This window comes from Saccostrea echinata, unplaced genomic scaffold (genome assembly GCF_033153115.1).
Source record: "Saccostrea echinata isolate AGI-Se365-2 ecotype Australia unplaced genomic scaffold, CSIRO_AGI_Sech_v1 ptg000007l, whole genome shotgun sequence".
In the NCBI taxonomy this organism is placed as follows: Eukaryota; Metazoa; Mollusca; class Bivalvia; order Ostreida; family Ostreidae; genus Saccostrea; species Saccostrea echinata.
In genome coordinates, this window is record NW_026889756.1 from 6,959,962 (window position 1) to 7,104,140 (window position 144,179).

The 144,179-nt window shown below is 34.4% G+C and overlaps 2 protein-coding genes and 1 long non-coding RNA gene across 3 annotated transcripts; 2 read left to right on the forward strand and 1 right to left on the reverse strand.

Annotated features, from left to right (window-relative positions):
- The first annotated feature begins 23,395 nt into the window (after window positions 1–23,395).
- LOC133180699 (serine/arginine repetitive matrix protein 1-like) lies at window positions 23,396–56,460 on the forward strand. Its single transcript, XM_061315166.1, has 16 exons — window positions 23,396–23,446; window positions 23,935–24,081; window positions 24,448–24,537; window positions 25,716–25,838; window positions 27,723–27,893; window positions 28,088–28,185; window positions 31,298–31,444; window positions 31,759–31,920; window positions 32,343–32,552; window positions 42,220–42,289; window positions 45,700–45,829; window positions 46,968–47,049; window positions 47,561–47,674; window positions 53,188–54,802; window positions 54,984–55,097; window positions 55,656–56,460. The coding sequence occupies exons 1-16, from the start codon at window positions 23,396–23,398 to the stop codon at window positions 55,827–55,829; spliced, it is 3,498 nt and encodes a 1,165-aa protein (XP_061171150.1). The 3' UTR covers window positions 55,830–56,460.
- Window positions 56,461–61,441: 4,981 nt separating this feature from the next.
- On the reverse strand, window positions 61,442–105,713 carry LOC133180701 (uncharacterized). The gene is made up of 9 exons (XM_061315167.1): window positions 104,806–105,713; window positions 97,271–97,444; window positions 87,430–87,882; window positions 76,503–76,751; window positions 66,362–66,886; window positions 65,328–65,425; window positions 63,126–64,295; window positions 62,516–62,564; window positions 61,442–61,728 (listed from the first exon to the last, which is right to left on the reverse strand). Exons 1-9 carry the CDS (start codon window positions 105,635–105,637, stop codon window positions 61,442–61,444), a joined length of 3,837 nt encoding a protein of 1,278 aa, XP_061171151.1. The 5' UTR covers window positions 105,638–105,713.
- LOC133180789 (uncharacterized) lies at window positions 101,767–104,268 on the forward strand. Its single transcript, XR_009720384.1, has 4 exons — window positions 101,767–101,850; window positions 102,687–102,739; window positions 103,105–103,249; window positions 103,664–104,268. It is a non-coding gene; the product is annotated as an uncharacterized LOC133180789 (long non-coding RNA).
- Window positions 105,714–144,179: the final 38,466 nt, after the last annotated feature.

Below are 144,179 nucleotides of genomic sequence, written 5' to 3' on the forward strand. Positions count from 1 at the left end.
TTGTTATTATTTTTTTCAGTTCATTTTCTTACATGTATAAAACAATTTGTAAACAATGATAATAATCAGAATTCTTTACTTTCGCTAATAACTAAAAGCTGTAATATTAGATATTTCCTATGTCGCTTGTAACACAAGCTTTGATTGGTTACAAAGTCGGGTGTAAATTTCTGTACACCCAACTTGAGCTGGGGGTAAAAAACTTGACGTCACAATGCATAGTTTCTCTATGATAAAAAGCAAACATGACGTCATGATGCATTGTAGGATGTAGTAAATCTTATCGATAGCATGAAACACAGTTGATTGGACTTGTTTACAAAGAATTTATTTGGGTACATAGGAAATAAATTTGTTATCCAGGTCCAATCAAGGGTGTATCATGGTGTATGGGGATTTACCCTGGGTTTTATTCTAGACACCCTGAGGCCGAAGTATCCAGGTCCAATCAGAGGTGTACGGGGATTTACCCTAGGTTGTATTCCATACACCCTTCGGCCTCAGGGTGTCTGGAATAAAATCCGGGGTAAATCCCCATACACCCTTGATTGGAGCTAGATAACTAAATATTATCTAGGTTCAATCAAGGGTGTACGTGGATTTCACCCCGGGTTTTATACCATACACCAGAAGGCCGTACACCCCATACAAACTTGATTGGACCTGAATAACAAATTATTTCCTATGTAACGAATAAATTCTTTGTAAACCCAAGTCTTATCAATGGTGTTTCAAATAATTGGTGAGATTTACTTTGGGCTACGCTGCATCGTCATGATTGTGATGTCATGTTATTTGCTTTTTGTGCTAGAGAAACAATACATTATGACGTCACATTATTTACCCAAGCTGGAGCCATGTGTACAGAAATTTACACCTGGCCTGCTAACCAATCAGAACTTGTGTTACAATCTAGATAGGAATAATGAAAAGAAATTGATTGTTTGCTGTTTTACATCCAATCAAGAATATTTCACTGATGTAGAAACAACACAACATACCATGAAGGGCTTCACATTTAGACCTTACTTGGCACTCAGGCCATTGAACAGTGAGGGTTCTTTATCGTGCCAACATCTACTGTGATATGGGGCCTCAGTTCTTCTCATCTGAAAAAGCTGTAACTTTGACTTCTAATGCTGGATGTTTGGTGAAGGAACAGTCACTATCTATGTTTATGTCTTAGGTTTGATGCTGTGAACGAGAATCAAACCCGGTACTTCCACATCACAAATTAAACACCCTACCACTAATTAAGCTACCATGACAGGTATCGAACTAGATTAAATACCGTGTAAACCATTGCTTAGTAGAAAATTAGTTGTTGTTTTAAACTCATCAATTGAAACAGAAAATATAGGTCAAATTTTTTTTATGACGAGGGTTAATTTGTTAACTTTTGATTAATAATTGGATTATAATGACTAAATGACAGTCATATTTGAAAAATATATATGAAAATCATAACAGGTTACCATCTTTCTAACCAATTCGTCTATTAACCATAATTGCCATCATTAATAAATTTTATACATGTACTGCAAGTTACATTATATGTGCATTTCTTTATGTGAAATCATGAAAAAATATTTTACATTCATCTTTTTATTTTATTTTTATTACACTCTCAAATGACTGCATGTAAAAAAAACAGTACTTTACCAAATAATGCACAGAAAATATGACAGTATCTATGTACTCAAAAGGATGGTTTATTATTTATATGTTGCATAATATCAATTTCTTTTATTTTAACTTAAATGAGAAATTTCAAATTATTTTTAGATAGGTGTGACTGTCATCTGAAAACTGAATGTGAAATTTGATACCAAGCATGCCCATGATTTGCCAGAAGAACATGTTGGGAGATGAAACAGAACATGCAGAATAAGCAGCATAGTAAAATTTAAACAGTCACACAAGGATAAAAGTCCATCTAGGATTATGAACACATTAGGCCTTAAATTAATTCATTAAATTGATAAGAACTTGTAATATGTGTAATTTTACAGTTTAATCTCATTATCTTGAATTCAATGAGAACGAGAAAAAACTTTGAGATATCCGAGGATTTGAGATATCCAGGGTAAAATTCTTAAAGAATAAGGGGTTGGGCCCCCAAAATCACTTTAACATATCTATGGTATTCCAGATATCGGTGTTCAATCACTTGAACTTTTCTGATCGAAGGGTGCCCAGTGTTCGTCTGCCTTATGTCCTTTGTAAACTTTTCAATTTTTAGCTAACGTGAGCCAATAACTGAACAAAATTTACCCATTTTTGTCATCGTCTTAAACTTTTAGAGTCACAATTTCACAATTTCATTTTCTTCTCAGAACCACTGGGCCAGTTTAAATGAAACTTGGCACAGTACCTTGTTGAGTGAAGGGGATTCAAATTTGTTCTAGTGGAGGGCAACTCTTTCAAGGGGAGATAATTAAAAATTATTGAAAACCTAAAGGCATCCTTTAAAAATGTTCTTAAGAACCACTGGCCAGAAAAGATAAAACTTACACATGTAAAAGCTTTATTACATAGTGTAGATTCAAGTTTATTTAAATCATTACCCCCAGCGTTAGGGTTGGGCCATGGCAGCGGATCAATTTTTTTTATGGCAATATATAGGAAAATTTTTTAGATATCTTTTTCTCACAAATAGTAAACCCATGAACAAAAGCATACTCGCGTAGTGTAGATTCATGACCTCATGGGGTAGAACAGGGCCACAACAGAACATAAAAGTTTTACTGTAAGAAAGGGTTGTAGCGAACATGTTTATAATGAATTGATGCTTACAGTGAAGTGATTTTCATTCCCTGTGACTTTGAAATCTATTGTAAACCTAACAGATATAATCAATTATGCTTATATCGAAGCTAAATCATCCATTCCTGACACTTTGTTATAAGCAATACCATGTTTTACTGTACCTGGTATATGGATTTAACAAACAGTATTTAAGCTCAAAATTCAATATGTAGGAATTATCTTAAGAATTCTTCGTCTAAGAAATAAATGAGTCATTATTATATTTATTAGCTCTTCTGAGCCAAAGGCTCAAAGAGCTAATGCTATGGCCATTTGTGTGGTGTGCGTAAACTTTTTAGAATATGGGCCATAACTCAAGAACCCTTTGGCCAATTATTGTCAAATTTGTCACAGGGTATCCTTGGCCCAAGGGCTCCCATTTATAGTAAAACTAGGGTTGTGACCCTTAAACAAGAGGAGATAATTAGGAAAATAGAAACAAAAGTACTGGTTGCTAAAAAATCTTCTTTTCAAGAACCACTGGGCAGATTATCACCAAACTTACACAAAAGGATGAGGATATGTTGAAGATTAAATTTTTTTCAAGGCATTACCCTGGGGCAAAGGGCGTGGTCTCATGGTCACTTCAAAGTTGACCAAAAATTACATTTTATTAAAATGTTGATATTTTGCTTACTATAAGGACTAGGATCATCAAATCATGTCAGTTGATGCATCTAAGCACTTCATATCGTTGTCTCAAAAGTAGGTCACGGTGACCTATTTTTTTAAATTTTGTGGCCATTCTTTTTCAAAATGATTTAGAGGCATATTTTGAACAATTTAAGGCCTACGATCATCAAACTTTGTCAGTTGATGTATCTTGGGTCCTCGGAGTATGTCGACTAAAAAGTAGGTCACCTTAACCTACTTTCTGAATTTCATGACTAATCTTTTTAAAACAATTAAGTTCATTAATTCGAATACTGAGAGGTTTAGAATCATTAAATCTTGTAAGATGATGCATCTTGGAGCCGTAAAACATGTTTATTAAAAAGTAGGTCACCTTGATCTACTTTTTGAACTTTGCAGGCATTCGATTTCAAAACGTTTTAGAGGCATAATTTGGACATTTTAAGGCGTATGTTCATAAAACTTAGTAAGTTGAGGCATCTTGGGTCCTCAAAAAATGTCAACTGAAAAGTAGGTCACCGTGACCTACTTTTCAATTTATAAGACTATAATTAAATATTTCAGGTACGAATTGGCTTAGAATCATCAAACTTTGTCATTTTATGCATCTTGGGTCTTCGGAGTACAACAACTAAAAAGTAGGTCACCCTGACCTACTTTTGAAATTTTATGGCTGTATTTAATTTTTTCAGGGAATGTTTTGCTTAGAATCATCAAAATTTGTCAGTTGATGCGTTTGGGTCCTCGGAGTAGGTCGACTGAAAAGTAGGTCACCGTGACCTACTTTTTCAATTCATAAGACTATAATTAAATATTTCAGGTACGAATTGGCTTAGAATCATCAAACTTTGTTATTTGATGCACCTTGGGTCCTCTGAGTATAACAACTGAAAAGTAGGTCACCCTGATCTACTTTGAAATTTTATGGCTGTATTTAATATTTTCAGGGAATGTTTGGCTTAGAATCATCAAAATCTGTCAGTTGATGCATCTTGGGTCCTCGGAGTAGGTCGACTGAAAAGTAGGTCAACGTGACCTACTTTTCAATTTATATGACCATAATTAAATATTTCGTGTACTAATTGTCTTAGAATCATCAAACTTTGTCGGTTAATGCGTTTTAGGTCTTCAGAGTAAGTCGACTGAAAAGTAGGTCACCATGACCTACTCTTGAAAATTTATGGCTTTAATTAAATATTTCAGGTACTAATTGGCTTAGAATCATCAAACTTTTTCAGTTGATGCATCTTGGGTCCTTGGAATACGATAACTGAAAAGTATTTTTACTTTTTTATTGATATTTTCAGGTACTGTTTGGCATAGAATCATAAATATTTGCCAATTGATATATCTTGGGTCCACAGAGTAGGTCGACTGAAAAATAGGTCACCGTGACCTACTTTTCAATTTATGTTACTATAATTAAATATTTCAGGTAATAGTTGGCTTAGAAACATCAAACTTTGTCAGTTGATGCATCTTGGGTCTGCAGAGTTAGTCGAATGATATGGAGGTCGCTGTGACCTATTTTTGAAATTTTATGGTTTTATTAGCTCACCTGAGCTGAAAGCTCAAGTGAGCTTTTCTGATCACCCGTTGTCCGTCGTCCGTCCGTCCATCTGTCCATCCGTCTGTAAACTTTTCACATTTTCGACTTCTTCTCAAGAACCACTGGGCTAATTTAAACCAAACTTGGTACAAAGCATCCTTGGGTGAAGGGGAGTTTAAATTGTAAAAATGAAGGGCCAAGTCACCATCAAATGGGAGATAATCAAGATAATAAAAAATTGGGTGGGGTCATTAAAAAATCTTCTTCTCAAGAACCACTCGGCCAGAAAGGCTTAAACTTATGTGGAAGCATCCTGGGGTAGTGTAGATTCTAAATTGTTCAAATCATGACCCCCAGGGGTAGGGCAGGGCCACAATAGGGAATCCAAGTTTTACATTGAAATATATAGTAAAAATCTTTAAAAATCTTCTTCTCAAGAACCACTGGGCCAGAGAAGCTGAAGCTTATGTGGAAGCATTCTGGGGTAGTGTAGATTCTAATTGTTCAAATCATGACCTCGGGGGGTAGGGCGGGGCCACAATAGGGAATCCAAGTTTTACATTGAAATATATAGTAAAAATCTTTAAAAATCTTCTTCTCAAGAACCACTGGGCCAGAAAGGCTGAAGCTTATGTGGAAGCATTCTGGGGTAATGTAAATTCTTAATTGTTCAAATCATGACCCCCGGGACTAGGTTGGGGCCACAATAGGGAATCCAAGTTTTACATTGAGATATATAGTAAAAATCTTTAAAAATCTTCTTCTCAAGAACCACTGGGCCAGAAAGGCTGAAACTTATGTGGAAGCATCCTGGGGTAGTGTAGATTCTAATTGTTCAAATCATGACCCCTGGGGGTAGGGCGGGGCCACAATAAGTACTACGGGGGGGGTGTAAGAGAAATCAGTTGAAAAACAGCCAGGCCAAAGTTACTCAGGTGAGCGCTGTGGCCCATGGGCCTCTTGTTTAAATATAGTTTTAACCTACTTATGAAACATTTTAATTTTGGCTATAATTTTTGCTCCAGAAGATAGTTTTCTCACATGTGCATTATTTGTTACTAAGAAGTTTTTTCACATGTGCATTATTTGTTACCTTTTGGATTGTATTATGAAAATTGACTTCATGACCTTGATCTTGAAATTGATGCAGTTTTCAGAAACTTCAGTCTTGGTCAGAACTTTTATTAAAATTTATATTTTTTTGTACAATAGACAGACAAGACAGGACAATGGACAAGACAGGTAAAATATGCCATAGATAATTGTATGTCAACCACTAAGACTCCGAAAGAATGAGACAAGAATTCTTTGAATTTTCTTGCTGTGTCTTAGGTTCACTTGTTCCTTCATGTTATACTGTACTGTATCTACTGCAATAAACTTCAATGGATTCAGATATTTTAAGTGAATTTTTATAGCAAATTTACTTGAATATATTATTGTAATATGCATGTAAAAATTATTTAAACATGTTGCAAAATTTAAATATGTGTGTTTTTCTTTCCTTGTAAAACATTCTAATAAATGAACCCAAGATGTACACTCAAACCTTGTTATCTCAACCTCAATGGAACCAAAATTAAATTTCAAGATATCAGTTGATTCAAGATAAACAGGAAGGGTAAAAAACATGATACAAGTAATTTGGACAACCAACTCATTATGACATATCCTGGAATTGAGATATCAGTATTCGAGATAATGAAGTTCAACTGTATTTAAAAGGTTAAGAAAGAGGTTATGTTAAAATATCCACAAGTAACACTGTCTTACTGATACTTTGGTTTTGCGACTTCGCCTTTTTAATCTATACTGATATTGATTTCCCCCCTCTGGTAAAACTAGAAATCATCCATGTGGATTCCTTATAAGAGTATTCTCCACTTGCTGATTGTCAAACATTGGAAATCATCAATCAGTTACACATTTGGATTACTTACTATCTAGTAAATATTTTTAAAACAAATTTTTTTGACACTGATGTAGCAAAGCACATAGTATGTCATTCATCATTTTACTAACATAATTGCTTCAAAGATGCTAGATTAATTTAGAGAGAAGTCTAGGAATTAAAAATTCAGAACTCATAAAGGTTGAGATATGAGGGATTATTAGTGTCGTGTATAAAATTTACAGGGTACTGTTGCAGACGCATGTGAGTTAAGGCTAGGTATAGGCGATTCTATGCAAATGAGCTAATGAAAAAGCATAATTTTAAGGTATATTTATTTTTCAGAGAAAGTGTTGATTTATTTTCGTATGCATACTTAGTACCCATGATATATTATAGCCAGTACACATTATGACGTCATATTATGACGTCACTGATCTTACCTACTGGAGGTAATAAAACACATCAACAAAACAGCTTTGGCGCAAGGGATTATCCTTTTTTTTTTTACATAAAAATTGTGTAATGCTAAGAAGAATATTCTATAGATTAATAAAACTGCTGCACAAATCCTAGGTATTTTTTCATTTGATCGGAATGTGAGAAAACTTATACCGGAATGTACATTTCTACCCTTATTCAATTTAAAACTTTACAAATAGAAATTATACAAATGAGCTGTTGATATTTGTGCAGCAATACCAGCAAACTTTGGAATATTTTGCTTCTTAATATACCTTGTTTAAGTTAAATCAAAGAGAGCATGCCCTTGCGCCGAAGCATTTTTGGTGATCTCCATTATAATCTTGTGTAGTAAAGTACAATGACATCATAATATGATGTCATAATATGACGTCATAATGTATACTGGCTTTCTCATGTCGTTGATACCAGGTATGTATTAGACAATAAGTTTTTACTTTCTCTGTATAATAGATATAGTCCTTAAGCATATTAATTTGATTATTTGCATAGAAATGCCTATACCTAGCCTTAATTCACCCGCGAGAGACTACTGTTGGACTATGTAGGCTCAAAATCACTTCAGATTCAGAGTTCTAGAAAGGAGGTCAATATTTGGATCAAAGTTTCAAAGGTCAAAGGAGAGAAGAATGTTAGAAGAGTTGATAATGTAACCAGAAACATTTGACCTTTAGAGGGAATTAAACTAAAATTAAATCCATTATTTCATCAATTTACAAGCTAATCGCTAAGAAGGAAGACCCAGACGTTGCTTTGCAACGAGCTTTGCTCTAGTTATTATTAATTTTTTTCTTACCGATTTTGTGCACGCGAGTTCTCGAAAACGGCTCGATGGATTTTCATGAAACTTTCAGGTCTGGTAGAACATCAAAAAATCTAGAACTCTTTTTTTAAATTTTGATGACGTCACTTCCGGTTCGGAGATTTCCGCAATTTAGTGATTTTAGGAGGGTCACTTTGTCCGAGCGTTTTCTCAAAAACCAATGATCATAGAAGTATGAAATTTTCAGTGATGATAGAGCAACCTATGGACTATGTAGGCTCTGGTAGGTCTGGTAGAACATCAAAAAATCTAGAACTCTTTTTTTAAATTTTGATGACGTCACTTCCGGTTCGGAGATTTCCGCAATTTAGTGATTTTAGGAGGGTCACTTTGTCCGAGCGTTTTCTCAAAAACCAATGATCATAGAAGTATGAAATTTTCAGTGATGATAGAGCAACCTATGGACTATGTAGGCTCAAAATCACTTCAGATTCAGAGTTCTAGAAAGGAGGTCAATATTTGGGTCAAAGTTTCAAAGGTCAAAGGAGAGAAGAATGTTAGAAGAGTTGATAATGTAACCAGAAACATTTGACCTTTAGAGGGAATTAAACTAAAATTAAATCCATTATTTCATCAATTTACAAGCTAATCGCTAAGAAGGAAGACCTGCAGATATTAACATAAAATCAAATGATATACTTCACCCAAGACTTCTGACACAATTTTCTGTCGATTGGGATCTCTTCCTGTCAAACCGGAAGTAGTCTAAACTTGCTTTATTTCACCAAAAAATCAGAATAGATATCAATAATAAAAATACTAAATACAGATCGACATAATTTTTGATCTGGAGGCATTCTTTTTAATGAATGGTATATTTATCATTTACCCATTTTACAGGCAGTTCTGAAAATCGGACGGAAGACCTACTCGTTGCTTTGCAACGAGCATTGCTCTAGTTTTATTATTTTTTTTTCTACCGATTTTGTGGAAAAGGCTCTCCCGATTTTCATGAAACGTTCAGGTCTGATAGAGAATTAAAAAGCTAGATATATATTTTTTTTATTTTGATGACGTCACTTCCGGTCCGGAGATTTTCGAGATTTGGTGATTTTCGAGGGTTAGTTTGTCCGGGCATTTTCAAGAAAAGCACTTTACACAGGAACGTGAGATTTTCAGTGATGATAGAGCAACATATGTAGATTTGTACTTGAATGTTCATTTTTACCCGAAATACCAAACATCAACGTCCGCTACAGCCCAAATTTTTATCTTCTTTTTCCTACTTGTTAACTTTGATGCCTCACATCTTTCTTATTTCTAAACAGATTTTAATCAAAATATCAGAGTTTATAGACGTTACAAAACTCGATCAGAATAATATAACATTTTTCCAAAATCCACTTCCGCTTTCGAGTTATTTCCCTTTAAGTGAAAATTTAGGGTCTTTAATTTCCAGACAAATATTCCGAGACTACAAAAGTTGGAACATAAATACTACTGAATATAAGAAACAGAAGCAATGGAGTTGTGAACATTGGTTTTTGTTTTTTGATTTCTGCGTTCAAACTGCCGCTAGAAAGGGGTAAAAAATTAGGACGCATGAAAGAGCAAAAATTGACACATGTTTTCCTTTGTATCTTTTAAATAAGAAATATTTTATTAAGACATGTAGAATAAATGTTGTGTAAAATTTAATTACCTTTTATTTGACACCACTGAAAAGGAGCTGGCCCCTTAAATTAGGGATCTAGGGCCCTTGAAAGTTTTTGCTTTATAACTCAAAAATGAGAAAATATTTCGATATGGCTGTCGATAAAAAGTTGTTCCTTTATACCTTCGTTGTCTCATGAAAATATTATTTTGTTTGAGTCTTGTATATGGTAGGGAAAAAAGCTAGACCCGTAAACAAGGACCCGTTTTGGCTAGTGAAGAAGAACTCTTTATGCGTATAAATGAAATAAACTTGCCATAAATAATATATCTTTCAACACTGTATCCTAATTTTTTTTTTTAAATTAGGTTTTGAACGTGCTCTTTGGTTCCTATTCAGATTATTCGGTGACAACTTTCTCTTTTTATTGTGTTTTAAAATAAAGAACCTTCCAAGAGAGAAAGAGAGAGAAACAGAAAAAAATACAAGTATCTTTTCTTTGTTTAAATATGAAAGCAAACAATATAAACGCGAAAAAAACTTTTAAGAATCAAATAATTCACAATCATTAACTGCGTGATTCTTACATTCACCTGAACCCCAGATTCTATTCTGTTTACCGTTACGTAACCCATCCGTCGATCACGCGCGGCCGAGAAGATCTAAAGCGATCCACTGCGTGTGAATCATTGACCACAGTCGTAAACAAAATAAAAATCGGCGTATTAAGTCTATTTTGTAAACACGACAATTAATGGACAATTATTAATATCGAATATTTGAGATCTTGTTGGTTTATCTTTGTTTTAAATTTGATCATGATACATGTAGCTTTAATCAAAAACGTCTAGCCAGGTTTTGTGTTTGTTTACAATTACGCAACCATTAACCATTCCTTCGATCGCTTGTGGTCAAAGCAGTCCATAGTGTGCATGTAAGCCAGTGCGCAGTCATCAAACATTGTTGCTCTAAATCTAATTTACAAACACAACGACTTACGGGAAAATATTATTTTCTTTAAGTAAATCGAATCTTTCAAATAAATTATCTTAATATCTTAGATTTGATTTAAGTACAAAACGCTAAGCATTTAATCAGTCTTAAATTTTAAATGTTCGTTATCTCCATGTTTCAATTTTTTTAACGTTACCAAAAATTTATTCCCCAACCGTGTGTTATTTTACTTTTAATTTGGTGATTCATTGCGTATGGACTAGCGATCTGCGGTTACTTTAATTAACCATTAAACGCACAATCTTTGCGCTTTCTCTTGAAACAGTAAATTAATCCGTTTTCAACACAAATATTTCCAGTCATATTTTTTCATCACAGGTTTTTATCATGATTATACCAACTTTAAACTTTTAAAGAGAATCATCCGAATCATAAGGGTGACCAGTCTTACTTTAAATTTTTTTTTTTGAAAAGTAAACAATGAAATGGATTAAACATTGATAGGTAACTCCGTCACGTGGCCAAGGTCTGAACTTCATAAGCGACTTCTGTGTTGCACTATGCCTATTTATATTACAGGGTTGATAGTAAAGTTTTAATAAAATACCTCAAGAATTTTGTTTTTATAATTAATTCAAAACCCGTAAATGATCTTTTTTAAGTATAGTATGCTAACATCATAATTTAATTGTGGGATTAAATATCGATAGCGGGTTATACATGTAGATAACAATAAACCTATATCGTATGTCCAGAACTGTAAATTTCAGAATGCATATAACATATTTTTTTTTAAATATCAATTCGGGACGGAAAAGGTACACACCGGGAAAATTTTAGTATCACTTGAATATCTAACTGCAGAACTGTACATGTAGCTTTCCGAAAAAAAAAAATATAATTTATTGACGGACCGGAGTCTCTGGTCATCCATCCCATTTTTTTTTTTTCAGACCAGTGAACTTCAGTGCAGCTACTGAATATCACAAATTTATCATTCTTAATTAATACACTTTGACAACTTTATTTCAATTATTAAAATCATAATCGGCAGCCTTTGTATCATAAACTATTAAACTATTTGTATCGTTTACCGTATAGAACTGAGTATTTTCTTTCAAATAATTGACTTGTAACTTACGTACATTACTTTTCTGGGTTAGTTTTAAAAAATACGATCGATCGATCGATCGATCGATCGAGAGAGAGAGAGAGAGAGAGAGACTCATTTGCTCATGTACATATATACCAGGTAGTTCCTGTATCAAATATTGTTCAATTTTCTTAATTTTATTTACAATATCAATCATAATCTCTCTATTCTGTAAATCTGTTTGTTGATTCTTTTCAACTTCAATCACAATATGTAGTACTAAAAGGAAGTCCATGCACGGGTGCTTTTGTACAACTGTAAATAATTTTTATCTAATCCTTCGTCCATGCCTTCCTCCTTCACGGAAAAAAAGATTAATTAATAAATTAACCGAACAAGGTTAAAAAAAAATGCCGGACTATTTTTATTTCTCAAATTAACTGGATTAAATATACTTTTTTCATTTCACTGTACACGTGTCCTGAATAAAACTGCGTGGTTTGGGTTTGTCAAAGTGTTTTTCGACCAAGATAAGTCAGTATCTCGGGCCTTTCCAACTAACGGAAAAAATCTTCGAATGTATTACGTAGACTCCCCCCCCCCCCTTTCCCAAACTTTGAAATAAATGACTATAAAAGATCTTCCCTCGAAGATATTTTTTCTGTTGAGTATCGAGTTTAAGTTTATTGAATGTGAAGATATTACCTAAAATATACTAATTAGCTAGAAGGGACTTTCAACTCCGTCTATCCTTAATAAATAGGAAGCGACTCCATCTTGTATAAAATTTTAACATCCGGTAATGTTAGCAGGGGGATAAAACATACGCTCAACTAGGACCTCGGGTCACCCGCAAATAGTTCGTCATTTTGCGTAGTAATAAAACATTATATGAACTCTTCAGGCATTAAAGGCACAAAAGTAAATTCATCTGTATCAATATGGTGACCTCAGGTCACCCTATATTTTGATTGAATTTTATTAAAAAAAAAGGTTTTCTCTGTCTTACTCCAATACAATTATATTAATAACTTTATATAGATCTTTCTAATAGATTAACAGAGACGTGAAGGTATGGTTTTAAACATTAAAACATGACAACAAGTTGATGTCATTATTAAGGCTCGGTGTCGGACGCCCCCCCCCCCTTTCACAAATATTTCACTGGTTAACTTTATCAAACAATACATGTATTTTTATCAGCAGTTTGAGAACCAATGTCTTTGTTACTGTGTTAAAAATTACACACAGGGAAATTGAGATTTTTTCTTCATTCGTTCAGTCATAGACCTAAAGTGTTAAATTTAGGTCAATGGTTCAGTATTATCATCAGTCATCTACAATACTTAACTCTGCTTAACTAAAAGACAACGAAAAAAAAAATGAAGGCAAAAAGAATGAGAATATTTCTTTCACTCTATAATTTATCCTATCTTACATCTGTTCCTATAGAAAAAGGAAAAAGGAAAATCCACAGACTTTAAGAACTCTAAATGAGAATAAAATTAAGTCCAAATTTAGTTTTAATATCCTGAATTTGTTTTCAAATTAACTGATTTTCAACTACAAATTCAAATAAAAAGATTGAGATACCAAACAGAGATTGATCTCAAAAATCCTATTAACAAAGGAATTTGAAAACAGAGTATAAAACACAGATTCCTAAATTCCTGAGATAGGATCAGATGCATTTGAGGGATCATCCCTGGTCACAACAAATTTATTGTCACAAGCCTGCTTTGAGCAATATCTTGCATATGGAATGATAAAATAATGTGTCATATCAATGCGGAGACCGGAGATCATCAGGTATTGTATATCAATAAGGAGACAAGAGTGTGCAAAAGTCCCCAGATACCACCAATGTTGAGACTAGTGGTAATCTAATGTTTTATATCAAAACGGAGACTAGAGGTCACCTTATATTGTACATCAATAGGGAGACCAGAGGTCACCTTCTATTGCACATCAAAACGGAGACCAGAGGCCACCTTATATTGTACATCAATAGAGAGACCAGAGGTCACCTTATTTTGTACATAATTAGGGAGACCAGAGATCACCTAATATTGTATATTGTACATGAATATCAGTAGTCTCGTTTAAAGTTATCATTTCGTAAGTTCTATGGTCGATACAATGACCTTGTTGGCAATTAAGTCAAATGCTGACTGACTTTTTTCAAACTGATTGTTAGCCCATTATTCACACACTGAGTTGTACATGGATTTTTCCGTTTTTTCCCGAACATGACACACGGCGGGTGTGACCGGTCGGCATGGGATGCTCACTTCTCCATGGCACCTAATCCCTCCTCTGATATTTAGGAGGTCCGTGTTTGCTCCGCTCCTATTTTGTAATGTTTAATGGACTTTTGAGCTCGAATACTGTTCGTTATCTCCACATATTTCATAATCTTTATTTGTGTTATGATATAAAAGAACTGTTGCAATCTTTGTTTATGTAAGATATGAGAAATTATGGAGTGAAAGAAGCAATTTTTTCTTCACATGATTAAATGTTCAGAAGCTTATTTCCATAATTATTGCCTTTATTTTGTTTCTGAGTTGTCTTTTAGTTAAACAGAGTCTAGTATCGTAGAAGCCTGATCTCTTCATCCATATAAACTTTTTGTGATATCTGGCCTCCCTATAACACTGTAATGTACAATATATGGAGATCTCTGGTCTCCGTATTCATTCACAACTTTACGTGACATCTGCATTGTCTCCCTAATTATGTTTTATATAAGAGGACCTCTGGTCTTGGCATTTGTATAAACTCTATGTGACCTCTGGTCTCTCTAATGATCAACATAAGGTAACCTTTGGTCTCCACAATGAAGTACAACATAAGCCTACTGATATACAACATAAGGTGACCTCTGGTCTCCCTATTGATGTACAATATTAGGTGACCCCTGGTCTCCCTACTGATGTATAATATTAGGTGACCTCTGGTCAATTTAAAGTGACCTTTGGAATCCCATATGATGTACACTATAAGGTGTCCTTTGGTCTCCGTATTTATGTACAATATAAGGTGACCTCTAGTCTCCCTATTGATGTACAAAATAAGTGACCTCTTGTCTCCCTATTGATGTACAATATAAGGTGACCCCTGGTCTCCCTATTGATGTACAATATTAGGTGACCTTTGATTTTCCTATTAATGAAAAATATAAGGTGACTTCTGGTCTCCCAAGGATGTACAATACGCGTATAAGGGGACCTCTGGTCAACCTAATGAAGTACACCATATGGGGACCTCTGGTCTCCATATTCATATTATTCACAGCCTTATGTGATCAGTGGTCTGCAAATGATGAACAATATAAGATGTTCTCTGGTCATCATATTCATACACAACTTTATGTGACCTCTGGTCTCTGAATAATGTACACCATAAGATGACCTCTGGTCTCCGTATTCATTAACACTTTTATGTAAAATATGGTCTCCCCAATGATTAACAAAATAAGGGGACCCCAGGTCTCCGTATTCATGTACAATATAACGTGACTTCTGGTCTCTCTACTAATGTACAATATAAGGTGACCTCTGGTCTCCCTATTGATGTTAAATATAAGGTATCCTTTGGTCTCCCTACTGATGTAGGATATAAGGGGATCTTTGGTCTCCCTATTGATGTACAATATAAGAGATCTCTGGTCTCCCTTTTGGTGTACAATATAAGGTGTCTTCTGGTCTCCCTATGGATGTAGGATATAAGGGGACCTCTGGTCTCCCTGTTGATTTAGGATATAGGGGACCTCTGGTCTCCCTATTGATGTAATATATAAAGTGTCCTCTGGTCTCCCTACTGATGTAGGATATAAGGGGACCTTTGGTCTCCCTGATGATGTACAAATGATCCCTGGTTTCCCTATTGATGTACAATACAAGGTGTCCTCTGGTCTCCCTAAAGATGTAGGATATAAGGTGACCTCTGGTCTCCCTAATTATGTTCAATATAAGGTATCCTCTGGTCTCCCTATAGATGTAGGATATAGGGGACCTCTGGTCTCTCTATAGATGTAGGATATAAGGGGACCTCTTGTCTTTCTTTTGATGTACAATACAATGTGATCTTTAGTCCTCCTATTGATGTACAATATAAGGGGACCTATGGTCTCCCTATTCATATAAACTTTATGTTTCCTCTGCTCCCCACATAAAGAATATGGAAACATGAGTTTGTATTATATTGTACATCAATAAGGATATCAGAGGTTAGACGAAGTGGTATATGAATCAGTAGACCAGAGGTAATCTTATATTGTTCATTATTAGGAAAACATGAGGTCACTTGAAGTTATAAGAAGACAATTTAAAAAATGTGGCATGTGAAGAATTATTTTTCAAATTCACTCCAAAAAAAAATTGAGACCCTGATTTTTTTACAAGCAAACAATTTCACAATTTCTCCAAATTAATTCTCTAAATTTATGTAATTGGATGGGGGATGACATTAGACAACTTTTCCTTCATATACAGTATATGTATCCCACAAGCAATTGACAATGGGTCCATGTTTTTCAAGTTTATTATTTTGGAAAATATACTAGTAATTTTGATTCGTTTATGAATTTGATAAGTGTAAATTCCAGGGAAAGGGGAGGAGAACTTCAGCCTCCATCCTTGCAAGACTGGGCATACATCTACTCTGTAAGATTAATATTAACCAGAGGTTTACTAGAGTGTTAAACTGATAAGGTCGCCTATTGAGGTATGACCTCAAAAGGGAGACGAAAGGACACCTAATATAATTTATTACCAAATAATTATTCCATTATCTTTAAGGATCAGTGTAGACTCCGAGCGGGGTGGGGGGCAGGACCTACAAGGTACCTCCTCCCCCTGCCTGTTAGATCTGCGAATGCAGAGGCAGGAGGTCGCCTACCCTGATATATTAATAAGGAGATCAGAGGTTAGGTACTGTGTTAAATAGATACTGTTGCCTTACATGGAATAATAATATCATTATTAATATCATTAGGGAGACCACAGGTCACCCTACGTAATCCATTGCTGTATAACTTATATTTTATAATATATTGCAGTCGATGTTGCTCCCCCCGTATCTTTCCTCATATCAGATGATTATTCCTTTGACAAAAATAGATTTTCTGTTGTTGTTTTACACTGTAAAGGCTTCACAGTAGTGCGATTTATTCTATTTTCACTTTACGGTTGCAATGCACTACATTTTGTCGCGGAGTAAACAGGTTTGATAGTTGTGAACTGAGCCGGTGACCTAAGGTCCTAGTTGAGCGTACGTTTTATCCTTCTGCTAATGTTAAAACATTCGGGGTTGTTTTTCCGACCTCTGACGGAAACGCCCGAGATAATGCGATTGCGGAATCGGATTTTTAAACATCTTCATTGGCCAGTTTCCCTTATTTTGCACTCCGGGGTTTTTCAAGAAAAATGTGTTGATCGACATCCGAATAAAATGGTAATTAAATAGAGTGCCAAATATATCATGGGCGAAAATTTGTTTTATAAAAAGTGGTTCTTACAAATAGATCTATATATGTAGATAACCCTAAATAGCTAAAAATTTATTTGTTTTGCCTATAGCAGATGTTAATTTAGTTTTTAGCTGACATTAACTTACGTGTATAAATGAATATAAAAGCCATGTAATTGTAACCAAATATTCCGAGGCAATCATTCATATTTATAGGACTGATAGTTGATTAAATTTCCTCTCATCAATAAAGGTATACCCCCTCCCCCCCCGGAAATAGATAAAATGCTTCCCTTCAGAGAAGAAGTTTTCAATCATTATTTGGGGGGGGGGGGGTGCGTCAAAACGTCCATCGTAAAAAAAATTGACTATTTAAAAATAATTTCAATTTTTAATCAGTACTCCATCTCTCATGCCAAAGGCTAAGTAAGATTTTCTGCTCACAATTTGTTTGTTCTCTAACTTCGATGTTGGCTTTCTCGGTGTAAGCATAATCGACGTTGTCGCTGTAAACCTGGTACTTGTAATTTTTTTCTCATTCTTATCTTTTGAAAAATCACTGGGTCAGTATCAACTAAACGTTGTTGATCAAATGAATGACCACATCCTCTTCCAACAGAAGATAATTAAGAAATACAAGTAGTAAAAATTGGAAAGGTCATTTGAAAAAATTATTCTCTAGAAACCTGTGGGCCGGAATGAGAAAACATACTTATAATATCTCCCTGAAATAGTAAAGATTTAATTTTTTTTCAAATCAGAATGGGTGTTCAAAATTTAACATAGGAATTTATATCCCCCGCAAACGAAGTGTCTGGGCCGGGGGGAGGGGGATTAGGAATCATATTGTCCGTCTGTCTGTCCGCTTGTTTAGCTGCCCGTCTGTCCCTCCAAGTTTGCCCAGGCTATGAGTTTTTGGATTAACTGGAAGCTCATACTTGGTACAAAGATTGCCAATGATCCTAGGGTGTGTCATGGTCTTGATCCAAGGTCATTCCAGCAAATTCAAGGTCAGTGGAGAAAGAATAAATGTTTTGTCCGAGCCATTTATTTGTAAATGAGAATCACTGGAAGCTCATACTTGTTACAGAGATTGCTTGTGACAAAAATATTTGCTTCGACTTTGACAAAGAAAATTGTATTATTACCATCTAGGCTTTAATTTTTTATGTTCGCACTTGGTACAAAGATTGCTTATGGTCCGCCGGTTTTAGATGACTTAAAATAAGGTTATTTCAGCAAATTCAGGGTCACTGGCAGAAAAAGTTGTAAAATGCCTGTCTGGGATATGAATTACTAAGGGGGGATCACTAGAACCTCTTTCTTAAAACAGAGATTGTTTGAGATTGAGGGTTTGTCTTGACACCGCAGGGATTTATCAGTACCTTCTCAGGAGCCGAAATTCGGCCCCATTCCCAACTGAAAATGAGTTCAGTTTTTCCCAATTTGGCAGTATTTTTTCCCAATTGGTGAACAATGCTTTTATATATAATTATCTTGGAAAAACACAAAGTAAAATTCTCAGAATGTCTGTAATTTTCATCTAACTCATTTAGCAAAACTACGGTCATACAGTGGCTGCAACCTTATTGTTGACAAACCAATCGTGTAGAATCGTTCGTGTAACGTGCGTGATCGTTCGTGTAACGTGCGAGATCGTGCGTGTATCAGACTCAATCGTTTGCGGTTTTAATCGTGCGTGATCGTGCTTTAAGAAACGTGTAAATTTCGTTTTGTAAGTTTTTATCGGAATGTTATTTGTTATACAAGCATTTCTCTTCTCTCTCTCTCTCTCTTTTTTTTAACCAAATAAGATAAATGAAGCACGATTAACATAATTGAAAGCAGAACAAACTAATTATAGCTTGGAAATAAGCAATATAGCAAGTCGTGCAATATTGTGTTCTCGTCAAATAGCGTGATTTTTGTGATAAACCGTGTTTAGATGTTTAATGATTTTTTCTCTGATGTTAATTATGTTTACTGCTAATTATGGTCAAGATATTTTTAAAATCAATAGATTAAAAAAATAGATATTTTTACAAATGAATAATAAACAATTCTCAATGCTTACATAAATATTTAGTCGGCGAATGTACATGTACACTATATGATTGTCCGGGTTTCGTTTATCAATATTTATCTCTGGAGCTTACTTTTAATTATTTTATGATTTCTGCAAATAAATGATTTGAAAAATAATTGTTGATTTTAGAGATTTACAAATGGAAACATGGATATAACTTATAATATAATTCATTTTCATGCCATTTTTTTCCACAAACATATCCCTTTCTGCATATTATGAAGTCCAATTCAATCAAACCGCACGGTCCACCTACATATACATCTTCTGATAGAACGAAAAAAAAAATCAATTTTCTTAAGTCGGAGAATTATGTAAATAATTATTTGTAATCTAAAATATATAAAGGTCTTAAATGTATTTAGTTCTAGAAATATCCATTTCTATTTTTTTTTTTTTTTTCATTTTTCAAAGTCGATGAAATAATACCAATAATTATTTGAAATCTAAAATAAGTATTAAGCCTTATTTCGTTTTAAAAATATGCATTCCTAAAGAATTTAAACTATTTTGCATGAAGAATCGCGCGTTTGCGTTAGCAATCGTGTAAGATCGTGTAACGTGTAGAATCGTGTGCGTGAAGGATCGTTCGTGTAACAGATTTTATCGTGCGTTAATCGTGCGGAATCGTTCGTGTAACGTGATCGTTCGTGTGACTTGTCAACAATAACGTTGCAGCCACTGTAACACCTTTAAAAACACTGTAAAAACATCGCCAACTTTTCATCCGAATTTCCTCAGTTTTTCTGAAAATGGTGATATTGTGTAATTATATAAATTTATTAAGTTATTTCTACCTACTCAATTGATCTATGAGTGAATGGTAAGGACTGTAGGCATTATTTCAAATAGAAAAGTATATTTTCAATGCGTTAATATTAATGCATAAAAATAATAATAATATAAATTAACATATTAAAATAGGACTTTGAGAAAATGTGTACTTAGTATAATTTTTGCAGAAGGTTTTTAATCTCCAGAAACAGATTCTATAATGACCTAAATTGGAATATCATACACTTATGTACTACCCGAAGTTGTATAAACACTTTATACTCATTGAAGTCAATTTTACTTTTATTAGTCTATTATTCATAATTGATCTTGTATGAAGTTGGATCATATTAAATTGTCAGTTTGGTTGCCCAAATTAGAGTTTATGCTGAAATGTTAAATGATTTACATCTGAATACATGATCTAAGGAACAATTTTAATTTTTCCCAATTTCATCAAAAAGCCGATAATTTTTTCCCAATTCAATGAAACTGGCGTTTCCCAAAATAGGCTGATAAATCCCTGGTCTCGGGACTAGTTAGAATAATCTAACTGTGTCTCGGGACAAGCCCTCACCACAGTTAGAATACATCCAATATACTTGCAATGTAGCAAATCAGAGTGGATCCACTCCGAAATGATTTTGAAGAGTACAAAAGGAGTTGCACTGTAAATAACTACCAAATTAATCGTAACAAACTTTTTTATACCCCCCGCAAACTAAGTTTAGGGGGGGGGGGTATATTGGAATCAGCTTGTCCGTCTGTCTGTCCGTCTGTCTGTAGACGAGATATTGTCTAGACCATTTCTTGGAAACTGTTGCAAGGATTTGTCTGAAAATTTGTACACTTATTCTTCGCCATATGAAGGTGTGCACCTGGTATTTTCATCATGATTGGATAATTTTTTTGCATTTTACAGGTGTTTTTTTTTCATTTTTATTATGTGGTTTTGTCCGGATCTGTTCCCAGAGACTATTGCATAGATTTGTATGAAAATTTGTACACTTATTATTTACCATATGAAGATGTCCGCCTGATATTTTCAACATTATCTGATAATTTTTCTGCATTTTACAGGTGTTTTTTTTTTTTTTTCATTTTTATTGACATAGTCATTTCGGATTCATGTCTAAGGTTTGAGACATAGAGTCTAGAACATCTGTACAAAAATGTGAACTACAGCTTAAAACTACTCATTAGAACTAAAAAAAAAAATCACAAAGTATTAAAAACAGTTTTTACATGACACAGTGCTCAGATAGTGTAAATCCATTTGTCCCTTTGGAGTAATGAGTGGACATGCATCCAGTTAAAGATTAATTAATGAGTTCAGTGTGGGAACCTCTTAGGGTATCTCTGATCAAGCAAGTCTTATCTATATCTCCTGGGAATTGGGCAGAAAGAAATAAAGATCTCTGTTGTCTAAGTCTCTTAATTGTAATTTATGTCTGTCAAAATACATAGTTACTGGAACCAGCCTTTTATTTTTAAAATGAGTTTGATATAAAGGTATTAAGATCAATTTGATTTTGTATAATTAATTATGATATTTTTTTTCAACAATCAATTTGCAGAGTGTCATATCTCACAAAGATGACAGAAACTTGCAACCTATTTTTTCAATGTAATTAAAAAACACTGTAATTACTAGCATTGATGTTTTATTAGGCTGCACCTTAGTTTTATTCATTAAAAAAAATATAATGAGTAATTAAATTTTCACTCTAAATGTTTAAGCAAATTGTGAACACCTCTCACATCTAGAAAACATAAGTGATTTGGTACCTTCTCTGAAAAACCCAGCGGGGGGTATTTGTCCCTTTTGGACAGTTCTAGTTGATTTTGTATATGTCTTTTAACGTAAAAAATAATCCGTTCTAAATACGAAAATTCAACTCATTTTCTCAACGTTTTTTCCTCGCTTCAAATTTAACGCCATGTTGACATTCGGAACTCTCTGGATTGTTCATAGAAAATGCACAGAGTACGAGTTATCACCCGTGTTTATTTTGCAACGTTGCCAATACATGGAACGAATTCTATCGTTAAATCGGGTCCGTAAGACAATATCATTTTAACGATTGAATGTTTTATCTATCTCAGGACAGGCCCTCACTACAGTTAGGATGCTTCCCATATAACCGCAATGTAGCAGAAAATTGCAGAATAGCTCCAAAACAATTTCAAAGAAAACAAGTGAAGTTGCATTGAAATTAACTATCAAATTAATGATAAGACGCCTTTTTGAGACTGTGGATACCTTTCACCCAAAAATTTAATTCATGTAATAGAAGAATTCAACACTTTTTTCTCAACATTCTTTATTCATTTCAAATTTACACACTATATTGACATTAATTCTCTGGATTTTTCATAGTAAATGCACGGAGAATTTTCCCTGTGTTTACTTTGCTACATTGCCAATATACAGAACGAATTCTATCATTTAACCGGGTCTGTAGGACATTTTTCATTTTAACAATAGAATACTGTACGTGTACGTAAATTGGCGTATTCAAAATTTAGCGCAATCAAGGGGTATGGAGTTGTTGGTGTAATCATAAATAAGCGCTACACATGTCCGTGCCATGTATTGTGTTAATAAATGATTTATTAGCGCTATTCATGAATTAGTGCATCGTTGTCCATGCCAAAGCCGCTAAAATATGAAGCCCACTTTTTTAAGTATACATACAGTAATCTATGAGTTCTGTGGATTTTGACAACCCTCGCAGTGTTTTCCCTTTCAGGTAAAGGTTTAGAGATCAATTGTAACAGGCTAGAGGCTGAGGTTTATGGACAAAATCTCTGTGAACTTTACAACAATTATATTAAATATTTTTATTTATAAGTGGCATTTCTGTCAGCTCAAGCGGTCAATTTGGCCGGTAGCCGGTTCTTAGGGAAAACACTGCCTTGTGTAAAATCAGTGTGCGAAATTAACGCCTGTCCGATGGTCCGAATCTATTTCAAGTTTAATCAGGCTACACTGATCCGAATTGAAATAGACCGAATTGTCTATCCCAATTTCGGCCATGGGTAAATTAATATTGAATAAAAAATGTCAACATATAATTAAAAACAAAATGATTCTGAGAAATAGTTTTATACTTTTATATTTTGTGTTAAAAGAATTATTGTAAAATCTCATCATTCAGAACATTGTGTATATTTCGACAAATGAACGGTGTACTATTTTTATCCAATGCTCGCTTCTTGTTGTGCATCTGTCATGCAGGAAATCCTGACCGCTGGTTGCTGGAAGCATGACATTAAACACAAAGTAAATAAAAAAAATAAATTTAAAAAGTCCAAAAAAGGGAAAGCTACAAAGATGATTTTAGATTTCGTGTCTTTCACAAACATAAACTGTTCTGCAGAATGAAGTCCATATACAACGAATCTGAATATATACACGGTACAGATTTTTGTGATAAGCATTAAGCACGGACACTGATTTTATACTTTATTTTCACAATGTAATAATGAAAATGTAACAGATATATGTACTTCAATATTATGAATACGAAAAAAATATAAAATATATATATATGAATAAAAGAAGTGCACATTTCTCGTCTTTACTTTTTCGTGTTTTTGTGGACAGTCCCATTTGTCTACGGTCTATCCCACTTTTAAATGAGAGAGCACAATGGACTATTTCATTCTCCCGTTTAGTTTCGCACACTGTAAAATTCTGTTTTACTTCACTTCTCAAACCTCCCATAGTTATAACATTGATATGATTCAGGGTATATGTAACATTTGTAGGCAGGAAACGGTGAAAGTGTGTTTAATAGTAGAATCAAACTACAGTCAGGTTATGGAAAAGTTAAGATTATTTTCAATTGCTGTGTGGGCTATTGCCTAGAAGATCCTCAAGAGTTTGTGACCCAGAGACAAAATTACCTGCATTTGGTTATTTTTATTTGCAATCCTGCAATAAATTTGAAGATTTCCGTTCTTACTTCCATAATATATGAAATATTATGAGTGGTAAGCAGAAGGTTCTTTGTTGACTGGCTGATTATATAAGCTTAATTATCCCCTCGCGGCGAAGTTGAAGGGGATATAGTAACGGGCTTGTGAATGTGTGGGTGAGTATGTGCTTAACGGAAGTAATAATTTACATCAGGATCCATGTACACTTATGGGAGGGGATACTCCGCTTTGCAGTGCCCTTGTTCTTATAAGATCTTTAGCAATGTATTTTGACAAAATTAAGTTTGATATTATTTTCTGTAACCTTTTGTTATAACAGTAATCAATCTAATGTCTTTGTAGGGCACAACGGCTGACCAAGATAATAGGTTCAGTGACAAAAAGAAAAAATTGATGAAGTCCATGAAGTTCAACGATGGACTGGAAAGAAAGGTTTGTTACTGTGTGACTGGAAATAGGAAATCTTTATCATCAGACCATGTTGTTCCATTTTAATATGATATCAAATAAAATAAATATTTTAAGTAACTTCTTAGTTCAGGAAAACAACTCTGAACCTAGCAAATGATTTTATAGCAGGTATCATCTCTGTTGTTATGGAAAAGAAAGTGATTATATTGTAGCCATATACACTAGGCAAAATTGCTAACGCACCACTTATTATTCTTATTTGTGAACTGATCATTTTCCTAATTGGTACTAGTATATAAAATATGCCATCTTTTCCAAAACAAGTGGATTGACAAATGTCTTGGTGACATGTCAAGACCCTTAAAGGACCTTCTTGTCCGTAAACCAATGTCCCGACGTGCACTGCGCACCGTTTTTGCCAAGATATGAAGTTGGTGATTACTGATGGTGGTCCATGACGTTGTGACGGGAGCAGTCTCCCACTAAAAAATCAAATGATATACCCTGATTGACTACCATATCGCTTAGTAGTCATCCAGTGCCTTGATGTCCCTACCAAATCTACCCAACTTCCGGTTGCCCCAATTTTGTGGAACAATCTTGAAGTTATTGTGTGGTGCTTACTTAATGCCGTCGATATCTATTGTAAACATTTTTATGATCGTTAATTCATTTTCAACAATTTTTCACCAGAGAAATGCATAATCTTTTGAATTGTTTTAATTTTTCACAAATTTCTTCAAAGGAACCTCCTGCAGACACCATCCTGGCTGCCTTAGCACGCTTTCTAGAGTCAAACGCCGCATACGGTGTAACTTTTTTCTGAGTTTTTAATTAGTACAAACATAAAGAACACAACCACAAAGAAAAAAATTGAAATTTATTCCACCAGAAAAGTATGGATATGATTTTAATTTTTTCTATGACGTGGTTACGCTTCAGTAAACATTGCTGTTATTTATCAGTTAAAACATTTAAATGTCTCATTTTTTATTAAAGTAACATAATTATATATCAAAAACATCATAAACAAGTTTTGAAAAGAAAAATGTTAATTTATGTAGGTAGTGCGTTAGCAATTTTGTCTAGTGTATATGTTCTGTTTAATAACTGTGGTCTTACATTTGTGTTGTAGCCTGAATTACAATGTAACTGCTAAGTGAATTACATGCTGACTTTACTAGTACGTCCTTTTACAGGTTGACATGTCTAAGGTTAACGTGGACACGATCAAGCCCTGGATTGCTCAGAGAATCACAGAATTGTTAGGCATTGAGGATGACGTCCTCGTGGAATTTGTTTATAACCAGTTGGAGCCTAGGGTAAAGCATTCCTAAAATTTCAATCATAAAATCACAAGCAGAAAAGATTGAATATTTCTTATGAACAGGTTTTGACTTTGTTTGTGGGGAAGTTTTAAAACCCAAGATGGATTTCACTAAGTATGCTTTTCTGAAGCTCTTAGCTCTTATGATATATATATGAGATAGATTTTATGGTAAAAAATGAATATGTATTTGATTCTTATATTCTTAGGCAACTAGTGTCTGTGAAACTGTCTGACTTCTGTATATAATGTGTTTTGATCCCAAATAATTGCAGTCCTAATTTTTAGAAATACAAATAGCAACATATTTGAAATTTGCCAGGAATGTTTCAAATTCTCTCAGAGCAGACATTTTCTACATTCACAGTGTGTAAAAAAAACTAGATGTAAATTGTATGTAATGATTCAATGAAAATTTTTGCTTGAGTGAAAATATTTAATATTGATTGGATGAAAATATCTAATTTTGATTGGATGAAAATATTTGAATTTGATTGGATGACATGTATGTTGAATTTGATTGGCTGACTTACACTTTTGATTATTCCTTCACTGACACAGCTTTGATTCTCTGTCCCTCCATCATAAAGCCGACATTATAATTCTATACAGGAGGATAAAGTCGACATTAAAATTCTAAACAGGAGGATCGCCGATCAAGTTTGTCTGACACAAGTTAAGTATGCCTCACTTCTCATCATGGGCAGATAACTCTGTGTAGTACAGCTATCCAGATAGTGTTTGTACCCCTTTGGAAATATATCAGATAACTTCAGCAAAATCTGACTTGAAATCTCTTTAAAAACTGAAAAAGGGATGTTTGTGATATTATGTACAATATTACACTTTTTGGGGGTAAAAATAAAACAGGGTCAGGTATATTTGAAGTTTCTTAAAATGTTTTTTATAAACATTTTGATTAAGGGTTGGGGGGGGGGAGTGAAAATGGGTAGGATTTCTGAGGAGGTGACAATGGGTAGGATTTCTGAGGGGGTGGGGTGTAGTTGGGGGGGGGGGGGGGTATTTTACTTGATGCATAACTACTGCAGCGTTTTTGTGTTGGGAGGAAACCCTTGTGTTCAGGACAAGAAGAGGATAAAGGTTAGAATAAAAAAAAGATAAGAGAGAGAGAGAGAGACTAGGAAAAAAACTCTTAAATTATTTAAAATGGTGATAAATCAAAATGTAAGACGTGAAATAAACTGCCGTGGACTCTCCTGAATTTGAAGGCTTATGGGTGACTTTTTATTCCAGCACATCAGTGTTAGATGGACGCTTGCTGAGGGGGCTGTACTGTGTATACATATAAACGTTTCAGAGACTCGGATTATCAAGGAAGACAAATCAGGAATAGGAAGAAGGAAGTGATGGAATTTTCGACCTCAGGGAGTTTCTTACGACGATGTTTTAATTGACCGGAGTGTCCACTACAGGGCGATTGGTCAGCCTGTCCGTGTGGAGCCCCAAATTGTTGCAAATTACACCAAATTAGGGTTTCATGTTTCCCAGTTCTGAGCTATATGTGTATTCTTTGTGTGTATTGTAATTGATGTGCAAATTTTGTTAAAAGAAAATTTATCCAGTTCCCTGCCTGGAGTAAAGTACAGTGGAACTTATAAATCAGAACTTAGAGATGAATGTATTTTTAAGTTCTTTATCTTTTTTTTTTAACATTAGCAAACTATGAGTAGGATGATATATAGATTAAGGAGTTCATAATAAAAAAGGGTTTGTAATACTGTGTGTTATACAAAACATGTGATATAAATATAGGTTCAGTAAGAAGTCTTCTAGGTAAGTATATTCAAGCTTGTACCAGGCAAGCTTCATGTCTATATAGCTATAGCTGTTAATGTGGCTACTTCCCCTATCTTTACAGTTCCCTGACCCAAAGGAGATGCAGATCAACCTTACTGGATTCCTAAACCCGAAGAATGCTCGGATATTCCTGGGGGAGCTCTGGGAACATCTTTGTAGTGCTCAGGAAAACATTGGGGGGATCCCGGCCAAGTTTGTGGAACAGAAAAAAGAGGAGATCAAGCGAAAAAAGGTCAGTGTTGGAAGTATTGCAGTGAAGGAAAAAGATTTATTTATTTGAAAATAGGGTTCCATTGTATTTTTTGAATGGGGGGGGGGGGGTAATTTCATTTTCCTGGTTTTCTTCCAGATTTTATCAGTTTAACTGTACTTATAAACTGAGAATAAAAATTTCATTGTATGTATAAACATATTGACATATTGCAGGCGGAGCAGGAAAGAATTCAGGCAAACTTAAAGAAACATGAGGAACAGATTCGGGAGACTCTGCGTGAACAGGAGGAGCAGGAGAAGAGGCTCAGAAGGTAAACCCTGCAGGGGGGGGGGAGAGGCTCAGAAGGTAAACCCTGCAGAGAGAGGGGGGAGAGGCTCAGATGGTAAACCCTGCAGGGAGAGGGGGGGGAGAGGCTCAGAAGGTAAACACTGCAGAGAGGTGGGGAGAGGGGGAGGCTCAGAAGGTATACCCTGCAGAGGGGGGGGGAGGCTCAGAAGGTAAACACCGCAGAGGGGGGGGATGCTCAGAAGGTAAACACTGTAGGGGGGGGGAGGCTCAGAAGGTAAACACTGCAGAGAGGGGGGGGAGAGGCTCAGAAGGTAAACACTGCAGAGAGGTGGGGGAGAGGCTCAGAAGGTAAACACTGCAGAGAGAGGGGGGAGAGGCTCAGAAGGTAAATACTGCAAGGGGGGGGGGCTCAGAAGGTAAACACTGCAGAGAGGGGGGAGGCTCAGAAGGTAAACACTGCAGAAAAAGAGAGATGGGAGAAGAGAGAGAGAAGGTAAATGCTGCAGAGAGAGAAAGAGCAGAAGATGTTCAGAAGGTAAACACTGCAGAAAGTTAGTGAGAGAGAGAGGCTTAGGAGGTAAAGGTTGGGGAGAGAGAGATAGAGAGAGAGAAAGGGGCTTAGAAGGTAAAAGTTGTAGAAAGAAAGAGATGGGTGGGGGGGGGAGAGAGAAAGGCTTAGAAGGTAGATGCTGCAGAAAGGAAGAGATGAGGGAGGGAATATTTGGAGAGGAGAGAAAGAGAGAGTGAGCAGTGTTCCAGCTAGGATATGAAAATGGAGGGGTGCAAGAGGAGGTCACTTTTTCGCCAAGTACCGTTTGTCGCGAGCTTTTGTTACATAGATGTATCTCATTACTTCACCCTTATAATAATGAACTCCTTCAAATATCAATTTATTTAACCTTATTGATTTGAAAGATATATAAACACACATTAGGCCTAATTAATCTATAGCTACCCTGTCAGGGTTGGCAAAAAAACGGGAAATACTCATATTTCCCAGGACAGTGGGAAATACTGGTAATTCCCGGGAATTACTGGTATTTACCGGGAAATACTGGGAAATAAGAAATAGCTACATATTTCATAAGTTTAATCATATTTGTCAGGGTATAGACATGTAGTACACATTACTGGCTAAAATGTCTACCTGCCAGGTATCACTGTCCTGATTTAAAAATTTCTGGTTTCCAAGTTATTCATTTTATATAATCATAAAACAGTATATTCATATAGGACCTTCACATACCAGTTTTGAGTGCCATTTGTTTCATGCTTGAATCAGATGTAGTCTATGAAGGTTTTTGAAATAAACCCAAAGATCCCAAGTGGGTTTTTTATTTAACTAAATAGGGATCAAAGAAAATTATTAAATGTAGAGCATGGTGTAAATATCAAACCTAATAGAGGCCTTACAGTCCTACTCAAGGTAATTATCTCTCAAAACAGGAACACAAAACTGTCCAGAGCAATTTGTTTAAACATTATGATTGATTGTAATAACTGCAGTGTTTATATAAGAATTAAAACAAGTTTGTTTTGTTCTTGGATTGATAATTAATAAACTAATTTTACAAAACTGAAAAAAAAAATTGAATTGGAAAACTTCAGATTTGTTTTTTAAAATACAGCCAGGGAAATGTGTACTGCTTCAAAATGCTTATGAGTAGCAGACCTAGAGTAGTGATACATTCAGAATATTAAATTGCATTTTGACACATATTCAATATGTCATCTTTTGTTTTTATGTTTATTTTATTTCTGAATTTTGTATAGGATTGAATGAAATCAATGAATGAAAGAAACAAAGAACTTTTACTTTGTATTTCCAAGTATTTCCCAGTTTAGGGAAAATTATAGTATTTCCCAGGACGGGAAATACCGGTATTTACCACTGGTAATTCCCACCACTGGTATTTCCCGGCCAACCCTGTACCCTGTATATAAATTAACATATAAAAAGAATTTTAAAAATCCTCTGAGGTTAAATATTACTTTTCTTCTTCTTTTTTAATCATTTTCTATTCTTATTTCCTATTTTCAAAAACACAACCATATAAATTCTTATAAACTAGCTGGTGTCTCACAATATATTCAGTGGAGTACATGTGATTGGGTCTGTTTTTGGCAAATGTATAAAATATGGATACAGTATTTGTAGGTTATAAGTAACATATTAGTACTAGAATTAAATGTACAATTTAAAGCCAATATCTTTTTTGCTTGTTTTATCATATTGGTCATGTTATTGGCAGATACTTAATTAATAAAATTATGATTTTAAACTTCTGCAATGAAATAGAACACATTAAATATGTATACATATCTGTAACCTCATAGAATACCTTCCAGAGTGTCAAAAATCATAATTAAGGAGAAAATAAATGAATATTTATACTTGTTTCTTTGCTATTAAATATTGAATTACTTCTTTTTTTCAAAAAAAAAAAAACGTCAAGAATTTATAAATAAGAAGTGAAGGTCAATGTTAATTCTACTTTCACTTCGTGATTTATTTTTAGAACGCTATAATACAAGACTCTTGTTTTATATTAATTAAAACAGATAGCTTGGACATTCTCAAAGTATTTCAGCTTTTAACCCCTATTCACACTGTCAAGTGATCAAAGTAATTACCTTATCACCTGTGATTGAAAGTGGGCACCTGTACAGTACATAGGTACCGTAATGCGAGTTTCATTGCGTAATAGACTATGACAGGAGGTGTGAATTGCTGATTGTCCTTGGGTAATCTGCATTGGAACACACTAATTATTCTAATGAGGGAAAAGGACAGTCAGAATAATACAGGACACTGACAGGGGACACAGGGGCGCTTTTGGGGGGCAGAGGGGCGTACTGATTTGAGGGCGGGGCATGGCGCCCCTCTATTTCACCCTAGCTGGAACACTGGTGAGGTAGGTAAGGGTGGGGCCAACATAATTAAACAAACATGACTTAGAAGGTTAATACTTCAAGGGGGGGGGGGGGTCAGACAAGAGCATGAGAAAAGGCTTAGAAGGTGAATACTGCAGAAAGAGAGGGGGTAGGGGCAGCCACATTCATACGTATGTTTCGTTAGAGGTATGGTATATACCTTTTAGATAGTCAGAGGAAAACTGTTGTGTTCTTTTTAGGAGGTCAAGATCTAGAAGTAAGAGTCCAAAAAGAAAGAGGGAGTCCTCCCCCACAAAATCTCCAAAGAAAGAGAAGAGTCCAACTCCAGAGAGGAAGTCAGGATCTCCTCAGAAACCTGACGATTCCTCCACAGAGGTCAAAACCAAGTAAGGTCACCTCAACAACACATAAGTAAGATAACCTCACCATCACAATGTATAGGTCCTGTCCTTTATGGAGGTCACTTCATTGTCACATTGAACTCCTGCATTCTTGCCTATGTTGTTACATTACTGTGTATTTTTCCCTTTTTGTAGTGGTAAAAATGTAACTGTGTTCATTATGATCATTAAGTATGTTTAGTGGTAACAATGTTATTGTGTTTTTAGCCATCGTTTAGTGGTGACTGTTTTTTATTGTCTTTTAGTGGTAATTGTTCATTACTGTCTTGCTATGGTAACTGTTTATTACTGTCTTGTAGTGGTAACGATGTGGTAAATCAGAATGGGACAGAAGAAAAGAAGGAGATAAAGCCAGAAAAGGAAGAACAGAAGAAAAAATCATCGAGCCGATCTAGAAGTAGGTCACACAGTCGTCATAGAAGTCGTTCAGCAGACCGTCGTCGTCGCAGATCTAGATCAAGGTGAGGATATGTAGTGAAATGTGTGTCGACAATAACATGTTTATATCTATATCTCCCATTTAATCATTCATGTTAAGTTGGTGGAAATGTTAAAAATATCAAATAATCAATCTGTACATTATGTCAGTGAATCTGTTTACTTTATTTTACCATTTAATAGTGTAAGATCTTAATTATTAAAATAGCATAGAAAATTTGGCTGTATACATATTATTTTTAGCTCAACTGAGCCAAAGGCTCAAGTGAGCTCTTCTTATCAAAATTTGCCCATTGTCTGTCGTTGTTGTTGTCGTCATCATTGTTAACTTTTCACAATTTCATCTTCTCTGGAACCACTAGGCCAATTTCAACCAAACTTGGCACAAAGTATCCTTAAGAGTAGCCCTGTAATTAACTGAGTCAGTGATGTGTTGTTCTGGCAGATCACGGCGTCGCTCTCCTGCCAGACGAAGGTCAAGGAGTCGTTCCTGGAACAGACGACGCAGTTCTCCACGGCGATATAGGCGACGTACACCTTCACCCCGCAGGAGGTCATCACCAAGGCGACGAAGTGTGTCCCCACGCCGCAGAAGTCCAGCAAAGCCGCGACGATCCACTGAACGAAGTCCAAAAAAACGAGGACAGAAGTCTAGGTTAGTCTGCCAATATTCTTTTTATAGTCCTTTATTTCAGACTGATTGCTCATGTTGTTGTGACAGACTCATGTTTTTATATATTATGCACATGTGCATAGCAATGCATACTGCATGTGCATTTATTCATATGATCTAATTATGTATATATTTTTATTTGCAGCACACTTCTACATCTGAATTAAATAATTATTCATTTAATCTGTAGTAAAGTGTATTGACTTTTAAATTGTTCTTTTCCAGAGAGGTCCAGAGTTAGCCTCAGGGCTGTAATTATATTCTGGCCAAGGTCATTTTGTATCTTTTAATTTCATTGGTATTTTTAGTTTGTCTCATGCTTTTGGATTGGGTTTTGTTTTTCCCTCCAAGTTTTCTTTGTGTTTTTGGTTAATTCTGATTTAGCAGTGGAAAGGTATAGTCATATCTTGGTGATTGAGTTGTTCAAGTTGTGATAAAAGACCTTTTGACATTGAGACTTGTATTTCCACTTGCATGGTAAGTAATTCTTTCATACTAATGCTAATATATATTATTCTAATTTTATTAAATGTGAAATCTATAATTTTGCAATTAATTCCTAAAGTCACTTTTCCTGGAGTAAATGAATAGTGAGAGTGAGACTGTGGATATAAAGTTATGTGTAAATAGTAAATTCATGGATGTCTCACTTATTCATATTTTTAAAGTAAACTTTATTTTATGCTTATTGTAGCTATCTACAAAGTTATTTGTTGTTGATTTGTAGATATTGATCTGTCTGTCTTAGACTAGTTTATGCAGCTTATGCGCTGCAGTATGGCCCATTCCCATTGAATGGTATGAATAATATTGTTTTTTATGAGTACCAATAATTAATAATGTACATATACATTGTCAAGATAATTATTGTAAAGTTTTTATGATAAATATATATTGATTAAAGAAATGGGAGATTTGATTGTGTATATTTCATATAATTGGATTATCTCCCTTTGATTCTGTTAAAGCTATATTGATCAATAAGTCTATAGTTTTTATGCTGAATACTTATAATTTGTTATTTCATTACAGGGTTTCTTTACTTTACTTCATTTTTCCATTGATTCATCGTAATAAAGATACCCGTCTTGTTTTAACACGAACCAACAGCCTTGTTGTTTTTCATCACCATCACACAACACAAGTCTGTTACATTTTGGCGCCCATGTAGGGACAAGACGGCACTATTCCACTCAACGATGGATCAGACAGGACGTCCAAGTATGCACAGATATGACAGAAACTTGCCTGCATGTTTGGTGAGCTTAGACTGTTAAGTTTAATATGAACCTACAGGCTCTGAGCCTTGGAGATATTGTGCAGTAGCGACTGAGTATCTCATAGACTTATCTGTGATTTCTACTGGATTCCAGACCATTCCATCCATGGACCATTTTAGTGAAATTTATTAGTTTTGTATATATGTAGATACACATGTACCTAGGTATGTAATCATAAGATCAGCTGAGTGGAGAGGTAATTTGTGTTAAAAGCCGGCTTAGACATTGTCTGTCTGTCTTGATTTTTTTCCTTATATTTTTTTTTTACTTTTTTTTGGGTACCCTATCTCATAAATATTTTGGTTGAATTTATTTTTTTTATTTGAAAACATTTGAGTACTAAAATTATTTAAAATTTTGATTATTTGAATTATTTTACAGTTTATTTTAAATATGTAATTATTTAAATTTCATTTCATATTTTCATCATTTGGTAAGAAAGCGTAGTGTAAAAGTATCCTTTCTATTTCTATATAGCACACTACCTACCCTCAAAGCCCTTTGTCCCCAGCTATTACTACCTAATAACAGATATAGTTGATTAATTCATCTGTCTTACTTTTGACAAACAAGACTGTAGACTGACAAGACACAGTTATATTACAGGTGTTTGAGTTTAACAGTGGTAGTTGGAGTAGTGGTATTGCATTGGTTTGTTGATTGAGTAAAACAGGTTTCAGTTGATTGAAGTTGGGTTAAAGTGTCTCATTTTACTTGCATAGTTGTGTATATTAGCATATTTTAAGCAGTTCAGATTAATCCTATCCATTTTCAGAGTATTCCATTTGCATACTTGCCACACTATTTTCAGCTTTCAGATACATGCCAGTTTGTTGACATTTTTTTCAGATCGGGTTCGGTTTTCGTTTGACTACTTCCGTTTTAACAGTTAACTGTTCGGGTTCGGTTTCTTTCGTTTACCGATCGAGCTCGATATTTATGTAACACCGTCACCGGAAGCGGCAAATGTAAACACGTGTTTTGACAAAATTTTTCGGGAATTTGTTGTTCTTGTGTTTATTTCTTTAGAATACTTGAATATTACATTTGTAATTTGTGTCTACTGAAACATCATTGAATATCCTTTTGCCCTGATTTATTTTACAGCGGAAAATACAGGTAAATCTTGGTATTATGTTGACTTAGAAATTTTGTTATTGAACAGCTGATTTCACAACTTTAAAATTTTTGTGCATAATTTATCAATCACCGGAAGTGCAAGGTATTACTGGATGTGCATTTCTACTTTCGTTTTCCCTTGTTTATAAGTTCTGTTTAGAGCTTACCCTCCTTCACAATTCTGAATCATTTTTTTTCAGCACTGAATTTATGATTGTATTCATAGCCCACATTTGACATGTTCACATTGAACTACCCTCCTTATTACTTAGTTTACAAGAATTAGATCTATTTGCCCAACATTTTGCCCTGTGTTTAACTTGGTCTTCAGAAAGACTACCCACCTACTACCCTGAATTTTGTACATGAATTATTATCTTTTGTACATTTTTATATCATTGTGGTTCAACATATTAATCATGTCTACTGAGAACAAATCAACTGCAGAAGGAGCAACTGCAGGAAAGTTTATGACAAAAGAGGAGACAGAGCAGTTGGTTAAGACTCTGGAAGCTATGAACCTTAGGCCAAAAGCTGGTACCCCTGCAGATCTGCTTGGTTGGATGTCAGAAGTAGTTACTCTTGGCAAAGAAACAGGAGCCATTCCTAAAACACCAATCAAGACAGAACCTTTTTCACCCTTCTCCAATACAACGATGGACTTTACAACTCCATTTAAGCACCCAGTGCGGATTGCTATGTTCTCTGGAGGAAAGAGTGATTCTTCATATGAACTATGGCGTTATGAGGTCACATGTTTAAGCAAGGAAGGATATTCAAAGGAGACCATCATGAATGCCATTAGACGATCACTCAAGGGTGAACCAGCTAATGTGATGATGAGGTTAGGTCCAGTCAACACCATTGAGGAAATTCTGCAGAAATTTGACAGCATTTATGGGAATGTACTTGGCACTGAAGATATTCTAGCAGAATTTTACAGCGCTAAACAAAAACCAGATGAGGATTGCGCAGCATGGAGTGTTCGTCTGGAGGAACTTCTTAACCAGGCTATCAAGAAAGGAAAGATTTCCCCAGCAAATGCTAATGACATGTTGAGGACTATGTTTTATAAAGGCCTGCGTCAGGAATTGAAAGACATTTCAGGACATATCTTTCAGATAATCCCAGACTTTGATAAACTTAGAGTGGCTATCAGGAAGATTGAGATGGACCATCAACCTGACATTTCAGTGAAACCTAAGCAGACTACAGTTAAATCTGCCCAGTCTACAACCGATGAAAGGTTTAGTGAAATACAGGCACAAATTCATCAGCTATCAACTCAGATACAGCAGATGACACAGCCTCAACATTTCAATCAACGTCCTCATTATGGACCCAGACCATCATTCCAGAGAGGAAGAAGAAACTTTCAGGAATACAAAGAAAGAAAACAGAACACCGAGATGTATACTCCTCCTGAAGTTTCATCCAATCTATCCATACCAACAAGAGATCAACAAAAAGGTAAGATTATTTGTTACAGGTGTCATCAGGAAGGCCATCTAGCAGTTGGATGCAGAGTGAGGATAGACCATCAAAGAAGTCGAGGTCATTTAAACTTCAACAGGCCGAATCCTGGGGTCGAGGATCAGGCCAGGTCAAAGGGAGGCCCATCGACAAGGAGGCAATAGTTGGAGTATCTAACGAGGTGAATATTGAGATTGAGCAGGTCACTTGTTCAGCTCTCATTGACACAGGTGCTACAGTGTCTACCATAAGTGCCAGTTTCTATGACCAATACTTATCTCATATTGAGATTCATCCTATTGATGATATACTGCATATTGAATGTGCAGATGGTCAACATATGCCCTACTCAGGCTATATATCTGCCAGTATTAAGCCTTATGGTACACCACATGATGTCTTAGATGACTGCTTATTTTTAATTGTACCTGACAGTAACTATAATGCTAGAGTACCCATTCTTATTGGTACTAACATTATCAGCCGCCTCATAGATATCACCAGAGATGAATTTGGATCAAGATATCTTCAAGATGCACACTTACAGACATCATGGTATATAGCGTTCAAATGTATGGCATTGAGACAGAGAGACTTGCAGCGACATAGCAACAGACTTTGTCTTATCAAGTCAGCAGCTATAGACAGAGTGATTATTCCACCTAATGGAAGAGTGATAATCGAGGGATACATGGATAAGAAGCTGCCTTATTACAGAGTCCTTGCCATGCTTCAAGCTACAAGGAAGTCCATAATCCACACAGATTTGGATATCACTCCAACACTTCACCTATACAACCATGAATCTAGTGCCACTATTCCTGTGGAGATATGCAACATCACCACAAGGACTGTTGCAGTACCACCAAGAGCCATCTTGTGTGAACTTCAGCCTGTCCAAATACTGAACACTTTGATGCCTGAGACTCATACCATCAGTCCTAAATTGCAGAACATTTTTGATAAGATCAAGATTTCACCATCAGTGACTACAGAAGAACAACATCACTGTAAACAACTGATATCTGAATTTTCAGACATATTTTCCACCAGCTCAACAGATATTGGAACAACAGATAAGGTGAAACATCGGATTGACTTATATGATACAACACCATTCAAGCAGAAGTACAGAAGGATTCCACCAGCCATGATTGAAGAGGTCAGGACACATATCCAGGAATTACTAGCAAGTGGAGTGATTCGACCATCACACTCTCCTTTTTCGTCCAATGTAGTGCTGGTTAGAAAACAAGATGGAACGTTAAGGCTTTGCATCGACTATCGCCAACTTAATTCCAGAACCATCAAAGATAACTACGCACTCCCTCGTATTGACGAGATCTTGGATTCCCTATCAGGCAACAAATATTTTACTGTACTAGACATGAAGTCAGGATACCATCAGATTGAGATAGAAGAGTCGCATAAGGAAAGAACAGCATTCACGGTTGGGCCATTGGGTTTTTACGAATTTAATAAGATGAGTTTTGGACTTGCCAATGCACCAGCAACTTATCAGCGTCTTCAAGAAGAGTGTTTAGGAGATCTACACTTGAAGATATGTTTTATATATCTGGATGACCTGATCATTTTTTCCAGAACTTTTGAGGAACATTTAGATAGACTGAACCAAGTATTTACAAGGATAAGACAGTATGGATTGAAGCTTTCTCCAAAGAAGTGCTCATTCTTAATGGACAAGGTGAAGTACATTGGCCACATAGTCTCATCAAAAGGTGTTCAGGCAGATCCTGACAAGATCGATAAAGTGCGAAACTGGCCAACACCTAAGAACCCAGAGGATGTTAGATCTTTCCTAGGCTTCGTAGGATATTACAGAAAATTCATCCAGAATTTTTCCAAAATTGCCCGCCCCCTTATTGACATAATGGCCACTGGGAAGAAGAGCCGCAACCATAGTACCAAACAACATGCAAAGTGGAAATGGGATCAAGAGCAGGAGACAGCATTTTCTGTCCTGAAGGACAAATTGACATCTCCACCTGTCCTTGGATACCCAGACTTCACTAAGCCATTTGAGCTCCACACGGATGCATGTGGTACTGGATTGGGTGCAGTTCTTTACCAGAACCAGGATGGACATAACCGGGTAATTGCCTACGCAAGCCGAGGCTTGACAAAATCCGAGCGGAACTATCCCACTCATAAGTTAGAGTTCCTCGCTCTCAAATGGGCCATAACCGAAAAGTTTTCGGATTATCTCATGGGTAATACCTTTGCCGTATTTACTGACAACAACCCATTGACTTACGTTCTTACATCAGCAAAGCTAGATGCAACTGGTCATCGCTGGATCGCAGCTCTATCAGCATACAACTTCACCATAACATATAAGCCAGGCAAGAATAATGCTGATGCTGATAGACTGTCAAGGCTTCCAGAGGTTATAGACAGTGAAACAGTGAAAGCCATCTGTAACTTACAACAAGATCACCCTCTGATTGAGTCATTACCAGTGACAATAGCATCCTGTGACCAGATACAGCCTTCAGATGCTGATCCTTTCCAGCATATTGATCTTCATGACATACAGAAAAGAGATGTCACTATATCTACCTGGAAAGAACATGTAAGGAATGGAACTAGGCCCAAGAAAGATACCATGACTACAGATCATGATAAGATCATATACAAGAATTTCAGTAAGCTAAGGATTGTAGATGGGTTGCTAGTCAGAGTCACCAGTGCTGATGATGGAGAACATAAACAAGTTCTGGTTTCTCCAGAGGTCATTCCTGTTCTAATGGAATTCCTACATGATAAAATGGGACATCCAGGCAGAGAAAGAACCACAGCATTAGTGATGGACCGATTCTACTGGCCAAGGATGCGCAAGGACATAGCGACTTATGTTGACCATTGTGATAGATGTTTGAAGTTCAAAACACCCGACAATCAACGTGCTTCTTTGGTCAACATACCTACAACACAACCCCTAGAGCTTGTATGTATGGATTTTTTAACCCTAGAACCATCTAAAGGTGGAATTCAAAATATTTTGGTTATAACTGATCATTTTACTAAATTTGCAGTTGCTGTCCCAACCAGAAACCAGACCGCCAAGACCACAGCAGATGCCCTCCTGAACCATTTCATTATTCCATATGGACTTCCAAGACAAATTCATTCGGACCAAGGTACAAATTTTTCTAGCAAACTAATTCAAGAATTATGTCAAATTGCAGGTATTTCCAAGTCAAGAACCACCCCTTACCACCCAATGGGTAATGGGATCACCGAGAGATTCAATAGGACCTTAATATCCATGCTTGGGACACTTGAACCAGAACTAAAGTCCAACTGGAAGGCTTACATAGGACCCCTCATACATGCATACAATGCCACCAGACATGAAACAACAGGATTTTCTCCATTTTATCTCATGTTTGGAAGAGAACCAAACCTACCTGTTGATTTAGTGTTTGGGTTGGACAATGGGGAAAAGACCAAAAGTATGTCGTCGTATGTTCAAAGTCTGAAACAACGACTGGAAACAGCCTACAAAATAGCCAATACAGCAACAAAGAATAGCCAATTGAGACACAAGGCCCTTTACGACTCAAAGACAAGGGGAGGTATATTGAGTGCTGGTGACAGAGTATTGGTGAAAGTGGTAGCTTATGATGGAAAGCACAAGATTGCTGACAAATGGGAAGATCATCCCTATATCATCATGGATCAACCCAACATCAATATTCCTGTGTTTAGGGTTAAAAGAGAGGATGGGGAAGGCAGATGTAAAACCCTGCATCGAAATTTGCTGTTACCCATAGGAACAAAACTCCCTTCTCCAGCGCCAGTTCCAGCACCAAGGACGAGCAGGAAGCGAACAGATTCACTTCATGAACCATCCATATCACCTACAGTGGAGGATGATAATGACGATGATGATGAATCAAACTATTACTTACTGGGTACCGGTACCAAGACTCAAAGAGACCAGAATATGGAGGACGCTCCATTGTCCATTAGTCATTCTACTAATGATGTCGACCAAGGTCCAGAGTCAGAGTTAGCAGATGATGTGCTTCAAGAACTCGTTCCTGAGGATGATCCACTACAAGATCCTCCTGCTGAAGAAACAGAAGGCATTCCTTCTATTGAAGAACCAGCAGAAGAGGAAGATCATTCTGTTGAGGATACAGAAACAGATGAAGATACCTTTGTTGAAGAGAGAGTAGAACATCCTACTCCCCCACAGCGACGGTCAACTAGAACTAGAGTCAGGCCAAAGTGGACAGAAGACTACATTATGTCACACCAGATTCAGTCACCAGAATGGTTGCAGAGAGCAAAATACTTGCAAACATTAGTTACTAGTGGGGTTTTTGACACCATGGATCAAGATTCTACTAAAGCTCTTATGTCCATAATTACAGGTAAGTGATGTTTTAACCTTATTTTATGCCGCTATTATTTTTTTTTCAGAGTTTTTTGTTACATTCTCGGGTTTGGTCAATGGCGCGGACGCCATTCTTGCACCAGGGGGAGAATGTGACAGACTCATGTTTTTATATATTATGCACATGTGCATAGCAATGCATACTGCATGTGCATTTATTCATATGATCTAATTATGTATATATTTTTATTTGCAGCACACTTCTACATCTGAATTAAATAATTATTCATTTAATCTGTAGTAAAGTGTATTGACTTTTAAATTGTTCTTTTCCAGAGAGGTCCAGAGTTAGCCTCAGGGCTGTAATTATATTCTGGCCAAGGTCATTTTGTATCTTTTAATTTCATTGGTATTTTTAGTTTGTCTCATGCTTTTGGATTGGGTTTTGTTTTTCCCTCCAAGTTTTCTTTGTGTTTTTGGTTAATTCTGATTTAGCAGTGGAAAGGTATAGTCATATCTTGGTGATTGAGTTGTTCAAGTTGTGATAAAAGACCTTTTGACATTGAGACTTGTATTTCCACTTGCATGGTAAGTAATTCTTTCATACTAATGCTAATATATATTATTCTAATTTTATTAAATGTGAAATCTATAATTTTGCAATTAATTCCTAAAGTCACTTTTCCTGGAGTAAATGAATAGTGAGAGTGAGACTGTGGATATAAAGTTATGTGTAAATAGTAAATTCATGGATGTCTCACTTATTCATATTTTTAAAGTAAACTTTATTTTATGCTTATTGTAGCTATCTACAAAGTTATTTGTTGTTGATTTGTAGATATTGATCTGTCTGTCTTAGACTAGTTTATGCAGCTTATGCGCTGCAGTATGGCCCATTCCCATTGAATGGTATGAATAATATTGTTTTTTATGAGTACCAATAATTAATAATGTACATATACATTGTCAAGATAATTATTGTAAAGTTTTTATGATAAATATATATTGATTAAAGAAATGGGAGATTTGATTGTGTATATTTCATATAATTGGATTATCTCCCTTTGATTCTGTTAAAGCTATATTGATCAATAAGTCTATAGTTTTTATGCTGAATACTTATAATTTGTTATTTCATTACAGGGTTTCTTTACTTTACTTCATTTTTCCATTGATTCATCGTAATAAAGATACCCGTCTTGTTTTAACACGAACCAACAGCCTTGTTGTTTTTCATCACCATCACACAACACAAGTCTGTTACATTGTGAACACTAAGTTCAGTCCTTTGATAGTTTTTGATTTAGTCAACTGGACTATATACTAAAGTTCCTTCACAAAAAGGTACAATTAACAGATTTCTTATGTTGTACTGTATGACATTGCTGAGAAATGTCTTATTGACTTACAGTTCCCGATCCTCTAGCAGTTCTGGCAGCTCAAGGTCTCCGTCGCCATCCAATCCCAAAAAAACAACCAAGGTAAGGGAATTTTATCTATATTGTATGGCAAGGAATGATGCATTTATACACAAACCACTCTCATTGTCTGCAGTCTTTCCTTAGTTTTTAGCTCACCTGAGCCGAAGGCTCAAGTGAGCTTTTCTGATCAAAATTTGTCCGTTGTCTGTCGGCGGCGGCGGCTGCGGCGTCTGCGTCGTTGTTGTCGTAAACTTTTCACATTTTCATCTTCTTCTCCAAAACTACTGGGCCAATTTCAATCAAACTTGGCACAAAGTATCCTTGGGTGAAGGGGTTTCAAGTTTGTTCAATTGAAGGGCCATGCCCTCCTCCAAGGGGAGATAATTACGAAATAGCAAAAAATTAATAGCATTATTGAAAAATCTTCTTCTCAAGAACCAGTGGGCCAGGAAAGATGAAACTCATGTGGAATTATTGTCAGTTAGTGTAGATTCAAGCTTGTTCAAATCATGACCCCCGAGGATAGGGTGGGGCCACAATGGACAATCAAAGTTTTGCATAGGAATATATAGGAAAAATCTTCAAAAATCTTCTTCTCAAGAACAGCAAAGCTATGATTGGTCATATTTATGTGGAAGCATCCTCAGGTGGTGTAGATTCAAATTTGTACAAATCATGACCCCCGGGGGTAGGGTGGGGCCACAATGAACGATCAAAGTTTAACATAGGAATATATAGGAAAAATCTTCAAAAATCTTCTTCTCAAGAACAGCAAAGCTATGATTGGTCATATTTATTTGGAAGCATCCTCAGGTGGTGTAGATTCAAGTTTGTTCAAATCATAACCCCCGGGGGTAGGGTGGGGCCAAAATGGACGATCAATGTTTAACATAGGTGTACATAGGAAAAATCTTCAAAAATCTTCTTCTCAGGAACAGCAAAGCTATGATTGGTCATATTTATTTGGAAGCATCCTCAGGTGGTGTAGATTCAAGTTTGTACAAATCATGACCCCTGAGGGTGGGGTGGGGCCACATTGGACAATCAAAGTTTTACATTGGAATATATAGGAAAAATCTTCAAAAATCTTCTTCTCAAGAACAGCAAAGCTATGATTGGTCATATTTATTTGGAAGCATCCTCAGGTGGTTTAGATTCAAATTTGTACAAATCATGACCCCCGGGGGTAGGGTGGGGCCACAATGAACGATCAAAGTTTAACATAGGAATATATAGGAAAAATCTTCAAAAATCTTCTTCTCAAGAACAGCAAAGCTATGATTGGTCATATTTATATGGAAGCATCCTCAGGTGGTGTAGATTCAAGTTTGTTCAAATCATAACCCCGGGGGGTAGGGTGGGGCCAAAATGGACGATCAATGTTTAACATAGGTGTACATAGGAAAAATCTTCAAAAATCTTCTTCTCAAGAACAGCAAAGCTATGATTGGTCATATTTATTTGGAAGCATCCTCAGGTGGTGTAGATTCAAGTTTGTTCAAATCATGACCCCTGAGGGTAGGGTGGGGCCACATTGGACAATGAAAGTTTTACATTGGAATATATAGGAAAAATCTTCAAAAATCTTCTTCTCAAGAACAGCAAAGCTATGATTGGTCATATTTATTTGGAAGCATCCTCAGGTGGTGTAGATTCAAGTTTGTACAAATCATGACCCCCGGGGGTAGGGTGGGGCCACATTGGACAATGAAAGTTTTACATTGGAATATATAGGAAAAATCTTCAAAAATCTTCTTCTCAAGAACAGCAAAGCTATGATTGGTCATATTTATGTGGAAGCATCCTCAGGTGGTGTAGATTCAAGTTTGTTCAAATCATGACCCCCGGGGGTAGGGTGGGGCCAAAATGGACGATCAATGTTTAACATAGGTGTACATAGGAAAAATCTTCAAAAATCTTCTTCTCAAGAACAGCAAAGCTATGATTGGTCATATTTATGTGGAAGCATCCTCAGGTGGTGTAGATTCAAGTTTGTTCAAATCATGACCCCCGGGGGTAGGGTGGGGCCAAAATGGACGATCAATGTTTAACATAGGTGTACATAGGAAAAATCTTTAAAAAATCTTCTTCTCAAGAACAGCAAAGCTATGATTGGTCATATTTATGTGGAAGCATCCTCAGGTGGTGTAGATTCAAGTTTGTTCAAATCATGACCCCCGGGGGTAGGGTGGGGCCAAAATGGACGATCAATGTTTAACATAGGTGTACATAGGAAAAATCTTCTTCTCAAGAACAGCAAAGCTATGATTGGTCATATTTATTTGGAAGCATCCTCAGGTGGTGTAGATTCAAGTTTGTTCAAATTATGACCCCCGGGGGTAGGGTGGGGCCACAATGGACGATCAAAGTTTTACATAGGAATATATAGGAAAAATCTTCAAAAATCTTCTTCTCAAGAACAGCAAAGCTATGATTGGTCATATTTATGTGGAAGCATCCTCAGGTGGTGTAGATTCAAGTTTGTACAAATCATGACCCCCGGGGGTAGGGTGGGGCAACAATGTATGATCAAAGTTTTACATAGGAATACATTTGTATATAGGAAAAATCTTTAAAAATCTCAAGAACAGCAAAGTCACGGTTTGTCATATTTATACGGAAGCATCCTCAGATAGAAGTGTAGATTCAAGTTTGTTCAAATCATGACCCACCCCCCCCCCCCCACTCCCTTTTTAGGGGTAGGTTGTGACCACTCATGCATTTATGCTTTTCAATACTAAACTGATTTTTCCTTTTTTCCTAGCCACAGTGCTCAGGTGAGCGATCTGGCCCTTGGGCCTCTTGTTTTCATTGGTTCCATTACTTTTAACCAATGGTCTGTGATAAAATATTTTCAGTAAAGTTACAAACTCTTGATTAAACAGTACATCTTATCAATAATACAGTTGGCAATAATACAGTTGCCAATTACAATACATTACTGCCAGCAATGGCACAGAATATGCATTCCATTCAATTTATGTACAATGTAGTCAAAATACAACTAAGTTTAAGTTTTATTCAGTATAATTCATTAACCTTGTAATCGAAATACTAGGAGACTTTTTAAAAAAATCTAAAGTATGGAGTGTGGAGATGTGTAGAAAAAGAAAATCAAGGTAAAAATGTGTATTTGGCAAATACACATTATTTTAAAATTAAATCCTGCTCCCCCCCCCCCCAAAAAAAAACAATGTCAGATAAAATATGAAGGGGTGGAGGGGGGATTGGCGAGATCCAAATGCTACTGTTGTCCGACATCGATAAGGACACAAAATTGAACATTTTACTGGAAACTTTATGTTATCAATATTTAAAATGATTCTTTTAATGAATAAACAGAAGAAATATGTTATTTACAGTGTTATAAATGTTTGTATTAGTTTAAAATTTTGAGGGAAATCTTGGAAATAATTATGATTCTTTTCCGGACCTTGAACTTGATCTAAACTCTTTTTCATATTCAACAGAAAGGAGAAGAGAGGAGTGGATCTGAGAGTTCTCCTGATAAGGGAGGTGTACAGAAAAGAAGACAATACAGGAAACATGACGTCGAGTCCAGCGGGTCTTCTTCATCTTCAGATAGCGAGGCATCTCCAGGTAATACATCATTTTGTGTCCAGGGATATCCCTGTTTTCCATGTGTCTATAATTACATGTCCAGGGATATCCCTGACTTCTGTGTCTATAATTACATGTCCAGGGATGTCTTTGACTTCTGTGTCTATAATAACATGTTCAGGGATATCCTTGTTTCCCATGTATCTATAATTACATGTTCAGGGATATCCCTGTTTTCTACATGTCTGTAATTACATGTTCAGGGATATCCCTGTTTTCCATGTGTCTATAATTACATGTTCAGGGATATCCCTGTTTTCCATGTGTCTGTAATTACTTGTTCAGGGATATCCCTGTTTTCCATGTGTATGTAATTACTTGTTCAGGGATATCCCTGTTTTCCATATGTCTATAATTACATGTTCAGGGATATCCCTGTTTTCCATGTGTCTGTAATTACATGTTCAGGGATATCCCTGTTTTCCACGTGTGTGTAATTACATGTTCAGGGATATCCCTGTTTTCCATGTTTCTATAATTACATGTTCAGGGATATCCCTGTTTTCCATGTGTCTGTAATTACATGTTCAGGGATATCCCTGTTTTCCATGTGTTTATAATTACATGTTCAGGGATATCCCTGTTTTCCATATGTCTATAATTACATGTTCAGGGATATCCCTGTTTTCCATGTGTCTATAATTACATGTTCAGGGATATCCCTGTTTTCCATGTGTCTATAATTACATGTTCAGGGATATCCCTGTTTTCCATGTGTCTAATTACATGTCCAGGGATATCTCTGACTTCTGTGTCTATAATTACATGTCCAGGGATATCTCTGACTTCTGTGTCTATAATTACATGTCCAGGGATATCCCTGACTTCTGTGTCTATAATTACATGTCCAGGGATATCCCTGACTTCTGTGTCTATAATTACATGTCCAGGATATCCCTGACATCTGTGTCTATAATTACATGTCCAGGGTTATCCCTGACTTCTGTGTCTATAATGACATGCCCAGGGATATCCCTGACTTATGTGTCTAAAATTACATGTTCTGGGATATCCCAGATTTCAATGTCTATAATTACATGTCCCGGGATATCCCTGACTTCTGTGTCTATGATTACATGATGTCCTGTTCTAATCTGTGCTCCTAACTATTTTCTAGAAAGAAAAAGAACAGATAGAGGCAGAAGTCCAATTTCTCCTCGTGGACGAGATCGTAGATATTCCCCGGCGGGACGCAGAAGGTATATGTAGGGGTGGTGGTAGAATCAGAAGAACAAGATATATGTACTTGTGTTTAATGTCAAAATATCCTAACCCTGACAAAGCCCTGTATAATAACAGGAGACCCTGAAAATTTCAGTTTGGACCAAAAAGAAGTTTAACTTTAAAGCATAGATTGTTTTTAAATCTGTATGGACCTGTCTGTCTGTATTACATATCTACATGTGTATCTCAGTCTGTATATCTATATAATTAATTCTATCTCCGCATAGAAATGTCTGTCTATAAATATCCTTGTATAACTGTGACTTCCTATTCTATAAATATCTTGTATAACTGTGACTTGTTTATCTATAAATATCTTTGTATAACTGTGACTTGTCTATCTATAAATATCCTTTGTATAACTGTGACTTGTCTACCTATAAATATCCTTGTGTAACTGTGACTTGCCTATCTATAAATATCCTTCTGTGGCTGTGACTTGTCTATCTATAAATATCCTTTTATAACTGTGACTTCCTATTGCAGATACTCACCTCCACCGAGCAGGTTTAGTCCGGTCCGATACAGACGACCTTCACCTCGCTATATATCACCACGGCGACCAAGAAGACGATCATCCCCATATTATGACAATAGAAGGCAAGAATACCTTGTTAAATACTGATGTGAGCTTTCCTGATTATAGATTGTCAGGTGTTCATCTGTCTGTCTTTAATACTGGTATGAGATTTTCTGGTTATAGAGTGTTTTTAGTGTCCATCTGTCTGTCTTTGATGTGCTGTATTTTGTCTGTAGTTTCCCCATTTTCAACTTTTTGAGAACCACCAGATAAACTTCAGCAAAATTTGCCCAAAAGCCCCATGGAATTAGTGATTTATGTCACCATAAAAGATAAAAGATAACCTCAAATGATGCTCATGTCCCTAGGTGTTAAAGTCTTTATCCAATTTAATTCTACCAAGATAAAGACAATAGGAATTTGCAATTTCAATTTTCAGTGAGTCCTTAAAGCTATTTTTAGATATAAACTTCCTTTAGTTACCCCAGAGGGGTTAAATGTCCTCTTAGGAAAATAACAGAGTTCTTCTCTAAGCTATTTTTAGATATGGCAGAATTCTTCTCTAAGCTGTTTCAAGGTATGACCTTTCAGTGTTTGCCTAGTGTAGGGTATTGATCATCTAAGTTATTTTGAGATATGCCCTTTCTGTGTTTGTCTAGTGTGGGAAGGCTATTTTGAGATACGCTCTTTCTGTGTTTGTCTAGTGTGGGAAGGCTATTTTGTGATATACCCTTTCTGTGTTTGCCTAGTGTGGGAAGGCTTTTTTGAGATCTGCCCTATCTGTGTTTGCCTAGTGTGGGAGGGCTATTTTGAGATATGCCCTTTCTGTGTTTGCCAAGTGTGGGAAGGCTATTTTGAGATACGCTCTTTCTGTGTTTGTCTAGTGTGGGAAGGCTATTTTGTGATATACCCTTTCTGTGTTTGCCTAGTGTGGGAAGGCTTTTTTGAGATCCTGCCCTATCTGTGTTTGCCTAGTGTGGGAGGGCTATTTTGAGATATGCCCTTTCTGTGAGAGGCCAGTGTGGGAAGGCTATTTTGAGATATGCCCTATCTGTGTTTGCCTAGTGTGGGAAGGCTTTTTTGAGATATGCCCTTTCTGTGTTCACCCAGTGTGGGAAGGCTATTTTGAGATATGCCCTATCTGTGTTCGCCTAGTGTAGGGTATTGATCCTCCAAATTTTTGAGATATGCCCTTTCTGTGTTTGTCTAGTGTGGGAAGGCTATTTTGAGAGATGCCCTTTCTGTGTTTGCCTAGTGTGGGAAGGCTATTTTGAGATATGTCCTTTCTGTGTTTGATTATATTGAAGGCTATTTTGAGATATTCCCTATCTGTGTTTGCCTAGTGTAGGGTATTGATCCTCCTTGTGGTGAAGCCTATTTTGAGATGTGCTCTTTCTGTGTTTGCCTACTGTGGGAAGGCTATTTTGAGAGATGCCCCTTCTGTGTTTGTCTAGTGTGAGAGGGCTATTTTGAGATATGATCTTTCTGTGTTTGCCTAGTGTGGGAGGGCTATTTCGAGATCTGTCCTTTCTGTGTTTGGCTAGTGTGGGAGGGCTATTTTAAGATGTGCCCTTTCTGTGTTTGCTATGGAGGGCTTTTTTGAGATCTGCCCTATCTGTGTTTGCTTAGTGTGGGAGGGCTATTTTGAGATATGCCCTTTCTGTGTTTGCATATGGAGGGATATTTTGAGATCTGCCCTATCTGTGTTTGCCTAGTGTGGGAGGGATATTTTGAGATCTGCCCTATCTGTGTTTGCCTAGTGTGGGAGGGCTTTTTTGAGATATGCCCTTTCTATGTTTGCCTTGTGTGGGAAGGCTATTTTGAGATATGCCCTTTCTGTGTTTGCCTAGTGTGGGAAGGCTATTTTGTGATATATACCCTTTCTGTGTTTGCCTAGTGTGGGAAGGCTTTTTTGAGATCTGCCCTTTCTGTGTTTGCCAAGTGTTGGAGCGCTATTTTGAGATATGTCCTTTCTGTGTTTGCCAAGTGTGGGAGGGCTATTTTGAGATGTGCCCTTTCAGTGTTTGCCTAGTGTGGGAGGGCTATTTTGAGATTTGCCCTTTCTGTGTTTGCTATGGAGGGCTTTTTTGAGATATGCCCTATCTGTGTTTGCCTAGTGTGGGAAGGTTATTTTGTGATATGTCCTTTCTGTGTTTGTCTAGTGTGGGAGGGCTATTTTGAGATGTGCTCTTTCTGTGTTTGCCTACTGTGGGAAGGCTATTTTGAGATATGCCCTTTCTGTGTTTGTCTAGTGTTGGAGGGCTCTTTTGAGATGCCCTTTCTGTGTTTGCCTAGTGTGGAAGGCTATTTTGAGATACGCCCTTTCTATGTGGGGCATTAATCCTATAAGACAGTTTTTACTTTATTTTGAAGTAATTTCATGTTCCACATAGTCAAGTGTATTGATTCATGTTCACTATAGGGTAGAGTGGGGTAATTTCGACCACTTTTGCTGATTTATGGCTTTCAATCCACAAAACACGACTGTGACTGTTTTCAAATGTTCTAGTTTAAAATAAGTTCAAAGTACAAAAGAATGATTTTTCCTCATATTTTTCTGCTTTACAAGTTAGAAATGCATAAAAAATATCAAACTGGTCTAAAAAATTAGTAAGCATGTTGCACGGGTTAATTTCGACCAGCCTCGGGGTAATTTCGACCACAACAAACATCAAAAAGAAAGATAACTCTTGCAATGCAAGTAAACTTTACCTGTCGCATTTTATTCAAAATTTATGGTCCGAGAAACTATACTGCCTTATTTAGAAAATATGTGTATCCATCTCTATCTCTCTCAGTAAACAGATTAAAATGGATAAGTACTAGTATCCATACAGTAAAGAAATGGGCTGGGTAACATAAGCTTTTCAATGCTGTCTTACAGACGTCTTAATTCTTATTCTTTATTCTAAATTCTGCTTTTAATTCGCCAACTCTATAATTTAAAATTGTGATATATAGTTATGCAAATAGATAAAAAAAATTCTCAGATCCCACAAATAATTTCTTTGTTATGATTTTTAAATTGTCCAACCCAAAAGGGATTTATTTAATGTCGTCTTTTCACAACAGTCATTCAGATTGTATATATATATATGTATAAGGTTTGAGCATAGCATTAGAATTGCATATATTTTTCTTCACTAATTTTTACCATATATACATTCATTTGGAATGCGTTGTTAATATACGGCGTATTTTACGTGTTTTATTAATTCTTAAAAGAGATATATACTGAGAAATTCGATCAAGTCAATTAAATAAAGATTAACAGAAGCAAAGTCCTCTGTCCCCCCCCCCCCCCCAAACCAAAAAAAAAAATCCCAAACCCAAACAAATCATTTCATTTCAGTATTTCGAGTAACATCATAGTGGGTTTTTTTTGTTGTTTCAAGATTGTTGCGGCTCTTTTGGTGTGTTGTTCTGATATTTTGGGTACTATTTGGATTTTTTTTCTACCTGGACTGTGTGAAACGATCTTAATACGACTGGTTCGTTGGTTTTCGATAGCCTCAGTCTTATTCGTCAAAGTTTACGCATTCATGATGATGAAAAAAATACAAAAACCTGATTTTTTTTTATTTTTTTTTTTTATTATATTTAATATTGCCTGCACCCTCTCTTTTGTTAATCTGACGGGTTTGGAATCTTTTGGATTCCTCTCGTCATGTGTAAATTCAAAGCCAGTGCCGACTACGTGTTCTCTTGCACCTCGATCGGTGATGCACCCTGGTGAACGGCCCGAACAATATATATAGCTAAGCATGCATATGTTAATTTAATAATCTGACATTTTTTTTAACATAAAAGGTTATGTGTAGATAAAATTGTACATATACAGTATAATTATTTTTTTTTGGAAGATCTATTTCTGCATTGCATTAAACAGCTGTTGAAGACAACTTACACATATTTCAGAATAAGTGGTCAAATTTACCCCGCGTCCTTAAAATCAGTAGGGGTAATTTCGACCAAAATCAAATGGACGTTTCTTGTGCATTTTGAGAGAAATCCAAGATAAATTTGTAAAATTCTGCAACTTAAAGATATTCCAAGAAAAAATAAAACGATTTTAATTTAATTCGTGCTGTAGACTGTTGAACAAGATTAAACTTTGAAAAAGGTTGTACGAATTGTCTCTCTTGCATTTCCTTGATCAAATCAAGCGCACTGAAGACGGGGACTTCGAACGTCAAACTGGAGACATAAATGAAAAATATTTTTTTTATCTCTGATCAAGCCATATTTGCGATGAATAATTATACTAGGACATACAATTTGAGGAATAGTTTTCTATAATTCCGAATAATTTACTTGTCGCAACACTTCCGTAGATCTTTGTGTGGTGTTGTGTTCCTGTGGTCGAAATTAAATGGTTGGATGTCGAAATTACCCTGACTTACCCTAGAATTAAGGATTCACCAAAGGTTTCCAAATGCCAGAATTTAATTTGCATGTAATTCTTTCATTATCAAAGATAACATAATAAAAGTATATATCATTTGAAAGCTTGTTAAATTTACTATTTATTTATCCTAATTTAAACTTTAATTAATAACTTATTTAAAAAATTTTTAAATTTTTATGGAAATTTTAGTGCATAGATATTTTTTTAATCAACTTTTTTGTATTTAAAGTGGTCATTTTGCCTAAGGGTAGATTAAAGATTGAACTTAAAAACCGTATCTCAGATTTTTGATAAATCTTCTAATTCAAAAGTTACAGCCATTTGCCCTTCAATGTTACAATGTTACCAATTTATTAGCGTAATTTAACATTTCCCTCAATAATTCCAAAACTAAGCTAGATATCAAAAATCTGAGATACAGTATTGTGAACACACATTTGAGAAGCAACCAATCCAATTTTCAGAGAAATTGGTCAATAAATAAGGGAGCTGAATCCTTTGAAATAATACCACAAACTGTCTGATCTTACTTTACAGTAGAGGGCAAAAACCCATTACACAACAAAATCTGCCAAAGCTAGGAATATATAACACCTTCGAGATTCAGCTTTGGATACCTGTCACTTAGCCATATTTCCCATTCATATTCACAAGAATGGGAGGTTCTTTTCTGTATTTAGGTGCTTTTAATTAAGTAAAAATAGGTTCAACTCTGAATCAGGTCCACATTAATATCTTAAGTACATTGTAAGGGCTTGCAGAACTTTGTCTGGTGTCTAATGTGATTCAGTCTCCTAATTTCAAAACAGGAAGCATAAAACTACTCAGAATTAATCTACAGTAAAAAAGGCTTATAACGAAGTGCCAGGGGCGGACAATTTGGCTTCGTTTTAAATGTAATTCGTTATATCCCTTAAGTTTGCAATATATTTTAAAGTCATGAAGAATGAAATTCACTTCGCTGAAATGGCAATTCTTTATAAGCTTGTTCACTATAAGCATGTCTTACTGTATAATTTATTTCGATTTTGCCAATCAGGATGAACAGTTCACTGTTTGTAATTCTTTATAAGCTTGTTCACTATAAGCATGTCTTACTGTATAATTTATTTCAATTTTGCCAATCAGGATGAACAGTTGACTGTCTCTGATTCCATTGTTTACTCCACTCTTTTGTAATTTCAGAAGTCCAGTCAGGAGAGATGGTTACTCTCGGGGATACTCCCCTCCGCAGCGCTGGGGATCCCCATCTAGACGTCAGAGGTCTCCTCCCAGAAATTTGTCCCCAAGACGTAGATTAGATTCCCATGATTCCCCTCCCTACAGACGACGTATGGACTCAGAGGGATCACCTCCCAGACGAAGGGAATCATTAGGGTCACCTCCCAGACGAAGGGAGCCTGGCGGGTCATTAAGAAGGGATTCAAGGTCACCTGAAGGTTGGCGAAGTGCCAGGGAAGATTCACAACAGAGAAGGGGGCCTGTGTCAAGTAAATCTGATGTCAGACAGCGTAAGGGCCGTGAGAGGTCACCTGAGGTCAAGAAGGGTCGTGAGAGGTCACCAGAGGTTAGGAGAAGGTCGCCTGCCAAGGAGAGAAAGGAGAGTGAAAGTTCCTCTTCAGAGTCTGAGTCTGAATCTAGTGAAGCCTCGTCTCCAAAACGGAGAGGAGTGAAGGAGCAGTCCTCAGAGAGAAAACAGGTGGACAGGCGGAAACCAGAACCGGCCAGAAAACGTAAACAGTCTCCAGTCAGCAGAAAAGAGCGAGTCATTGCCAAGAAAGAACCAGAAGAAAGTGAAGATTCAGACTCAGAATCAGGAACTCCTTCACCCCCTCCAAGAAAACAACAGAGGGAAGGTACTCAGTTAAAATCTCATGTACGACGCGAAGATCCCGGAATACGTGGTAGAGAAAGAGAAGGGGAAAGGTCTCTGGGAAGCTCAAGGAGAGGAACTCGGCCATCACCTGAACCAAGGAAACAACTTCCTCCTAGAGATGAATCAGAGGACAGCGATAGTGAGAGTTCCGACTCCAGTGTACCTGAAAGAAGGCTGTCCCCACCCCCCAAAGAACGGGATGGGTCATCACGCAGGAGATCATCCCCACCCCCTAAGGAACGCAGGAGGTCATCCCCACCCCCCAGGGAAAGGGACGGGTCATCTCGTAGGAGGTCATCTCCACCAATGGGACGTGGGCGCTCGCCTGTTGAGCGACCCACACAGAGAGAAACATCAAGGCGTGAAAGGTCACCAGTCTCTCGTTCAACAAGGAGATCCCCCTCAGAAGAAAACCGATGGAAGAGATCCAGACGTCCATCTCCTTCCCCTCGACTCAGGGACAGGGAATCTCTATCACCCCCAGCCAGGCGGTCCAGATCACCACAAGTACGACGTAAAAAGTCGCATTCCCCAGAGGTCCGAGGATCCAGGTCACCACCAGCTCCAGAGAGGACATATTCCCCACGGGGCAAACGAAACCGAGGATTTAGTGGATCACAGAATTACCCTCAATCCAAGAGATCCCGTGATTTCAGTGCTGAGGTCAGGGGTGAGAGTTCAGATTTCAGAGGTCGTGGTAAAGAAGAGCAGAGTATGTACGAGCGCCGTGTGATGGGTGGACGATGGGAGGAAGATGATGTGCCGGGGGACAAAAGGGGAACCCCCTACATGGACGAGGAGGAGGAGGGGTACAAGAGGGTTGTCATGGTGAAGCCTCGAGAGGACAGGAAGGAGGAAAACATGGAAGAGATCCAAAACAGGGGAAAAACGGAGAAAAAGGAGGCTTCTGAGAGTGAATCCGAGGTATTGGAGGCTTAGTATTGCTTTGTTAGATGTAGCACTTTGTATACAGTTTTGATTTTATTCATAATGTCCCTACATTTTTTATGGTATATGCATTATATTTTGATTTCGTTGACTGACATCAATGAAGTAAATGTTCTTGTTAAGGAAGCTCGCTAACCACAGCTGTTGTTTTTAACAGGAATCTCAAACATCGAAGAAGAAAAAGAAGAAGGAAAAGAAGAAGCACAAGAAACACAAAAAACACAAGAAACACAAACACAAGAAGAACAACCCGAAGGGGCCTGAAGGAGAAGTGAGTTATACAGATTATCAGTCGGATGGGGGGGGGGGGGCTTTAGGATCTGCTTGTAGAGGAGTGTAATACAGATTGTCAGGAGGAGTGGGGACTTTAGGGTCTGATTTTCAGGAGGGTTGAAGGGGGGGGGGCTTTAGGGTCTGATTGTAGAGGTGGGAGAAGCAGTAGAGGGGCATATTTGTAAGTCTGTACACCAAGTTTCTGCTCAATACCTTGAAAAACCTTTCTTTTGCTTTTGGTACACTTGTACCCCCAATTAAAGGAATAGATGATCGGTTTTGAGGTCACATGGTCAATGGTTAAACTGGACACAAGAAGACCTGTGGTTTATACCTTGTTTTCTGCTCTGTATAGAACGTGTTAAGAGTCTAAATTGAGAGGTCGTTTTATATGATTCAAGTGAGTTTCCTGTAAATAACTTCGCTGTATGTCTGTAATAGATCTTTATCCAATATTGATGTGAGGTTGTTTTGTTGATTGATATGATTTTGTTATACACAGGAGATGGTACTGATGTCATGACCTTACTTTGTTGATATGATTTTTTCTATACAGGAATCAGACAGCCAGGAAGATCTGGAGGCCCTGGAGAAACGATTAAGAGAGAGGGCGCTGCAGTCAATCCAGTCTAAAGAGGAAGTGGAACGTGAACGACAACTCCGAGAAAAGGCGCTACAGTCTATGAAACGTCGCAGTGGGCCAGACAGCAGTGACGAGGACTCGGACTGAAGTGATGTCACAATGTAAAGTGAAGTCACAATGTACAGTGATGTCACAATGTACAGTGATGTCACAGTGTAAAGTGATATCACAATGTAAAGTGAAGTCGCAATGTACAGTGATGTCACAATGTACAGTGATGTCACAATGTACAGTGATGTCACAATGTAAGGGGGGGGGGGGTATCCCATGGAGAAATAAGAAAGTAGAAATTCCAATGAGTCCGGGAAATCTTGTGACATAAAATAAATTGACTGAATTTCGCACATCATGAAAACAGAGGAATATTGGTGTGGAATTTTTTTTTTCAATTTATGAAATATATCGTGTTTTGATTTACCACACATGAATTATTTTATGGCTGTCATTTTCTTTTATTAAGATTTAAACAATGTTGCAGACTTGATCAGTGATTTAAGAATTTATTTAGTCATTTTTGCTTATGTCTGTTCATTCTTATTATAATATGCAGAATTTTTTTTCATCCTGCTGAAAGTATCATGTTTGATCTATGAAATGCTGTAGATAATTTGTGATTTTAGTACATACTGATATTCTTGTTAATTAATGTGTGAGAGTGGAGTAATGGTGTAGACTTGTGATGCTTATAACATACAAAAATAAACATATTTAGAATGTACTTCGTGGAATTATTTCATTGCTGATATGTAAAAATAATGATATTGTCCGAGTTCAATTGAACAGGAAATATATTAAATGAATTTGATTGAACAAATTGAACAAATACTGCATTGGACATAATTGGTAATGTTATAAATAAGATGTATAGTTTGACACTAGTTTTTCCTCCAACTTTTAGGGTGCAGGTCTGGATCTTGATTACTCCTGGATATTGATAAGTCAAATTGGCATGACTGTAATAAGCATTGAGCCCTCTACCAAAATTGTGAAATTCATGGCCCGAGGGTCAGGGGTTCTGGAGTTAGATGAAGCTACATGTATATACATCATATAGTGAAAGTACATTATTTCTTTGAAAATCTTCTTCTCTGCTCATTGGTATTAAGCTAACAACTATATGCATAGCTATGATGAGCAAGGGTATCTCTTCCAAAACTGTGAATTTCATGGCCCCTGGGTTAGGGGTTTTGGTGTTAGGTGGGGCTCTATTAATTGATTATATAGTTATGCTCCTGCAAATTGTGCAGTTAAACTACATGGTTATGATGAAGTGTGCCTTTTCCAAAATTGTGAAATTTGTGGCACCAGTGTCAGGGGTTTTGGTGTTGGAAGGGGGACTCGATTGTTAATAGAGTGAAAACGTATTATTTCTTGAAAGTCTACTTTGCTCCTGGGTACTAAGTAAAGAAACTAAATGCATTGTTACGATGAGCAAGGGTACCTATTCCACATAAATTTCACCTTTCCTGTTCAGTGATTTTTAAAAGATGGCATTAATTTTACACTAATTTGTAATTACCTGCCCTTTGAAGAAGGTATCCTTCATTTGAACAATTTTAATCAGCTTTACCTAAGAATACTTCGTAGCATGTTTGGTTTACATTGGCCCAGGGGTTCTTCAAAAGAAGTCAAAATTTTGAAAAGTTTACAAATGAACGGATATACAGGCATACAGCTGGACAGATGCTTGTAAAAATGTGATAAAAACTCATTTGGGCCTTCGGCTAAGGCAAACTAAAAAGACGGGAAACTATCTAATAAAGGAATAAAAACAAAGTAATTTTTGCCATATAAAATGTATGTACATTTGATATTTTTGAAACAACAACAAAATTGATTCATTTGTGTTCAACTTAAGGTATTCAATGTATAAAGAAGGAATTTTGTACAATTTTGAATCGTTTTAAACTAGTTAAAAATGCATTGCTAGATAACGATGAAAGTGAAATGAGCCGAATTCACATGACTGATAACAAATAAGAAGCTGATCATTTTGCACCTGAAAAGTTTTTGAAGAGTTATCTGCCCTATGAAAAGAAGAAAATTTTAATTTTCTCAAAATGTCTGTGGTAAATGGTTCATTTTATTTCACATTTTAATAAAAAGAGAGTCTATGCATATTTTCACCAAGAGATTTGTATGAAATTCACATTACCTTTTACAATATCTTAATAAAACATAGACGTCAATGTAAAATTTAAGGTGCAATTAATTGGACAGTAATTAAAATTTTGTAAATTCCTTTGGTGGGGTATATTAATTTCATAACACCTTCAAAATGTTACTATGATTAATCATTTCGGACCATTCATTTATTAGGTACAAAATATGGTCGTTATACATTGAATACCTTAATGTCATTACAGCAATATGATGGATAATTGCATCAGTGTTCATTATTATAAACTGTAATAACAGTCATACGTTATCATTTTTGGAATAATCACTTTAGTAACAAATAACAAATATAATACCTCTATACAATTGGCAAAATTTCAAAACACAATAAAGGTAAAATTTCAAATTTCTATTAATATCTCTTCACAAATTGAAAATAAAACCGAATTTTCATCGTGTGTATTTGAATGTTATCCAAAATTGCAACTTTAAGCTTCTTAAATCTGATTGTTAAATAATAATTAGGGATGGTCACGAATATTTGAACATTCGAATATTCATTCGATGAGTTGATATTCAAATATGGATTTAAGATTCGAATATTCGGTGTTTTTCGGATTTCATAAAAAGAAGTACTGTGATTAATAAATTTTGATTAGAACATTTCTGGAATTATCCCTGTTTAATTTACTAGCGATCAATTTCGATCGCCTGATTTCTTTCACTACTTTCTTAGCTTATAAATCTACTAAATAACATGTGTTTTGTTTTGAGTAAGGTGTTGAAGAGTTGTACAATAACGCTTTATATATGTATAATACAAAACGTACTTTCCTAGTTTTTATTAGTTAGATACGATCGGATCTAGAATCGAGGACAACAAATGAAATATAAGAATGTCTAAAAGGCGTGAAGAGTATACTTATCAAAATAAAAATTAATTTATCATTGAATGAGTGTCCGATAGAATTAATCTGTAATTGATATTGTAAAGGGCTTAATTTCAGAATCGCCATTTTCACAGTATTTGTGCTAATTGTGTTGCACTTGGACCAAAAATAAAAAGTCAAACAGCACGTTATTGACATGTTTTCTAGAAAGTACAATACCTATGCAAATGAGTCCCAAATTTTTTTTTTATATAGGCATTCTTAAGAAAAAAGTTATGCGAAGTCAAATTTTGGGCGAGACCTTGTGTTGCGGACACTACATTACACCTGTTATGTCTAAAATAAAATTTATCTCCCTTCCTTAAGTTTATCTACTTTAACAATCACACATAAGACCTATATAATTATCATGTGAAAATTAAATTGAATACTTCTAAATTTCAAATACATTTGTCATAACACCCTGGATATCTTCGTTTGTATCTTGTCTGAGCTTTGAAAATGCATAGCATTTTTGTTGCGGACACTACAAGTAACCATAAGAATAATCTTTTGTCATTTTTATAAAAATAATTGCTGATAAATGTTCATTTCTAGGCTGAATTATATACCACAGGATCAACTCTTGAAAATGTATCATATAAAAAGATGCAGAATGTGGTTTATTGAGATGAAAATAACCACATAACAAGGACCATTAATTATTTCTTGATGTATAATTGTTTTGCAGTTTTAAAAAATGTCTACGATTTTACTTATTTTAATACAATTAAAGAAGTTATAACAAATAGTTTTATAGATAAATTCAATGAATTAAAGAATTTACTGAGGCATCCATAATTTTTTTCAGTATTGAAATTGTTGCAGACACTACAATATATTGAAATATTGCTATATGACACCATATTTGGTTTTAATGGAGTAAACTGAAAATTTTAATCTCTAACTAGTTCTATATGTACAGTAAATGGTGTTATATTATAGGGAAAGAAAAAAGGCTAGTCGAAAATGGCTTTCCGGCCTGGAAAATAAAACCCATATATATACCAGTAAGATTGAAGTGTTATCTTGTACAAAAATCACCATTTGTTATCATAATCCAGTTAACTAATTGTATTATCAAAGGAGCAAAATATCAGAGAAATGTTTTACATTTCAAAAATATTTAATGAAATAAAAAAAGTGAAAATAATAAATGAATGTGGTATAAATGTGGTATATAGTTATTACTGTAGTGTCCGCAACACAACTGTATTAATTAGAACTAGACTTATTAATTAACAATTAACATCTTGATATATTCTTTAGTTTCCACTTATTCAGTTTTAAATACCACATGAAAATTATCTTTCAATATATAACATAAGACTGACAATTGAAAGATTTTGAATATTATGTATAAACAAGTCGTTATGGGTGTTTTTCAAAGTATGAAGTTATAGTTCCACTAAGTTTTGTAACCTTACATATTTGTATTGAATATTTGGACAATTAAAGTGATGATCAGTTGAAATCATGTTACATTTCTTTGAAGAAACTGTGAATTTAAAAAGCTGTTGCGGACTCAACAGCGTTGCGGACTCTACAAAACACAATATATTTGCCAGAATTCCAAGCAACACTGAGCTAAAGTCTGATATTTTTTGGTAGATAGATTAGTAGCTGTACTGGCCTCTTACATGTAAAATAAAAGAAATATAATTCATAATGCATTCCAGAATAAGCACATGTTGCGGACACTACAGAATTTTGGGACATTTTTATGCCAGTAAGAAGAAAGTGTGTCATTTTCTAAAGTTCGCAAAATATACCCCATATTTTAGGTAGTAAATCTTTAATATTTTTATTGTCTAGAACATGGGAGTGTTATATATCATTTAAGTTGTTAGAGGTACCATTTTGTCATAATTTGGTCATAATTGTTAAGGGTTTAATCATATATTTTGATGCAGAGTGCATTATAACATAAGTGAGTATGAAAAAACACAAATACTGTGAAAATGGCAAATAAATTTGTAAATTACTTAATTGATTATCTCGGGTTGTACATAATCCTGAATTTTATATCATTATCAGGAAATTAGTCAATTACCTAGGAAAATTGTCTATGGAAATATTTGTTTACATTGTATCAAAGATTATAATCATATCTCTTATCAGGCAGATAATTGTAATTTATTACACGTATTGAAATCTGAACAGTATACAGTTACAACTACCTTGCCTTTTGTAAGACGACTGGTTCCTCAGTTGGAGCTACTATAAATACATGTTTCATTTGTTAAAATTATACTTTTCTACATTTAAATCAATTATTTATTTCAAACATTGACAAATATCAAATGGAATTTCTTATTGTACACTTACAAAAGTCTTCATACAATTTTACTTCCAATATAAGTATACCTACTCTAAACTTTTCATGAGAGTAGGATGATGCATATTTAAGATAAAACAGATTTTAACTATTTTATCGAATATTCGAATATATTCGAATACTTTCATTGAATATTCGAACATGAATAACTGACAAAATTGACATCCCTAATAATAATTAAGTTATCAATGTCTAAAATTTTGAATAAAGTATGTTCTCAAATTTTTGGACATGGGGCCAGGTTGATAAAAGAATCTTTGACATTTCACAAGCTATGCGTATTAATTACTTTACACATCAGCAACTGATACAAATCACATATTAAAAACATTTTCTATTCTCTCAAAATCGACTTCGTCTTTGAATTCTTTGATTGCAGCAAGGAGCTTCTTCACACTCGCTTGTCCCCCCTCCTTCCTTTTCCACTCACAAAGTATTTGAAACACCTGTATCTTCACACCGTGATTCTGGTAATCAATCCTGATTTGTTGGATTGTAGCATTGTCTAAGCCAAGACCAATCCCTATTTGGAAAATTGCCCCAATTTGTCCACTGACCATCATCAGTTCTTTATCTGTTGGTCTTCGTTCTAAAGAATCAACTGAAAAGTTTTCTTTTTAATTAAATATAAACAGTACAGTACAAACAGAAACTAATGTGTTTCCTCCTAAAATAATAGTCCTTGTCATGACTATAACTTATGACTTTGATAAACCTGAGTAAAGGTCAAGATTTGCAGCTCTCCACCGGCAAGTGGTGGCGTCTCCATATGAGTGAAAAATTCTCGAGAGGGACGTTAAACAACATACAAACAAATTACATCTGTCTTTATTCAACCCATAAAAATTGGGTTACAGTTTGGGTTATTGGCACATGGAATGCTGGATAGGAAAAACATCCTTATTGAACAATATATGTAGAATTATATATTATACTTGAAGATCATGAGATGGTTTGACTCTGTATAGCCATGAATTTCCAAAAAATGAGTCATAGATACCTAATTAGGGGTTACACCGAGACATACTCTAGGCACCTTTTCCACGGGGTCATAACTCCAAGCAATCACAATATCAGATTACATGTAATACGTAAGGGAAAAAAATACAATTTTTCTTGTATTGCAATTTAATGTCCTTAAGTACGCTGTGATAAAATTGAAAATTTGTGACAACGTATGTAGATGAAGTAACCCCATGCAGAAAAAATGTACGTCTACGTACAAGATTTGATTGTTTGTATGAAGCGTCGATTGACAATGGTTTTCCTTTGGGTGTCTATTTCAACTGTTACCCTCAAAAACATGCACTATTTATATAATATTAAACAGTTCTTTATATAAACATTTAAATAAAATAGAAGTAAGAGTGGACACTGAAGTAACGTACCTGGACTAAGAAGTCTTCTCTCCTCGTCCAAATTCTTTTGTTGCTGTTCCTGTGTGATAAAGAAATCATATCTCTTCATTACTTAACATACAAATTCCCTCACTTGATCTATGGAAGTCTGTATTAAATATTGCCTTAATGAAAGAACATACAAATTTTCGATTCATTTAGCATTAAAATATCAAGGTGTTGAAAAAAAGTCATAAATCATCTATACCAAATCCTAAAGTTCATAGAAATATTTTGTTTTCAACAGAATTATTTCATTTTTTTAAAACTGAATATTATGCAGAAAATTTGATTTTCATTAAAAATTGATATAATTGTCATTATAGTTGAGACTTCCAAAATCTGGTTATATCTTTTAATAATGTTACATAATGCTTTTCTAATTACAAAAATCAAAAAAAAAAAAAAAAAAAAAAAAAAGAAATTGGTGGCAACCTTTTGCTATTTCTTTTGTATTTATTTTTAATCATGTTAATTAAAGACCCTATTCTACAAATTACCTGTTTCCAATATTTTGTGATGTCTCTGGTGTTAATTATATGAATGTTCTTTTGTATTTATTTTTAATCATGTTAATTAAAGACCCTATTCTACAAATTACCTGTTTCCAATATTTTGTGATGTCTCTTGTATTAATAACATGAATGTTCTTTTGTTTACAGGAAGGACACTGAAAAGTTGCTTGAGAAAACTCTGATTCACTTAGGACAGCACTCTCTCTGTTGTCACAAAATCCAGCAGGTTTACATTTGAACGCAACGCGGAATTCAGAGTTTTCCTGGAATGTGTTTGAAAGATCGTGTAACACACTCTCAAGTATTTCTCTTATTTGGTGACATTTTGAAACATCAACATCTCCCTCTACAACAAACACCTGCAACTGAATTTCTGTCTGGGTCATTCCGATCAGAACGTTATGGTGGCGGTCCTGATACATGAACTTAGCCGCAGTCTGGTAAATGCATCCTCGGTCCTCAAAGGAAAAAATCTTTGAAGTATTCTGCATGCAAATCGCTACAAGGCGATGGAAAATTCCAGCAGGGAGAACATCAAACGTGTAGCAGAGGATGGATGAGGCAGGGTATGATGCAAATGCACCTATGGGAAATGGTGTTTTGTTCATACAAGGAACATACCATTTTTTGCCATCTATTTTAGCCAAGAGCCCTAGCTTCTCCATGTACAGCATAATATCATCTTTGTGTTCAAGGTATTCATTATTGTTCATTTTCCAAATCCTGGACAGCAAAGTGTCACTCAATTCTCCAGTGTCATCAAATTGGTCCCACTCTGATGTAAACTCAAGTAAATCCTCCTTTGCATGGTTTTTATCAGTAATTACATTTTTGAATGCATCTGCAAACCACTGAACATCAAGAATGATTACTTCTCTCAGAAATTCTTGGTTGAAATACAAGATTTCTCTGATATCATGGAAAAACTGCAGCATGGTATTGATATCTTCAACTGTCTCCAATTTAATTTCCTTTGGTAAGACTTCATTGAAAGCCAGAAGTATTCTTTTATTGATTATTTTAAGGTATTTCTTCTCCTGGAAGAAGTTTTCAAACATAGCCCATGAATGCGGAAGCATTTCACCCCAGTGATCAAGTTTCTGAACAACATCAACAATTGACAGTTTGATTTTTTCAATGCCTTCATTTTCATGGAATCCTATTGCAAATCCCCTCGTCTTGTCAAGATGCCCCTGCAGGGTGTTAGTTTTTGTTTTCAAAGCCTTCCATATCTCACGGAAAAATTCTGCTTTTTCCTAGTAAAAAAGATATTTTTTGAGAGTAGATCCTTCTTTTAAGCACATGTTCAACTATAAAAGGGATATAGTGTAAGCAAGCAAATAAAACTAAAGGTTCTGTGGGCAAGCTAGCAAATTTACACCCCTTCTCATTTTCTTATTCCTTGCATCCAATGATTTTTTTCCTTAAAAAAATATGGAGTCAATGCTAGGTTTACTTTTCTGCCAAAAATGACCTCAGCTTAAGATCATATCACCCCATAAGATCAAAGTAATATCTGGCTTTAACACTCATGATAAGATTAAACTTCCATGTTTTTATTTGTTAGAAAAAAATGGACAGGACATGAAATAAATAGTTTTCTGTGAGCGACCTTGAACTTGTATCTAGGACTTGTTTTAATGATTTATTTATAAATTGTTTGGGCATTAGTAACATTTGTGTGAAGTGTAAACATCTAACCTGTCTAATAAAATGTAATTGCCATGAAATAGAATTTTCTTGTGACCTTGAAGGCTCTAACTTGTCAATGACCTTGATGAGATCTAATCTTTGTCTGAACAATGGGTCAAAATTCAAAATTTAATAAATATTGTTTGAAGTCTGAACTTCCATTTCTTTCCATTAGAACGTTGAGTGAACATTTTTTTTTTTACTGTCAGTGGCCTTGAATCTGACCGGGTCAAGATCCAGTCAAACCTTCTGATCACAAGCAATCTTTCCATAAATTATGAAGTTTTTCTCCTTAAGAAAGTGATGCACCGGACACCAAATTTTACAGACTTTTTTGACAGAGACCTTGAACTTGTATGACCCTTGGTCAAAGTTCATGAGAAATTCTCAAATTATAACCAATCTCTGGTTCAAGTACGAGTTACTTATGTTTCTTCCTTAGACAGAAGGACAAACTGATGTCTCCATAGTAACCAAACTTTATTTGCAGGAGACATGAGAACATTTCTATTTAAAAAGGTAAAAAGACTATATTTCTGTAAAATTCACAATCAAGTTTTGTTTTGTAATTTTTCGCACAAATTATCTTGAAATACCTGTTCTGTTTTTTCCTCAGCATGAGTGCCAACCAGTAAAACTGGAGCCTTTTCACTGCTGTATTGATGAATGGATTTTGTCCAGAACGTCAGATAATCTGAGAAAAATAAACATACATGTTAGTGCTAGATCTTTCGTACATTACAAGTGTATTCCTTGTGATAAGCTCATTCTTTGGTACAAATATTTTTGACTTAAGACTTTTACCTTTGAGTCTAACTCACTTTTAAAAGATTAAAACTTGGCCATAAGTTTGAATGGTTGGAGCTAGAGCTTTCATTTTATTTGTGAATTTTTTGTTACAAGACCTTTCCTTGAAAACCAAAAATTTGAACCTTTGACCTTGAAGTTTGGCCCACTTTTGAAAAAGTTTTCCCTTGGTTATAACTTTTGGACAGTTTGTGCTAGGGCTTTCATTTTTCACAGGTAATTTTCTTGTTGCAAGACCTTCCTTTGGGTATCAACAATTCTGACCTTTTGACCCAGAACTTGACCAACTTTTTAAAAAAATTACCTTGGCTATTACTTTTAAATGGTTGGTCTTAGGTAGTTCATGTTTCACATGTCTATTCTTTGTGACAAGTCCTTCCCTCGGATACCAGCAGATTTGACCCTTTGTCTTTGACATACTTTTGAAAACTTTAACCTTGGTCACAACTTTAGAATGGTTGGTGCTACAACTTTTAAATTTCTTAAATGCATCATTTATTACAAGACTTTCCCATTGACAGAACTGATTTTGACCCTTTGACTTTTACATCGAGTTTGACCTACTTTGAAAAACTTTAACCTTGGTCATAACATTTGAATGGTTTGCGCTAGGGCACTCTCTTTCAAAGGTTTATTCCTTGTAACTCCATTGAGTACCAACATTTTTGATCTCTTGTCACTGACCTTGAAGTTTGACTTGCATGTGAGAAACTATAACATTTGCTATGAGCTGCAGAAAGGGCATCAGTGTTTCACAAACACATCTTGTTTTTAGAAATGTGTTAGACTTTCTGCACACAATATATTTTGTACAAATCCAAACCTCTGTGTGTCCATCCTTTATAAATGGAACGTTCCTGGCTACACACTTCTTCTCCAACCATTTCATCAAAGTTTTTCTCCATATTGAGCACCAGAATGAAGAATGCACGTGGACTAAGAAAAATCTGGTGTGAGGAATAATATGAACACTGTCCCGCAAAATCAACCATGGAGATTTTTTTCTCTGGTTCATCCAAAACTTGTCTGGAGACTCGTAAAATTCCCCAACTTTCTGAATTCTTAGCAACAGTTTGAGTTTCTTCAACTTTTTCCTCTGTCTTTTCAAACAATGGAGCAGCGGCTTCATCTCCTTTGAGTGACTCGGTTTCTGTGTTTGTGCTGTCATGTGACATATCTTTATCATTAGCGGCCTTGCTGGCAGTGTCTTCTTCATTATCCCCTGGGTCATCAATATCTAGCGATTTCATCTTATTGGATATTTCTTCATGAAGTTCTGGAACCCTTTGATGTTGACTTGTTTCCTTAAATCTAACCTTAATGCGTTGTTTTTGGTCTGATGAATTTACTGTAAGAAATATTTAAATTCATAAAGATCAGCTATTAAACCAAATTATTAATTCCCCCCCCCCCCCACCACCACCAAAAAAAACAAAAAAAAAAACAAAAAAAAAAAAACAAGAGGCCCAAGGGCCTTTACGGTCACCTGAGTATTATACAACACTGTAAAGGATCCATAGAAGTATAAAACAAAATTAACTGATAGACGAAGCAATGTTGCCCAAGAATTTCAAAATCTGGTAAAAATACCCTTGCTTATTGTAATGTGCTAGACTCCAGTGATCTCCTTGGGATCATACTTGGTTTTCCAAAGTCTTACAGGGATGATAATGAATGCAAAATATACAAATACAATGGACATTTGCTTATTGTGAAATGTATTCATTATATACAGATATGTTTTTGTCACTTGCCTAGTGCTACAATTCAGTACACACAGACTTGGGTAATCAATGTGGCTATCTGCCACTATCTACAGTAAGTCACTTCGGCTCTCTTTGATTCTTTGTTCACTTTGATAGAGCATAAAACAACTACATCTAGTCTCTTGTCATCCATGACTCTTCTACCAGTGATCACCTCAGTGTAAACATATGTTTGCTGAATATAATCTTTATGTCAATCTTTCACACTGTTTATCAGGCAAGAATCTGACTTTGAGCATGCTTTGCTCATTTAAACCAAACATTCATTTTTAATTTTTTCTTTGTATATATAACATTCTTTCTTGTATTCTCATTCAATCAAATAACTTGTTAATTAAAGTTTATACAAGGATTTCTTGATTAACAACATTTAGCAAAGGGGAGTAACTCTAATTTGCCTCATTTATCACAATTCTGTGCTCTGTTTGCCTCTTAGATACCCAGAAGCAAAGAAACGGCACATTTACTTATAATTACATTTATATCTAATACATTTACATTGATATTATTGCATTTAGTTTGCTTAGTACTCGGGGGCAGAGGAGAAGTTTTTCAAAGCATTATTGCAGTTTTGCTAATTAATCAATAGAGCCCCACCCAAGTGCAAGAACCCCTGACCCAGGGGCCATGAAATTCTTAATTTTGGAGAGGCATCCTTTCTCATCATAACTATGTATTAAGTTTGATCAATTAATACCAAGGGACAGAGGAGAAGATTTTCAAAGCATTAATTATTTTCAGTATATAATAAATAAGCCCCCCCCCCTCACAACCCCCAAATGGAACCCCTGACCCAGGGGCCATGAAATTCACCATTTTGGTAGAGGCACTCTTCCTCATTATAACTATGTACTTAATTCATCAGCTTTATACCCAGGAGCAGAGGAAAAGATTTTGAAAGACTAAATGCATTTTCACTATAAAATCATTAGAGCCCTGCCCTAACACCAGAACCCCTGACCCAAGGGCCAAGAAATTCACAATTTTGGAAGAGGCATTCTTCCTCATCATAACTATGTACGTAGTTCATCAGCTAAATACCTAGGAGCAGAGGAGAATATTTTTAAAGAATTAATGCATTTTCACTATATAATCATTAAAGCCCCACCCTAGCGCCAGAACCCCTGACCCTGGGGCCATGAATTTCACAATTTTGGTAAAGGGTTCAATGCTTATTACAATCATGTAAACAGTTTGACTACTTGATGTCCAGGAGTAGAGAAGAAGATTTTTAAAGATTGCATTACTTTTAGTGGTTTTGGCCCCACCCCTCAGGCCCCAGGGGGGCAGGGACCATGAAATTCATAATTTTTGTTTCCCTTTACCCATAAATGCTTTATGCCAAAATTGGTTGAAATTGGTTGAGCGGTTGCAGAGAAGAAGCTGAAAATGTTCAAATGTTAGCACACGACGCACACCGCACGACGACAGACAAAACGGATAGCAATAGGTCACCTGAGTTTACTCAGGTGACCTAAAAAAAAAATGAAAGCTGCACTATATGTATGAAATACTAAGTTTGGTCACATTATGGTATGCATTCAATGTTTTACATTAGTTTAAGTCATTAACATAGTGTCAATAAATTTTACATGATTGTTATGGAAATGAGAGTTTTAAATAATGAAATAGAACAAGAGGCCCATTGGCCACATCGCTCACCTGAGCACTGTAGCTATAAAAAAAAAGCAGAAATCAGTTTAGTATTGAAGAATTTAAATGCACCAGTGGTCCCGAACTACCCTTAAAGGGGAGGAGGGGGTCAGAGTGGGTATGATTTGAACAGACATGAGTCTACACTAAGTAAGGATGCTAGCATATTTCTTTGACTACCTTTGACTTTTTTCCCCTTTAAGTTTGAACTTTCATTGTGGTCCCACCCTACCCCTGGGGTCATGATTTGAACAAATCTGAATCTACACTACCTGAGGATGCTACCATATAAATATGATCAATCATGGCTTTGCTGTTCCTGAGAGGAAGATTTTTAAAGATTTTTCCTCTATATTTCTATGTTAAACTTTTGATTGTCGATTGTGGCCCCACCCTAACACCAGGGGTCATGATTTCAGCAAAACTGAATCTACACTACCTGAGGATACTTCCATATAGATATGACCAATCATGGCTTTGCTGTTCTTGAGAAGATTTTTTTAAGATTCTTCCTTTATATTCCTATGTAAAAATTTGATCGCCCATTGTGGCCCCACCCTATCCTTGAGGGTCATAATTTGAACAAATTTAAATCTAAACTACCTGAGGATGCTTCCATATCAAAATGACTAATCATGGCTTTGCTTTTTTTGAGAAGATTTTCAAAGATTTTTTTTTCTTAAGGTAGGTTGCGGGTTTACTGCATAAAAATTCTTACAAGAAAACATACCCTGAAAATTTGATATAATGTTCCATAGAATTTGCGGCATATTACCTGAAATTTTTATTGAATTTGCCTACGTGGTTTTAATGCTGTATTACTGTAAGTTTTTGGTACTATTTTTACGCTTTACTATAGAAATGTATAGGAAAATGACGTTTTTAAAACAATTATACCGAAAGAGTTTCTGTAGAAAAGGTCGGAAAAATTTTTAAAGACGTAGACAAATTACTCAGAAATTTCCAAATATAAAGATGAGGTAAAATTAAAACTATTGAGGTAAAAAAAAATCAATATGTCTATTCGCTATTTTTTTTTTTTTTTTTTTTTTTGCTAAATAATTTTATTTTTGACTAAAACGTCATGTATTGAACATAATAGTGTTAACATATAAGTATTTTTATATTTGGAATATACAAGATCTAAAAGGTGACATAGAGGCACACTGTAATTCTATTCAGCATTTCACTTATTGTGAAAACGTGTTAGGAAGAACAGCAACTTAACATGTATTATGAAATTCATATTCTGCCAATGAAGTCAGAATGAACAGAATATTAAAATAAACATATTTCGTGCACAAGAATTAATATGCAGCGACAACACTGCGACTGATAATAAATTTATTCATGTAATGTTAAGTTCAAGTATAACACGTGAATTTTATCACTTCATTCGAAATCGGTAAAGAAAACAAGAGGCCCAGGGGCCACATCGCTCACCTGAGCACTATGGCTAGGAAAAAGCAGAAATCAGTTCAGTCTTGAAAGGTTGAAAAGTTTAAATAAAAAAGGTGGTTCGGGGGGAAAGGGAGGGGGGGGGGCATGAATTGAACAAATTTGAATCTTCATTAACTGAGGATGCTTCCATTTAAATATGACCAATCATGGCTTTGGTGTTCTTGAGTAGATGATTTTTAAAGATTTTTCCTATGTATTCCTATGTAAAACTTTGATCATCCATTGTGGCCCCACCCTACCCCAGGGGTCTTGTTTGAACAAATTTGAATCTAAACTATCTAAGAATGCTTCCATATAAATATGACCAATCATGGCTTTGCTTTCTTAAGAAATAGTTTTTTTTAAAAAGATTTTTACTAAGTATTCCTATGTAAAACTTTGATCTCCCATTGTGGCCCCACCCGACCCCCTGGGGTCATGATTTGAACAAACTTGAATCTACACTTCCTGGGGATGCTACCATGTAAATATGACCAATCATGGCTTTGCTGTTCTTGAGAAAAAGATTTTTAAAAATTTTCCCTATATATTCCTATGTGAAAATTTGATCGCCAATTGTGGCCCCACCCGACCCCCGGGGGTCATGATTTGAACAAACCTGAATCCACACTATCTGAGGATGCTTCCACGTAAATTTCATATTTTCAAGCTTAGTGGTTCTTGATAAAAAGATTTTTTAATGATGCCATTAATTTTTCACAAATTCTTAATTATCTCCCCTTGGAAGAAGGCGTGGCCCTTCATTTGAACAAACTTGAATCCCCTTTACCCAAGGATACTTTGTGGCAAGTTTGCTTGAAATTGGCCCAGTGGTTCTGGAGAAGAAGTCGAAAATGTGAAAAGTTTACAGACGGACAGACAGACAGACGGACTACAGACAAAATGTGATCAGAAAATCAGAAAAGCTCACTTGAGCCTTCGGCTCAGGTGAGCTATAAAACACCCCACTACTGTGGGGGGGGGGGGGGGAGCTACCAACAATGTTCTTTATATCAATCGCAATCAGTATATAGTCCAAACTCTCAAATATTTGAAACATTTGTTCTTTCTTGTTTTTTTTTTCTTTATCAATTTTTCAACGGCAAAATGTAAAATACTTGCATTCAGCTTATACACAGACGGCTAAATTTTGTTATACAAAAAAATTGTACTTGATACTTGTATTTTCGTAATGCATGTAGTATTTTATTATCTGTTTATAGTGTCATAAAGGTCCGATATGCCGGGTGTTTGTATAAATCTATTTCAACATGTTTAATGCATTTCACTATGATAAATCAATCCCTTGCTAGCCTGCATATAGAGAATGACTGTATCAGATTCAAATACAAAATAATTTTTTTTAAAAAAGAGGAAAATGCATGTAATTAAATTTCATCCGGTTTTAGTGTTGAGGATTGATTTTATCCAAAAAATAACAAATTTGGTTTTTTTTTTCCGGCCGTGATGAGCAAACATGGTGCATTATGCATTTTCCATTCATTGCAAATTACGTGCATACATAAGCCTTTCAATTTTTCGGCTTAGCAATTTATGGTAACTTTCATTTTGCATGCCATATCTTTAATTTAACACTGACTCATTTTGATTGACCTTCAGCAGTTTAGTATCATTTACAATATAAATTATTCCTTGCATTTTGCATCGCATTTATTATGTTTTATTAGTTTGTTCTTATACATTACACATATACTCAGAGCAGAATTCAAACTTATAATACTCTTGGTTCATACATTTACGACAATACAATTACAGACAATAACATGTACTTTCTAAGCTTCGTATGGACTATATTCTATTGCTAAAGTAATTTTCAAAGAAATAAACGGGAAGCAATGCAACGTTGCCTTTCTGAAGTAACTGACGTCATAATAAAATGTGCACAAAACAATTGCTCAAATCGTCAAAATTGTGTACCGAAATTGATGACAAAAGCAAAACTGCAACCTACCTTAAATATTCTTATGTAAAACTTTGATACCCCATGGCATCCCCATCCTACCCCGGGGGGGGGGGGGGGGTCATTATTTGAACAAATTTGAACCAAGACAACATGAGAATCCTTCCAGATCAATATGACTAACCATGGCTTTGCTGTTCTTGAGAAGAAGATTTTTAAAACATGCCAACAAATTTTCACTATTTCTTAATTATCCCAATTGAATGAGTAAGTGACCCTTCATTTGAACAAACTTGAATTCGCTTTACCCAAGGATGCTTTGTGGCAAGTTTGGTTGAAATTTGCCCAGTGGTTCTGGAGGAGAAGTCGAAAATGTGAAAAGTTAACAGACGGCAGACAGCTAGACAGACAGACAGTTAGACTGACAAAATGTGATTAGTAAAGCTCACATGAGCTTTCAGCTCAGGTTAGCTGAAAAAGAAGTAACACACTGTTTTACACTAAAGCAATGAATTTTTTTTTTCTCCTCTCTTCACACACTTTTCTGATTTGGTATATTTTGCCTTGCATCTTATGCACAACAACGTGAAAAGTCATAAAGCACATATATGTCCTTACTTATCATACAGGCCTGTAGTATGCACGTGCACCCCTCCACACATTTTCTGAGAAAAATATTTGATATAGTTTTACAATTTGTAAATTGTCATTTTGAAGCTACTCCCCCCTTTAAACAGCCACAGCTTCCTAGCTTCAATCAATTATATTAATTTGTTTTCCTTTCTTACTTCATTTTTATTAAAAAAAACTATTTAAAGAATCTTCATTATCATGTCATATAAATCCATTCAAATGTTACCTATATGTAGGTACATTCCACATTTATTTCGACTATTGCTTCCAAACTTTTTAATTACAAGAAAACTTTACAGTGCCAGGATGTCGTATATCTGAAACATAATCCTCCATCGTGTTCATGTTCTTCTTAAGCCTATTACTATAGTCCTGCTGGACACATTATTACTGGTGACATCAATATAGTTAATAATGAGGACCTTAGAACACTAATTTTAAAAGGTCCTAAATTTAGGGAACCCCAATCCTTCAACTGGCATCGGAATTTCATAAATATTATGGATTCTGTAGAGGATTACACCAAGCGATGGGCCAAACATGGAAAAGAAGACCTTGACACTTTGTCAGAATGGATTAAATGTATCAGATGTATGTTAAAATCACGCATTAAAAGACTGAAGGGCAATATGAAAACCATCAATCCTTCTGTATTCAATAATCCAGGAGTGAAAAAAGAATTAGATAGATTACATGATCAGTACGTACTGGGCCCTGCTGACAAAACAGGTAACAAAATTCTCTTTGTTTGTAAGGCTCATTATATCAAAATAAAATGTATTTTAGAGGAACTTGGATTTAATTCTACAAGTGGTAATCCAACTCATACTCATAATTCCCTTTCTAAGGAAGAAACTGCTTCAAAATCATATGTCAGTTTTGAATATTTTTATTATTCCAAACAACCAAAATGAATTTGAATTACCATATCTATATTGGATTCCGAAACTTCATAAAAATCCTTACAAACAAAGATACATAGTGGGTTCCAGTAAATGGTCTACCAAGCCTCTTTCTTTACTCCTCACTGAGATATTAACAGTAGTGAAGGAAAAATTTCAAGAGTACTGTGCAACAATATATTCGAGAAGTGGTGTAAATCAGATGTGGATTCTTAAAAATTCCAAGGAACTTTTGAAAAATTTGAAATCACAAGATTTTAGCAAAATCAACAGCTTAAAATCTTATGACTTTTCAACTTTTTACACATCCATTCCCGATGATAAATTAAAGTCCAGGCTTTTTGATATCATTGACAGCTGCTTTTTCAATAACAAGAGGCCCAAGGGCCTTGAATCACACTTCTGATAAACTGTACAACTTATCACTTCAAATTGAAGCCTCTAAGTAACCTGTATATTTAGATAAAGCCTTGAAATTCCAAAGGTAGGTCATCATGACCTAAATTTAAGATGAAACACTCTGAAAACTTACCATGATTCTAAGCCAATTAGTACCCGAGACTAGAGTAGGTCAGGGTGACCTACTTATCACTTGACATTCTCTGAGGACCCAAGATGCATCAACTAAGTTTGATGATTCTAAGCCAATTAATACCTAAAATATTTTTAAAATTATAACCATAAAATTTCAAAAGTAAGTCACAGTGACCTACTTTTCAGATGACATACTTTGAGGAACCAAGATGCATCAACTGACAAAGTTTGATGATTCTAAGCCAATAAGTACCTGATATATTTAAATAAACCCATAAAATTTCAAAAGTAGGTCACCCTCAAAAGTAGGTCAGGGTGACCTACTTTTCAGTCGTCTTACTCCAAGGACCCAAGATGCATCAACTTACAAAGTTTGATGATTCTAAGCCAATAAGTACCTGAAATATTTAATTAAAGCCATAAATTTTCAAAAGTAGGTCACGGTGACCTACTTTTCAATTGTTGTACTCCGAGGACCCAAGATCCATCAACTGACAAAGTTTGATGATTCTAAGCCAATTTGTATCCAAAATATTTAATTATAGTCATATAAATTGAAAAGTAGGTCACGGTGACCTACTTTTAAGTTGACGTTTTTTTGAGGACCCAAGATGCATCTACTTACAAAGTTTTATGGTTAAAGGCCTTAAAATGTTGAATTCATTCCTCTAAAACGCTTTGAAATCAAATGCCTGCAAAGTTCAAAAAGTAGGTCACTTGTTTAAGAGTCACAACCCTAGTTTTAGTATAAATGGGAGCCCTTGGGCCAAGGATACCCTATGACAAATTTGACAATAATTGGCCAAGGGGTTCTTGAGTTATGGCCCATAATCTAAAAAGTTTACGCACACCGCACAAATGGCCATAGCATTAGCTCTTTGACCCTTTGGCTCAGAAGAGCTAAAAATGGAACTCGTAAATTTACTTACCTTGTCATTGGTCATTTGCAAAATTATTTTGTTAAAAAACATTCTGATTGTACACACAAGTACTCTGAAGTTGACATTAAAAAGAAGCTTGAGTTTCTGATTGACAACATCTATGTGGTTTTTGGAGACCAGGTCTTCCAACAATCTATTGGAATTCCTATGGGTACCAATTGCGCCCCGTTATTAGCAGACCTATTTATGTATTCATATGAAGCAGAATTTGTCCAAAATCTTATGCGTGAAAAAAAGAAAACACTTGCTGTGACCTTCAACTCGACATTTAGATATATCGACGACGTATTGTCAATTAACAATGGTTATTTCCATTTTTATCTCGATACGTTATATCCCGGTGAGCTTGAGAAAAAAGATACCTCAGAGTCTGACACATCTGTTTCATATTTGGATATTTTACTTGAAAAAGACGTTAATGGTAATCTAACAACTAAGCTTTATGATAAACGTGATGACTTTAACTTTTCAATCGTCAACTTCCCTTACGTATGCAGCAACATACCTTAATCACCTGCATACGGGGTTTATATCTCTCAGTTGATTCGATACCCAAGAGCATGCTCTACGTATGTACAATTTCTAAAATGAGGTAAATTATTGACAAACAAGTTGATGAAACAAGATTATCAGCAGTCTCGTTTAAAGTCATCATTTTGTAAGTTCTATGGTCGATACAATGACCTTGTCAGCAAATACAATTTATCATCAAGTCAAATGCTGACTGATGTTTTTCATACTAATTGTTTGGCCATTATTTACACACTGAATTGTCGACGGATTTTTCCGTTATATCCTGATCATGACAAGGAGCGCACAGCGGGTGAGACCGGTTGGCAGGGGATGCTCACTCCTCCATGGCACCTGGTCCCACCTCTGATGTTTTGGAGGTCCGTGTTTGCTCTGCTCCTATTTTGTATTGTTTGATGGACTTTTGACATGTTTGAGCTTGAATACTGTTCGTTACTCCATATATTTCATGCATAATGCTAAAAAAATTTTTAATTAGTAACAGAATTTCATTGTGTATTCTGTTGGGTAAAATATTTTACGGTTATAAAATCTTGACTTATAACATGTACATGTAAAGTGATAATAATTTAAATTCACTAAAAAACTTAAGAGACGAGTATGATTTAAAAATATTTCATTTATTTTAGAATTCAAACAATACCTTTGATGGTGTCTGACACATCAAAGACATCGGACTGAATGTCTATTCCTCTGGTGGATCTTGTGTTATTCAGGATATCTTTCACGTCAATGCCTTTTAATCTTCCAAGTAACGTTGTTTTTCCACTGCCTCCGCATCCTATTAACATCCCAGTGGCGTGGTACATCGTTGTCTTTCCTTTCTTGAGATTTTCCAGGAAATTCTTTACTGAATCATCTCCTCTCATTATGACCTGCATTGGTATCCCAACTGAAAATAAAGTAGTTATTGTTTTTTTTTCCTTTGTGAAACATACTACCTTTTTTCTTACCATACACATGTTCCTTTAGGATCGCGTAAAGCAACAATGTCAAAAGGTACGACTTTTTCAACATTTTATACAACCATTCCCCGCGATGAATTAAAATCAAGGCTCTTGACATGGTAGACAGCTGCTTTTCAATACAAGAGGTCCATGGGCCACACCGCTCACCTGAGCACTTTCAAGATTGGCTAGTTGACTATGAATAAAAGCAAAATTTGTTCAATATTGAAAAGTTTAATATATAAGTGGTCCCAACCTATCAAGGGGGGGGGGGGGAGCGGGGGTTGCATGATTTGAACAAACTTGGATCTTAACTAACTGAAGATGGTTCTTTATTTACATTTAAGATTTTGAAAACTTTATGATTTTAATTATCTTACCTATATATCCTAATGTATAAATTTGATGCACTGTTGTGACCCCTCCCTATCCCCCGGGGTCATGATTTGAACAATCTTGAACCCGAGGATGCTTCTGTATTAATATGACCAATCATAGCTTTGATGTTCTAAAGATAAAGGACTTTTTAATGTTCTTTTTTATCTATTCCAATTTAAAATTTTGGTTGCCCTTAATGGCCCAACTTACCCCCGGGGATCACGATTTACACAAAACTGAATCTACACTACCTGATGAGGATGCTTCCATATAAATATGACCAATCATGGCTTTGCTGTTCTTGAGAAGGAGATTTTTAAAGATTTTTCCTATGTATTCCTATGTAAAACTTTGATCATCCATTGTGGCCCTACCCCCGGGAGTTATGATTTGAACAAAATTAAATCTACACTACCCAATGATACTTCCATATAAATATGACCAATCATGTCTTTGCTGTTCTTGAGAAGAAAATTTAAAAAAAATCCTTTTTAAACCTCTGATTATCAATTGTGGCCCCACCCAACCCCTGGGGGTCATGATTTGGACAAATTTGAATCTCCACTTTCTGAGGATGCTTCCACACAAGTTTCAGCTTTCCTGGCCTAGGTCTTGAGAAGAAGATTTTTTAAAAATGCCATTGATTTTTCACTAATTTGTAATTATCTCCCTTTGATAGAAAGTGTGAACAAACTTGAATTCACCTTACCCAAGAATGCTTTGTGGCAAGTTTGGTTGAAATTGGTAAACAAGTTATCTCCTTTTATGTCACAAGTTCGTTTAGCATTTTAACTCCTTGTGTCACCTGCAGCGCAGAGCAACACCTAGGGATAACTTTACTTGGTGTTTGTCTGTCTGTCACACCAGGTTATATCTTGAGAACTATAAGAGGAGTGTATATAAAGCTTGGCACCATGGCTTTTCTAAAATACTTGGTTTACCTGACTCCTTACCTTTGAACAGTACCTTTAACCTAATTCTTAAATCATATTTCAATATACAATATAAAAACTTTCAGTTTGAGTTTCCAGAAATTTTTATATAAAATTGATTTACAATGTTCTTACGTTCTACGTGATGTATATCCATTTTCACTAATATTTCTTCTTCTAGACTCTTATTTCAGACAATGTAACTAAAAACCAGAAGTCTCTGATGAGACTGTACCTCTACTCCTCTGTACGTATAACAAAGTAGTACTTGGATTTGAAACTTTGCAACATGCATTGCTAAATAGAATTATGCATCTTAATGTAGTCTACTTCTGTGCCAAGTTAAATCAAACAAAAACTGTAGGAGGAGTAGCATTTTGAAAGTATTTCAAAGAAATTTCTAATTTTAGTATCCATGACAACACTATTCACTGAAATCAAAACCAAAATACATATTATGTATCGTAATGTATTCTAATTGTGTGCCAAATTAGATTGAAATCAATCCAAAACTGTATGAAGAGTAACGTTTTAAAAAAACACTGTTGATCAAAATCAAAATCTGATGCACTAAATAATGTATCTTAGTGTGTGTAGTATTCTTTTATGCAAAGTTATATTAGAATGAGACCAAAACTGTAGGAGGAGAAGTGTTTTTAAGAAATTTCATAGAAATTTCTATTTTTAGTAACCATGGCAACACCGTTCATCAAAATCAAAAAACGATGCATCAAATTGTGTATCAAAGTGAAGTCCACTTGTGTTCCAAGTTATATTAAAATGAAACCAAAACTGGAGGAGGAGGAGCATTTTAAAGGAATTTCACACAAATTTCTATTTTTAGTAACCATGGCAACACCGTTCATTGAAATCAAAAACTGATGCACTGAATTATGTATCTTAGTGTAGTCTATTTGTCTGCCCAGTAATATTGAAGTCAGACCAAAACTGTAGGAGGAGTTGCGTTTTAAAGGAATTTCACAGAAATTTCTATTTTTAGTAACCATGGCAACACCGCTCATCGAAATTAAAAACCGATGCACTAAATTATGTATCTTAGTGTAGTTTACTTGTGTGCCAAATTATATTGAAATCAGACCAAAACTGGAGGAGGAGTAGCATTTTGAAAAATTGTTTACAGACAGACGGACTGACAGACAGACAGACAGACGGACGGTTGACGGACACCTTACTATCGCATAAGCTCTTCTGGTCTCTGACCAGTAGAGCTAAAAAACAAGCTTTATCTATTATCATCCTTGCACCATGTAGAGAGCTATAAATGGTGTTGATTTTCACATCTCAGTATCAATTACCAACAGATTAGAATGCATTCATGGACTGTCTATATACCCATGTTGTAATCTATACTTGTAACATGGATAAAAAATATTATTTAATAATTCGCAAGGAAAGACAGTTTGCGGTTGTACGTACACATAGTAACTGTGTTTTCAATTAATCCACTTCGAGAGGAAAATTAATTTTTCAGAAATATTGCTAAAAAAAAAAATATAGTGCTTTGTATCCAGTACGCAACTTTATTTTCAGTACTCCTTTTCACCGAACCCACCAGTTCTGTGAATATTTTATTCCTATCAGCATGTTTTGCGTGGTAGTTAATATCATACCTAAACAAGTTAAAATTGATGTAAAACAAAAAATGTCAATAAAAATTTAACTGAAGCATTTCAAAGTATTTCCACAAGAAAGACTCCGAAAATACACTTGAGTTTTTTAATGACATATTTATATTCCAAAGTAGAAAAGTATGAAATTTTTATTTCAAAAAAGTAATATTTGCAAATCAGATACACATATTGTGAGATCAACGGAAAAAACTTTAATTTTCGGTGCAAAATACATTATAAATCATGTATATAAAAATCAGAGATTAAAGGGTAGCCCTGAATGTTTTATTATCAAACGAAGAAGACAACTATAATACCCTTATACTGAAAATATACATTTACCAATTATCTCCTACAAAATGACATAAGCTTTTCGGGTGCTAATTTGCTAGATTTTTGTCACATGATGATGCCGATATGTTGCACAGCGCGATGAATGTGAAGTGTTAAAAAATGTGTAATGCACAGCTGTAGCATATTCAAAACAAAATGTAATAAACTAAGTCAAGTTTTATTTATCATAAATTAGTACTGGCGATTGTGTAAATATCTTGCACACTCCATCTAAAGTACTTCTTGAAAAATCCTTTCTGTAAAATCGTAAATATATAAAACTCTTATGAATATGAGGGAAAAAATTAAAAAATACTAAAATCAATTCAGACAGAATATTTAGTTATTTTTAAGATCTTTGATTCATAACTTTAATAAATATGTTATCAATGAGAAATTATTTTATCGAAGCAATAAAAATAACATCTTATTTTTCCGAGTGCACTTCAATTTCTAACAAATCAAATCACAGTAACCAACAGCTAATCTTCAGTCTGAAACATTTTAACACGGAATGAATTTATTAAAATGGTCGCCAGAACTTTTTTAGCTGTCAGTATTGCACATTTAGGGGAGGAATATCAGAGACATTTTCAAGTGTTCAAAACTTTTCAAAATACACATTTTCCAACAAATGTATAGCTACATGTATAGTCTGAAAACTCGTCGACCATCCCCCCTCCAGTTGCTTGTGATTTACATGCAAAGCTACCTCTTATGGACTCCTAAGGTGATGGAGAAGTGTATAGATATTGAATAAAGTCAAGCATAAACCGAGGCACCCCAGGAATCCAAGATGACGAGTGTCAAACCTTCTGTTTTTTTATATACAGAAGTCTGATCTTTTTTTAAAGTTCTACAGTGTAATTTCAGCGACTTTGTATATTAATGAATGAATTCAGACACAACTAGAAAATTATGAAACCAAGCGCCTATGGTTGAATAACATCAATCACTGTGGGCTTTTTAAACTTTCTAAAAGACTTTTTAAAGATACAAGAGAAAGAAGTGATAGTGAAATATTTTGTCTAACATTTGGTGAGCCACGTTAACAAAATTTAAGAGAAACTATATGTTATTGCCTTATTTACATTTTTATTGATACTTTTACTAAAACGGAGAATTGTGGCTAATAAAGCCATTTTAATTTGAAGGTTAGCAAATTAGGATTGACACTTGAAATTTCTATATACATGCATAACTGTTTTTTTGTGTGTAATTTAAAATCTTTTCGAGAACTTTTCACTCATATTGAGAACCACCACTTGTCTGTAGAGGGCTGCAAAGGACAAGGTGCGTTTGGCACAAAATTTGGCCCCGTGTCAAAATTAAATAATATTCCTTAAAACTCTTTGAGAGAGTATATATTTTCATGAAATTATCAATATATGCATGTACAAAGCTTTATTTATGTTTTAGATAAACGTAAAAGTAGCATAGTTTACTATAACGTTGTGATATTTTGTTGCTTTATGCGACGTCATTAACAAGAATGGGACGTTATGTTTTAAAATAAATCCAGCTTACATGTATATTTTACTATATTTACATTTGCTGTATTTTTCTACTAAGCCAGCTGTGAAATTGATTTGAAAGTCATTTTTGTGCATACTCAAGCGTAGAAATATACACGGTGAAACTCGCGCTAAAATGACGTCACAATGAGGCTACAGAGACGTAAATAAAAATGTAACGATATAGGACAGCAGGAAATTCAAATACTGAGTATATCATTAGTGCTTTTAAACTTGAAAAATGTAAATATAAGGAATGTTTTTAAGTTTTGTGTGAATTATTGGTGTGTAAATCACACAGACTTGTAGGCATATTTTTCATGAAGCGCTATGAAATATGCCTACATGACAAGTCTGTGTGATTTACACATCAATAACTCACACAAAACTTAAAAACATTCCTTAAATGTACTACTATGTACGTATATTAAATTTCATTTTCATATAAACGTAAATGTCCATGTATTGGTCTACATATGATAGCATACTAGTACCATGCTTACTAAATTATTTTTCATAATTAAAGACAAATCTTCAAATCAATTGGTATGGTTGGCTTTGAAAATTTTTGAATCATAAAGGAAAAAAGGGGTGTACATATACAGTACATGCTAAGCGGATTTCTGACTTTCCGAGCTCCGCATTGGCAAAAGCAAAGTATTGGCTTTATTTTTTAACTTGACGATCCGTAATTGCCAAGCTTTGTTAAAAAAGACTTAAAGGACCGTTAAACTTTTTCTTGGATTTTTATTGCAGGTATTCAAGAAAATGATTTTTTGTGTAATTCTATGTCAGTAAGGCTCGCAAGATTTTGGTCTTCCTGCCTATCTGCATTATATTTTCAAAAAAAAAAAGTTTTCGCTCCGTACTTGACATTGCTTTTCTGTGGCTTGATTACATAAGTTTACCTGTGTCTACCTATTATAGGTAGAGCCCATCCTTTAAAAAAGGAAAGCATGTGAACCTTCGTTTATTCTTTTCTTTCAACAGTTCGGAAATATTCCAACATCGAAGTTATCAGCTATTAATTTATCTTTTTTTCCCTTCAAAATTGCATCTTGTTCCGACACATGAATATATTAGGATCTACGGGTTATTGAACAGACGACATGTTTCAATGACGTTTCATAAGTATAAACTTATACATCTTCACAAGGTCAAGGTTTTGTGATATTGTTTCTCTTCACTACCTTTTTAAATAGGAACGATTTCACAAAACTTTGACATTGTGAAGATGTATAGGTTATTGCGTATATGACCTACAATCTACTTGGTCTATTAACGATGTTTAAGAGACTTTTACAATAATTCATCCCCATGGTAGACAAGGAGCAAAATATATACTACCTGGTTAATAGAGGATTTTCGTGGAAAAGAAAAAAAAACACTAGTACTTCACGGTAAAGAAGGATTTTTCGCGGAAAAGCAATGTGGACTTGCGGAAAAATTTAACAACGCAATTGAGGAATTTCCTGTAATTTTTCCCAGAAAAAGTTGTTCCATACCACCACCACATAAAAAAAATAATGAAAAAAAAAAACAACTAGATCGACCCAAAGGACAAAACCTTATTTAAAAAGAAGAAAAATAACCCAAACCTGAAAAAACCTATTTTGAAAGGGGGGATGTCACATTACCTTCCTACATGTCTTACCAACTTTACAAAGTTTACTTGACCCTTCCCCCTTCATATTTTTGGTATTTTACTATATGAATTTTATACAAGTGGTGGGTATTAATTGGGGTGGGGTCCGGATACCCCCCCCCCCCCCGCAGATCCCTTACTGCTTCCTCTAAGTAATCGATATACATGTATCTTTGTGATGACGACCTGTGCAAGTGTGTGTTATAAGGAAGCTCTAAACACGAAGGAAAAACACTTTCAGACTTTGAGAACATTTTATCATATAAAGGTGTACATTATGAGCTAATCTAGTTCATTTCCAGGATAAAGTGCCTGCCTTATTTCCCCAGGAGAATTGTTCAAAGACAATCGAGTGTTAGTGAACAGAAATCACTGTTGTTTACTTAAATTGGTCATCAATATGTAAATACTGTATTCAATTACTTTATCTTGGTTTATTATACCTCTACTGATTTTTTTCCCTATATAACGATCTGACTAATTCCCTAGAAATCGTTAAGAGTGGACTAATCCCCGTGTGTTAGTCAAGTGAGCTAATCCCTGCTTTGAAAGCTAATTCCCGGTTATCCTAATCCTCTAGATTTTACTTTTACATTGGTATGATATGTGAATGGACTAATGTCCGTGTGTTAGTTCAGTGAGCTAATCCCTGCTTTGAAATAAGGCTATCTGAATCCTCATTTTACGTTTGTATCGGTATAATAAAACAGTTAAAAGTATATCATCTCGACCAGGACTAAAAGTATATCATCTCAACCAGTCCTGGCCTTGGGGAACTGGAATCTTGTTAAATCCCTCAATGATATACTTTAACTGTATACTACAGTCTGTAATATAATGTTAAGAATACTTCAATTTAATATTGTGAACCTGAACTCTTGAAAGTAGATGGCCCTTTGTTCATAACAAACAGAGAGCAATATTAATTTTATTTTGTAATTCGGGGGAAAGGAAGCAGGCAGTACAGTTGATACTTTTTACATGTTCTATGGGGAGAGGGGAGATCTATTCAATGAGAACTTTGATTACATGAAATATTTATAGTTCCTTTATCACATACATTGTGAATAATGTTTAAATTGTGCATTTATATATGTGGAAATGCCTCTCGGGGGCCCTTGATTGGTAAATAAAATATCTTGTATCTTGTATAGTAGGCGTAGAAATTAAAGCATAAGTAATTAGTAATTACTTAGTAAATAATTATTGATAATCAATTGTATATTTTCAAGATGACAAAAAAGGGTGGGGGTTGACGTGGAAAAAGTATCATTATGTTCATCGTGGTAATGAAATTTCAAGTAAATCTTTACCATTTACCCATGTACATGTAGGGGGCAGGTTCACATTTTTTCTTTTCGACATGAAACATTTTTCGAATTGGAGTCAGCTCTGAAACTACGTGCCTGAACATTACTTATGGATAAATTGAGAGTATAAACAGGTTAAACAAAGAAAATGCACACAAGCATAAAAAAAAATAACAAACGGGGGAGGGGGGGGGGGCGCCGGTACTGGACCCGCCTTTGAATACGTACTAGATTGTTGACATTGATATCCAGGAAGTCAATATTTCAATAACCTGTGAAAAAGACATTTTCTACAAAATCCAGCACCGAAGAATCCATTTCACAATAAATCCGATGCTTATACATCGTATGTGCATTTATTAATCATTTTCTATGTTCTATGACACCCTATTTATATTTTATTTCAATTTTAACATCCAGTTGAAACAATTAACAAGAATAAAATCAGCTATATTTTCTACGATCACTGCATTACAGTTCGAGAATATTTCACTTATCCACAGAGATCTGTGGATATATACTTATCATTTCTTAGTAAAGATTAATATTAATTTTGTTTTAGTAAACAAGTCAGAATTTCAGTTTTGCGTGTGCGTGCAAATAGGCAATACTTTTTTGGATATTAATACAGAAGGAGTACAAGCAAACTACTTGATTCTTGACAATCAAAAGAAAACATTTTTTATCCTCTTCCATTCGTTACATTTACATTATGTTTTCATGCTATATACAATTTCCATAGGTCTGTCAATCTATATACAGTAATATAAAGAATATAAGAGGAGCAATTGGACCTGACCCCCTCCCATCCGATATTATCACTCATGTAGTATTTTATAACCCCCTCCCCCAGCTAATTGTGTACTTCTTTTTTAGAATTATTATTATTTTACATTACATCCAACCTTTATTTAATTTTATTAAGTACATAAAATGCTATATATTACCCCTTTTTGACCATCTCGAGAAATTATGTGACCAAAATACATTTATGTGATGTACATGGCTTTACGGGTAATTTTTATATGGAACTCTCCAAAAAAGGTAGATCTAATTGAAGTCATTGATAAAACATATATGACAATCTAGATTATGTTCGGAACTGATCTGCATTTCACATATTTTACACTGAGAGGCGCATTGTTAAATGTTAAATCTATTGTGATATTTTGCCAAGTTGTCTTCTATCTTAGAAAGTTAGCCTCTAATTTTCACTACAATAGCTCAAAATATTGATGTCCATGTACATGTAAATAGTCCATTTTCCCAAAAGGCCAAATAGATCGGTGAAACCATTGTGACGTCAATTTTCAAAAATGACGTATAAATTGTTTTGTGGACACAGGCACTGAGTTATAGACTGAATGTAAAATAACATTTATACAAGTGTAAATACTGCATTTTTTCTTAAAGACTACTTTTTCCACCAACTAATGTCCAGATTATAGTCTAACTCGGACTACTGTCGCTTACTGAGGGGCGCGCAAAAGTAAGATATGCTATATAGATATACTAATATAGGCCCAATGTATCTGAATTCAAACAACATGTAAAGATCTTCATAATATTGATGTGATGATTATACGCTTTATATTAAAGATTTTTTAGCAATGGTGGCGAGGTGTATTCTCAATATTATTTATATCTAGCAAAACACCATCTAACGTATGTGTATTGCATGCTGTAAAATGAATACATATTTTGAAAATAAACATGGTCCGCACAATATCACCATCGTAATTTTTTGCATATAAATTGCTATCATATCAATGTTTCATTTGTAAAAATTTCAAAGTGGTGATATAATGCGGACCTATCGAAAAATGCTTTTAAGTCCCTGATTTTTAACGATTTTTCCGGAAATACGCATTCCGTGCATGATTTGACAACGAGTAAACAGTATACAGGGGACACATACTCAAAGTTTGGGTTTATTTTTTTAACAAGCATATATCCAACCTTTATTTTCAATGTAAAGTTTTGATTCAGCATAAACTTTAATTTTTAGAAATTCTCAGGGCCAAATATTATATCAAATGAACCTTGTCCTTTAGATCTATCTCGGCTATTACGGCCTTTGAACAGTGAGGGATCTTTTTTGTATCAGCACCTATTGCAACAAGGAACCTCGGTTTATATGGTCTCATCCAAAGGACCGGTCTCCACGTCCCACAGTGGGATTCGAACCCGCAACGTAAGGATAAATCTGCATAATTGCAGAGATGTCAAAAAAAAAAGATCTCTAGAAGCGATTGCTGCTCATAACTGCAAACTAGCGGCCCTTAAAGATAGGCCGAGGCGAGACGAAGAGTAATTTCGGATTGTGCACAATGCCCCAAAGGAACTTTTTTGGGAGATAATAAAATGTTAAAAAACAACGTATATACGACGTCATATGATTTCACAGTCTCCAACCTTCAAATGTATCCTCGTGCGGTTTGAAGATGCGGATACATGTTTTATTTTAAAGTGAATATGTATCAAACAGCTGTGCTCGCCCAAGTGACAGCACTGTCAAAATATTACTTATTCCAATACAACAGGTAATGTAAATTCAAAATAATTCTAATGAATTTCAAATTGCAAACATTGCTTAGTGCTTCCCAGTACTTTCAGTACTTTGATTTTTAAAATGTAATTTGTTCAATTCATTAAGACTTAGTTCATAATGTTTTTAGAAACTACAATGAATGAAAATCACTCTGCAGTAAGTCTGAATTCTTTGTAAGGTTTGCTTTGTAACCATGTTTTACTGTAGCGGCAAAGATTTGCCTTTGGGCATTGGAGGGATAAGACAGACAGGCAGGGTGATTCAAGTATCCCTACCCAAACTTTGTTTGATGGGAGTAAAATATAATAAAGAACTAAAGATAAACATACGGTTTCTAAAAACAGCTTCATGTATTGATGTGTCTTGCCATGTTGGATGTGTGAAAATATCCTCTCCAAGTTTTTCTATCAATTGTTCGGTTTGTTGTGATGGTAACCAACAAAAGACTTCACCTTCTTTCTTTGGATAGGCCCATGTTCTGCAGTACTCAGCTGTGTTATCTTTTCTTGCCCAGGTCAGAAAAAAATCCATAAATTTGGGATCTTTTGCAAATCTAAGAAAACTGGTGTGTTTGAAGAATTCACAACTAAATATGACCCCGGGACCATCTTGTTTAAGTACTGGTTTGTACTTTTTGATTTTGCTAAGATCAGATTGTTTCTTTATCTTCTTGAATTTGAAATCTTCAGCCACAGCATTATACTTCTCTATCCACTCTTTTTCTTCAAGACTTATTTTGTAGTTCTGGCAAAGAAGAAGGCACATCAACACTGCATCTCCATCTACAAACAGAGTTATACATGTCAAAGTTAACCTTTTCACTGATTTCAGTGACAAGTAATCAAAAGCAATACATGCTTATTATTAGCCCCAACAAATTTTAAGTTAAACAAATTCATAAAGATTATATATATATTATCATGAATTTTTTCAGTATCATTAAGTTAAATGACGTTGAGCAGCATAGGTCAAATTGATGAAAATTTTTCATTTATCAAATTTAAAGTAAAATTCAAGGCCACATTTTGAAATATCTATTTATATATATATATATATATATACATTCAATTTGTGACTTTACCAAATATAAATAATTATTAGAATGGGTTATGATCCTCAACAAAGTTCTGTGCGTTTTTTAACTAATGTTTAAGGAATCACTGTCTAGTTTGTTGGGTATGCCATGGCATTAACGATAGTTGGAAACGTTGGATAACTAAATTAAATTATCAAACATTTTCAACTATCGTTGATGTCCCTGGCATACCCAACAAAGTAGACAGCGATACCTTATATTTTCATTTACCGGGTATATGTGAAATAAAATTGTAAATAAAAATTAAACAAGAGACCCATGGGCCACAACGCTCACCTGAATCAATATGGCCCTGCTGTTCTAAATCAGCAAATTAGTTCTATTATATATTCTATCCCTACTATGACCCCACCCTTAGGCTACCCCAATGTCATGATTTTTATAGAGTCATGATTTGAACAAACTTGAATCTACATAACCTCAAGATACTTTCAAATCAATGTGACTAAATATGGCTAAGCTGTTCTTGAGAAAAAGATTTTAGAGAATTTTTTCCTATTCATCCATATGTTAAACTCTGATAGTGCATTGTTGTCCCTGACGATGCTTCCATATCAATATGACTAATCATGGCTTTGCTGTTCTTGAGAAGAAGATTTTTGAAGATTTTTCCCTATATATTCCTATGTTAAACTTTGATCCCCTATTGTGGCCCAACCCTACCCCCCGAGGGTCTTGATTTTAGCAAACTTGAATCTACACTACAAGAGGATGCTTCCACATTAGTTTCATTTATCCTGGCCCAATGGTTCTTGAGAAGCAGATTTTTAAAAGATACCACTAAATTTTCACAAATTCTTAATTATCTCCCCTTTAAAGAGGGTGTGGCGCTTCATTTGAACAAACTTGAATCCCTTTCACCCAAGTATATTCTGTACAAAGTTTGGTTGAAATCAGTCCAGTGGTTCTTGAGAAGATGAAAATGTGAAAAGTTTACGACAATGATGACGACAGACAATGGATAAATTTTGATCAGAAAAGCTCACTTGAGCCTTCGGCTCAGGTGAGTTAAAAATGCTGTATAAAAGATTTAAAATATGCGAGCTCTCCAACGTTAATTTCAATAGTCCCCGCCCACTGACGTCAGACAATGGGACAGCCGCACAAGATTGACATGCATATAAGGCTTCTAACCTTTCACCTGGCGAAATTAACATTCCAGTTGAATTACTGTTAAAGTATTTTTTTCACGGGGTCATAATTCTGCGGAATCACAATATCAGTTTAATCTGCGTATAAAAAATTACGCGGATTCTTGACATCTCAAAAAAATTATAGTGCCCTACATTGAACATATGAGAGAAAAATTATCATTGTTTTGCTCAAATGCATCTATTCTGTGCTAATTAGTGTTTTCAAAGATCAACTTTGCGAGTACAATGATCAAATGACTTATATAACAGCATACGTACAGTGTATGCGGTATGTATACGTTCCCGCCAGCTGTATTTCGGATCCCGCTAGAAACGATGATTTTTTTTTAAATGTATAAAGAATAATTTTTTTTCTGAGTGTTACACAGATCTAAATCAAATGATCTTAAAAAAGGGAAAAAAAGCAGTTCATAAACACGTTCTACAATTATCAACACTGAAGCTATTCATGTTGTTGTTGGGTGGCTGATCGATGCACACCAGTCCGTTCAAACAGAAACCCTAAGGCTTGGGGAAATCAGGGATTCTTTCACAAATAAAAAAAGACACATTTTTTTTAGATCGCCTGATCCTGTGCTGTCACGCGTAAATGTGATTTTTCAGAAGTAACCAACTTTGATGAATGGATTTATTTTAATATGCGTGTCGTAATTTTTAAACCGAATATTAAATATTCTAAACTTCATTAGTAGCCAATTTCTGGGTTCATATCTATTTAAATCAGGTGTTGATCAATTCAATCAATTACAAGTCAAAACACAAAGGGATCTGAAAACTGTAGTAAAAACACAGGTTTTGGCGTCTATATAATTGGATCATTTACACAGATCCGCTTGAAGACAATTGTCGTGTAACACGTGCCGTTTTCTCAAATTGAGGGAGAGGGGAGTTCAAGTTTAATGCAGGCATATTTAGTCCACAAAAAATATTTATTTTAGAGAATGAAGTTTTTCATTCTGTCAATTCATAGAACGCCTTTACATGTTTTACGTTGTTTGCACCTATATCGAGGATAGATATACATAGAAGATATATACAAGTATACATGTATACCTACGTGTTTAATGATGTACTACCTTTAATAAATGAAGTTTTTATTCTGTCAATTCATGGAACACCTTTACATGTTTGACGTTGTTTGCACCTATATCGAGGATAGATATACATAGAAGATATATACAAGTATACATGTATACCTACGTGTTTAATAACGTACTACCTTTATAGCCTCATTTATTTAACGCATTTTCGTTTCTAATTTCACTTTAAGTACGCTGTGACAAATATCCGCGGAAATTTTTTAACCGCTTTCATAGCGTAAATTAATCATATGCAGAAAAAAGTCCGTCTACAGTATTATAACAGTCCAGTGATTTGACAGATTAGTTTTGTACAGAGTTATTGAACCTGATTATAGTTGACATTTGTAGGAAAGTTGAGATGAACTTGTATATGTGTATATCTACTTGACATTGCAGGAATATGTGTAATTTATGCCTTGCATGCAGTTGAATAGGTGATTATTGACAAGTTCAAGTGATTTGTATGTGTTAAAACAGTTTGTGCATATGTTTTGAGTTACGTAGAAATCAGCTGGTCATAGCTGTAGCAAATTGTGGTATTTTTAGCTTACTTCATATGTCAGGGACATTTAATTGGTATTCTGTAGTTGATGAACTATAGCTTTATAGATGAAGTCATATTTTCTTGTAGTTTAACTTGTTTTCAATTGATTTTCGGTGGTTATTGTCTTGTTGTAAACTGACAGGAATTGTTTACAAACTTTGTCGTCGTAATTGCGGGAGGTCGAGCCCGATCGTAAATGTTACGATACTTTGGGTTTTTTTGGAGTTAATCGTGTTATTTGTTGTATTAAATGGATAATGGTTTACTTATTTCGATTTAGGAATGTATTTGGTGATTACTTTAATTCAGAATAGTTGTCTTGTAGGTAGATATTAGATTTTTCTATAGACTTTGCCGCTTACGGGAGATGTCACGAGAGATTCTCCAACATTTTCCTACGTTTCCAACATTTTCCAACTTTTACGTCATGTCTTCGCATAAAAAGGAGGGATTCAAGGAATTTTTGCTCTTCTTTTTATATTTGTTTAGAGAAGCTGTGTTTTTTAGGGGTAGTGAGTTAGAAGTTAGCAATGGGTTGGGTGTTTTGAATTTAGACTAAAGAATGACTTTTTAATTTTATTTCAAGAAGAGCCAGGGATATTTCCAGCATATTTTAGGAACTTTTGGAATAGGCCTATTTGTGGAATTTTATAGGAAGTATTGGTCAATTTTAGTGACTTTTTAGTGAGGAAGTAGACTTTGTTGAAATTTGCTGTTTGTATGAATTTTTAGTAAACAGGTGATAAACTTGAGAATTTATTGAAATTATTTGAAGTTATTTTCATAGGATTTAGGTAACTTATACATTTAGCTGAGGAAGCTAGTGTATTTCTAAATTTTGCTGCTGTTTTATAACAGAATTCAGACTTAGGAATTTTCTGGAATTTTACTAGTGTTGGAAATTGATTAGGAAATAAAGTTCAAGGGATTTTAAAGTTTTAGTTTTTACTTTCATCCAGGAGGTCTGGGAGAAAGTTTGAGAGTTAGGAATTTAGACTTTGGAGTTTTACTTTTCCAACATAAGCATTGTGGGAGAAGTTGGTTAAAGACGGATAATTGTAGGTGACTACACTAGAGACAGAGTTTAGATTTGTTGCTTGTGTATTTGAGAGATAATCAGTACAATAAATTGTAAAATTGTATTTTGTCTGATTTCAAATACAGAGATTTACAAGGTTTTCTAAAGTTGAAGGTTTCCAACCAAGTTGGGAATGCGGGATAGTAAAGATTAAGAACTGAGTCAGAAGATACTGAGTATTAAGAGAATTTTGGTGACTTCCTTAAAATCCAGATTATAAAAGGTTTTAAAAATAGAGAAGAAAAGCTGAGAGATTTCGTTTATTAATAAATTCAGTGTAACTTAGAGAGTGTGGGTTAATAATAGGAGGTACAAGTTGTAGACAGTGGTGAGCGATAGAGTTGAGTAATTAAAAGGTCATTGGTTAAAGGGAGATAACTTAGAGGAATTGAAAACAGTTTCAATTAAAATGAGATAACTTAGTGCTGTGAAATAGAAATTAAGGGTGTTAAATTTTAAACCACTGTGCCACATTAGCCCTCCTAGCTCCGTTGAGCCATGTAACGCAAGACTTGCCACGAAAGATAAGACAATTCCCCTAGTGAGTCTCGGAGAGAAAATATATAGAGAGAGAGACCCGTTACAGTATCAAGAAATCAACTCACCTAACTTTCAAAGAGTATCACAGAGAAAATAATTAGAAATGGAAATATTACGATGTTAATAGTTTTTTAACCCTAAAAATACCTGGCCTGTTATTATTGATAAAGATTTAGGGCAATATTGACCTTATGAAATGAAATGTACGGAGACAATGGACAGTATTCAAGCTCAAAAGTTCATTAAACAAGCACTGGATAGGTTAAAGATTAATAAAGGACAAAGGTTAAAGGTCATGAGGTCTTTAAGTCTTTAAGAAAGCCTTAAGGTGTATTAAAATTTGGTAAGCTTCAGAACCAAATCTTATACATCTTTAAGACAAGAGGCCCAAGGGCCTTAATGGTAACCTGAGTACAACAATTTAGATGATCCATAAACTGATAAATGAAGCTTATGTTGCCCCAAAACAAGAAAAACAGTACAATTAGGATCAACAAAATAATTGGTCTAGTTTCTATCTGTCCCCCATTTATCATTATTACCACGCAGACTATCACCAAAATATTTATTTTTTAACCCCATATTATTACCTTTCATATTGGCCTCTCTTCGCCTTTGAAGAACTTTAAAAAAGATAAGTTATTTTTGTCTCATTTTTAGCTCACCTGAGCTGAAAGCTCAAGTGAGCTTTTCTGATCACCCGTTGTCCATCGTCCATCTGTCTATCTGTCCGTCTGTCCATCCGTCTGTAAACTTTTCACATTTTCAACTTCTTCTCAAGAACCACTGGGCCAATTTTAACCAAACTTGGTACAAAGCATCCTTGGGTAAAAGGGAGTTTAAATTGCTAAAATGAAGGGCCAAGCCTCCTTCAAAGGGGAGATAATAAAGAAAGGAGAAAAATCGGGTGGGGTCATTAAAAAATCTTTTTCTCAAGAACCACTGGGTTAGAAGAGCTGAAACTTATGTGGAAGCATCCTGGGGTATTGTAAATTCTAAATCTTTCAAATCATGACCCTCTGGGAGTAGGGCGGGGCCACAATAGGGAATCCAAGTTTTACATTGAAATATGCAGAACAAAATCTTTAAAAATCTTCTTCTCAAGAACCACTGGGCCAGAAAGACTGAAACTTATGTGGCAGCATCCTGGGTTAGTGTAGATTCTAAATTGTTCAAATCATGACCTCTGGGGGTAGGGCGGGGCCACAATAGGGAATTCAAGTTTTTTTTATTGAAATATGTAGTAAAAATCTTTAAAAATCTTCTTCTCAAGAACCACTGGGCTAGAAAAGCTGAAACTTATGTGGAAGCATTCTGTGGTAGTGTAGATTCTAATTGTTCAAATCCTGACTCCCTGGGTAGGGGGGGGGGGGCACAATAGGGAATCCAAGTTTTGCATTGAAATATGTAGAAAAAATCTTTAAAAATCTTCTTATCAAGAACCACTGGGCCAGAAAGGCTGAAACTTTAGTGGGAGCATCCTGGGATAGTGTAGATTCTATATTGTTGGAATCATGACCCCTGGGAGTAGGGTGGGGCCACAAAAGGGAATCCAATTTTCATATTGAAATATGTAGGAAAAATCTTTAAACATTTTCTCAAGAACCACTGGGCCAGAAAAGCTGAAACTTAAGTGGAAGCATCCTGGGGTAGTGTAGATTCTAACTGTTCAAATCATGACCCCTTGGGGTAGGGCGGGCCCACAATAAGTACTACAAGGGGGGGATCAGGTGAAAAACAGCAAGGCCAAGGTTACTCAGGTGAGCGTTGGGGTCCATGGGCCTCTTGTTATTCATCTATTATTCCCAAGTCAACATGATCGATAAAACTATGAAAGTACTATTTGTATTATACAAAAAATATTCTTGCATAATTCTCTTATTCTATTAACCTTTCAAATACATTATTTACAGTGATTAACTATCGAAGGTGAATGACAAAGGGGAATAACTTTGCTCAGTAGAATACAAATTAATAGAGCCCTGGCCAGGACCAGAACACTTGACTAAATGGTCTAGATGTCCAGTAAAAATACCCTTGCTTATTAAAACTTTTACTTTGTTTGCCTCCAATATGCCCAGGAGCAGAGAAGATTTTCAAAGAAATAATGCATTTTCACTACAGATTTAACACAGCCCTAACACCAGAACCCATGACCCAGGGTCATGAAATTTACAGATTTGGAAGAGGTACCCTCATCATCATAACTATGCAGTAAGATGAAGATTTTCAAAGAATTCACACATTTTCACTATATTATCAATAGAGCCCCCCCCCCTTCCCCCCACCTCGGAGAAACACCAGAACCCCTGGGACTACAAGTTTTAAAAATTTTGTAAAGTACCCTTGCCTTGCTCATCATAACTATACACTTGTTTGTTTGCTTTATAACCAGGAGAAGAAAAAATATTTTGAAAGTAATGATGCATTTTCATTATATAATCAATAAAGCCCCCCCCCCCCTCATGACCCTGGGGCCAAGAATTTCACAATTTGGGAAGAGGCATTCTTGCTTATCATAATTAACCATGCAGTTCCTTTGTTTAAATAATACCCAGGAGCAGAGAAGAAGATTTTCAAAGAAAAAATGCATTTTCACTATATAATCATACAGCCCCGCCCTAACACCAGAACCCAGGGATTTATCAGTACCTTCTCAGGGGCCGAAATTCGGCCCCATTCCCAATTGAAAATGAGTTCAGTTTTTCCCAATTTGGCAGTATTTTTTCCCAATTGGTGAACAATGCTTTTATATTTAATTATCTTGGAAAAACACAAGGAAAATTGTCAGATTGTCTGTAATTTTCCTCTATTTCAGTCATTTAGCAAAGCTACAGTCATAATACATGTTTAAAAACACTGCAAAAACATCGCCAACTTTTAATCCGAATTTCCTCCGTTTTTCTGAAAATGGTGATATTGTGTCATTATATAGATTCCGGAAGTTACTTAAACATACTCAATTGATCTACGAGTGAATGGTAGGGACTGTAGGCATTATTTCAAATAGAAAAATATATTTTCAATGCATTAATACACATTAAAAGAGGACTTTGAGAAAATATATACTTGCAAAAGGTTTATATTTTCCAGAAACAGATTCTGTAATGACCTAAATTGGAATCTCATACACACATGTACTACCGTAAGTCTCATACACACATGTACTACTCTAAGTTGTATAAACACTTTATACTCATTGAAGTCAATTTTACTTTTATTAGTCTTTTATTTATAATTGATCTTGTATGAAGTTTGATCATATATAATTGTCTGGTTGGTTGCCCAAATTAGAGTTCATGCTGAAATATTAAATGAATTACACCTGAATACATGATTTAAGCAACATTTTTAATTTTTCCCAATTTCATCAAAAAGCCAATATTTTTTTCCCAATTCCCCAAAAATGGCATTTCCCAAAATATGCTGATAAATCCCTGGAACCCCTGACCCAGGAGCCATAAAATTCACAATTTTGGAAGAGGCACTCTTGCTCATCATAAATATGTACTAAGTTAGTTTATTTGATACCCATGAGCAGAGATGAAGATTTTTATAGATATAATGCATTTTCACTAATAGTATATAATCAATACAGCCCCGCCCTAACACCAGAACCCCTGACCCAGGGGCCATGAAATTCACAATTTTGGAAGAGGCAGCCTTATTTAACATAACTATGTACTTAGTTAGTTTATTTAATACCTAGGAGCAGAGAAGAAGATTTTCAAAGCAACAAGCATTCTGAGAGTATTGCATTAGCAATACTAGTCCCCTACCGGCAAGTGTAATCTGGTTCCCGTTAAGAATTGAAAATGCCATAATTCCGTCAAAAATTAATGAAGCGGGACGAAATGCAAACTTAATCTATAACTTATCAAGGTAAAGCCACATACAAAAAAAAAATCAATATCTACAAGCGTTTAGAAGAAAATTGCGGAAAACCCTTAAAAATTGAAAAGGCTGTAATTCTGTCAAAAATCAATGAAGCGGAACGAAATGCAAACTTGATCTGTAACTCATCAAGATACACTCACATACCAAAAATCAGCTCAATATCTGCAAGCGTTTAAGAAAAAAGTGCGGAAAACCAAGTGGGACAGACTGACAGACAGACAGAGGGACAGCTAGACAGACAGACAGACGGACAGACAGATGGACGGACAGACTCAGAGGAAACCTATAGTCTCCTCCGGTTTCACTGGTAGGGGACTAATAATGCACTTTTACTATATAATCTATATAGCCCCACCCTAGCACCAGAACCCCTGACCCTGGGGCCATAAATTTCAAAATTTTGGTAGAGAGCTCAATGCTTATTACATTCATGCCAATAGTTTGACTTCTTGATGTTCATGAGTAAAGAAGAAGATTTTTAAAGATTGCATTAATTTTGATGGTTTTAGCCCCACCCCTCAGGCCCCAGGGGGGCAAGGACCATGAATTTCATAATTTCTGTTCCCCTTCACCCATAAATGCTATATATACCAAAATTGGTTGAAATTGGTTCAGTGGTTCCAGAGAAGAAGCTGAAAATGTTCAAAAGTTTACGAATGATGACAGAAAAAACAGATAGCAATAGGTCACCTGAGTGACTCAGGTGATCTAACAATGGATAAAACAATTTTTGTTTGTCAAAGATTTTCTTCAAAGTCACATTCTGTGTTGTTACAAACCTTTTCTCTTGTGAATTTCACGAAACAATTTCTCAACATCTTTAACATCATGTTTTATATGATCACTAGAGGTCCTGAAGCACATCTCACACAAGGCAGTCTCACACGGGATACAGAACTGGGACAATGTACCTCTGGGATGCTTCACACACTTCATCTTCTCCAGAGAGAGCGCTGAAATTATATAAGAACCATTAAATGTACACACAGAGTGAGATTAGTTCAGCAGTTAATCATTCTTAAACTTCAAATTGCAGGTTCTCCATCATGAGATCTGCTAAAATTTTTATACATTCAGAAAGAAATCTTTGAAATATTATATCCTCCTTAAACATTAAATAAGAACAAAACATAGATATACCAATTGAAATAGTCTCAAAAGTTCAAATGAGATTCAGAGGTAAATGGGATGAGGTTTACAAGCTTGAATATACACTACACAGGACTGTTTGCACAGTAAAAGATACCTATCATCCAGATCTGGAAAATTCGATGAAAAAAAAGAAATGTTTTTGAAACACTTATGCACCCCCCCCCCCCCCCCCCAAATAATTGGAATTTTTCTAGGTCCAAAGGACATAACTCTGTCAAAAATTGCTCGATCATACCCAAGACAGAACTTGACCTAGATATTCTTATGATAAATCTGTATACTAAATTTCATTTCAGTATGTACAACCTCTGCAAAGAAAATGAATGGAAACTGTTGGTGGACCGACCCACAGACAGCAGCAAAGCAATATGCCCTCCCTTCTTCAAAGGGTGGCATAATAAACAGTTCAGAAACAAGATGCCTGAGGTCCACAACACACACCCAATGCTCACCATTAACCCTGCTTTTTTTCATTAGCAGATTTTTATTTATAAATTCCCATGTAAAACTTTAATCATATAATTATTGTGGCCCCACCCTATCCCCAGGGATTGATTTGATTCTACACTATGTAGTATAATTAAAAACTGTAGAGCTGGGTCCTAATCAAAAATTAATTAATAGATAAAAGAATGATCAATGTAACAGGGCATGAATGTCAAAATATTGGGAAACATTCATAATTTTATTATTTCTCCTTTTTGGGGTTGGGGTGGGAGGGGGAGTGAGGGATCGGCAGTGGTTCTTCTGAGATTTTGAAGAGATGCCAACATTTATCTTTCTTTGAGAGAGGAATCACTGATTTTTATGTTAAAATGTATCTTAAGTTTGAAAATTAAACACATTGGCAAAAAAATTAATAAAATTCATATGTAATCATGTAAATTATTGTCAATTTTTAAAAACCCCTAAAGACTTGTGCTTTACACAGTAAGCTATCATTTGATGAAATCAAGAACATTTATGACTGAAAATTTAGTGGAAACTCACCATAATATTGATTTAGTGCACAATTTACATATCCCCCAAACCTGACTGTAATAAAAATTTATCTTAAGTATTTGGAGGGGCATATAGAATCTATTATATCAGAGAGAGAGAGAGAGAGAGAGAGAGAGAAAGAAAGAGAGAGAAATAAATTTTCTCTGTCTCACCCCATTCACATATATATATATATACATGTATGTATATACCTCTATCATAGGTATGTAATTACAAGGAATATATGCCACAGCATAAACTTGGTTTATTTTCTGTGAAAAATTAAAACAAATACACAGAGACAGACAGACAGACAAACATCAATAAAAAAGCATGCGCAGATCTAGAGGGGGGTAGGGGGGGAGGTGTCTGCCCCCCCCCCTCCCTGGAATTTGCAGCGTTCTTAAATGTATATACTAAACCAAGTAAAAGTATGTTTTTCTAGTGGTGCAACCTTTAATTATTCAAAACATATATACAAATCATCAAATGTTTGGAAAATCTTCCCTCTTTTCTACATGTTGAAATTTATTAAGGATCACTAGTCCGGAACATTATCATTTTTCTTTATTTTTTATCATCCACATCAAATCTCACATCATGTTTTTTTCCTGAGACAGACTACAAACTTTTATTGATTCAAATACATAAGCATTGTATGAAGATGACTTGAGTTCACTTCCTGGAGTCAGTAAAGCATGTAGATTTACTGAACACCTGCTACAGAAATACACAACATTCCTAGACAGAGCTGTGTTAATATCAATGGTGTCTATATCTGTCAACATGTACAAAATGTCACTGATCTGTAGAATACTGAAGACAGTGAATTAATTTCTCATAGAGACTGAGTTATACCAGATTTAGTCCTGCTTAACACTACAGTAATGTCCCTTAGTTCTCATTGCTAACGCGACCCCCCCCCCCCCCCCAACTACATGTACCACCACTACACCATAATCATTTCCTCATATCTGTTGTGAACTATAAATTTAACCTGTGATGATGAATTCAAACCAAATATAGGACAAAAACCCAAAAGGTCATAATATTCAATATATGATTATATCCAGACAGAGTAGATCCAGTTGTACATGATGTACAGAATCTGTGTAAAGTTTGGTCTGTAGTAATGAATAGTTTGTATAAGACAACAAAGTTATAGTACACTAACACGATTATATACCTATATATATAGGTATGATTATATCCAGACAGAGTAGATCCAGTTGTACATGATGTACAGAATCTGTGTAAAGTTTGATCTGTACTAATAAATAGTTTGTATAAGACAACAAAGTTATAGTACACTAACACGATTATATACCTATATATATAGGTATGATTATATCCAGACAGAGTAGATCCAGTTGTACATGATGTACAGAATCTGTGTAAAGTTTGGTCTGTAGTAATAAATAGTTTGTATAAGACAACAAAGTTATAGTACACTAATACGATTATATACCTATATATATAGGTATGATTATATCCAGACAGAGTAGATCCAGTTGTACATGATGTACAGAATCTGTGTAAAGTTTGATCTGTAGTAATAAATAGTTTGTATAAGACAACAAAGTTATAGTACACTAACACGATTATATACCTATATATATAGGTATGATTATATCCAGACAGAGTAGATCCAGTTGTACATGATGTACAGAATCTGTGTAAAGTTTGGTCTGTAGTAATAAATAGTTTGTATAAGACAACAAAGTTATAGTACACTAATACGATTATATACCTATATATATAGGTATGATTATATCCAGTCAGAGTAGATCCAGTTGTACATGATGTACAGAATCTGTGTAAAGTTTGGTCTGTAGTAATAAATAGTTTGTATAAGACAACAAAGTTATAGTACACTAATACGATTATATACCTATATATATAGGTATGATTATATCCAGACAGAGTAGATCCAGTTGTACATGATGTACAGAATCTGTGTAAAGTTTGATCTGTAGTAATAAATAGTTTGTATAAGACAACAAAGTTATAGTACACTAACACGATTATATACCTATATATATAGGTATGATTATATCCAGACAGAGTAGATCCAGTTGTACATGATGTACAGAATCTGTGTAAAGTTTGGTCTGTAGTAATAAATAGTTTGTATAAGACAACAAAGTTATAGTACACTAACACGATTATATACCTATATATATAGGTATGATTATATCCAGACAGAGTAGATCCAGTTGTACATGATGTACAGAATCTGTGTAAAGTTTGATCTGTAGTAATAAACAGTTTGTATAAGACAACAAAGTTATACACTAAATGATTCTAAACCAAGAAAAACATCAAACCTGTAAACAATTCCTAGTCACCATCTCTCTAGTCTCAATATTATCAGACCAGTAATTATAGATTTATTTATATAGATCTGTATCTGTTAGATTTAATCCAGTAATTATAGATTTATTTATATAGATCTGTATCTGTTAAAGTTAATCTTGTTACTTAATTCAACAAATCCTAATCAATGTAATTAACATGTAATGTAGTTATACTTATAACAGTGATTACAGTTATTCATTAACAACTAGTACTTGTAATTACATTTAAAATAATGACTATAATTATTGACTTTTAATTATACTTAAAACAATGTCCATATTTATTTCATATTAATGACTTTTTTAATAATTATCTAAGTGTAAAAAATGTCCATATAAGATCACTATTTATGACTTCATTAATAATTATCTAATTATATTTATAATATTGTTTACACTTGGTAGCCCTAATGTAGATTTTCCAAAGGGTTTGGAAAAGTTTTGGAATTCCATGGAATTCCAAACATTTCCATACAAGAGTCTAAAAGTGTTTTTGGAAGTTTTTGGAATCTTTTGGAATTTGAATAACAAATTTGGACTTAGACATTTTGAGGCTTGGAAAGTTGTGGAAATCTATGGAAAAGCTGATAAAATGAGAAACTTAGACATTTTCTGCTCTGGAAAGCTGTGGAAAATAACTTAGAATTTTTTCTTAAACTGTCGGCTCATAGTACAATTACGTCGGGATCGATGTCGGGATCGATGAACAATTAATTTAAACAACAGCCCGCCAAAATTCAACAATTCAGCTGCCATGTTGTACTGTTGGACAGAAGGAAAGAGAGTGCCACGAAGAAGGGAACTGCTGTCATCATTAGCTTGGAATGGAATTTGTATTTTGACAAAAGATGCAGACATTTTAAGACCTGGTAGGTACAATGTCCAGTATTTTATGTGTCCTTGAAGTTGAATGGATAATTGCTTCTGCTACTGTTCCTCAGTCTGGGCATCACACACATAGAATGCCCGACGGTGAAACCATTAGGGCGAGCGCAGTTTCATTTCTGTATTATAATTATTGTACAAGTCAGTACAACTCTAAACATCGCTTATCAAAATATGTTTGAACAATATGTGGATTTCAACCCGAATTTCCTCCCGTTCGTACATGCCTTAAACCTCGCTATATATGCGAGTGGCACGTTGCCAATTGCGCCACGACAGTCCATGTTACATCGTACACACACATCATAACACTATTAGTGTCTCCAACATGATGCAACATCTAAATTGGCTATTTTTACCATGTTTACAAGGCAGAAGAAACGTGGTAGACTAATAATGCTCTATATGATATAAAGTTGTGCACAGCTTAGTTGCGGTAGACCCAAGCCTCTATTTAGTTTCACAGACTACCACCAACAAAGGCATTTCAAGACTTCCTTACTTTCAGACCTTTAGTGCTTGCACAGATAATTTAAATAAAGCTCCCCCCCCCCCCCCCCATGCAGTGATATTATGGAATTCTCTTCCATGCTCAATGTTGGCAGCCTCTTTTTTTTCTTATCATAACGTTTACAGTAATTAATAATTTTCTTCTTAAATTCTTTCCTAATTGTGGGCAACCAAGTTTTGCATTTGGACAAGTCAAAGTTTGGGATCACTTGCCCAAAGGACAAGTGAATCTGAAAGTTAAATGTCTATCCCTGAAATATTAAAAATGACTATACTCTATGACATAAAATTATGCATGCATTATTTACAGGAATGCTCACAAAAAGGACAAGAGCTCAGAGCTGTATGGAAATTTACACAAAGGTCAGATTTTTTAATCATTTTCCTAATCAATAAAATCAAAAGAATTGAAATTATGTGTTTATCAATGTTAGCCAGTTATTATAAACATTAGACATCACTCTTTCAAATATTTTTTTAATTTCAATACTGAATTGTTGATGCATGGAAGTTACATGTATTTATAACAGTTTATTTAATATTTCCTTAATTTTTCAAAAAAAAATATGTACATGTATTTGCATGTTTGAAGCCAGTAGAACAAATGTATTCTATATATTCACTTTATGTTATTTGCTTTGTCCATATTTTTGTTACATTGTAAATATGCCAATATGCATTTAAAGCAACTACATATGCATATAAATTCGTCTTTTCCTCTTTTCAAGGGTCAGTTAACAGATTTTGCAAATATGGAGGATAATACATCAAAGGCAGCATAGGCGTCCAAACTCCTGTTCAGGGTGCTTTTAATCAGAAGCTTAAGAGACAAAAGACGACCCATTGACAAGGCAAAACTGAATGTTTTATATGGTATATAAATTATATTTACTAATGTGCATGTACTTTTTTTCATACCTTAACTTTATTTGCTGAATGTTTTTAAAGGTACATAGTTTATGTAATTTACAATGTTCTCTCTCATATTCAAGGTTAATTAACTTAGACACAATCATGTCTCTTTATTTATACACTTTAGTTCTAACCTTTTCTTTTTAGCTCACCTGAGCTCAAGGCTCAAGTGAGTTTTCTGATCAGTGTCTGGTGTTACATTTTTGACTTCTCAGAACCATAGGATCAACCAAACTTGTCACAAAACATCCTTGAGTGAAGGGGATTCAGGTTTGGCTTTCATACTTCATTAGGTGTTTCCTTGTGAGAAGGCCTTCCATTGGATATCAACAATTTGTAGATATCATACATCTTTATGGTAATCTTTTCTTTCAGAAATTGAGCAAGAAAAGTTTGAAGTGTGGGAATGATCAACATCAAACTTGTTGAGCTTTTGAAGCCGTCGTACCAAAAGTGAATCCATTCGTGACACCAATTATCTGACCACCCTCTAGCAGAACCAGTGAGGAAGTGATTCTAGCCAACACTTCAGAAGTAGGATCTTGGGGCATGTTGGGGGAAAAAATAGCATGTGTTGATTTTATGGGATCTTCCAAATATAGTTGTGTAGTAGATATTTGTGTACTTAATACCTATGTTTGTCACTCTAGTCATTAACTTTGTATGGTAAATGTATATGGACCACTGGAAGATCATTGTAACTGTATACAAATGTTGCAAATATACCCTGTTAAGGCTTTAGTGACCTTTTCCAAGGTCATTTAATGAAGCAAAAGGTCATAATTAATGGGGTTTTTTTTAAATCTATTTTGTTTTATTATCAAAAAAATGTCATATGTTTGAGATTAGGTACAAAGGATTTTCTTTAACCAAAAGTCATTTGTTTCTCATGCAGACTGTAATTTACTACATGTACATGCATGTATATTATAATAATTCTCATTAATTAAACCAAGGTGATCATCCAGTAATGATATTTTTCTGTGGATTTTTAACATTGTTTAAGTAACCTTTGATGTAAAATACTTTCAGTGATAATACTTTTTAAAATTTGTGCTTACATTATACATAGAAGTGTGTATGCAACATTTGTCCCCAAACACATTGTACAGCAAAAATAATTTTTTTATTTTGAAAATATAGATTTGATTTATGAAAAATTGTGATGTTATCATTTTTGTTGTAATTATTTGGCCCTTAAATTATTTTGATTATTCCAGTTTTTTGTATTTTCCTGGAATTCCATAGATTTCCAAATATCCTGGAATTCCATGGATTTCCAGCTATTTCCGCAAATTTCTATTCTGGCATTGTTCCGCTCTTTTCCAGGCTAGATTTGAAATTCCATACCATTCCGAAAAAGTTCCGTCCCAATACTCTCGAGAATTCCTTGGAATTCCATGGAATACTTTTTCCATGGAATTCCACGGAATTTGTTATGGAATTCCATGGATCTTACGGAAAATCTACATTAGGGATTGTAAAACAGAAGACATAAACACAACAGTATGACTTACCGGTCAGAGAGTCTCCATAATTAAGTCTATAGATGTTTACTGTGTTGTCTATGTATGATCCAATCCAGAGTAAGTGAGTTCTATCATCATAACTCAGGCCCCATGGTGTGTCTATCCCGTGTTGTCGTGTCTCTATCTGTGACAGGAATTGCCCGTCCTTGTCAATCATGTGTACTGTGTAGGTGTTATAATCACACACCAGGATGTGTGACAGCGCGTCAGTACAGATTCCTTGTGGATATAGTCGTGATCCTGATGGAGGTCCTGTGTAGGAGAAGCGACATCTACCTACACGATCTGTCACCACTACAGCATTACGGTACCTGTCAGACACAATAACATCTCCATTGTGGTTCTCTGTGATGTAGATAGGTCTACTATACAGTCCCTGACCTGTGTTGTTGTCGTGCTGTATGGTCTGTATGTGTTGTCCTGTGTTATTGTAACGGTTTACCTTGCCTGTCTTTGTATCAGTATTACGTATCCCGACCAGCAGGTCTCCAGTGGAGGGGGAGCTGTAGACACACTGTGGTCTCCATGGTGCTGTGTTGTACTGTATTAATGTAGTCTTTACTCTGTGATCTGTAGACAGTTTGTTGATGTTACCGTGACTGTCTATATAAATTAAATCACCGTCTCTAGTCACTGTGTGTACTCCAGTATTACTATATATATCTGTCAGATGATGTAGTTTATCACCTGCTGTGTTTGTCAAGATGAGATTGTCTATATCACAGATCCAGACCCGGTCTGAGGATACACGGGAAATGTGACTACCACACCTAACACCTGTCACTGTGAGAGATTTCTGTAACACTAATCTATACATCATTGACAGCAGACATTTATTTCATCTTTATCCTGTGGTTTTATAACAGAGTCCCGTGTAGATTTCCTCAGTCAGGGAGATCTCTCTGTAAATTACAACACTGTGTTATAATTATTGACATCAATAACAAGTCTGTCTTTACACTTACAATGTCTTAGATAAATAACTATGATGTAACACATGAATATAACTATATTAACTAGTGTATCTGTACACTCTCTTTACAATTATATAATAATTTACACTGATAATGTTTTAGATAAATAACTATGAATAACACATAAATATAACTATATAAGTTAGTGTCTCTGTACACTTTATATCTGGTGTCTTTATTAATATTTCACACATCTCTGTACATTATGACTCTATTATCTAGATGCATGTCATCAAAATGTATACAAACCATAATATATTTAAGGAATAACTGTCTAATTTTTTGGATTCATGATGTGATCAATCGAGTGGCTTGCGTGATAATTTACATAAACGCCGAAGGCGTTTATGCATAAAATTATCACGCAAGCCAATCGATTGATCATCGTCATGAATCCAAAAAATCTGACAGTTATTCCTTATATTTACATGCTCCTGATTCTGCAAATTCCCGTGCGAATAGCCCCGATTCTGTCTCTATTTGTCCCGCCCCGCACGTGATTTTTTTTAACTGCGCCTATCGATGAACCAGTAGATTTATGTAGAAATAAAGTATTTTTACAATTTGTAATTTTATCTCAGACAAAGACATTGGAAATGTAAATATTTACATGTACACACGTGTAGAATCCTTAGACTGTGTCTGTGATCAAGGTGATGTGTACACACGTACGGTATTTATATACTGGGCCTTTGATCAAGTTGGCTTCTTCCATTTTGGAGTTGAGCTCGAGGCTGAAGCAAAAGTGACAAAATTAGAGCATCTTCATGCAAATGTAAGATTATTCTAAACATGCATGGGAACTCATCTATTTGTAATACATGTATTAAAATTATCAGTTTTAAACTTTTTAATGATATAACAACATAGTTTATAAAATAAATATAGAGAACTTCTAAACTGTTACAATTAGTTATGAAAAATTATTTCACTTGTTCACTTGCCATATCCCCCCCCCCCCCCACCCCCGGGCCACTTACTTTTTTCTGTCTTAATTAATTTTCTATTAATTAAGAATGACAATGTTCATTTTAAGACTAGTACCCTCATCTTTTTAATCCAGTATAACCTAATCTCTCCTATGTTAATGGACCTAGCCCCACACCCCCACCTCCCTAAACAAGATTTTGAAGTTTGGAGAATTCTGTTCTTTTTTTTGTTAAAGATTTTTTTAAGTTAATTGTTAATTTTTCCTACTTTGATGTTATGTGTCTGATCTTTTTTTCTTTCAAATATAGTTTAAGAATTCTAAAACTAATACAAATGGTTATGGTTATTTTAAGCTAATTTCTCATTTCAATATGCAATTAATCAAGAAAGATATCTAAGTTTGCTTAACAAGTTTGTGTCATTTTATCATTAAATGATATAGTAAAACAATTATTGCTGTTTTTCAGTCAATACCACAATATAGCCACCCTTGAAGTACAAGCCTTTGGTTCGGTGTATATTGTACTCCTCAGGTGGCTAAATCATTGTATTGACCTAAACCAGAAGTCTCTGATAGGACTGTAGCTCTAATGGTGAGTACTTGTAAGCATTATTCAGAGAACGAGACTGGTTCTGTATCGTAGATACAAATTTGGGGATGGACAAGTGCGTAGCAAGAGTCTCCGCCCCCAAATTTGTATCTACGACAGGGTTCGACATTCACACTCGTCACCTCGTCATTTCCATCCCGGGATGATTTTTGACGACCTGATTTTCAGTCTGGCTTGCCCAAATGACGACCTGGGACGAGTTGGGAATATTCAATAATGATGTTTAATATTTTAAAATAAACTTTACAAGGCCTTGAAAACATTATTTCCTGTAACCCGACTGACCCATTCAAATAGCAGCCTCGTGGATTTTTCTTTCTGCCAAATCTGTCTTTGATCAATCAGCTGATATAATTTTTACCAAAAGTATTAAATCAAGTTTTATTTGAGATATAAAATATGTCAACCTAGTCAACAATCACCATAAATATAAAGAGTAATGATCATTATTGTAACATCTAGCATTTCCCCCCAAAACTTTCTGATGTTCGTTTTCTGCTGCTAGACAGCCATGTTGGGTGTCCACTGTAAACATCACACCTGGTTAATTCAGTCCAGGGATGTTTGACCCTATTTTTTAAAGGCCTTTATGGTAAGTGAAAATGAATGTTTTAAACTAGAAACTTTATTTTGTGTCAATATTGAGGTGAGATTATACATAAACAAAAAAAAAAAAAAACAACCCAGACCTACCAACGCTTGATTTATTGAGAATATTACAGGAAACAGTCATAATTTTTTAAAGCCTAATTAGCATTCTGATTCTGCTTATCAATATTTGTTGCTTGTTTTCTTTGTTTGATAAAATACTGGAAGACAGCTTTTGACATTCCATAAATGTCTGGTTTACATTTTATAATACAAAAGCACAACTTCTGTTATCTTAACAAATTTTAAACAATTGCACATTTTTGTTTCATTTGATATTTTGTTCGGGCGACCTGAAATTCATTCGGGCAACCTGAAATCAGTACCAAGGTTGCCCAAATGGCGAGACCGAATTTTGACGAGTGTCGAACCCTGCTACAATACAGAACCTGTCGAGTTCTCTAAATGATTTGTGACACAATCAATCAAAAAAAGCACATCCCACTTTTAGCTGTGCAGCATCCGCAGTATATATATTTCTATGGAGAACGTAAGATTCACTCAGATTAGTTTTGACATGGGTTAGATGTAACAGACTCGAAGCAAGTCTCAATTGATAAGGTGGACAATTTAACCTTGTTGTAGATGGAGATTGATCCTAATTTATTCAGGGGTCTTAAAATCTCAGTTTAACTAGATACAAATACAGCTGATACAGACAGCTCTTCGATGGACTTTGATGTCACAGATTTTTGATTTTTATTGAAATGCGATATTAAAAACCAAGTGAAAGAGATGTGCGACAGTCGTCCGCGATGAGGATTTAAGATGAAATTTTAGAAAATAAAAATGCTAAAAAATGGAAATGATCGAGTTTGCATGAGAAGAGTGGAAAATTGGGAGGGGGGGTATCGAATTTCACTAATACATTTCATTAATGGATGGTGCAACTGTGAACCCATTGCTTTACCATTTTGAAGGGGACACAAAAAAGCAGGAAAAGAAAACAGGTTTTGAGGAATTTAATTATCCAACTCAGGATGTTTTCCATAATTGTGAATTTTCCTTTTCATTTGAAACAAAATAACTTATAGATTCTGTGTGGAATAAGTTTTTAAACGTGATTGAGAAAATTTGACATTTTACATTCCTAGGGAAATATTTCTCCAAAATTTATAATAGGAAAAAATCAGCATTTACTATTTGTACGTGCTTTTGATCAATTGAATCAGATTTATTTTTAGACCATGCTGTATTTTAGATACAGAATAGTTGGCTAATACAAGACAGTATATAGGGCTAATACAGAATGGAAAGTAGCTCTGCCCACTGTAGTCATTCCGTATTGCTAATACAATAATAAAAAAAACACCGGTATCATGTCACAATAAAGAAAGATGTACCTTGTTATAGTATAGTTTAATTGTGTATCAAGTCTTGAAATCAAAAGTCGATAAACAGAACTATGGAGTATAGTATAGTATAGTAAAGTATAGTATAGTATATAGTACTGTATAGTCTAGTCTAGTCTAGTCTAGTATTGTATAGTATAGTCTAGTCTAGTATTGTATAGTATAGTATAGTATAGTCTAGTCTAGTCTAGTATTGTCTAGTCTAGTCTAGCCTAGTCTAGTATAGTGTAGTCCCTGAGGCTTCCACGAGGGGAATAGTTTCTGTCAAGGGTTTGATGAAAGAGCTATCCCACTCACAACTAGTAAATAAGCGTTTTATAAAACTTATGTACATATATATCATAATTTCTGAGGGTTGGATTTCCTGATACTACAGTTTCATACGTAAAATATGGAAAGAATAATACCTTGAGGCGGCACATATAAGGATTTTCAGTCCAAAACGACTTCAGATTGTAAAACGTGGGTGATTAAAAGTGAATTTTGATTTTCCCTTTTTCTTTTTGGATTATGTTAATTATTAAAGTTTTGCACAAGTATTTGTAAAAGGACACTGCAAAAGTGAGCTGAATCCTGATGACATCACAATCCTGATGACATCACAATGCTACTAAAGTCGTGATGATATCATCAGTCTAGAGATTGATCGCAGAAAATCAAAACTGACGGCAAAAATTGAATTTTTGAAGGGTGGATAGCACAATCTATACCCTAGGTACAGATTTGCTAGGCATGAAATTTTCAGACTATAGAGGAATAGTTAATTTACCCTCTTAACTTAATATAGGAAATGTTTTTACAGAAGTGTAATAGTATATCACCTTAGTATAGTTAATTTGTGCACCAAATCTTGAAATCAAAAGTCGATAAACAGAATTATATAGTATGGTAGGGTATGGCATGGTATAGTATAGTATAGTATAGTATAGTATAGTATAGTATAGTATAGTATAGTATAGTATAGTATAGTATAGTATCTGTTAAAATGTTTCCTATATAAAGTTAAGAAGGTAAAATAACTATCCTTGATAGTCTGAAAATTTCCACGCACAGCAAAGCTATATCCCGGGGTATAGTTTTTGCTATCCACCCCTCGGAAAATTTTCATGCAATTTTTGCCGTCAATTTTGATTTCCTATAATCAATCTATAGACTGATGATGTCATCCTGACTTCAGTAGCATTGTGACGTCATCAAGATTTCAGCTCATTCTAGCAGTGTTATCTTATTCCAAATACTTGTTCAAAACTATTATATTTATTCTTTCCATGTTTTGCCTATGAAACTGTAGTATCAGGTAATAAAAACCCTCAGAAATGATATACATCAGTATCATAAAATGCTTATCCACTGGCTGTGAGAGAGATAGCTCTTTCATCAAACCCTTGACAGGAACTATTCCCCTCGGGCAAGCCCTCGGGGAATAGTTCCTGTCGTGGGTTTGATAAAAGAACTATCCCACTCACAGCCAGTGGATAAGTGTATAATAGAATAGTATAGTATAGAATAGTATAGTATAGTATAGTGCAGTATAGTATAGTATAGCATAGCATAGGTTACCCTGCTTAGACCAAAACTGTAGGAGGAGTAGCATTTTGAACAAGCAAATTCAAAGAATTGTGGTCCCCCTCTTTCGGTGTTTTAGTGGATGGGATGTTATCATTTACAGCTTTAATATTGTAACTGTCTTATTTGTGTGTCTTATCTTATCTGTGCATTATACCAAAAATAAATAAATAAATAAATTATTGAATAAATAACAGTTATAGCAAAGATTATAGCTTCTCAAAACTATATCAAACTTCAAGTTCAAGATCATGGGGTCAAATATCATAATAAAGTCCGAAAGGTCTTGTCAAAAGTAATGCACATGTGAAAAAAAATATCAAAAACCAGAGTGTACAATCGGAAAGGTCTTGAAACAGGTAATGCACATGTCAAATGTAAATGCCATATCTTCTCTCAATCAAAAGTTCTTAGCAATGTTAAAAGTTTTGAAAAGTAGGTCAAACTTCAAGGTCAAGGTCATGGTATTAAAAATCATAGTACATTTTGAAATACTTGTCACAGGTAATGCAATTGACAAATATGATTGCCCTATCTTTGCTCCTTCAAAAGTTAATAACACTGATTAAATGTTTGAAAAAAATATCAAACTTTAAGGTCAAAGTCACGGGGTCAAATATCATAGCATATTCGGAAACATTTTGACACAGGTAATGCACTTGTCAAATATGAAAGGCCTTTCATATGTCATTCAAAAGTAATCACAAAAGTTAATTTTTTTAAAAATTGGGTCAAAAATGAAGGTCAAGGTCAAGGAGTCGAAAATCTTAGCATGCTCAGAAACACCTTCTCACTGGTAATGCACATGTCAAATATGAAAACCCTATCTCTTCTCAATCAAACGTTATAAGCAAAGATAAAAAATTCGAAAAGTAGGTCAAACTTCCAGGTCAAGGTCACGGGGTCAAAAACCATAGTATGTTAGGGCTCGTCACAGGTAATGCACATGTCAAATATGAAAGCCCTATCTTTTCTCAATCAAAAGTTATAAGCAAAGATACAATTTTTTGAAAAGTAGGCCAAACTTCAAGGTCAAGGTCATGGGGTCAAAAATCATAGTATATTTGGAAAGGTGTTGTCACAGGTAATATACATATATAATATGAAAGCCCATCTTTTTCTCATTCAAAATTATGATCAATTTAAAGTAATGTTAAAATTTTTGAAAAGTAGGTAAAAATTCAAGGTCAAGGTCATGGGGTGAAAAATCATAGTGTATTTGGAAAGGTCTTGTCATAGGTAATGTACATATGAAATATGAAAGCCGTATCTCTTCTCATTCAAAAGTTATGACCAAGGTTAAAGTTTTTGTGACAGACAGACTGACAGTCAGACAGACTGACAGACAGACGAATAGATTTAATGTCCCCTCGCTTTCGCGAAAGTGGGGGACAAAAAATGTTTACAGACAAAAATGGAAAGGCGTCAGACACATTACCTATGCATAAGCTTTTCTGGTTTCTGACCAGAGCTAAAAACAACAATAATTGTATAATACATGTGTCTTCTACATTGTTTTTTCAAACACATACATTACGTATACCACAGTGATTTCCTCTGGTTATGAACAGCAAACCCTTTGTCTGTGTCATTGGGAGGCATCTGTGAAGAGAAAACATCAGGGGGTCACTTTATTACTTTACTGATAAACTTGATTGCATAAGTTTAGATTTTCTGAAACAAATGACTCTAGTTATTTACAAACTTTGCACATGTATAAATAATGTATGCCATATTTTACATGTTTTATCATATCTAGCTATTACATAAAAATGTAACTTAAAGAAAACCTGAGCTTGGGTGATTTTTTCTTCTTTTACACAACAACACATAACACTCATGAGGAAATCTGTCAAATTAAATTCAATTCATTAAAATTCAATATTATTTCATTTCTTTAATTAAAATTTCACAAAATTAAGTTTCAAATGCAATTAATTGTATTCTTTCTAATAAATGAAAGGCTGTAGATATGAACAAACAATAAGTCACCAACGACACTGTAGCTCTACTGGTTTCTACTTAATAAAGGTAGAGGAAGACAGCACTTGATTTACAAATGGATCAAAATTGTAGAAATTTTGCTTTGAAAGAATTTCACAGAAATTTCTTTTTTTAAAGTAATCAAGGCAACACCATTCATTGAAATCAAAAACCAATATACTGAACTTTCTTTGCATCTTAGTGTAGAGTGTCTGAACTACAACATATTTAAATCTACACTACCTTAGGATGCTTCCATGTAAATTTATTAAATTTTCAAAACTTTGCTGTTCTTGAGCAAAAGATTTTAAAGCTTTTTTCCTATGCATTCTTATGTAAAGTTTTGATCGCCTATTATTGCCCCACCCTACTCCTGGGGTCATGATTTACACAAACTTGAATTAACACAAGCTAAGGATCCTTCCATAAAAAATATGACTTACCTTGGCTTTCCTGTTCTTGAGAAGAAGACTTTAAAAGATTTTCTTATATATTCCCTTGTAAAACTCTAATCACCTATTGAGGCCCGCCCTAGCCCCAGAGGGGGGATGTCATGATTTGATCAAGCTTGAATTACATTACGCAGTAAAGCTTACACATAAGTTTGATCATTTCTGACACAGTGGTTATTAAGAATTAGAAGATCTTTAAAAGATACTATGAAATTTTCACTAATTATCTCCCTTCGAAAGAGGGCATGGTCCTTTATTTGAACAATCATAAATCCTCTTCACCCAATTAAAGTTGCTTTGCGACAAGTTTGGTTGAAACTGGCGCAGTGGTTCTGGAGAAGAAGTCAAAAATGTGAAATGTTTACAGACGGACGGACGGACAGCTATACAGACAGACGACGGAAAAAATGTGATCGGAGAAGTTCACTTGAGTCATCTGCTCTGGTGAGCTAAAAACATGTTTACTATAATTAATCAATTATTTATTCCTTCACAAAAATTTCCAAGGGCAATTCCTATTACCCTTGTATCTTCATTCATGCATTTTCTTTATTATAAACTGTTGTGAATTTGTTCGCCTAATATCTACAATTTGTACATATTTATCTCAAATTCCAATCATTTAGAACATTCATGTCATTTGAAACAGTTTTGGGGTAATTTTGATAATGTTTACCAAAAATAAGAGCTTTTGTTATCCTAGCAAGTACTTCTGTTTATCTTTGTCTAACATCTTAAAACAAGAGGCCCAAGGTTCTTATAATAACTATAACCGGAGTATAATACGATGCATAATACAAAGGATCCATAGTATGGCAATTTGATATCTGTAGACTAGACTTGTAGAAATATATCAGCAAACTAAGTCTGATCTCTATAGGACCTCAGTAGATCTTCTTAGATTGTACATGTACCAATGTTGCAAATTGAGCTGAAAAAGGAATGACTTCAAACATTATTAGGGATACTTTTCTTCTTAGAGGATACCAGTGTACCAATTAAGTTAATGTCTGAAAAGCAAATGGTTCTTATGATGCTGATATATTTCAACAAGTCTAGTGTTTATGTTGTTGACCTAGCTTGTGACCGTAAAATCAACATGGGTCATCTACTCCTAAGGGGGAATCAGTGTTTATGTTGTTGACCTTGTGACCGTAAAATCAACATGGGTCATCTACTCCTAAGGGGGGAATCAGTGTTTATGTTGTTGACCTTGTGACCGTAAAATTAACATGGGTCATCTACTCCTAAGGGGGAATCAGTGTTTATGTTGTTGACCTTGTGACCGTAAAATCAACATGGGTCATCTACTCCTAAGGGGGGAATCAGTGTTTATGTTGTTGACCTTGTGACCGTAAAATTAACATGGGTCATCTACTCCTAAGGGGGAATCAGTGTTTATGTTGTTGACCTTGTGATCGTAAAATCAACATGGGTCATCTACTCCTAAGGGAGAATCAGTGTTTATGTTGTTGACCTTGTAACAGTAAAATCAAAATGGGTCATCTACTCCTAAGGGGGAATCAGTGTTTATGTTGTTGACCTTGTGACAGTAAAATCAAAATGGGTCATCTACTCCTAAAGGGGAATCAGTATATCAAGGTTGATGTCTGTCAAAAAAAGGGTTCTTCAGATATTGAGCGGTCAATATTTTCCATTTTAACCTTTGACCCTTGATCTTGTGACCTCAAAATCAATAGGGGCACCTACTCTTTAAGGGAAAACTAATGTACTAAAATTGATGTCAGTTAAGCAAAGGTTCTTCAAATATTTTGCAGACAATATCTTTCAAAGTCTAGAGTAGTTTAACCCTTAATCTTTGACCTTGTGACCTAAAAATCTTCAGTGATAAAGTACTCCTTTTAGGAAACCAGAGTTCCATGTTTGTTGACTGTAAAGGGCACTAACTCTGTTCCTTAATCAGCTGACCTGTTTCACATTCTTATAAAGAAGAATTTCTACACTATAAGAAAACTCCTGCTGTGGCTTCAACTCGTTATTTACATATTTCGACGACATTTCATCAATGATCAATAGTTACTTTCATTCATATGTCTGTTTGATACATCCCAGTTAACTCGAAATCAAAAGCCTGAAAGGCGTCAATAGTGTCAAACATTTAAAAACAGTTTTCAAACGTTCTTTTGAGTTAAATTTAAAATCAAAAGATTATATATATATATATATATATATATATATATATTGACCAACTAAAAACTAAACTGTATGACAACAAGATGGCTTTAGCTTTTCCATTATCAACTTTCCTTATTTATATAGTAATATTCCACTATTACGTGCATATTTTGTTTAAATCTCCCAACTTATTCGATATGCAAGAGCATGCTTTGAGTATGATCAATGTTAAAACTGAGGCTACTGACAAATAAGATGATGTTACAGGGATTTCAACAGCCTCTTTTGAAGCCAGCATAAAATTTCAAAAATTCCATGGTCACTTTAATGCAAATATAACCCATCATACAGTATAAAACTGACTGATATGTTTCGTGCCAATTGTTAGGCCATTTCTTAAGCTTAATTTGACTATGAATTATTCATCTACCAGATAAGCCGCCAAGGTAGGTCAGAAGGTAGAGCGCTCGCTCCGTGATCGGAAGGTCGTGTGTTCGAATCACAGCCGTGACTGATCTAAGTAGATAAAAAAAATAGTTAGCAACTGTTCCTTCGCCAAGCGCTCGGCACTTTGAAGTGAAAGTTGCAGGTGCTTCGGATGAGAGCTTAAAAACCGAGGCCCCGTGTCATGGTAGGCGTTGGCACAATAAACAACCCTCACTGCTCAATGGCCCTGAGTGCAGAGTAAAGGTCAAAATTTGAAGCCCTTCACCGGTATATGGTGATGTCTCTATATGAGTGAAAAATTCTCGAACGGGACAATCAACCAATCAATCAATCTTCCAGATAAATATTAGGAGTGAAACGGTTCACCGCGGTATCGATGCACCGCGGTATTTTTTCTCGGTTTGATACACGGTGCAAAATCTCTAATTTTCGGTTCGGTTCATTTTTCGGTCGGGATCGTTATTCAGTCGGGTTTGGCATAAGGTATAACACGTTACCATGGTTACTCAGAATAAATAAGTATAGAAAACGTAAATTTTTGATGACTGATAGCTTGTAAAATAATTTTTGACAGTCAAATAATTTTAATCAATTTCTTCTAGTCAATTTGCAAATAAAATTCGTAAAATATGTGACTAGATTTAGAAAAAGAAAGCATAAAACAACGTAGAATTTGTTTCCTTCTATCAAAATGTATCGTATCGAAAATAACCGAACCGAGACAAAATTATACAATACGTATCGAACCGTGAAGGAGGTGTATCGTTTCACCCCTAATAAATATGTAGGGATCTTGGTGGGCGTGACTGCTCTAATCATCCTTATATGGTTTAACCCTGAGTTTATACGGCACAAATTGATCCAGGGACCAAATGCTTTGAATGAACTTAAATCTGTATAACAAATGATGCTTCTGAATTAATTTCTTTACTGAACAATTTAAAAAAAAAAAGATTAAATCAATCACATTTGAAATTGACTCTCCACATGGATTTGCAGGAGAAGTCAAAAATACATGTATATTAAATATTAAGATGAACAGACATACAGACAAATGATCAGACAATCCAAAAGACAATAAACAAGAGGCCCATGGGCCACAATGCTCACCTACTGTTCTTCACCAGATTTTCTCCTTTCTAATACTTATTGTGGCCCCACCCTACCACCAGGGGTCATAATTTTAACAATTTAGAATCTACACTACCTCAGGAAGCTTCCATACAAATTTCAGCTTTTCTGGCTCAATGGTTATTGGGAAGAAGATTTTTAAAGATTTTTCCTATATATTTCAATGTAAAACTTTGATTCCGTACTGTGGCCCAACCATACCCCCGGTAGCTATGATTTGAACAATATAGAATCTACACCACCTCAGGAAGCTTTCACAGAATTTTCAGCTTTTCTGGCCCAGTAGTTCTTGAGAAGAAGATTTTAAAAGTTTTTTCCCTATATATTTTAATGTAAAAATTTGATTCCCTATTGTGGCCCCACCCTACCCCTGGTGGGCATGATTTGAACAATTAAGAATCTACACTACCTCAGGAAGCTTCCATATAAATTTAAGGTTTTCTGACCCATTGGTTATTGGGAAGAAAATTTTAAAAAATTTTCCTGTATACTTCAATGTAAAAATATGATTCCCTTTTGTGGCCCCACTCTAGTCTCGAGGGCCATGATTTGAAAAATTTAGAATCTACACTAACTCAGAAAGCTTCCACATAAGTTTCAGCTTTTCTGGTCCAGTGGTTCTTGAGAAGAAGATTTTAATAACCCCACCCTTTTTTGGTCTTTCCTTGATTATCTCCCCTTGGAAGGGGGCTTGGCCCTTCATTTTAATAATTTAAACTCCCCTTCACCCAAGGATGCTTTGTACAAACTATCTTGAGAAGTAGTTGAAAATGTGAAAACTTTACAGACGGACGGACGGACAATGGGTGATCAGAAAAGCTCACTTGAGCTTTCAGCTCAGGTGAGCTTAAAATGTCATCAGTCTACAAGTCAGATGACAAAAATGTTTCATTTTTACTGACATTAAGCCAATGGACATGCATTATCAAGGAAATGTTTACCACACAGATGTCATGTCTCTTGTTTTTGATCTTCTCTCTCTTATCACACACCCTGTATCTGTGTCCTCTGCACACACCCTGTATCTGCGTCTTTAGGATACTTTACTACAAAATGATAAAGCTGCATCATTACCCAAAAAAACACTTTTTCTAAGTTATATATATATATATATATATATATATATAACCGAAAGTTGTAACATAATGGCAAACCGTCTGTAAAGACACATACTGGCAAACACATGTTTTCGCGTAAAAAGGCAGGTCTTACATTATAGTTATGGTAAATATTGGAAGGGAAGAGGAATACAAGAAATATTATTTGATTTTAAGAAGAAAAAAAAATTGTATAGAAAAATTATTGAACATATATATTATTTTTTGCCACTAAGTGACATGATACTTTTACTAAAAATTTGCCATCAAGTCCATGTGTCACTTAGTGGCAAACTAAGGGAAAAAACCTCGTCGTTCTTGTTTACAATTTACATATTTTAAGGGGGGATGCAGATGGTGATAATGATTTTTTTTAATGCACATTTGTTAAAAATTTTGACATTTTTTTTTCTTTAAAAAAAATACATATATTTTTTGAGAACTAAATTTATTTTGTATGAGATATTTATAATATATTGGTCAGTGCAGAGTGTTTATGTTTATCGGCATTCTATTGTGTAAAAGAGAAACCCTTACAAACAATGTTAATTTACTCGAATCTTCTTAGTATCAATCCAGTAAAGAAGCATATAATTTGAACGATTTTGGCATATGCATTGTGTCTTACGATAATCATTGATCGATAATCACTGATATTATTATTATTATTTTTTTTTTTGGATAAACAGTAAAATTTGTAACAATATGGATGATGATTTTTAAATTTTGTTATCTACCTAACTCATAAAAAACCCTTAAACACTAAATAAGACAGAACCGTATCTTAACACAGTCCGTGGCGTTTTATGCTAAAAATACTCCAAAACAAACGTACGTCATTTCCCTTTAGAAAGTGGGTCAGCATTCTAGATCTTGATCTGGTGCGGATCAAGCTGTGTGTTAAAGGTACAGTGATGTTGAAGTATTGATAAGCTGACTGAGTAACTGTTTCCTTTTAGATAAATCATGTGATTAATTATTGCTTTGTTTATTTTATTCATTCATAAATATTTTTCTTGCTACCTTACTTGATTTATTTGTATTAATTTTATTTCATTTAAATATTTAGTTTTCCAATTGTTCAAATATTTTTAAAATCATTTGTTTTATAACGTCTAAATACGTACATGAATAGTATTTTACGACTATTAATGTTGAATTAGAAATTTATTTCAGAATTTTTTTTTTTTGGGGGGGGGGGGACGGGGGGATAATGTTCTCAAGATTATACATTAGTATAACCTGTTTAGCGACTGAAATAATAGGCAATTAAACGATATAACATTGACTTTATTATTATTATTATTTTGAAGTACACGTTCACATTTACTTGCCAAAAAAAAAAAAAAAAAAAAAAAAAAAGAAACGCTTGTTCCCTGTTTGACAAAAGAACAAAAGAATTAAGAGCTGTGTTTTTAAAATATAATCCATTATTTTTTTTTAATTATCATTTTAGTATAAGAGTTGATATGCTTTCCATTCCACAATTGTGCAGAATATTAAGGTATGGAACATTTCATTTTTTAAAGATGGAATATTTAAACAATCTAAGGCCGAAATTACATAAAAAATCATTTTCCCCCTTTCGACGAAGGGTATAAACAGGTAGGTAAAATATTTAAGGTTTGATAAGATTCCTTAACTTTATCTTTATATAAGAATGAATGGGTAAAAAGAGATAACTGCTGAGAAAGTTCGTATTGTAAACTATGAAAGCTGCAATGAGTCCCGTGGGATTAATTAACTTTCCTCTTGAGGAAAATCCAACGCATTATCTTTAACTGTCACATTGAGATTAATTAACACTCTGTCTTCAAATGAAGTTTGTTTTGAAGTTAAGTCAATTCTGAATGATGTTTACACTCCCTGAAATGTGGATTTAAATAAAGTTCATACTTTATTTTGGTAAGATACAGAACAAAGAGTTATGTTTTTATTGAAATCTAAAAACAAGATAAAGATATATATTTTTTTATTATTATCATTTTTTTGTTCGTTTTTCTTTTCTTTCTTTTTTCATTTTTTTTTAATTCTTTTGCTGCCTTATGTAAATTCAAGAATACTATGAATTTTAACAGTTAGTCGGATAATAATTGCTGAAAAAGTTCTTATTAGAGATGTTTCTGAATATGAAACGAATCCGAATCTGAAAATGAATATGAAACGAATCTGAATCGGAGGGATCTCGATCCTGATTTGAAAATGAATACATGTATACATGATTTCTAATTGCATTGAGAATATAATTACAGATTTTTTTTTCTTTGGTATATCATTCTGTAACAAAAGACGAAAATAAAAACAAAACAGCACCACCAAATCCTGAAAGTAGTAAGTCCATGATTTAAATCTTATATAGATGTTACATTTGTATGTTGCTTGTAGCAATGTGAAAAAATAAGAGTTATGAAGCAAGCTAGATTTATTTTTTTCTTGGGGGCTAGGGAGTGTTTGAAATGTCAAGGTGAACCAGGAATTTTGCTTAGGGCGGGGAGGGGGGCATACTAATAAATTCCCACAGGGAGATAAAAAAAAATCACCCTATTTCTCTGACTAGGATATTTTTTGACCAAAAAAATTCCCAACTCTCTCCAGGCGTGAAAAAAACTGTCTGTATGCGGGGGCTTGTCATGCTTGTGTAATGCTCCTCTATCAGCTTACAAGGGTTCGTCCGTGTTTCCCAAAGGAGGGGGTTGCTGGGGTGGTGGAGGGGGCTGGCAAGTTCATCTTTGCATACAATTCAATAACTCCGAAAAATAGGGAGCGGGACTGGACTACTTTGACACATTCCACCGTTTGATCGCTACTGAACGGCCTCTCAGTTCAAGTTGTCGAAAATAATGGTATGATATCAGGCTTGTTAGAAGTGGGGGGGACATGGAGACCAGTCCCCCCCCCCTTCCTATTAATTTTACGGTTATATACTTCACAATATAATCAGATCAAAATTATCAAAATTACAGTTATGTCCCTCATTAATAAAGTTTGTAGACTTTTGTTTTTTGTTCAGTTGTGCCCCATTCTCGTACTGTAATTGCATCCTACAGATCATCCATATTACATACTACATGTAGTAATAAGGGCCTTTAAATACTTTTGAATAGCTATCAGTTTTGTATTATTTTATTGTTAAACTCACTAGATATTCGTTCCTCGGGAGAATTGTGTTCTTTGAGATGTAGGAGACAAATTAATCTTTTTACTATTCATTTTAACAAGCTACATTCTTCGCCAATCAAGGAAATTTTAAGTGAAACGAAAAGAAACGTTTAAACTAGAAACTTGTAGACATCACTGTAAATCGCCGAAAACTTTCGACAAAAGATTTGGCTGCGGGAAAGTAACCACGGAGTTGCTGAAGAAGATTTTTATCCGACCTAATTTTCATTTACATATAAATATATAAAATGACTCGTATGTATACATTTACACAGAATATTTTTTTTAAAAATAGTTTCCAGAACACGATTCTTGCGAGGAACAAATAATCTTAAGTAAGTGAATGATACAACAATGATACTTTACGAACAGGTTTTTCCGTAAGTTGAAAGGCCAGGGTAACTGTTCCATTATTCAGTCTGCAGAATTTGACTTGTCCCTTTTATAACACCCCCATCACAATGACAAAAATATAAATAGCATCCACTTTTTTTCCATTATTGTTACATGGCTTTTAAATGACATATTAAACATAGATACATGTACTTGTATTTCGCCGTTGTCGGATACCCACGGGTGATCTCGTCTTTCACTCATCGCCGAAAAATCGAGTTTGCCCACAGGTGATGAGTAAAAGACGAAATCATCCGTGTGTGTCCGACGATGGTATTCCGCAAAAGTAATTATGAACTTATTAAATTCAGAAGGAGGAGGAGGATCAAAAACTTTTCAAATTTCAATTCGACATATTCCTAGTCATCGTAAAATTGAAAAATAAATCACAGAAATAATCATATATTATTATTATTATTATTATTATTATTATTATTATTATTCATTGTATGATTAAGAAATTTTCTTATGATATCTTTCTCAGTTTTCAGATCGGGATCGAGATCCCTCCGATTCAGATTTGTTTTCAGATTCGGATTCGATTCATATTCAGAAACATCTCTATTAGAGACGTTTCTGAATACGAAACGAATCCGAATCTGAAAATGAATATGAAACGAATCTGAATCGGAGGAATCTCGATCCCGATTTGAAAATTAATACATGTATACATGATATCAAAATTATACATTGAGAATATGATTACTGATCTCTTTCCATTGGTACATTAATCTGTAACCTGTATAAAAATATTATAATGTGTTTGACATATATTGGAAGTAATAAGTCCATGATTTAAATCGTATATGGATGTTATCTTTGTACACGTATATTACTTGTAACAATGTGAAAATTTATGAAGTAAGCTAGATTTATTCTCTTCTTGGACTAAGAAGTGTGTTTGAAATGTCAAGAGTGAACCAGGAATTTTGTATAGGGTGGGAGGGGGACATACTAATAAACTCCTAAAGGGAAATAAATAATCACGATATTTCTCCGACTAGGACTCGGATATTTTTTGACCAAAAAAAAAAAAAAATCCAAATTCTCTCCAGACATGAAAAAATCTATCTGTGTATGTGGGCTTTAGTAATTCTCTTTGACCGACTTACAAGGGGTCCTTTTTTCCCAGGGGAGGACCCGGGGGGGGGGGGGCTGGCAAGTTTATCTTTGCTTACTCTATTACATACAATTTAATAACTCTGAAAAATCATTAAGTTAGCTAAACACAGTTTCGTATAAAATCCAGGGGTTTTCCTCACAGAGAAGCATGATGGGTAGGGATTTCCCTGCTATTTTTATGCAGTGTACATGAAAATTGCAGGTTTTTTATTTTAATTTGCATAAGGTAGAGTCTTATTTAAGATTAAATGAAAAAAGTATACAAATATTTTTTTGAGAATTATTTTTTGTGTGACTTTTTAATAGTGGGAGATAACTCTAAAAACACCCATTTTTCACATGTGGAGAATTGCATGATTTGAGTAGCAGGTAAAGTAGCTCTTTAAAAAGCTGGAAAATGTACCCTAAAAGTACATTAAAAAGAAACCTAAGGCCTTGCTCTGTGAAATGCACAGCATTTATATTTTCTGATTTCTGTGCTGTTTGTGATCATGGGAGCTAAAAATACATAGGTGAACTACAATTAGACGCATATAATTCCCTATTTCCCCTATGTTTCATGTGTCAAATACACCTTATTAGTAAGTGATAAATGCAATATATTTATATATTTATAAAACTCACCATTTTATCTTTCTATTGATATATAGATGTCTATGTAACAAGTCATCATATTATCTCTTTATGGGGGTCACTTTAGCATGTCCCACATTTAGTAACGTCATGATAACGTCATACATGAAACTGTGTTTTGCACCCTAAATTGGAGGTAAGGGATTTACTACTTTGAAACCTTCCACCACTTGATCGCTACTGAACGGCCTCTCAGTTCAAGTCGTAGAAATTAATGGTATGACATCAGGCCCGTAAGAAATGGGGAGACATGGAGGCCAGCCCCCTTCTATTAATTGTCCCATTATATACTACACAATATAATCAAATCGAGATCATCAAAAATACGGTTAATTGTGTCCTCATATAAAAAAAAATTTGTAGACTTTTGTTTTATGTTCGTTAAAAAAATGTTGTTCAGTTGCGATGCATTCCAGTACTGTAATTGACTCCTACAGATCATATATGTTACATACTATATATAATATTAATAAGTGTTTTTAATAAATACGAAACCTGTAAATTTTGTATTATTGCATTTTTCAACTCACTAGATGTTCATTCCTTGCGGGGATCGTGTTCCGTTGTCAGAAAATGAAGACAGGAGGAGGCAGGCAAAAATTTTTGAGATGTAGGAGACAAACTCAACGTTTTACTTCTCACTTTAATAAGCTACATCTTTCGCCAATCGAGGAAATTTTCTGAGAAATGAAAGGAAACCTTAACACTAGAAAATGTCAATCACCAAAAAAATTGCCTGCGGAAAGTGGCCAAGGGGTTGCTTAAAAAAGTTATTTATCGGACATATTTTCAATTACATTTAAATATATAAAATGGCTCGTATGTATGCATTTACACAGAATATTTTTTTTTTTAAATTTCCAGAAAACGATTCTTGCGAGGAACAAATAAGGTAAGTAGGTGAATAATACAACAATAATACATCACGAGCAGGTTTTTTCCCGTGAATTGAAAAGGTACCTGTTCTGTTATTCAGTCTATAGAATATGTTTTATAACAAACCTATCCAAAAGACGAAAATTTAAACAGCATCCACTTTTTTTCATCATTGTTATATGGCATTTAAATTTTAATGGCATATTAAACATAGATACATGTACTCGTAAGTAATTATGAACTACTTGTAGATAAATTCAGAAGGAGGTGCTCAAACACATTTCAAATTTAAATTCCATATATTCCTCGTAATCGTACAGTTGATAAATAAATCACAGAAAAATATCAATAATCATATATTAATATTATTCATTGTATAATTAAGAAATTTTCTTGTGCTGGAAACTTTCTCAGTTTTCAGATCGGGATCGAGATCCCTTTGATTCAGATTCGTTTCAGATTCATTATCTGATTCGGATTCGATTCATATTCAGAAACATCTCTATTGTAAACTTAGAAGAAAAGGATGAGAGAACAGTACAATTAATCCCCTAAGATTAATTATCTTGTCTGATGCAGAAAATTTTAGAGGCTTATCTTTATCTGTCACTTAAAGATTAATCATCACCGTAATTTTTAAAAGGAGTATGAATAAATTAGTTACAGAGTTAGGGTGAGGACCTTAAATCACTTATTTTAAAAGTCCAAAATTTAGGGATCGACGACCTTTCAACCGGCTTCAGAATTCATAAATATTATGGAATCTGTGGAAGATTGGCCAGACATGAAAAAGATCTTGACACTTTGTCAGAATGGATTAAATGTATCATGTAAGTTAAAATCTCGCATTAAGCGATTGAGGGGCAGTATGAATATCATCTATCCTCCTGTGTTCAATAATTCAGAAGTGAAAAAAAATCAGATAGATTTCACGATCAGTATGTACTGGTCCCAGCTGACAAAGCAGGTAACAACATTGTCTTTGTTTGTAAGGCTCATTATTTGAATTGTATTTTAGAGGAACTGGGATTTAATTCTGCAAGTGGTCATCCAACTTATACCTAGCTCCATTTCTAAGGAGGACATTCTTCAAAATCATATGTCAGTTTTGAATATTTTTAATATTCCCAACAGCCAAAATGAATTTGAATTACCATATCTATATTGGATTCCGAAACTTCATTAAAATCCTTACAAACAAAGATGCATAGCTGGTTCCAGTAAATGTTCTAGCAAGCCTCTTTCTTTACTTCTCACGAAAATATTAACAGCAGTGAAGGAGAAACTTCAGGAGTACTGTGCAACAATATTTTCGAGAAGTTTTGTAAATCAGATGTGGATTCTTAAAAATTTCAAGGAACTTTTGGAAAATATGAAATCAAAAAATTTAACCAAAATCAATAACATAAAAACTTACGACTTTTCAACTCTATATAAACCATAAGCCACGATAAATTAAAGTCCAGGCTTTTTCACGTCATAGCTAGTGCTTTTTCAATAAAAATGGAAATCGTAAATTTTCTTACCTTGTCATTGGTCATTTGAATTATTTTGTTAAAAAACATTCTGATTGTACACATAAGTACTCTTAGGTTTATATTAAAAAGATATTTGAGTTTCTGATTGACAATATTTATGTGGTTGGAATTTCCATGGGTACCAAATGCGCCCCGTTATTAGCAGACCTATTTTTGTATTCATATGAAACAGGATATTTCAAAATCTTATTGATGAGAAGAAGAAAACACTTGCTGTGGCCTTCAAGTCGACATTTACATATATCGACGACGTATTGTCAATTAACAATAGTTATTTCCATTCATGTGTCGACACGATATATCCCACTGTGCTTGAAATAAAAGATACCACAGAGTCTGACACATCTGTTTCATATCTGGATATTTTACTAGGAAAAGACGTTAATGGTAATCTAACAACAAAGCTTTATGATGAACGTGATGACTTTAACTTTTCAATCGTCAACTTCCCTTACTTATGCAGCAATATACCCTTATCACCTGAATATGGGGTTTATATCTCTCGATTCGATACACAAGAGTATGCTCTACGTATGAACAATTTCTGAAACGAGGTAAGTTATAGACAAACAAGTTGATGAAACAAGAATATCAACAATCTCGTTTAAAGTCATCATTTCGTATGTACTATGGTCGATACAATGACCTTGCATTTCATATGTTCTATGGTCGATACAATGACCTTGTCAGCAACTACAATCTATCATTAAGTCAAATGCTGACTGACGTTTCTTAATACTAGTTGTTAGACCATTATTTACACACTGAATTGTCGACGAATTTTTCCGTTATATCACGATCATGATAAGGAGCACACGGCGGTTGTGACCGGTCGGCAGGGGATACTCACTCCTCCATGGCACCTGATCCCGCTTCTGATGTTTTAGAGGTTCGTGTTTTGTCTGTTCCTAATTTGTATTGTTCGAATGGACTTTTGAGCTTGAATACTGTTCGTTATCTCCATATATTTCAATACAACTGCGATATTGCATGATAATTAGCAATTAAAAGGTGTTTGAATTATACAAGATAATTGTTAATCACAATAACATGTACATGATCCAGTTTTGGAATAGTAACCTTCCATAGCAATCAAATTGATCACAAATTCATTTGATTTCGATATATGTAGAGATGTCTTCAATTCATATCTAATTATGTCAAAGATAATTTTTCAAGCACAAAATGCAAATAGTAGTATTAAACTTTTTTTAAGATGGAAAAATAATGAGATACAGAAAACAAGTTTTAGTTTTCAAAGAAGGGTGTGAAAGATTATTAAGAATGACTTTGTAGATACTTAAGATGGACCTTAATGCATTATTGCATGTTTGTGAGCAATTGTATATTGTTTTTGTTTGTCACATCAATAAAGTTGATGTCAGAGAAATTAAGGTGATCCAGTTTTGGAATACTCCCTTTTCAACAGTGTTTATGTGGAAGAAATGTTTAATACACTAATTAATATCAATGACATTTTTAAAAAACCGAAAAATACCATTGAAGGATAAAAGTTATCTTTTTCAGATGAGCAATAGATAAATACAGAAAGAGAACATTGGTTTTTTGAACGGAATTTATGTATAGGTCAGTAACAAATGCAATAAGACATGTTTATCAGCATTTGATTTGTATTTGAATTCTTTATGATTATTATTTATCACAATAACATCTAAATGCTCCAGTTTTGGAATAGTTACCTTCCCTAATGTTAATATTGATCACATGGTCATTGGAAAAATATTCTTGTAAAGATTTCCTTACTCCAGCTTAAATGATGTCACAAACAATTTTCAAGCAGAAGATGTCGCATTTTTGCATGAAATATTGATATAGAAAATGATCTTTGATTTTCAATAGAGGGTATGAAATCTGGAGAAAAGGTTCATGTGAATGACTTCTGCATATACATACATATATACGAGTCAAAAAAGCATTATTGCATGTTTGTGAGCATTTGTCTAGGTGGCACATAATTGAATTTAATCTCAAAGACATTAACTCAAGTGAGTTAAGGCTAAGTATAGATGTTTCTATGCATATAAACTAATTGAAACCCATAAGGGCTATACCTATTGTACAGAAAAACTTAAAACTTGTTTTTGTAATACAAACTAGTTACCCACGATATGTGATAGCCAGTACACATTGTGACGTCATATTATGACGTCATCGTTCTCTTCTACACAAGTTTATAAGAAACATCAACAAAATAGCTTCGGCTGAAGGGCATACCTTATTTTGTTTAACAGAAACAAGGTATAAATAGAAGCAGTATATTCCAAGAATATGACGTCATAATATGCACTGGGTTTAACATGTTGTGGGTACTAAGTATGTATAAGAAAATAAATTTAAACTCTCTCTGTTTAAAAGATATATATCTTATGCATTTTTATTAGCTCATTTGGATAGAAACACCTATACCCAACCTTAACTTACTTGCGAATATGATTCAGTGTTGGATTATTATTAGGGAAAAATCAGGGTCTTTATTACTTTTTAATCATCATGTTCAATTCATTGCTATAGGATTTTCATGCATTATGGGAATGATTTGAAATCCACTAGGTGTACAGGCTTTAAGAAGGGAAATGGCAGCTATTTACTATGTAAAACTTGAAAATCCAATCTCATAAAAATGATTTTTTTTTTTTGTCCATGAAAACCAATTAGGGAATTTTTAAATCTAAATTTGTGACAGAATATGAAAGATTAATGATCCAATCTTATTATTAGGGAAAATCAGGGACTTCATTACTTTATAATCAACATGTTCAATTCATTGCTATAAGATTTTCATACAATTTGGGAATGATTTGAAATCCACTAGATGTACAAGCTTTAAAAAGGGAAATGGCAGCTACTTACTTGTTATCGCAATGTGACTTATGATGTTGGATGATATATTTTGATGCTGTATAGTGATTATTGAATGTTTAGTGTCATCTTCATCTCTTTGCCAATGCCAAGTGAGGGTGCAAGTTATGATGTTGGATGATATATTTTGATGCTGTATTGTGATTATTGAATGTTTAGTGTCATCTTCATCACTTTGCCAATGCAAACAAAGGATGCAAGAAAAGTTTCATGAAATCCTTCTGAAATTCTAAAGAAACCTGAAAATGATCTTTCAAATTGGACTTAGTCCCTTCACACATATTTGTATTGTCTATAGATTTTATGTTATGTTCTCTTTCGCTTCACTCAGCCGAACATAAATTATTTCCCATTCTTTTTACATAAAAACTCAAAAACAAATATTGAAGGAGGCGACATTGTTAGCCAGATTTAATAAAACAGATTTGTACAAATGTAAACGCATCCATTGGAGCAGTCTTGCAGCCCAGGTTTGAAGAAAAGCACATAGGCAGTCCTAGAATAGGATACCATGCAAAGATACCATGCAACTCCAGGCTAGGAATCAGATCAACTTTAAAGAAACTGAACAACAATCTACAAAAGAATTCTGCTTCATTATTATATCAAGGTAAAAATTTCGTAAAACTGATAGGTCGTGGCTAACTTGTCGAATGACAATATAACTTTAAACACGAGTTTAAATACCCTTAGATCGAATTACTACGTGCCACAAAATAGACCCCGAATGTGATTTAAATTAATATAGCGCTTAAGTGACATCAATAGAAAGTATACCGACAAGATACATATTGCCTCGATAGCCGAATTAATATACCCGCCGCCCCTTACGCCGAAGCAACGAGGATCGACCCCCAGAGTATCAAACATTTTTCTTTGAATGTAACAGAAAAGAAATTTATTTATGTTCTCTTTCGCTTCGCTCAGCCGAACATAAATTATTTCCTATTCTTTTTACAGAAATAAAAATTTAATCACAAATATTGGAGAAGGCGACAATGTAAGCCAGATTCCAATAAAAAACGTCCGAAGAAAAATATAAAGAAAGTATTTTTTTAATTAGAATTACAAATATTTTGACACAAATAGAACCTTCTCTGTACTATCCTCACCATAACGTCCTTTGCTGTGTCACTATTCCACCATCCGTCAGCCTTAGAAAGTCTGTCAGGGAAGTCTAAATTGGCTGCAGCTGAAGCATATCCAGATCTAAGTGAATGCACAACTAACTTTGACGTGTCCTCATCTGCATCTTTCCAAGACTTCAAGATAAGTACTCTAAGGCAAGTGTAAGATATGGCCTTGTTATTTTTAGCAAGCTTATAAGAATAACATTTTTTGAAATATCTTTTTACTGACCTTAATGTTAATTCTTAAGAACCGTTCTATATATCAGCTAATCTAAGATAGTCAATTAAACACTGGACAGGATAAATTTTTTGCTATGTGCACAATTTTACACCTTCTGTTTATATCAGTCTTCTTAGTTGAATTTCCGCATGAGTATCGTAAAAGGTAATATCCGATCTCTTAACTCTCTGGCCCTGAAAAATCCTGCATATCCAAGAACAAACAGTAGTTAAATGCGCCAATTCGATAAATCAGAAAAATTACTCTTTTAGCTGAAGACTTTACAAATAATATTAGAAGTAATCGGTTGTTCACTGAAGTATACAAGGCTCCCTCAAAAGTCATTTTCACAAGTTTGTCAATACACGGGTTTGGAAACAAATATTTCTCATGATATCACTGCACTGAATAAAAAATAGAATAGAATGAATACCTAAGATGTTGATTTACTCTGAACAATATCAAAAATGAAGAGAGACATTGTTGCAGGCGTTGCTGTAAAAGAAAATAAATTGTAAAGTGAACACCAGTTATCAAATTATGTTTTGAAAAGTGGACTTTGATTTTCAAGATTCGATTAAGCCTGATATATTTTCAGCCAGCATAGCAATGTCTCCCTCTTCAGGAGTTCTCAATTTTGCTCGATGTGAACGATTGAAGAACTGAAATCATAAACAACAAAAACATAAAGGAATAAAATTTCATTTTTTTTAATTTCGCTATTAAGGTTGAACTGAAATAATAAACAATTGCAAAAGACTCTTAGTCTTGGCTCTAGCTTTATCAACATTCATATAAACTTCATTCATGGCTCTCAAGCCATTCAATTACACATATCAGGCTCTCAGCCTAAAAAAAACATATCTCAATTCCGGCTCTCAGCCAATCATTACACATATCAGGCTCTCAGCCAACAAAACATCTCAATTCTGGCTCTCAGCCAATCATTACACATATCAGGCTCTCAGCCAATACCTACACATATCAGGCTCTCAGCCAATACTTACACATATCAGGCTCTCAGCCAATACTTACACATATCAGGCTCTCAGCCAATACTTACACATATCAGGCTCTCAGCCAATCATTACACATATCAGGCTCTCAGCCAATCATTACACATATCAGGCTCTAAACCAATCATAACACATATCAGGCTCTCAGTCAATCATTACATATATCAGGCTCTCAGCCAATACTTACACATATCAGGCTCTCTGCCAATAATTACATATATCAGGCTCTCAGCCAATACTTACACATATCAGGCTCTCGGCCTTAAAATGCAAGATATCAGTCATGGCAACGCTGGAATACAAAATAAATTCATCTGACTAAGTCTAAATATTTCAATTAACATTAAGTATTATAACATTGGAGAAAAAACTTCACACCAAAAACACTTTCTTTGTAAGAACCTGCAACGAAGAAATATCTTAGTTTGTCATATTTAACATAGTCAATAACAAAGTTTTTGAATTTTCCATCCACATTTATCAACATAGACCAAAAAAAGAGACGATGTCTATTTTGGCACAATAAGTGTGTTATGCACTTTACACAAACTTAAATGATTAATAACACCTGAAATTAAAGAACTAGGAGAACGGCCAAACAGTTAAAACATTTCCAATTAAAAGCAGACGCATCAACTCCAACTCACTGGCGTCCAAAATTTGCTGAAAAACTTTTTTAACCTTGAAATTGTTACAATCTGCAAAATAACAATCTGCAAGCCTATTTCTATCTCTCAGAATCCATTCTATTTCTAATGTTGTTTAATTCTGAATACAAAAAGAAAAAAAATTAAGTGCAATACCTTAAAAAAAACTTTTTTTTAAATGCAACCTGGTTTTACCATTTTAACTACATTTTCATTGTCAGTATAAAGTTTTACAGTTCTAAGCCTATCTGCAGAAGATATTTAAGTTGTCTCAATTGCTTTCATCTCCCTCCAGGTAGAACTCTTGAGAGCTTCGAATTCCACAATGTAACCAGCCGCTGCATACTTGCTTGCATCCATATAAACGATCATTTGTGGAATGAAACCGACTTAAAGATAAACATTGCAAAAAGTATTCTGTATGGGACTATTGCTTAAGTTTATAAGATAACAATTAACCTCAACTGGTACAAGATTTTGTTTTTAACAAACACTACACTACATTGTATAAAGAGATGTAAAAGGTGAAGATAACGAACAGTGATCGATCTCATAAAATCTACAGACAATACCAATATGTGAAAAGAAACTATTCCAACACTGAATCATATTAATGTCTTTGAGATTCACTTCAATTATGTGCCACCTAGACAAATGCTCACAAACATGCAATAATGCCTTTTTTGACTCATATGTATGTTTGTGCAGAAGTCATTCACATGAACCTTTTTTTTTCCAGATGTCATACCCTCTATTAAAAATCAAAGACTGTTTTTCATATCACCTCACTTCTCTACCTTACTAGAATGTTTCATGAAAAAATGCGGCATCTTCTGCTTGAAAAGTATTTGTTAAAAAACCAAGGTTCCCTTTCTGTATTGCTCTACTGCTCATCTGGAAAAGATAAATTTTATCCTTCAATGGTATTTCTCGGTTTTTTAAAAATGTCATTTATATTAATTAGTGTATTAAACATTTCTTCCACATCAACACTGTTGAAAAGGGAGTATTCCAAAACTGGATCACCTTAATTTCTCTGACATCAATTTTATTGATGTGACAAACATAAACAATATACAATTGCTCACAAACATGCAATAATGCATAAAGGTCCATCTTAAGTATCTACAAAGTCATTCTTAATAATCTTTCACACCCTTCTTTGAAAACTAAAACTTGTTTTCTGTATCTCATTAATTTTTCTTTCTTCAAAAATGCTTAATGCTACTATTTGCGTTTTGTGCTTGAAAAATTATCTTTGACATAATTAGATATGAATTGAAGACATCTCTACATATATCAAAATCAAATGAATTTGTGATCCATTTGATTGCTACTGAATGTTACTATTCCAAACCTGGATCATGTACATGATATTGTGATTAAATATTATCTTGTATAATTCAAACACCATTTAATTGCTTATTATCATGCAATATAGCACTTGTAACAAAATGATTCTTACTCTTGTTAAAGATGAAGGTTCTTATTCTGTATGGGACTATTGCTTTAGTTTATAAGATAACAATACATCAACTGGTACAAGAATTTGTTTTTAACAAACACTACACTACATTGTATAAAGAGATGTAAAAGGTGAAGATAACGAACAGTGATCGATCTCATAAAATCTACAGACAATACCAATATGTGAAAAGAAACTATTCCAACACTGAATCATATTAATGTCTTTGAGATTCACTTCAATTATGTGCCACCTAGACAAATGCTCACAAACATGCAATAGTGCCTTTTTTGACTCATATGTATGTTTGTGCAGAAGTCATTCACATGAACCTTTTTTTTCCCAGATGTCATACCCTCTATTAAAAATCAAAGACTGTTTTTCATATCATCTCACTTCTCTACCTTACTAGAATGTTTCATGAAAAAATGCGGCATCTTCTGCTTGAAAAGTATTTGTTAAAAAACCAAGGTTCTCTTTCTGCATTGCTCTACTGCTCATCTGAAAAAAATAAATTTTATCCTTCAATGGTATTTCTCGTTTTTTTTTAAAAATGTCATTTATATTAATTAGTGTATTAAACATTTCTTCCACATCAAAACTGTTGAAAAGGGAGTATTCCAAAACTGGATCACCTTAATTTCTCTGACATCAACTTTATTGATGTGACAAACAAAAACAATATACAATTGCTCACAAACATGCAATAATACATTAAGGTCCATCTTAAGTATCTACAAAGTCATTCTTAATAATCTTTCACACCCTTCTTTGAAAACTAAAACTTGTTTTTGTATCTCATTATTTTTCTATCTTCAAACAAGATTAATGCTACTATTTGCGTTTTGTGCTTGAAAAATTATCTTTGACATAATTAGATATAAATTGAAGACATCTCTACATATATCAAAATCAAATGAATTTGTGATCCATTTGATTGCTACTGAAGGTTACTATTCCAAACCTGGATCATGAACATGTTATTGTGATTAACAATTATCTTGTATAATTCAAACACCTTTTAATTGCTTATTATCATGCAATATAGCAGTTGTAACAAAATGATTCTTACTCTTGTTAAAGATGAAGGTTCTTATTCTGTATGGGACTATTGCTTTAGTTTATAGATAACAATTAACCTCAACTGGTACAAGAAACAAATTACCTTTGTATATACGTTTTTCACCAACTGTAAACACATTTCGTAAAAATGTGGAAAAATTTATTATAACTTGCCGCAACACTGTTTAAGTAACGTAATTCCATGTCCTAAACTTTTAATTGTACTTGTATTTTTCCATCATGTTGTATTATTTAATTAGTGTACAATGTTTTCATACATGTAATTGTATTATTATTAATATGTTTAGAGGGCCCCGAGGAAGACTAGTGCATTGCACTAATCGGGTTACCCTCTTTAAATAAAGTATTATTATTATTATTATTATTATTATTATTAATTTGTTTTTAACAAACACTACACTACATTGTATAAAGAGATGTAAAAGGTGAAGATAACGAACAGTGATCGATCTCATAAAATCTACAGACAATACCAATATGTGAAAAGAAACTATTCCAACACTGAATCATATTAAGAGAGCTTGTCACTAAGCATTGAGCTTCATGCTGTATAAACATTGAAAGTGGAAAAAATTATTTCTAGCTCAAATTTTGTGAACATGATGCATATGAATAGTCTTTCAAAAAAATATACCTACCCAGGCATATGACCTCTTGTTTCCATGGCTACCAGGGCATTTGCTATATTTTATTACAGAAATACTTGGACTGCCTTATCCTGTTATAATTCATGTATTTTGCATCCAAACGCCATGTATAATTTTATAATGTGAATCATAAAGTGCTTTGAAATACATTTTTCTGTTTTATAAGGAAAATTTATTTTGTAATTGATTTTTATTAGATTTTACCTATAGAATTATTTTGCATGAAGAGCTATGTTGTTTGCAAAATCCAGACATCTTTAGAAAATTCTACAAATATCTGTAGATGAAGAATACTCTGTTTAATAAATTAAATAAATAAAATTGGGTAGACACTAAAGACTTTAAGAAAAATATCTGAATGAAATGTTGCAAAACACTGTTGAAAAACGATTGGATTACCTCCCTTGCAAGAGCTCTCTAGCAAAAGAGGTCGGAAAGAATGAAACAGACAACAATAGAGGAATTGCGGGAGAAAAAGGAAAACTTCCAACTTGGAGTTGTTGGACAAAGCAAAATTAAAGATTAGTAAGGTATTCACAGATTCATTTCTCTTTCCCATGATGTGATACAAACACTGAGTGATGCAGCATACCTACAGCTTGTGAGCAACCTGTTATATGACCACTAATGTTTAATTCTGCAGTTGTTGGATTACTCTTAATGCAATTAAGGATAGATAAATGCTATGATGCTATTCAAAATAATAAGTGATATGTCTATGATGTTTGTGAATATATATACAGTGTTTAAAGAGGTCATAGGGTCACACTGCAGGTAAGACTAAAGTCCCTAACTGCACAAAAAAGTCATTCTAACTTACCCCCTTCCTCTTTTATAAATCAGAATCTATATTATTTCACATAAAAACTAAAACTTTGTTCAAATCTTATTTTTTTCTCCTGCATCTTCTATACAATCAATGCAACAAACATAACAAATGAGTTTTTTTTTTCTACCAATTGCCAAATGGATTGGGAATGGTACTGATACCAATTCAATGTTGAATTTATTTACCTTTAAGTTTTGGATGAAATAATAATATAACTTGACACAATGAAAAGTTATTCTACAGAAAATAATGGATTCTGTTGAATCTATATGAAAGGAAGTACGATTGAAAATGTGTAGGTAGTTCATAAATCAATTAATATGTCTGAGACAGTGTTAATATATGTAAAAGTGTGAATAAAACTTTTGAATTGAAAAAAATGAATTATTGGGTACAATTCCCAAGTTTATAAAATGTATATAATAAAGTAATCAATAAAATTATCATACCACCCCTCCATCTTCAGGAAACCAGACCTCATTATTTGGTCAAAAGAGTCATACATATTAAGGAGGAATTAAGTGATGTTTGTCTATGAAAATTGACTCCACCCCACCCCCACTCCAGAATCCAGAACTCCTGTATATATTTTGTAGCTTGTTCATATATCTGAATTGTTCCCTTGTCTACATATATGTAACTGGTTCATGCTACATGTATTTATTAACATTGACTAGCATGGTGGAAATTACATGCATATATCATAAATGCAACCTTTACAGAAGATAGGATGTACATGTGTGTTAATCTACTCTAAATGCAACCTTTACAGAAGATAGGATGTACATGTGTGTTAATCTACTACTGTATCACTTATTCAGTAGTAATACATAAACTTTTGTTATTTTTACAGCTATTATAAATAGTTGAAGATGACACCCTGTTCCTTTAAAGAAGGAGGAAATATATCTTGACTGGAACCATTATTGTTTTACCATGTTCCAAATCAGATATCTGTCTAATAACCACATACCGGTAATCCCCAGAACTGAATCTGAAGGAAATGAGGATTGCATGTGTTATGTATTTTTTGGATGATGTAGACAGTTAATACATGTATGTGCCCAAATCACAGGCAACAGGCAAAACTTGGACTTGGACTTGGTTGGACTTTTTGTATTGTTTTTGAGCCTCATATGTGTATAAACTGAATATTAAATGATCTAACATAATGACTTTTGAAAAATTATTTTGCGCTATTAGAAAATGGGACTTGCTAGAATAAGTAGCCACTAAAATTCTATTTTTGGTTCTTAAGATTTTCCAAGTTAAAATTGAGGACTTGGAAGAACATTCTGATTTTTTTATTTTCTTAAGGAGTAGTTGTCAAAAGTTGAAGCATTATTCATGCACATTAAAGAAACCTCCTCCGTAAAAAGAAAATTGAATATTTTACAAAAGGGTCAAAATATATTTTTTTCATTTAATTTAAAAAAAAAACAAAGGGGGGTGGGTGGGGGGTGTTAAGCTGAATTCTAAGGATGTTTTTAATGAATGTGGTCAAATTAACTTTTGTTGAATCATTTTTAGTCTTAATAAACATTGACTTTAGTTCAATCTGATGTGAATTAAGAGGTTGAATGATATAAGAAGAGGGGGAAAATAAAATAGATTTTTCATTGGATTTCTCCTGTAAGTGCTTTCAATAGTGTATTTATGGAACTATTGAAGGAGAAATTTTTAAAGGGGCATTAACCATTACTGTACTTAATGGGCTTTTCTGTTAAAAAAATTGTGTTGTCTTCATCATCTTAAACTCTTCTGCATTTTCAGCTTTAATTTTACTGAAAATACCATTGGACCATGCTTAACACTGAAAATCCTTCAGTAAAGGGGCTATTTCAAGTTCATTCAAATAAATGGCCGAGCTCCTTCCCAGGAGGAGATAATCAGGGAAAGCCAAAAAAAGGGTGGGGTCATTTATATTTGCATAAATCGTAAGAAAAAGATGATGTGAAAGCTTCCTGATTATCAAATAATGGCCATTGGGTTTAGGGTGAAACCACAAAAGGGAATCAAAGTATATAGGCAAAAAATAAAAACAGCGAAGCCAGGATTTGTCATATTATGCAAGGAATTCTTGGGTAGTGCAGGTGTCATTGTGTACTAATTGTGGTCCCAGGGGCAAAGATGAGGCTAAAATGGAGACTAAATGAGAATACATGTACACATTTTCAGTTATTCTTTTCAAGAATAGCAAGACCAAACTAAATCATATCAATTAATTTGCAAAGATTCCCAAGTTATGTGGATTTTATTTTTCTTCCATCAGATTGTCAACCTCTAGGTATGGATGGGGCTAAAATTTTACGTAGTGCAGGGGAGGAAAATATTAGGGAACATCAAGGTCATTTTAATCATGATTATTGATGTTGAAGCATCATTATTTAGTGTTGACTAAAGGTCGTTCATAATGCATTACTTTGCACATGTTTCAAATACATGTACTTCAAGAACAGGTCATGACAGATAAAATTTTTAACTTTGATCTCAATTAATTAACTGACCTTGGCATTGGGATCAAGGTCAACAGTAGAGCATGAATTTATCTTCTTGAATTGTCTAACAGTATACACTGTGCATCAGTGTATGAAATATTTGGAGCAAGGTTCAAAATATCAAGAACCATGTAGATTTACATAAGAAAATATTAGACATAGAATATATAATACAGAATAATTTGACCTTGGGGTCAAAGGTCAAAGTGAGGGGAAGGTCATAGTAGTGCATGACTCATTTCCTGTTACAACTGCACCCATGTGGAATAAGGATATCTTGTTTCTGAAAGGACAAATTACATCTAGTAATATGAATTGTTAACAGGAAATCATCTAAAAATGCCCAAATTTGCATATTTTTGAATCTCCATGGCAACAATGTTTTTGAAAGTCTACCCATTTTTATTTTTTAAATTTTTTGTATACTCAAACAGTTACAAAATTTCATAATAGAGTTTATAAGCAGTTGTACGGATTTTTGTCAAATGCCTTTTAAAAATGTCTTAAATTCAGCTATTTTTTCAATGCTAAACTTGTCACTTTTTCCCATTGCCATAGCAACGAAACAGAAGAACTTCATCCAGTTTGATCAGGCAAAGTAGAACTATCAATTTAGTCATCTTTAAAAAATGGGTAGTTTTAAACCATCTTTTGAGAACATTTGTTTGAAAAATACATTTAATATGTCAGTATTTGCCCCTTTTGAATGTGAAAAATTGTTCTGGTAACTAAGGAAATGTTTCTCCTTGGATACGACTCTGTGATTATGGTTGAAATCATGAATTTTGTATTTTTCTTGTTATTTGTGACAGAAAAAATCCATATACTCTATTTCTTAAAAAAAATCAGATTTTTGACTTTCCATAGAAAGCTCAATGCTTACTGACATGCTCTCTTAATGTCTTTGAGATTCACTTTAATTATGTGCCACCTAGGCAAATGCTCACAAACATGCAATAATGCCTTTTTTGACTCATATGTATGTTTGTGCAGAAGTCATTCACATGAACCTTTTTTTTCCAGATGTCATACCCTCTATTAAAAATCAAAGACTGTTTTTCATATCACCTCACTTCTCTACCTTACTAGAATGTTTCATGAAAAAATGCAGCATCTTCTGCTTGAAAAGTATTTGTTAAAAAACCAAGGTTCCCTTTCTGTATTGCTCTACTGCTCATCTGAAAAAAAAAACTTTTATCCTTCAATGGTATTTCTCGGTTTTTTAAAAATGTCATTTATATTAATTAGTGTATTAAACATTTCTTCCACATCAAAACTGTTGAAAAGGGAGTATTCCAAAACTGGATCACCTTAATTTCTCTGACATCAACTTTATTGATGTGACAAACAAAAACAATATACAACTGCTCACAAACATGCAATAATGCATTAAGGTCCATCTTAAGTATCTACAAAGTCATTCTTAATAATCTTTCACACCCTTCTTTGAAAACTAAAACTTGTTTTCTGTATCTCATTAATTTTCTTTCTTCAAAAATGTTTAATGCTACTATTTGCGTTTTGTGCTTGAAAAATTATCTTTGACATAATTAGATATGAATTGAAGACATCTCTACATATATCAAAATCAAAAGAATTTGTGATCCATTTGATTGCTACTGAATGTTACTATTCCAAACCTGGATCATGTACATGTTATTGTGAATAACAATTATCTTGTATAATTCAAACACCTTTTAATTGCTTATTATCATGCAATATAGCACTTGTAACAAAATGATTCTTTCTCTTGTTAAAGATGAAGGTCCTTATTTTGTATGGGAGTATTGCTTTAGTTTATAAGATAACAATTAACCTCAACTGGTACAAGATTTTGTTTTTGACAAACACTACACTACATTGTGTAAAGAGATGTAAAAGGTGAAGATAATAAACAGTGATCGATCTCATAAAATCTACAGACAATACCAATATGTGAAAAGAAACTATTCAAACACTGAATCATATTAGTGTCTTTGAGATTCACTTCAATTTTGTGCCACCTAGACAAATGCTCACAAACATGCAATAGTGCCTTTTTTGACTCATATGTATGTTTGTGCAGAAGTCATTCACATGAACCTTTTTTTTCCAGATGTCATACCCTCTATTAAAAATCAAAGACTGTTTTTCATATCACCTCACTTCTCTACCTTACTAGAATGTTTCATGAAAAAATGCAGCATCTTCTGCTTGAAAAGTGTTTGTTAAAAAACCAAGGTTCCCTTTCTGTATTGCTCTACTGCTCATCTGAAAAAAAAAACTTTTATCCTTCAATGGTATTTCTCGGTTTTTTAAAAATGTCATTTATATTAATTAGTGTATTAAACATTTCTTCCACATCAAAACTGTTGAAAAGGGAGTATTCCAAAACTGGATCACCTTAATTTCTCTGACATCAACTTTATTGATGTGACAAACGAAAACAATATACAACTGCTCACAAACATGCAATAATGCATTAAGGTCCATCTTAAGTATCTACAAAGTCATTCTTAATAATCTTTCACACCCTTCTTTGAAAACTAAAACTTGTTTTTGTATCTCATTATTTTTCTTTCTTCAAAAATGTTTAATGCTACTATTTGCGTTTTGTGCTTGAAAAATTATCTTTGACATAATTAGATATGAATTGAAGACATCTCTACATATATCAAAATCAAAAGAATTTGTGATCCATTTGATTGCTACTGAATGTTACTATTCCAAACCTGGATCATGTACATGCTATTGTGAATAACAATTATCTTGTATAATTCAAACACCTTTTAATTGCTTATTATCATGCAATATAGCAGTTGTAACAAAATGATTCTTTCTCTTGTTAAAGATGAAGGTCCTTATTCTGTATGGGACTATTGCTTTAGTTTACAAGATAACATTTATCCTAGATGATTCTTTAATACGATTGATATACATTTAATCTCGATATAGGCAGGAATTTGAGTAAAAACCAACACCAAATGAAAGATATATTGTTTTACAACAGACTGACCACAATAATTCTTTTTGTATTCTGTACTTATAAGGATGCAAATTTAGCGATAAAAATTTTAGCGAGCTACTTCTAAACAGCTAAAATAAGCTAAAGTAAGCACCCCTCTAAAAATTCCTGTTATACGGTGTTCTAAAACTGAATCATCTTAAGGATATCCGATCCTCAGCCAGGAAGGATTACTCTTTAGTTTATATTATTTTATTTAAAAAGTTTCGAAATAAAACTTGAAATTGAGATCTTTTTGTGCAACATATTTCTTTTTATGCATCTCAATATTATTCAAGGTTCTTTAATGTCTTGGAAACAGTCATGTAAAAACTTGACATTTGTACCCATAAAAGAAAAAAAAAGAATTCATTTTTAGAGAAATTGAATTTCTTTTAATCTAGCATTAGATACCAATGCTTATAAGCATTATATGAAATAAGATGTGATATGTGATGTCTAACAATGATAGCACGAGCTTTTTACATTATGTATTATATAATAATTGAAGTAAAGAGAGGAACTAAAATACTGTATAAGCATGAAAAACATGCAATTTTCTCCAAATGCCTGGATACCTATATTTTTCTACCTTAGATTATATTTGTTGATCAATTTTCAATTAGAAAATGCATAGCTGGTGTTTTTATTCGCATTTCCTGAAAATATATTTGAGATTTGATGATTTTCCCTATATAATATGATAAACAATAATTCTGAACTTTGAAGAAATACAATGGGTAAATTCACATTACTATGTGAAATCAGACATTTTTGTAAGCATTTTCCATTACTTAAAAGCTGATTTTCAGAACCTGAGGATCGGACTACCTTAATATCTTTGAGATTCACTTCAATGATGTGCCACCTAGACAAATGCCCTCAAACATACAATAATGCCTTTTTGACTCATATATATACAGTGAAACCTGTCTAGTCCGACGTGCACTCGGAGACCGATTTTGTGTCGGATTAGACGCGCAGCTATGTTAAGGCTTCCCGAAGCTTTAAAATGTGATCAAAACATAATATGTCATTGCGAGGTCGGTTTTAGTTTTAATTTATAAGTATTGAACTTAAGTTCCTCCAATTTATATATAGGGTTTCCTCGGCTATATATGAACATATTTGTAATGATATCACATGACTTTGCTGATCACGTGACGGTCATTTATAATTTTTTGAAGTGTTTCATATAAATCGCTTCGGCGCAGCTGATTAACACAATAATTATTAACATTTTTTTATATAAATAGACTCATCGTATCCTTGTGTATCCGAAATGTGCTTGGGAAAAGTCATAGTATTACTTAGATACAAAATATTACCTGAGAAATTCAACTTACCTACAATTTTGAGGGTATTTTCCACACAATATCGTAATACGTGTTAAAACAAAGCCAACACACATTTTCCCAAGCAAGATTCAGTTAGAGAACAACCTCTTCTTACAGATTTCCACAAAAATTCTCAGATTAATCCTCATTAATCACCTGCGCCAGACTCTTTTATGCACACTAAATAAATTCTACCTCCAACCACGGGTATAAAACAGAGTACATTTCAAAAGTATATTTTTCATAAGCATTTTGAACATGCTGAATTTCAATCAAGCGTAGGTAAGCGGTGTATTTTTAAAATATTCGAATATATACGACTTAAAAAACCTTTAACAACCCGTGAATTTTGCAATAGCTATCTAGCATATTACATGCAGTTTGAAATAAAGTGTAAAGTTCATGACACTCTCCCCGTCATAACACCTCAAGTTTGCAGTGACTTGACGTCATTTTCCATTATGACGTCATATTTTGGTAGTTCAGAGATGTGAAGGCACAGAGTGCACTGTGATATTCTACAGGAAGCCTTAACCTACCTGCGCGGGTTGTCGGATTGCACAGTGTAAAAATACATTGAGTATAGTTAAATGGGAACGAATTTTAACATCGGTATCCACAGTGTGTCGGATTGCACAGGTGTCGGATTAGACAGTTGTCACTGTATTTATATATGCAGAAGTCATACACATGAACCTTATTTCCAGATTTCTAGCCATCTATTGAAAATCAAATATCGTTTTCTATATCACCTCACTTCTCTAACTTACAAGAATGTTTCATACAAAAATGTGGCATCTTCTATTTAAAAAGTGTTTGTGACATAATCAGATATGAATTGAAGACATCTCTCCATGCATGAAAATCTAATGACTTTGTGATCAATATGATTATTATTGAAGGTTACTATTCCAAAACTGGATCATGTACATGCTATTGTGATTAACAATAATCTTGTATAATTCAAACACCTTTTAATTGCAAATTATCATTCAATATCGCCGGTGTAACTGACTTATTCAAATTCTTGTTCAAGATTAAGTTCCTTATTTTGTATGGGACTATTGCTTTAGTTTCCATAGATAGCATTTATCCTGAGCGGTACAATATTATGTTTTCTGACGCTGTATAAAGAGATCTAGACTATCCCAACACTGAATCATCTTTATGTCTTTAAGCTGGAGTAAGGAAATCTTTACAAGAATCTTTTTCCATAGACCATGTGATCAATATTAACACTATGGAAGGTAACGATTCCAAAAACTTGATCAATTAGATGTTATTGTGATTATTGATAATCATAAAGAATTCAAACACAAACCAAATGCTAATAAACATGTCTTATTGCATTTGTTACTGACCTATACATAAATTTCGTTCAAGAAACAAATGTTCTCTTACTGTATTTATCTATTGCTCTTCTAAAAAAGATAACTTTTATCCTTCAATGGTATTTTTCAGTTATTAAAAATGTCATTGATATTAATAAGTGTATTAAACATTTCTTCCACATCAACACTGTTCGAAACGGACTAATTCAATACAGGATCACCTTTATTTCTCTGACATGAACTTTATT

What these genes read in the sequence shown, in the direction of transcription:
- LOC133180701 (XM_061315167.1), bottom strand. Translation starts at nt 105,637, where the DNA reads ATGATGTATAGATTAGTGTTACAGAAATCTCTCACAGTGACAGGTGTT. An exon ending in TGAAGCTGTTTTTAGAAACC is followed by an intron (nt 76,752 to 87,429) that starts GTATGTTTATCT and finishes CTTTATTTTCAG; the next exon opens with TTGGGATACCAATGCAGGTC. An exon ending in CTGAGGAAAAAACAGAACAG is followed by an intron (nt 64,296 to 65,327) that starts GTATTTCAAGAT and finishes CTTTTTTACTAG; the next exon opens with GAAAAAGCAGAATTTTTCCG.
- LOC133180699 (XM_061315166.1), top strand. Translation starts at nt 23,396, where the DNA reads ATGCAGGAAATCCTGACCGCTGGTTGCTGGAAGCATGACATTAAACAC. An exon ending in ATAACCAGTTGGAGCCTAGG is followed by an intron (nt 25,839 to 27,722) that starts GTAAAGCATTCC and finishes CTATCTTTACAG; the next exon opens with TTCCCTGACCCAAAGGAGAT. An exon ending in CGAAGGGGCCTGAAGGAGAA is followed by an intron (nt 55,098 to 55,655) that starts GTGAGTTATACA and finishes TTTTCTATACAG; the next exon opens with GAATCAGACAGCCAGGAAGA.